The following is a 121896-nucleotide window of genomic DNA, read 5'->3' on the forward strand; positions in this document are numbered from 1 at the left end:
TGCACTGCCTGAGTCAGTGGTGGAGGCAGATACACTAGTGAAGTTTAAGAGACTACTAGACAGGTATATGGAGGAATCTAAGGTGGGGGCTTATATGGGATGCAGGGTTTGAGGGTCGGCACAACATTGTGGGCCGAAGGGCCTGTACTGTGCTGTACTGTTCTATGAAAGAAAATTATAATACTTCTTTTGGATATTTAAAATTCAAAATAGTGCCTATGAGCTTTGCATTCAAAGGAAGTGATGACAGCCAGCTTCCTGGAAGAATTCATAGCACTCATTATAAAAGGGAGATATGTAAGATACACAAGCAAGGCCAGAATTTATTATGTGCTTACCAATAATCACAATAGCCACAGGTAAAAGTAACTTAAATTTCTCACATGGACCGTCATTTCACTACTGTATAGTAAGTTTCGTTCACTTCTGACACTAAATGACTGTCAGCACATTCCCATTGCTTACCATCAGGGGGAGGAGGTACAGAAGCCTCAAAGCACATACACGACGATTCAAGAACAGCCTCTTCCCCTCCGCCATCCGATTTCCGAATGGATATTAAGCACATGAACACTACCTCACTACTTTTTATTCCTCTCTTTTTGCACTACTTAAATTTAACTTTAAAAACATATATTTAGTGCTTACTGCAATTTACAGTTTTTATTACTATGTATTACAATGTACTGCTGCCGCATAACAACAAATTTCACAACATTGCCAGTGATATTAAATCTGATTCTGACAAGTGTCTGCCTCAGAAAAATTCAAGCTTAGATTGGAAAAGGAAGAGAGAAAAAAGGTGCTCATTTGGAGAAATTAAAATGTCTCACACCCCGGTAAACTATTTCAGTCAGAGGTCATCGTGGACGGGCAGCTTCATTTTCAGAACAAAGATGGACAAGGGGTATCTGTGACAGACAACTTGCTAGCAAAGGCTGTCCCATTAGTGAAGAAAGCCTCTTAGATCCTTGCATGAGAAAACACTAAAGTTTGTTACAGTTTTTAACAAATGAACATGATTTCTGTATTCAATCCTACAGACCAGGAGTGACCACCTACCAACACGATCATGTCTTCATTCTGTTATTCTATTCAACAATTACCCTGAACTTATTGAAATACAATGACTCAATTTTAAAATTCTGTTTCTAATTGCCCCATGGCCTTACTCCCTTCCTAACCTCTGCATCCTTTTCTCGACCATAACACCCCAGTCCTCTGCAGTTCTTTCATTCCGGCCTTTTTATCATTTGGTGACGAGGAAGCAAGTGATTTACTTCACATGCTCAACCTTTTCACCCTGCTCTCCCCATTTGAATTGCCCCTTAAACTTTAATCAAGGTTTTTTTCCCTACTATTTTCAGAAGTGGTTCACTGTCAAACGTTGAAGTACCTGGGAAACCTGACCATGCTCTAGAACTTAATGGCAAGTGTTATGAAGTTTCTTGTAAAGTGTAACTGCATAAAAGAAGTTGCTGATCCTGTACCAAAGGTGTGTTGGAAGATTGTTGTGCAGCCACACATCATCGAGAGGATTGTTCTCTTGCTGCAATGAGACTTGTTACCGTGACTGGAGTAATTAAATCACCGTGTTTCTGGAGTCTGGACACTAGGTGGCTCTGGCGCAACAGGTTCGATTTCCAGCCCTTGCTAACTGTTTCGCACTGTAATATTTCACCACCTCAAACAAGTAATTTTAAATGGTAGATTAAGTGTACTCACACTGAAGCTCATGCCTCTGCTCACTACTATGATCAAAAGTGTTTGTGGGTAGCTTGGTGGCAAACATGAGTCAGAATCAGGTTTGATATCTTTGGCAAATGTCTTGAAATATGTTAAATGCGGCAGCAGGACAATGTAAACATAATAACAGAAAAGAAAAATGTGGATTACAGCAAGTGTATATATTAAATAGCTAAATTAATAAATAGGGCAAAAATAGAAATTTTAAAAATTCGTGAGGTAGTGTTCATGGGTTCAAAGTCCATTCAGAAATCGGATAGCAGAGGGGAAGAAGCTGTTCCTGAATCACTGAGTGTGTGCCCTCAGGCTCCTATCCTTCCTCCCTGATGGTAGCAATGAGACGAGGGCATGTCCTGAGTAAAACGGTTCTTAATGATGGATGTCGCCTTTTTGAGACATCGCTCCTTGAAGATATCCTGGATAATACGGAGGCTAGTGCCAATGATGGAGCTGACCCTGTGCAGCAACCTCTCCACCCCCCCCCCCCCCCACATCCATCTGGTGATACAGCCAGGTAGAAAGCTCTCCAAGGTATATCTGCAGAAATTCTCAAGTATTTTAGGTGACATACCAAATTTCCTCAGATTCTTGATGAAATACATAGCTGCTGACGTGCCTTCTTTGTAGCTGCATCAATATGAGAAATACGACAGTAAGCCATTTAGATCCCAATACAACTCATTAACACTGGCCAACAAAGACTTTTTTGCTTCCTGAATACTTCTGGTTGTATCTTGTGGATTTTGGGCTGCTGATCATGAAAATCACCATGATATTTCCCTATCATGCACTATTTGTTTGAAATTGCCTACATTTGTTATTTTAATTCATAATTCAAGTCAATTAAAATGTTGCTCACAATGTAAGCTGAAAAGTTTTCTACCTTGTCCAGGCATGCCTGTATATGTTTAGGCAGGACAGGTTTCTGAAAAGTTGCTACTAGAATGTAGCTTGGATACACCAAATATTGGTGGTTTGTTCAACTGAAGAAACAATTCCACTTGTTCCTTATGAGGCAAATGTCTCAGGCAAGTGATACTTCAAGCTCCCATTATCTCTGATGTGTCCACATAACTGACACATCACCACTTTCCTTAAGAGAACCCTGCCCTCTATTTTCCTCACTCTTCATCAATGCCCTGCTCATCCAGGGGTTCCCAACCTTCTTTATGCCATGGACCCCTACGACTAACCGAGGGGCCCGTGGGCCCCAGGTTGGAAACCTCTGTAAACTGTCAAGCAGTAACAGTCAGCTTGTTTTCTCAGTGTTGCTGCTGGTATAGGAACATTAACTACAAATTCAGCAAACTATCCATTATGTAAGTCACTCACTCAATATAAATAATGCTTCCAAATACAACATATCAAGAGTCACACTTTGTGGTTACAGCTGTTGCTTAAAGATATGGTAAACACACAGGCAACCTACAGATAAGCAACTATAGTAACCTGCATTTCTAAAACAGTTTCAAAATGATTAATTTCCATGGAAGGGTCATCATACTAAATGCCAAACCACAGACAGACATATAAACCCAAAAAAGGTTTAAAATAAGCCTCATAGAGATAGATTTATCAAGGGAATTTTAAAGTTCTGATGTGATGTTTGTTAAATAATATTGTCCATTATTATAAGACCATAAGACATAGCAGCAGAATTAGGCCATTCGGCCTATCAAGTCTGCTCCGCCATTCCATCGTAGCTGATTTATTATCCCCCAACCTCGTTCTCTTGCTTTCCTCCCTGTAACCTTTGATATCCTGACCAATCAAGTGCCAATCAAACTCAATGTCTTGGCCTCTTCAGCCATTTGTGGCAATGAATTCCACTGATTCATCAATTTCTGTTTAAAGAAATTCCTCCTCATCTCTGTTCTAAATGAGCGTCCCTCTTTTCTGAGGTTGTGCCCTCTGGTCCGAGACTCACCCACTGTAGAAAACATCCTCTCCAGATCCACTATCTAGGTCTTTCAATGAAATATCCCCTCATTCTACTAAATACCACCAAATACAGGCTTAGAGCTATCAAATGCTCCTCAGCTTCTGACACTTTTCCCTAATGGCAGCAGGAGAAGAGAGCATGACCTGGGTGGTGGGGTCCCTGATGATGGATGCTCCATTGCTCCTCTGCGTTGATGTGCTCAATAGTGGAGAGGGCTTTACCTGTGATGGACTGGGCTGTATCCATTACATTTTGTAGGATTTACCATTCAAGGGCATTGTCGTATCCATACCAGGCTGTGATGCAGCCAGTCAACATATATTCCACCACACATATATAGGAGTTTTTCAAAATATTAGATGTCATGCGGAATCTTTGCAAACTTCTAAAGAAGTAGATGTTCCGCCATGCTTTCTTTATAATTGCATTTACATGCTGGGCCCAGGACAGGTCCCCTGAAACGATAACACAGATGAACTTAAAGTTGCTGACCCTCTCCACGTCTGATCCCCTGATGAGGACTGGCTCGCAGACCTCTGATTTCTTTCTCCTGAGGTCAATAATCATCTCCTTGGTCTTGCTGACATTGGGTACGAGGCACCGCCGAAAGAGTCCATGGCATACTGCTGTGATGCTCTTCAAGTGTAAGCTCCTGGTCTTCCACCTTTATACTTGTGTCAAGGTGGCTCAGTCTGCAAAATAAATACCTTTTTATGTAATGAAATAGAAAAAAAAAGCAATTTGTTCAATGAATTGTGTGAACTAGATTTTTTGGAACATTAAGACCAATGTGTGCACTGTCTAAGAGGATGGCTTAATAGAAAAATATTCCAAATAGATTAATTGAGAAAAGCTAAACCTACATTCCCTTCATTTAATTTGAGCTGTGTCTAAACACAAATCAGGATTTTAATAAAAATGTGATAAAATCAGTCAAGACATTTGTTTCTAAAACCTTTTCTATCTGGGGGGCAAAAATCTTGCAATTCAGTTACAATTGCAAATCATATGATTGCTTGAACACCAAGTTTTTATTTTTTCCATTCACCAGTTGGTCAAACTGGTTTTATCAGGATAGAGTTCATGATTAGTACTCTTTAGCTAAGTATTGGGTGCCCATGTTCTAAATCAGTAAAAGAATATTAAGCTGAAAAGCAGAATGCCACAAAAATCAGTCAGGTGTGTAAAAAAAAATACGTATGCCAGTGGACATTAATATTAGAAAACTTGTAGCAAAACAGGGATTACAGGCAATTACTAATACTTTATCGTGATTTGCAAAAAAAAAGGCAAAGTAACTTTAGTGAAAAAGGTGAAGAGGTTTAGACTTTATTCCTCGGAATGTAGAAGATTCAGAGGTGTACAAGATTATGAGGGGTGTTGATAGGGTAAATGCAAGCAGGCTTTTTCCACAGAGGTTGGTGGGACAAGAATGAGAGATCATGGGTTAAGGGTGAAAGGTGAAATGTTTAAGGGGTACATGAGGGGAAATTTTTCACTCAGAAGGCCATGAGAGTGTATAATGAGCTGCTAGCGTAAACGGTGCATGTCAGCTTGATTTCAATGTTTAAGAGAAGTTTGGATAGGCACTTGGATGAGAGGGCTATGGAGGGCTAAAGTCCCGATGCAGGTAGATGGGAATAGGCAGTTTCAATGGGTCGGTATGGACTAGATGGGCCAAAAGACCTGTTTTTGTACTGTACTTTTCTATGACTCTAACAGGACTTATTATTGAATAACTATGGCAGTTTTTATTTCTTGTCAGACATATTCAAGAACCAGATTACCATGTTTCTCAAATCTAATGGCTAGGAACCAAAATCAAAAATGTAAAGTTTGGCAAGAGTTTAAGTAAGCTTCATAAAAAAATACTCTGAACTACCAACTAATCATATCAGCTTCCAAGATCTGCAATGACTGTGCCAAGATCTCTCCAAATGGAAAACGGATGTTTGGCAGATGGGTGTTACTTGAACATATATATTTATACAGAAGTGGAAAAGTGGAGGAAAACCTTCAAAAGCATATTTTCTTAACAAGTGCAAGTTAACCTGTAGTACCTGCAATAAAAGAAGTGTGATTGATGTTTGGCACATTCCAACGGATAATCAATCATGCAAACACGAGGAAATCTGCAGATGAGCTAGGGCTTCACTCTTTGGAGGGAAGGAGGATGAGAGGAGACATGATAGAGGTGTACAAGATAATAAGAGGAATAGATAGAGTGGATAGCCAGCGCCTCTTCCCCAGGGCACCACTGCTCAATACAAGAGGACATGGCTTTAAGGTAAGGGGTGGGAAGTTCAAGGGGGATATTAGAGGAAGGTTTTTTACTCAGAGAGTGGTTAGTGCGTGGAATGCACTGCCTGAGTCAGTGGTGGAGGCAGATACACTCGTGAAGTTTAAGAGACTAATAGACAGGTATATGGAGGAATTTAAGGTGGGGGGTTATATGGGAGGCAGGGTTTGAGAGTCGGCACAACATTGTGGGCCGAAGGGCCTGTACTGTGCTGTACTATTCTATATTCTAAGATGAAAATTCAAGCACCACGCACAAAAAATGCTGGTGAACGCAGCAGGCCAGGCAGCATCTATAGGAAGAGGTACAATTGACGTTTCGGGCCGAAATCAGTTAGTCCTGATGAAGAATCTCGGCCTGAAACGTCGACTGTACCTCTTCCTATAGATGCTGCCTGGCCTGCTGCGTTCACCAGCATCTTTTGTGTGTGTTGGGTAATCAATCATCTTCATTTGCATTTATTTGGGAACCATTCACCTTCATATGTGGCAACAAACAAATATTTGAATAATAATTTAAGTCACACTTCATTATTTAAAGAAATAACATCCTAACGACTGCCCCACATAACACGAATATACCGTATATGACAGCCCTAAAGATCTGTTGGATGGGGTCGAACATGGATGCTGTGTCCTAGCTGATCACGTGGTAGGCAAGCCAGGGAAGAACATCTTGGAGAGCAAGCTGCTGCCCACATAGCAGGGTGCCCCCTCCATGCAGCTGATGAATCCAAAAGGAACGGCGGAGGTCGATACAGTTTGGCGCCAGCAGCGTTGCAGGAGTTACCAGTCAGTGTGAACACAACGTGGATTTGCAGTTAGTATACAGTAATCTTCTGTAAGTCTCTGATGGGACTTACCACAGATCTTCTTTTCAAGCAACACACGCAAAATGCTGGAGGAACTCAGCAGGCCGGGCAGCATCCATAGAAAAGAACAAACAGTCGATGTTTCGGGCCAAGACCCTTCATCGGGACATTTATTAACTTTAGTCTTTCTAATTTCTGATTCTCTCTGTAGATGTTGCCTGACCTGATACTGTTTGAAGAATTTTCTGGTCTTCCATGTAAAATAACAAAGCCTTCTCTTTGAAGATTGCTGGACTCTTGGACACTTTTAATATCCATTTATTTCACAAAAATACAGGATCTTGATTTTCACTCAACTTTATTATTTAACAGCAAATCTCACAAATCCTATCTACATTTTAAGTCATGACTCATGTAGTGAGCTGCCTCACTGACTTACCCTCAATGCTTGAGGCAAAAATTAGACGATCTCAGAAAATTTATAAAGCAATTAAGTGAAATAATCACATAAATCCATTGAAACATTTGCCTCAGAATTGATTGCTTGAAGTTGTTCACAGGAATATTTAGATATTCAAATGGAGACTTACATGTATTCGTCCAGGAATCAAACTTCGCGCTGCTATATGTAAAAGAAGAGTATGTTTAACTTAATTTATACAGTATCTGCAATTTAGTGCACCATTCACAGTCACACATTTCATGTTTGTTTGCTGAGAAACAGGAAAGCCTTCGATCATTCATTCACCCTCCGATAACTTAATGCAGCCCTCTCGCTAACTGTGGTCCATTCACTGAAGACTACTTGTAAGATCCAGAATGGTCCGTGAGCTGTGCCTTTCTTCCTCTTTCTCTTTTGCATTTGTTTCCTCCGCTCGTCTCCGTTTCCACGCCGCCTGAACACGCGATGTTTTCACTCTCTCTGTAGCCCATCCAGCTTCACTTACCCAGCACATTGGATAACTCGCCTCTATCCAGGCTTGAGGCGTACACTTCCCCCGAAGATGGTTTCAGCGTTGGTGGGACGACAGCAACATCCACTGCGCGAACAGTGCCGTTCGGTACAGAGTTGAGAGTGTTTCCTTCGATGACATATATGGAAGTGTCTCCAACAGCCAGACAAAATCCAATGGAGGCCCCAGAAGTGCGCAGCTTTTTCTGGGCTCGGCTCGATACGTCATAGCTCCCAATGCGACCCAACCATCTCAGGGCTCTCCGGACAACACACCCTCCCGGCATAGTTCAATCAAAAAACCCTCAGTAACAGCATGTTCGCTGCCCCTTTGCCGATTCACAATCGTCCCTCCATTATAAAAGTAACTTCCAGTCCTCCATGCTTCCTTTGTACATGAGGGGTGATTGATAAGTTCGTGGCCCAAGGTAGAAGGAGTCAATTTTAGAAGACCTAGAACATTTATTTTTCAACATAGTCCCCTCCTACATTTACACACACAGTCCAGCGGTCGTGAAGCATATGGATCCCTTCTTTGTAGAAGTCGGCGTCTTGGACTTCCAGCAAGTGGTCCACAGCAGGGGTGATTGATAAGTTCGTTGCCTAAGGTAGACGGAGATGAGTTACACACATAAAAGTTGCTGGAGGCCAGGCAGCATCTCTAGGAAGAGGTGCAGTCAATGTTTCAGGCCGAGTCCTGATGAAGGGTCTCGGCCTGAAACGTCGACTGCACCTCCTCCTAGAGATGCTGCCTGGCCTGCTGCGTTTACCAGCAACTTTTATGTGTGTTGCTTGAATTTCCAGCATCTGCAGAATTCCTGTTGTTTGCGGAGATGAGTTATACAGCTCTCGTTACATGCACGTGCATTTCAACTCTTTGAGTGATTATGCATGAAGTTTGAAGTTAATAACTCATCGCCTTCTACATTAGGCCACGAACTTATCAATCACCTCGCTGTGCAGCCGATCAGGACTGTGGGAATGGTAGTGTTAAATGCTGAGCTGTAGTCAATAAAGAGCACCCTGACAGGTGTTTGTATTCTCCAGGTAATCCAAGGCTGCGTGAAGAGCTACTGAGAATGCATCTGCCGTTGACCTATTGTGGCAGTTGGCAAATCGCAGTGGGTCCAGGTCCTTGCTGAGGCAGAACTGATTCTAGCTATGACCAAGCTCTCAAAGCACTTCATCACTTTAGATGTGAGTGCTACTGGACCATAGTCATGAATGCAGCTCACACTGCTCTTCTTGGGTACTGGTATAATTGCTACCCTTTTGAAGCAGGTGAGAACTTCTAACCATCGCAGTTGGTTGACACAAGTTTGCAAAGTCTTACCAGGTACTCTGTTGTAAGGATTCACCCTCCTGAAAGACAGCCTGAGATCGGCCTCAAGACAGAGATCACAGGTTACCGGCTGCAGCAGGTATCTTCGCACTGTTGTTATATTTCCCCTTTCAAAGTGCTCTACTTGTTGACCGTTTTGCTAAGGAAAACAGTTATTCCTGTGTATGATTTAATAAAATGACAGGGGATCGGGAGTGTGAGGGTACAACACGACTGGGGAATGGGATGGAGAGAGGAGTAGCAAGTAAGTTGCAGAACAAAAGGAAGAGAATTACCAATTCGCCACCCTCCTAAACCAACATGACCTTCTACACAGTCTAAACTTATTATGATAAATACACATCTTCACAGTGACACAATTTACTAATGCAAACTTATATTTCTTTGGAATTTGGGAGGAAGTTGGAGCACCCAAAGGGTCACAGGGAGAATGTACAAACTCCTTACAGAGTGTGGCAGGAATCGAACCATAAGCTTCCAAATGCTGGTGCTGTAAAGCATGCCAACTCCGATGCCACTGTGCTACCTCACTGGTCAGATGCAGTACAATTACAATAACAAGCAATGAATAGATAGGAAGAGAATTAGTAAACTTCGAGCATTTGTAACAGTTTATAACTTTTTTTTTACAAACACAGAAGATTACATCGAACATAGAACAGTACAGCTCAGGACGAGGCCATTCAGCCCACAATGTTGTGCCAAACTGATTAAACCAATGAATAATGAAGCAATGAAACAACACCTTTGTGATTCTTAGACTATTCAGGAGAGTCACGGAAACTTGGCGGGTGTGCACACAAGCTATTTAGTGTATGAATTCACGTAATTGTTAGTTTAAACAATAAAGGTACTTGTTGGTAAAGACAGGTTCGCTCTCTGTGCCTCACTGATCATTATTACAAGGAGTAATTCTTGTATCAACTTCTTAACCATCCTGTCAACCTGTGTAGTCACTTTCAGGGAGCAATGAACTTGAACCCCAAGATCCCTCATTAACATCGTTAAAGGTCTTGCCCTTAACGGGGTACTGTCTCTTTACAAGGAGTAACACTTCACATTTGGCCAGGTTAAACTCCACCTGCTATTTCTCTGCCCATATCTGCAAATGATCTACTGTATACCCTGCTGTATTCTTTGCCAGTCTTTTATGCTATCCACAACACAATCAATCTTTTTTTGTATTTTCTGCAAACTTCCTAACCCACCCATCTATATTTTCATTCAGGCCATTTATATGCATTACAAACAGCAGAGGTCCCAGAACAGATCCCTGCAGAACACCACTAATCACAGACCTCCAGCTCAAATAAGTCCCTTCAACCACTACCCCCTGTCTTCTACGGGTACACCAGTTCTGAATCCAAACGGGTAGTTCACCATTTATCCAATGATTCTTAGTCTTCTGAATGAGGGACCTTGTCAAGTGTCTTACTAAAATCCAAGTAGACAATATCCACAGCTCTACCTTCATCATTCATCCTTATCACCTCATTGAAAAGCTCAAGTAAGTTAAAAAGACACAACTTGCCCCACCAAAGCCATGCTAATTCTATCCTACTTGGCCACGGTTTTCCAAACGCTCACAAATCCTATCCCTAAGAATTCCCCCCAGTAGCTTCCCAGCCACTGATTTGAGATGCGCCAGTTTATAGTTTCCAGGATTATCCTCGATTCCCTTCTTGAATAATAAAACAACATTAGCTACTAACCAGTGCTGTGGGATTTTGACTCTGGTTAGAGAGGACACAGAGATATTGGTCAAGGCCCCAGCAATCTCTTCTGATGCCTCTCTCAGTTACCTGGGGGTATATCCCCTCAGGCCCTGGGGACCTATCCACCTTAATGCTCTTTGTAAGACTCAAAACTACCTCCTCCTTTACCTGCATATCAATACATTTGGCACTGATCTCCCTATCCTCCACATTGATCAACATGGGTGCACCAGTAGGCTATATGCTTACTCCCCTGCTAAGCACAACTCCAGTGCCATATTTAAGTATGCTGATGACACCATTGTCACTGGCCAAATCAAAGGTAATAATAAATCAACATATATGAGGGAGATCGAAAATCTGGCCGGGTGGTACCGCAACAACAGCCTCTCACATTATCTGCAAGACCAAGGAGCCGATTGTTGACTACAGGAGGAGGGAACCAGAGGTCCATGAGCCATTCCTCATCAGGGGATAACAGGTGGAGAGGGTCAGCAACTTCCAATTGTTCCATGTTATCATTTCAGAGGACCTTGGGTCCGGTGCATCAGTGCTATTATAAAGAAAGCACAGCCGTGCCCCTATTTTCTTAGAAATTGTGCGGATTCAACATGACATCTAAAACTTTGAGAAACTTCTATAGATGTGTGGTGGAGAGTATATTGGCTGGTTGCATCATGGCCTGGTATGGAAACACCAATATGCTCAAATGGAAGAGTCTACACAAATTAGTGGATCTGGCCCAGTCTTTAATGGACAAAGCTCCGCCCACCAATGAGCACGTCCACATGGAGCGCTATCGCAGGAAAGCAACATCCATAATCAAGGGTCCCCAACATCCAGGCCATGATCTTGTCTCACTGCTACCATCAGGAAAGAGGTACAGGAGCCTCAGATCCTACATACCAAGTTCAGAAACAGTCATTACCCCTCAACCATGAGGCTCTTGAACCAGAGGGGATAACTCCACACAACTCAATACTGAATTGAGCACAACCGATTGACTCATTTCAAGGACTCTTCATCTTAAGTTCTCAATATTTAATGTGTAAGGGGGTTCCTTTTTTTTATGTCACTGCGTAGTCTAATTAAAATAGCTTCTTTGTTATGTTAACTGCTGAGAAAGTCCTCCCGCTAGCAGTTTGTTTGGATCACGTTACTGATAAGAAGACGTTACGAACCAATTGGGATAGTTGCTATGCTTTTGGTGTGTCTGTAAGATATTGTATGCATGGGGTTTTGGGGCAGAAGGCGGGAGAGAGAGACAGAGGATGGACAGGTGCTGTGAGTCCGCTAATGGGGTCGGGCCCGAGTGGGGCGTTCGGCGAGGAGGGGAGACGGAGACAGACTTGTGTGGAGCGTCTGGTCGACCACCGTTGTTGGCCCCAGGCGGCTGGTCGAGGTGGTCCGAGGGGTCGCATGGTGAAGAAGAAGGGTCCTGAGCTCCAACTGTTTGTGCACGAAGAGATTGAACTTTGGTAAGTGTGGCGCCTTTTATTTTCCTTTTATATTTTATTCTCTATTAATTATATAGTTCCAATAATATCTATAAATTGTAAATCATTTAATTGTATGTAGGGTATTGTCTGTTATTTGGGTGGGGTGGGGTACATCACATGGCATCCACACAAACTATTACCCAGTTTGCCGGGGCTGAGAGCTGTTTCCCTAGATGACAGCGAGCTGAGCGACCCTGAGGCTGGCCGGCGGGGGGGCTACAAATGCTTATTCATTTATTTATCTTTCTCTTTTTGTATTGGCACAGTTTGTTGTCTTTACACACTGGTTGTTTGTCCATCTTTTTGTGAGGTCTTTCACTGATTCTATTCTGTTTCTTTGTATTTAATGTTAAATGCCTGCAAGAAATTGAATCAGGATTGTATAATGTGACATATATGTACTTTGATAATAAACTTACTTTGAACTTTTGATGGGATCTGAGTTGGCAGAGAGAGCTGTAGAGAGAGTACAATTACATTGTTTAAAATATACTTGGACAAGTACATGGATAGGAAGGGTTTAGAGGGATATGGGCTGAACGCAGGTAATGGGCACTAATTTAGAATGACATCGTAATGGGCATGGATGAATTAGGCTGAGACTCAATAACATCCAACTCTGTGGTGGAATTAGTACAGTGGGGGATGATAAAAGACATCAAGAGGGCCTATGCTGGCAGATGGGCAGAACGTGAATCTATTATGCTCTGTAAGTGCTCAAGTCTAGAACATGTTGTAGATTCAGAAAGCCAGGTTTGTCAGTTTGTCAACTGTTGCAGACAACATTCAATGGTTCCATTTAATATCAGAGAATGTATACAGTAAACATTTGACATTCTTACTCTTTGCAGACATCCACGAAACAGAAGAAAACTCCAAGGAATGAATGACAGAAAAATGCTACAAGCCCAAACCACCCCCCCCCACTCCCCTCTCCCTCCCATGCACAAGCCGCAGCAAAGCATCAACCCTCCCCTACGTGTTCCAGCAGGAAGCATCATCCCCCTACCACCCACCGTGCAGGCAATAGCAAAACCCCTAAAGAGTCCATTGAAAACCAGAGTCCGTAACCCAGCACTGCGACATGCCATAGGCTCTCTCTCTCACCAGCAAGGGAGAGAAAGGTATTTCTCCTGCCACAGTGAGAGGGGAGACCAATGTTGACTTGGCATTTTGGGACCAACTCCAGCTTTTAGTACCTCAATATCAGCCGTTCAGTTTGGAACTGCCAGCAATAATCAAGATGATCTGGCCCATAGTTTAAATTTGTTACTTCATTAGATAACAGACAATTCATTACTGAATTGCAAATTTGTATTTTGTTTTCAATGAAATGTTTGTGAATATCTTAAATATGGTGACAATTCAGCTATGTAAAAAGTATGTAAGATACAAATACATTAGTCCAGGGCCAGGATACAGTTTTGTTAGAATTCTCCAGCATTACATTCAGGATCATCTCTGTGATCCTGCATCGGGTTGGTCTTTGGCGGAAACAAAGACCAGTCAATTTCAAAAGGTAAATTATGACAAAAGGAGCGGAGGGAAAGGGGAAAGTACAATATTTAATGAAATCATTCTGCTTCACTCAATGATTTGATTTATTTATATCTATTTTAGTTAATACTGTTTACTTACAGTACTGTGCAAAAGGCTTCGGCACATGAACAGTATATAGCCAGGATGCCTAAGGCTTTTGCACACAACTGTAGTAATTTTATGTATAGCATTGTACTGCTGCTGCAAAGAAAACTCAGAAATTTCATGACATATGTGAGTTATGATAAACCTGATTCCGATATGGGTCTCTACTGTGGACTGAGAGTGGGAGGGGTGGGGAGAAGGGGAAGGGAGCATCAGTGATCAATAAACCAATTGTTTGGAATCAAGTGACCTTGCCTGGTGTTTCAGGGTTGGGTGTATCTGCATCTGTGCCACCCTCCACCCCAGTACTCCTCCTCTGCCACCTGTCCCACACTCCTGCTGTGGCACTCCACCTTAGCCATTCCCAACATCATTTGCTCCTGCGGATTTACAAACTCACTCTCTGCTCCATGTTGACAAATACAGTACTGTGCCAAAGTCTCAGGTACCCTAGCTGTATGTGTGCCTAAGACTTGCACAGTACTGTGCTTCAACTTAGTTTTATCTGTCAACTTTTACAACTAGCAAAACCTGTCCTCACCTTTACCTGCCGTTGAGCATCACCAAGGATGTGTTGTGGTAGGGCTGCAGCCGAAATAGCTTTCCACATCCGGCCAGGTAAATAATGGACATGGATGGTAATTGCAGGCACGGACAGAGGTGCACCAGGCCAGTGTAATTTGGCTTGTGATTTAACTATTCATGCCTTTGTCTCTCACATGCTTGTAAAACACTTCCACCAATGAATTCATTCATTCTTTGGTGTTATTAAAACTGACTTGTCTGACAAAGGGTATTTACTTTGGCTTTTGCTCTAGCTATTTTCCAAAGCCATTAAAAGTAATGTTGTTTTGTACATTCGTATGCAAGCTGATGAAAGAAAATATTAAGCAGCTCAAGATCATGTTTGAAAACTTGGAGAGAATCACTTTCTTTCAGTGTTGATATTTTTCCATCATCCTTCCTAATGTCAGGTCAAACTTCTGCATAACGGAGTCACATTAATAAATCGGTAGCGTACCTACAGCATTATATCTGCCTGTCCCTTCTTGGTTAAGAAAAAAAGAGGTGCATGCCAGGTATAGGTAGGAACAAGTGAGGTACTTATTTTTGATATTTATTGCTTATTTGTTTATTATTATTATTTCTTTCTTTATATATGTGCACATTTGTTGTCTTTTGCACACTGGTTATCCAACCTGTTGGTGTGGTCTTTCACTGATTCTTTTATGGTTATTGAATACAGTAAAATCAGAATCAGAATCAGGTTTATTATCACCGGCATGTGACATGAAATTTGTTAACTTAGCAGCAGCAGTTCAATGCAATACATAATCTAGCAGAGAGAGAGAAAAAATAATAATATTAAAACATAATAAGAAATAAACAAGTAAATCAATGACATATATTGAATAGATTATTAAAAAATGTGCAAAAACAGAAATACTGTATATTGAAAAAAGTGAGGTCGTGTCAAAGTTTCAAAGTCTGTTTAAGAATCAGATGGCAGAGGGGAAGAAGCTGTTCCTGAATAGCTGAGTGTGTGCCTTCAGGCTTCTGTATCTCCTACCTGATGGTAACAGTGAGAAAAGGGCATGCCCTGGGTGCTGGAGGTCTTTAATAATAGACGCTGCCTTTTTGAGACACCACTTCCTAAAGATGTCCCGAATACTTTGTAGGCTAGTGCCCAAGGTGGAGCTGACTAGATGTACAACCTCCTGCAGCTTGTTTCGGTCCTGTGCAGTAGCCCCTCCATACCAGACAGTGATGCAGCCTGTCAGAATGCTCTCCACAGTACAACTATAGAAGTTTTTGAGTATATTTGTTGACATGCCAAATCACTTCAGACTCCTAATAAAGTATAGCTGCTACCTTGCCTTCTTCATGACTACATCAATATATTGTGATCAGGTTAGATCCTCGGAGATCTTGACATCCAGAAACTTGAAGCTGCTCACTCTCTCCACTTCTGATCCCTCTATGAGGATTGGTATGTGTTCCTTCATCTTACCCTTCCTGAAGTCCACAATCAGCTCTTTCATTTTACTGACGTTGAGTGCCAGGTTGTTGCTGCGGCACCACTCCACTAGTTGGCATATCTCACTCCTGTACGCCTTCTCATCACCATCTGAGATTCTACCAACAATGGTTGTATCGTCAGCAAATTTGTAGATGGTATTTGAGCTATGCCCAGCCACACAGTCATGTGTATACAGAGAGTAGAGCAGTGGGCTAAACACACACCCCTGAGGTGCGCCAGTGTTGATCGTCAGCGAGGAGGATATGTTATCACCAATTTGCACAGGCTGTGGTCTTCCGGTTAGAAAGTCGAGGATCCAATTACAGAGGGAGGTACAGAGGCCCAGGTTCTGTAACTTCTCAATCAGGATTGTGGGAATGATGGTATTAAATGCTGAGCTATAGTCGATGAACAGCATCCTGATGTAGGTGTTTGTGTTTTCTAGGCGGTCTAAAGCTGTGTGAAGAGCCATGGAGATTGCATCTGCTGTTGACCTATTGTAATGATAGGCAAATTGCAATGGGTCCAGGCCCTTGCTGAGGCAGGAGTTCAGTCTAGTCATAACCAACCTCTCAAAGCATTTCATCACTGTTGATGTGAGTGCTACCGGGCAATAGTCGTTAAGCCAGCCCACATTATTACTCTTTGGCAATGGTATAATTGTTGCCTTTTTGATGCAAGTGGAAACTTCTGCCCATAGCAGTGAGAAGTTGAAAATGTCCTTGAATACTTCCGCTAGTTGGTTGGCACTGGTTTTCAGAGCCTTACCAGGTACTCCATCGGGACCTTCTGCCTTGCGAGGGTTCAATCTATTTAAAAACAGTCTAACATCGGCCTCTGAGACAGGGATCACAGGGTCATCAGGTGCAGCAGGGATCTTCACAGCTGTAGTTGTGTTCTCCCTTTCACAGCATACATAGAAGGCATTGAGTTCATCTGGTAGTGAAGCATCGCTGCCATTCATACTATTGGGTTTCGCTTTGTAGGAAGTAATGTCTTGCAGTCCCTGCCAGAGTTGCTGTGCATCTGATATCACCTCTAACCTCGTTCGAAATTGTCCCTTCACCCTTGAAATAGCCCTCTGCAAATCATACCTGGTTTTCTGGTACAGACCTGGGTTGCCAGACTTGAATGCCACAGATCTAGCCTTCAGCATATGGCATTCCTCCTGGTTCATCCACGGCTTTTGGTTTGGGAATGTACAGTAAGTCTTTGTGGGTAAACACTCATCCACACAGGTTTTAATGAAGTCGATAACAACTGCAGCATACTCATCCAGATTCAAAGATGAATCCCTGAATACAGTCCAGTCCACTGATTCAAAGCAGTCCTGTAGGCACTCCTGTGTTTCTCTTGTCCAGACCTTCTTGGTCCTCACTACTGGTGCTGCAGTCTTCAGTCTCTGCCTATACTCAGGGAGTAGAAGTACAGCTAGGTGATCAGACTTCCCGAAGTGAGGGTGTGGAATAGCATGGTAGGCATTCTTGATGGTGGTATAACAATGGTCCAGTGTTTTTTTCCTCTGGTATTGCAAGTGATCTGTTGATGGTAATTGCTTAGTGATTTTTTTCAGACTGGCCTTGTTAAAATCTCCTAAACGACGGTGAAGGCGTTAGGGTGCGCTGTTTCATGCATGTTGATCCCATTGCTCAGATCATCTAAAGCCTGATTGACATTGGCCTGAGGTGGAATGTAAACTGCTACCAGAATGACCCCAGAGAATTCCCATGGTAAGTAAAATGACGACGCTTTACTGCTAGATATTCCAAGTCTGGTGAGCAGAATTGGGACAGCACTGATATATTCGTGCACCAAGAAGAGTTGATCATGAGCCATACTCCTCCACCTCTGCTTTTGAGAGACTCTATCAAACTATCCTGATGGTGTACTCAATATATTGAGTATACCTGCAAGAAAATGAATCTCAGGGTTTTATATGGTAACATACATGTACTTTGATAATAAATTTACTTTGAACTTTGAGGAGTATAAGAAAACACTTCCTATCCTCCTTAAGGAGAACACTGAAGAAGGAAATCAGGAGAGGTCAAAGAGGATATGAGGTTGCTCTAGCAGAGAAGATGAAGGAGAATCCTAAGGTCTTCTACAGAGTAATTAAGAGCAAAAGGATAGCAAGCAACTAAATTGGTCCTGTGGAGGATCCAGAGTGATAATCTATATGTGGAGCTGATAGAGATAGGGGAGATTAAATGGATTTTTTGTATCTGTATTTACTTGGGAGACTATTGAAGTGAGGTAAAGCAGCACTGAGGTCATGGACAGAATACAGACTACAGAGGAGGAGGTGCTTGCTGTCTTGAGGCAAATTAGGGTGGATGCATCTCCATGGGTTGACACAGTGTCCCCTCAGACCCTGTGGGAGGCTAGTACAGAAATTGCTGGGGCCCTAGCAGAGATATTTAAGACATTCTTCACCACAGATGAGGTGCTGGAGGATTGGAGGACAGCGAATGTCCTGTTGTTTAAGAAAGGCTCTATGAATAACCCAGGCAATTTTAGGCTGGTGAGCCTGTCATCAGTAATGGGAAAGTTATTGGAAGGTATTCTAAGGGACCAGATATCTAAGTATTTGGATAGACAAGGACCGGTTAGGGATAGTTAACGTAGCTTTGTGCGTGGTCGGCTATGTCTAAACAATCTTATAGTGTTTTTTGAAGAAGTTACCAAGAAAATTGATGAAGGCAAGGCAGTAGATATTGTCTACATGGACCTTAACACAGCCATTGACAAGGTACTGCATGGGAGGTTGGTCAAGAAGGTTCAATTGCTCGGCATTCAAGATGAGGTGATAAATTGGATTAAATATTGACTTTGTGAGAGAAGCCAGAGAGTGATAGTAGATGGTTGCCTCTCTGACTGGAGGTCTATGACTAGTGGTGTGCCACAGGGATTATTGCTGGGTCCATTGTTATTTGTCAAGTATATCAACAATCTGGATGATAATGTGGCTAACTGGATCAGCAAATTTGAAACCAAGATAGGAGATCAGTAGACAGCAAGGAAAACTGTCAAAGCTCGCAGTGGGATCTGGATCTGCTGGAAAAATTAGATAAAAAATGGCAGATGGATTTTAATGCAGACAAGTGTGAAGTGCTGCACTTTGGCAGGACCAACCAGGGTAGGTCTTACATAGTGGATGGTAGGGCAATGAGGAGTGCAGTAAAACTGAGGGATCCGGGAATACAGATCCATAGTTCCTTGAAAGCGGTACCACAGGTAGATAGGATCATAAAGAAAGCTTTTGGCATATTAGCCTTTATAAATCAATAAACTGAGTACAGGAGATGGGATGTTATGTTGAAATTGTATAAGACATTGAGTGGACCTAATTTGGAGTGTTGTGTGCAGTTTTGGTTACCTACAGGAAAGAGTGCCGAGAAGATCTACAAGGATGTTGCCAGGACTTGAGGACCTGAGTTATAGGGAAAGGTTGAAAATGTTAGGACTTAATTCCCTATAAGGTAAAAGATTGAGAGATTTGCTGGAGGTATACAAAATTATGAGAGCTATAGACAGGGTAAATGAAAGTAGGCTTTTTCCAGAGGTTGGGTGAGACTACAACTAGAGGTCCTGGGTTAAGGGTGAAAGGTGAAATGATTAGAGGAACATCTTCACTCTTCACAAAGGGTGGTGGGAGTGTGGAATGAGCTGTCAGCACAAGTGGTGGATTTGGGTTTGATTTCAACGCTTCAGAGAAATTTGGATTGGTACATTGGTGGGAGAGATATGGAGGGCTATGGCCCAGGTGCATGTCGATGCGACTAGGCAGATTAATGGTTCAGCATGCACTAGATGGGCTGAAGGGCCTGTTTCTGCGCTGTAGTATTCTAAGACTATGATTCCATGTTGTGAATGATGGGACACTGAATGGTAGAGGGTAAAGTGAATCTTGTAGTTTATGTCCATAGGTTCTTAAAGGTAGCACAACAGAAAATAGGTTGGTTAAGAAAGGCATTTAGATTGTTTTTCTTCAATAACAGAGTAACAAACTTCAGAAGTTATTCTGGGACTGTATATAGTATTAGTTAGGCCATGTTTGAAGTATGCTGTACAATCTTGACCACCACATTGCAGGAAAAATGCTATTTCATTTGAGATTATAGGGGTTTACAGCAATGTTGAAAGAAAGATTGCAACTCGAGGTTCAATAGGATGGGGTTGAGTGGGGGAGGCTGAGGGCGACCTAATTGAGATATATAAAATTAAATAGAAAGGACCGATTACCTTTAGGGCAGGGCTCAAAAACCAAGGAGCATTAAAATTGAACTAACCAGCACAAGGAATAGAGGGAGCTAAGGATAAACTATTCCAGTGTGGTAGGGGTCCAGAATTTAGTAACAGCAAGAGGCAAAACACACTTTTTATAATTAATATGAATGTATAGCCAAAGAGTGATAATCTATAATGCTATGGACATTGCTGTTGGTAGCAGATTAGATTAGATTAGATTCAACTTTATTGTCATTGTGCCGAGTACAGATACAAAACCAATGAAATGCAATTGGCATCTGACCAGAAGTGCAAAAGAGTAGTTATTTACAAAATAACTGCGAATAAAAAGTAAGTCAGCAGGGTCACAGCCTCAGGGAAGAAGCTCTTCCCATGCCTGCTGGTGCGGGAGTGGAGGCTCCTGTAGTGCCTACCGGATGGGAGGAGAGTAAAAAGTCCATGGTTAGGGTGAGATACATCCTTGATAATGCTTTTCGCCCTGCCCAGGCAGCACTTATGGTAGATGTTCTCAGTGGTGGGCATCTGGGTGCCGATAATCCGCTGGGCAGTTTTCACCACCCACTGGAATGCTTTGCGGTCCAATACGGGACAATTGCCATACCACACTGAGTTGCAGTTGGTGAGTACAGCAGTAAAAGTCTGTCAGTATTCTGGGACAGGGGTGAGCTTTCTTGATGCTCCTCAGGAATTAAAGGTGCTGTTGTGCTTTTTTGATCAGGATGGAGGAGTTCAGGGACCAGGTGAGATCATCGGAAATGTGGACACCAAGGAATTTGAAGCTTGATACATGCTCCACTACAGCTCCGTTGATGTAGATGGGGGCATGAGTGTGGCTCCTAGCATGCCTGAAGTCCACAATGATCTCCTTGGTCTTCTGGGTGTTAAGGGCCAGGTTTTTACCAGCACACCACGTGGCTAGGTGCTGGACCTCGTCCCTGTAGGCTGTTTCGTCATCCCCTCTGATCAGGCCAACCACCGTGGTGCGACTGCGAATTTGATTATGGAGTTAGAACTGTGTACAGGAACGTAGTCATAGGTGAAAAGGGAGTACAGAAGAGGGCTCAGCACACAGCCTTGAGGGATGCCAGTATTCAGGGTGAAAATGGAGGAGAAGAGGTTGTCTAAGATAGCCTATCAACATGCCTTTTACTAAAATGGTTTGATATGGTAGCACAATGGTTAAATCACTGGACTTGCAGACAACAGTGTGGAACATTGATCCAGTGACACAAGTTCAAATCCCGCCAGGGCAATTGTCTGACCATAAAACTTCACCAGCTCCAGCTCCCAGCACCTTTACTACAATCAGTTGTGTTGGCCAGAACCCAGGCTGTAATCACAGATTACCTTTAATATCTAAGATGTATTAAAAACAAGGAAAATATTCCTATATAAAGTTATTTTAAAATTAAAACATTAAAATTGCTCCCATACAACTTTAGACAATTAAATACATTTTATTTGATTTGCTTCTGTTAGTTCAAAAGGCCTATATACTGTTCTAGCACCATTCTTTCCTATTTGTTTCAGTAGAGTTGCTGTCCTTGCACTTGGTTTGATTTCAAAGATTCAAAGTACATTTAGTGCGCGTGCACCAGTTGTGCATGCAGCCTGGTACGGCCGTTCCGATCTATTCTTAGTTTCTTCTTCTTACTTTTCAATTTACGTTATTTTTTGTATTATTTTTCTCACGGTAACACGTCGAAGCTGCACCCTCTCTAAAATGCTGGTAGAGAGAGTTTTATTTGGGTCTTTTTTAGTGCTGGAAATGGTTACATCCTGACTCACGGGACAGAAGCAAGGTCGCATTGTGTATTCCACGGCCGGTTTAGCGAGCAGAGCGGCGGACACCCCTGCTGAAATCCGGAGGAAAACACTCAGAGGATGCAGAGGGGGATCACAAAGTCGAGGAAAGAGGACCGGGTCGAGACAATAGAGACTTTTGGAGAAGAGGAGTTCGGTGGGTAATACCGTTCCGGCTGACCGGAAGTGCACTGAGAGCGGTAAGCGTAAAGGAGTTGGGTGCTTACTGATCTGGTTAACAACAGATGGTGCAGTCCGGGGCATATTACGATTGAGGAACGTGTTTGCAGCCTGGATATTGAACTTTTTACTGTTGGACTTCGGCCACATTCCACCGTGATACAACACTTGACGGCATGGGAGGTCGTTCCTGCCTGTGGCCATCGAACATGTAGCTCCTCCTGTGGAGGTTCAGACTCCCTGAGCTAATAGACTGGTCCTGGACTTATTTTCCATCTGGCATAGTTTGCATTTTGTTGTTTGATTGTTGGGGGTTTTTGTATTGCTATATTTACGCTCTATTCTTGGTTGGTGCGGCTGTAACGAAACCAAATTTCCCTTGGGATTAATAAAGTACATCTATCTATCTATCTACATTTATTATCAAAGTATGCATACAGTATACAACCCTGAGATTGTATGGAGGTTCAGAGGTAGATTTTCCAGTCTAAAAGCTGGGAACATAGAACATAGAACAGTATGGCACAGTGCAGGCCCCTTGGTCCACTATGCTATGTTGACTTTTTAACATACTCCAAGATCAATCAGAATCAGAATTAGGATCACCTTTAATATCACCGGCATATCTCATGAAATTGGTTGTCTTTGCAGCAGTAGTACAACACAATACAACTCTTCTCTCCCACGTTACTTTCACCTGTGTCTCTAAGAGTCTCCTAAATGTCCCTACTGTATCTGCCTCTGCCACTTCTCCCGGCAATGTGTTCCAAGTACTTACCACTCCGTGTAAAAAAAAAATACTTCTGACATCCTTCCTGTACTTTCTTCCAATCACCTTAAAATTATGTCCTCTCATATTAACCATGGGATAAAGCTGGCTGTCCTTGAATGCTGTGAAATTTCTCACTGACCCAGTAGTCTTCATTGGGAGTGTGCTGTTGCAGCAGAATAGCACCAATAACAGCGTAGATGATATTGTGAGCAGCTCAACTCAGCTCTGGTGCTGGACTTTGGGAACTTACAAAGCGTTTTGCAGAAGCATTGGTATCAGGGCAAAAGATATGTCTTATATTCCTTTACAGATTATCTTCATAACTTATGATTTTAGAATTATTTTATACTTACATTCGATTTACTCCTGTTTATTTCTGAAGTGTCTTCAAAACTGTTACATTGGTTGGTATCTTCTTCTTAAAAAGCCCTTAGGATTGAGGAGGACATGCATTCTGTTTTCTAGAGGTGCCACAGTGTAGACGACGGACTCTTATACAGAGCGGATGGTTTGTGTGGTGAGCACTCCTTCTGTCATTTAGCCTGGGCTTCTATATGCTCCCAATACTCTGACACAAGGTTTTATTGCCATCCCAAATGCTCCTTCCCTCGTTGGTGTGGTCATGGGCTAGAGGTTTCCAGGAGACACTGAGGATATTGCATATTCTAAAGGAGATTTTCAGATCATCTTTGAATCTTTTCCTCAACTGCCTGGTAACCTCTTCCCATGACATAGCTCGAAATAGAATGTTGGCACTCTGCCTCAGCTGGTAGAGTCACTGACTCACAGTGCCATTCACCCAGGTTCAATCGTAGCCTTGGGTGTTGTCTGTGTGGAGTTTACACCCACATTAATCAACCGCTGTAAATTATCCATGGTGTGTAGGTGAATGGTAGAATTTGGAGTCAGATGATGAGAATAAACGAAGAAATTTTAGAAAGGAAACAATGCAGAATTAATCTAAATGGGTGGTTTCTGGTGGTTAAAACTCTATGGGACAAAGGGTCTTTTCCCAGGCTGTATCCATGACTCTCCATCTTCTTTCAGAGCTTGCTGTAGTCTAAACACCAGCCAAAGGATTGAGGACCAAGAAAGGACATTAGCATTGCATCACTTATCCTTTAGTGGATTTGGAGGATTTTGCAGAGACTGTGTTGGTGGATTTTTCCATTGCCTTCAGGACCCTACTGCAGGTAATCCAGGTCATAGAAGCACATAAGAAGGCGGGATTCACTGCAGCCTGGTAGATTGTGAGTTTTGTGTGCACTTTGACTTGGTCAAAGACTAGGATGATCCACTTAGGGTGGCTCCTGTTGGAAACCACTGTGTTTTGCATAATACTTTTTATAAGATTTGTACTTTTTAACAAACTCATGTATTTTTCATGGTATGTGGTGGCTCATCCCCACTCACTGGCAGAAATCGGTATAGCAGTTACACTAACGGTTTATCACCTTTCTCACTTTTCATTTGCTAAGTATCAGCACATCACCCACGTGATGTAATTGTTTTAGTTATGTAGCCAATGAACTAGCTTATTCTTTTCTAATTAATATCTTATCTATAAAAGTGATGGATTTTTCAGAGGCGCTATTGTTGCTTCTTTTTTATCTTTTGTCTTCGCATTCACCTCCCTATGTTCTCAGCTCTTTAGTTAGTTTGCCTAGTATTTGCATGTTTGTTTTTACTCCAAAATAAACTTGTTAGAATTAAGACTGCTCGCTATTTTTGACTCCCAGAGGAATCCCAAGGATGAGAAAATAAAGAGAGATCCAATATGGCAAGTAGTCTTTGTTTTCCAGGGTACCACTGTGAAACCTAACTATTGAAAGTTAGTAAAGGACTTTTGACTTACCATTGTAAGATCTATCCACTCATTTGCTTTAGTGAACAAGTCAAAAAGGTCCTTGAAAGTGCACAAATGTAAGCTACTGCAGGTGAATTATGATCTTGGTTCTTTATTTATGCACTATAGATTGAACACTTTCCTTATATACTACAGATCACTTCCATGTGAGATTTGTTGAAGATGAGGTGCAGCAATGCAGTGAGAAAGACTGAGAAGAGTATCGGGGCGATGAAGCAGCCCTGTTTGACAGCAGTCTTCACTGAGATTGGAGATTCACTGTGGTGTATCTGTTGGTTAGCATAATGGCTTCCATGTCACCATGAAACCAAAGGTGGAGATGAAATTCTGCAGGCTGTGAGATCTGAGGAGGGTGCTCCGCAGTTTGTCCCAGCTGAAGGAGTGGCATAACAAGTCAGCAACTGCTGTAACCCTCATTGTTATGAATTGTGCTCTAATTACAATTTATTAGACAATAGTTCATTCAGTATTATGGCATACTTTTTAATTTTATTAATCATCTTCATTACTCTACTTTGCTTTTACTTTTTCAATATATGCATATATACAGAATGTATAGTTATTCCATAAATCAAAATTCTCCAACCAATGCCCATTTCTAATATTTATCTTGAATATTCTAATAATGCTTAAAGAAATAAACTATTTGATTATTAATACCCTTAGGGAAAGGTAGCCAGCTGACGGTGTAGTGGCATCTGCACCGGACTCTGAGGCAAGTGATCACAGGTTCGAATCTGCCTGGCTCCTTGCACGCTTTCCATCCTGTGCTGGGTAACAAATGCCAAAGAAATGGCGATTGCCGCCCGATGTGATGAGGGAACTACTGCTACATTAATTCCATTTCCGGTTTGTGGGTGATTCTCGCACCAGTGGGCAATGAGGATTAAAGCTAAGTGGGCAGTGAGGATTACCAGCATCATCCAAATTCCAGTACGTTAAAGGAAAAGGTCAGAAAAATCTATAAACATAAAACATTTGTTTGCTACATTGACATAGAGCTTTCAAACATGAATGACATGTTTGACCAATGTTAAAGTATAGCCTTTATTGAAAACAAAATCTACATAAATCAGCATTATACTAATTACTTGTTACAAAATATACAAAAATATTGAAATGAAAATGCTAATACAAAATATACAAAAAATTTAAATGCAAAATTTTTAATACAAAATATACAAAAAAATTTAAATTGAAATGTAAATGCTAATATACATAAAGCAATCAAATGCGCAGCATTACAGAAATATGTGGAGTACTAAAATAATGATTATGTCATGAGTTGAGTGCATCTGTTATCAATGAAGGGACAGATTCAGGTCTAGAATCCCAAATCTGTTTTTTTTTTGCTGTCAGTGGCAGTACTAAGGCAATGCTTCTGTGTTATACTCATATGACCGTAACATGCTGGGAAGTGGAAATGTGATTCTATTGAGGTATTTAGTTTGTAGCCTGTGTTAGATTCCTGTGGATTAATGCCACGATATACAAGACCAAGAGAATTTGTTAGATCAATACTCACTGTTTAAGTAGGTTCAGAATAATACAAATTCATCCTTAGTGTTGTAAACATTCCCTCAATGATTCAACTATTTGGTGTGCCTTATTAGAAAATTCTGTGCTGTCATGATAGAGAACTTTGTCATCGAAGAAGAGTTACAGTAATACCAACTGATTCTTTATTGTCCAATCTTTGGCATTCTGTTTGATAATTTTAAAGTGACAGCTAATACAAAAAATAATGTCTGATGACTTATGGTCTTATTTGAGAGGGAACTGGATTGGCCATGATGAAATGGTGGAGCAGACTTGATGGGCTGACTGGCCTAATTCTGCTCCTATGTCTCATGGTCTAAATTGGATATTCTTTATAATTTGAATATTGTATGACTTTAAAACACGGAAACCTTTGAGGATGTCCACATATTGCAGATGCTAAAATTAATTTGAGAGAACGAGGAAATCAGAAATAAGACCATATGACGCAGGAAGAGATTCGACCCATCGAGGCTGCTCTGCCATTCATTCACGGCTGATTTATTATCCCTCTCAACACCATTTTCCTGCAATTTCCCTGTAACCTTCGATGCCTTGACTAATCAACCTCTGCTTTATATATATTCAATGTCTTGGCCTCCATAACCATCCATGGCAATTAATTCCACACATTCTTTACCTTCTGGCTAAATAAATTCCTCCTCATCTCTGTTCTAAATGGATGTCCCTCCTGAAAATAATGAGCTTGTGCCCTGTAGTATTAGACTCACCCACTCTGGGAAACATCCTCTCCATCTCCACTCTATCTAGGTCTTTCAATATTTGATAGATTTCAATGATATTCCTCCCCTCTGCCATTTTTCTAATCTCCAGTGAGATGGCCCAGGGCCATCAAATGGTCCTCATATGTTCATCCTTTCATTGCCAGGACTCTGGACCCTCTGCAATGCCAGCATATAATTTCTCAGATAAGAACATAAGAACACAAGAAATAGGAGCAGGAGTAGGCCATCTGGCCCATCGAACCTGCTCCGCCATTCACTAAGATTGTGGTTGATCTGGCCAGGGACTCATCTCCACCTACCTGCCTTTTCCCCATAACCCTTAATTCCCCTGCTATGCAAAAATCTATCCGACCTTGTCTTAAATATATTTCCTGAAGTAGCCTCCACTGATTGATTGGGCAGAGAATTCCAGTTTCACCACTCTCTGCAAAAAGCAGTTCCTCTTCATCTCCATCCTAAATCTACTTCCCCGAATCTTGAGACTATGTCCCTTAGTTCTAGTCTCACCTACCAGTGGAAACATCTTTCCTGCCTCTATCTTATGTATCCCTTTCATAATTTTATGTTTCTATAAGTTCTCCTCTCATCGTCCTGAATTCCAGTAAGTTCAGTCCCAGGCGACTAAATCTCTCCTCATAGTCTAACACCCTCATCTCTGGAATCAACCTGGTGAACTGCCTCCAAAGCCAGTATATCCTTCCTCAAGTAAGGAGACCAGAACTGCATGCAGTACTCCAGGTGCGGCCTCTCCAGTACCCTGTATAGTTGCAGCATAACCTCTGTGCTCTTAGATTCAATTCCTCTAGCAATGAAGGCCAACATCCCACTTGCCTTCTTGATAGCCTGCTGAACTTGCAAACCAACCTTTGGTGATTCACGCACAAGCACTCCCAAGTCCCTCTGCACAGCAGAATGCTGCAATTTTTTACCATTTAAGTAATCTGCTCTTTCATTTTTCCTTCCAAAGTGGATGACCTCGTATTTACCAACATTGTACTCCAGCTGCCAGAACCTTGCCCATGCATTTAACCCATCTATATCTCTCTGCAGACTCTTCATAACTTACGCACAATTTGCTTTTCCATTTAACTTAGTGTCAGCAGCAAACTTAGATACACTACACTCAGTCCCCTCTTCCAGATCACCAATATATATCGTAAGGGGCCCAAAACTGCCCACAATACTCCAATGCAGCCTGAGAAATGCCTTATAAAGCCACAGCATTACATCCTTGCTCTTATATTCTAGTTCTTTTGAAATGAAGGCTAGCATTGCATTTGGCTTCCATACTACTGACTCAACCTTTAGGGAATCCTGCACGAGGATAGTTGACACTTTGGAATGAAGCCCTGCATCACAACTCAGGGTGGGTCTCATCACACTGACACAGGATCTAACACTGAAACATCAATACCTCTTTGCCGCCACAGATGCTGCATGATGAGCTGAGTTCTTCCAGTAGTTTGTGTTTTTTTTTTGCTCCATTTATCAGATTTTGCACTCACTGTACTTCATGGAATGGTTTAATATTCCTGTCCATTTGCAGTTGATGTTTCAGGCCAATATCCTTCATCAGAACTCATGAAGGATCAAAGTCCCGATGAAAGATCTTGGCCTGAAACATCGACTGTTTATTCATCTCTATAGATGTTGCCTGAGCTGCTGAGTTGCTCCAGCACCTTGTGTATGTTACTTCCATTTTCTATAAATTCATGATGTATATCAAAGAACTTCCTGAGTCTCTCATATTTGTCTCAATCATCAACCCCAATAACACTTTCCAGTCACCCCCAAATCTCTGTGCAATCCCCTTTGAACTTGCCTCATCTCACTTTAAATGCAGGCCATCAGTTATTACATATTTCAGCCCTGGGGAAAAAAATACTCTCACAATTTTATTAACCTCTATCAGATTACCTCTCAGCCTCTGCCGCTCCAGAGAAAACAATCCAGCTTTGTCTAACCTCACCTTTTAGTACATGGCCTTTAATCCAGGCAGCATCCTGGTAAACTTCTTCTGCACCCTCTCCAAATCTTTGACATCCTGGTAAACCTCTTCCGCACTCTCTCCAAAGCTTTAGACATCCTTCCTTTAATTTGGCAACCAGAAATAAATGCAATAATCCAGACACTGCCTAACTAGATTTTTATAAAGCTGTAACATAATATATTGAAAACAATTGATCAACAAATAAAGGCAAGCATACCATATACCTTCTTTAGAATCCTATCAACCTGAGTAACCTCTCTCAGGGAGCTGTGTGGCTGGACCCCACATCCCCTCTGTCATTAACTCTTTTAAGCGTCTTTCCATTAACAGTGTACTATTTATATTTCATCACCTAAAGTATAACAGTTAATGTTTGGCCGGGTTAAACTCCATTTGCCATTTAGCCACCCATAGCTGCAGATGTTGCATACCCCACTATTCTCTGCGAGTCATCTATGCTATCTGGTACACCAGCAATCTTTATATCATCTGCAACTTACTAACCCTCCCATTTATGTTTTCATCCAGATTATTTATATATATCACAAACAGTGGAGATCCCAGTATGGATCCCAGCAGAACACAACTATCCTCTATCTTCTTTGAGTAAGGCAATTTTGAATCCAAACAGACATTCACTGTGGGTCCCATGCATTTTAATATTTTGGATGAGCATAATGTTTTTGACAAAGCTGTGTAACCGCTCACTCAATGTGATCCAGGTTGACAACACAGGCAGAGAGATTATGTGATGGTGAGGGAGAAGTCAGCATTAATATCATACATGCAGACACTAATGTGTTGTTGTTACTGAATGGCATGATACAGATGTGAAATAGAAAAGCTAATCATGGATGCAACTGACTTCCAAATGTAAAATGGGCAATGATGAAAACAAGTTCAGAACTTGCTGGGCAATGATGAAAACAAGTTCAGAACTTGCTGGGCAATGATGAAAACAAGTTCAGAACTTGCTGTTGAAATATGTTACTTCTCTTGGAATATGCTCAATAGAAGGAATCTGAACTTGGCACTCAAGCTTATCTATATGGTTGAGCTTAGTGGTTTAACTGGTTGCTGTCAACATATCTACATATGAATGTAGTGCATGAATTTGTAATTCTCATAAATGGAATCTATTTTACTTTTCATAAAAGGCAACATAATCCCTATTAAAAGGTTTAATTTCCTCCTCTGCTTAGAAATAATGGTTAGGATGTGCAGGACATGAGGATTAATTAGTAATAAACTAGAAAACATAACATTTCTTTGGGTAATAGAAATTTGCCCTACAAAATTTACAAATCACAATCCAGAAATTTGAGTAATGAAATAAAATGTCCTCTCAAAGTATTTGTGTGGTAAAATAAGTAAATAATTCAACATAATTTTGTTTTTAACTCTCATTCTTTGATGTATAGACAGATGCCACAGCAAGTCAGAGCTACGGCTGTGAAGTGACTTCCCAAATGGCAAACACACCCCTCTGGTCACGCACTGATGTGTGTGATGATCTGTACACAAGTCGGCATTTGGAAGCGAGGAAGAGCTTGTAGTCATATTAGTTAAATTTTGTAACTTCAAAACATTAAACCAATTCAAAGGAAGACACAGGAATTTGAAATGTGAGTCTAACTTCGTGTTTACTTTAAGCGAGGCAGGCACATATCATGTGGTACTGTCATGTCCTATGAAATCCACGTATTTTTACGTATCAATAGAACGAATTACATAAACAGCAAAGAATGCTGAATCAAACAATATATTTACAAAATGACTCAAATGTTACTAAAATATTAAATACATAGTTTTTTTTGCGTATATTTAGTATATCTTCAAAAATCACTTGTATACTACCTACCAAAAATGCCAATTTTTATGTTACTGTTCCAAGCATTTGAGATTCCCGGCTTTATACTTACTTTCATAGTATTTTGAAGAATATTAAACTAATATTTCCTCTGACAATCATGTTGAATCCAACCATTTACTATTTATGCATGAACTGACTGCCGATAAACACAATTCATAACTTGGTGTTTGAAATGTGCAAAAAAAAACTGAGTATCGAACTCACAATTGAAATAATATAGAAAGTTGTGACTTGTCCATGTCAGTTTGTAACTTACATTAAAGTTTTCTTTAAAGTTCTGTCCAATCATTCCAGCACTGAAAATTTACCATTATAGCATCTCATTTCTTTAGCTTCTATTAGATGTTGTTAATCAAAAATACATTTTTCATTAGTTTTAGTTTCATTTTTCACTAATTATTCAATCTTTCTTTCCCCTCATTGTTTTGCTTTCCAATTTCAATTATTTATTCTTTATCATTCAATTTTTGATTTATGGTTCTAATTTATACTTACTAGTTCAAACTCGGAGCAATTCAGTGGACTATCGTTCAATCTTAAGTACATTGGTAGCCACCTAACCCATCTTGGATGCTTGGAGAAGGTATTTTGATCTCATATTAACAATGCTGCAGTGTAAGGTTTCATAGAAATCTGTATGACTGCTGCTTCCCCTGTGCTACGGTTGTTCAGGCTACAGGAATTCACCCTTATCAAATTAACATATCTTTAGCCAAAAACGTGATATGCAAGATAAAATCTGCTCCCATTCCCAACATTTTCTTAGAACTGATTGGTCTTGGAGTAGTATAACAAGGATGCAGGGCCCACCCAGTCGGCACTGACAGTGCCGGAGGAACGCAGCAGGCCAGGCAACATCTATGGAAAAAAGTAAACAGCTGATGTTTCTGGCTGAGACCTTTCATCAGGACTCCGGCTGAAGGGTCTCTCCTGAAATACCGACTGTTTACTCTTTTCCAATGATGCTGCCTGACCTGCTGAGCTCCTCCAGCATTCTGTATGCGTTGCTCCGGTTTCCAGCATCTGCAGATTTTCTCGTGTTTCTGACAATTAGGAACTCTTTTAACATAATCTGGCACCGATTCCCATTCTCCACACATTCCTATCAATTCCTCTGTGATTCTACCACTTCTCCACACAAATTTACTGCAGCTAATTAACCTACCAACCTAAACATCCTTTGGGAGCAGGAAGAAATCCAAGCACCTAGAAGAAAACTGTGCAATCCTAGGTACACTGTCAGCACTAGAGGTCAGCAGAACTACAGTGGAGTTTCTGTGGCAAAATGATTACATATCGTATGTAGTTCCTTTCCTGTGGTTACCCTAATACTCTAAATCCAAATAGGTTTTCTTGCATCTTTCAAAATATTAATACCATACAATAAGGAAAATATAGTATTTAACTGGATTCATCTATAATTATCAATCTCCCATACTTGTTAAGTTGACACTTATCTAGAAATACAGGTGACTAGCCCACCTCTTAATTACAGGAAGGCATGAATGTGCCATGTCATGATTTTCTGTAACACAAAACCCTGTCATCCGTGCCTGCATCAAAAAACACAATCTGCAACAGAAATTTTAGATTATGTTGATTATATTGTTTCCGCATAAATTCACCAAGAGCGAAATTTTATTCTAAACATGAGAAGGTTTGCAGATGCTGGCAATCCAAAGTAACATATACAAAGTGCTGGAGGAACTCAGCGGGAAGAGAGTAAACAGTTGACGTTTCGGGCTGAGATCCTTCATCAGAAATTTTATTGTCTCTAATGGTTTTGGATAGGGATTTGTGAATTTTGTGAGGGCAAGTTTCAGTAGCCTGAACAGTCATTATTTGAGAACACCCACAGTAATGAAAATTCTGTTGATCAAATTGTGGGACGAATGCAAGGGATTTACAATCAGTGAAAATCACTTAACTGCAGATGCTAGAAATCTGAAATAAATTCAGAAAATGGTAAGCAACAGACACAAAATGCTGAAGGAACTCACCAGGTCAGACAGCATCTATGGAAGTGGATAAACAGTTAATGTTGCTGGCCAGGATGCTTGTTCACGACTGGAAAGGAGGAACAGGCCAGAATAAAAAGATGGGTGAAGGGGTGGAGGATCGAGTCCTGGTGAGTACACGGTCGAAGAGTTGGAAGGTAGCAGAGATTACAGAAGGGGAGCAGTGAAGGGGGTGGGGGGGAAGAGACAGAAAATGCTGGAAGCCTTCAGCAGGTCAGGCAGCATCACTGGAAAAGGAAACTAAGTATTTCAGGTCAAAGACCCTTTATCGAAAGACAAGGTTTTACATTGTGGCTTTGTGAAAATATAGAAAATGCCAATTACAGGGTTGTCTTCAATGAAAAACATTTCAGAGTATGTTCTTGTAACTTAATACATGGGTTGAAGGTCAGAGAAGCAATATTTCATTGATAGAGTAGAGATTTTCACCATAGGCCTTTACCTATTCTGAAATATTTTCTGGAAGCACACTTTGCAGTTTAACTTCAAGACAGATAGGGACACTAAACCAGTTATAGAAATGATCAACAAAAATAAATACTGTATATGTTCCACCTTTATACTATACTCACCATGAATTAAATAACATTAAAAAAATCCAAGATTTTTCAAGAATTTTCCTCATGCATCTGCAGTTACTTACATGAAGTGCACAGAGGGTATGTATTGGCTAATATGAGCCAACACAAGTATTAGCATTTTTTTAGAAATAGGATCTTCTGAAGGCTAGAAGCAGGCACAACCTGAATGTATATTAATAGTCCTAGCAAATAAGAGGTTGTTAACTGAAAGAAATTGTAAAAATTGTAAATTTAGTATCCTGGAAGAGGGATTAAAATCAAGTAATGCCTGAAAGTTAAAGTGGAGATTTGTGGTACAGATTTAATCTTTGCCCAGCCATTGAGTTAAAGTGTTGTTGCCTGCCCTATTACGTGACTTTGAACATTGATTTCTCAAACTTCTTTTAATGCCCTACTTCATCATTTCCCATCCTCTCCTTATCTCCTTGCCCGCCCATCGCCTCCCTCTGGTGCTTCTCCCCCTTTTTCTTTCTTCCATGGCTTTCTAGCTCTTTCACCAATCAACTTCCCAGCTTTTTACTTCATCCCTCCCCCTCCAAGTTTCACCTATCACCCGGTGTTTCTCTCTCCCCTCCCCCCACCTGTTAAATCTACTCCTCAGCATTTTTCCTCCAATCCTGTTAAAGAGTTTTGGCTCGAAAAGTCAACTGTATCTTTTTCCATAGATGCTGCCTGGCCTACTGCGTTTCTGCAGCATTTTGTATGTGTTGCCCTGTTAAGTGATTGGTCTACGGAGACCATGACATCAAACAGACTAATAGCTGCATTATTCAGTAAACTAACACTAACAAGAGGGCTATACGCATTATAGGTGAAACACACAGAAGTTCTTCAAGTATAGTGTCATAGGGTCAGAGAGAAGTACAGCACAGAAACAGGCATTTCAGCCCATCTAGTCCATGCTGAAACCATTTAAGCTGCCTTCTCCCATCAACCAGCACCGAGACCATAGGCCTCCATACCCCTATTATCCGAGTATATATCCAAACTTCACTTAAATGTGAAATCCAGTTTGGATGCACCACTTGTGCAGACAGCTCATTCCACACTCTCATGACCCTCTGAATGAAGAAGTTTCCCCTCATGTTCCTATTAAACTTTTCACCCTTCACCCTTGACCTCTGGTTGTTTTTGCACCCAACCTCAGTGGGAAAAGCCTGCTTGTATTTACCCTCTCTATATCCCTCATAATTTTGTAAATCTTTATCAAATCTCCATCTGGACTGTGATATTTTGAGCAGAATATTCAAGAGCTCTCATGGTAAATATTCAGACAATATAATGGAAGTTGAATGGGGAAATTAAAAAAAAATCTACATTCAAATGTGGCCGGAGTCTTTCCAAAGCTAGAGTTGGTATGCTGTAAAAGGAAGTAGTGTTGAAATCATTGTTAGGTGTATTGCGAGAAAACATGGATGTACTTCTTTGTAGAAGGTTCAAGTCTCAAGACTCAAGTTTATTTAATATGTGTACACAAGAACATACCTACAGGGGAATATGTTGTTTGCCTTAACAACCAGCACCCACAGCACAGACACAACAAAACACAATACAGCAAGCAACAAAAGAAACCCCATTTCTCCCTCCCACCCACATACACAGTCCTTTAACCTCAAGACAAGCCCCCAGTGGACTCTGACCCGCAGACACTGGGTTCTGACTTCGCCAGCAGCCTTGCAAAGATTCACACGCTCAGCTCCGGCCAATGGGCCTCGACTTCTGGATTTCCGATTTGACCCCTGAGCCTTGATACTTGGCATCGATCACAGAACACGCCAATCACTGAACACTAGGCTTCGAACTCTGGACTCGCGGATGATGGTTCTCCAACATGAGGCTACAAACTCCAGTCTCGCTGCTTTGCAAACCTGGCAGATCATTGGAACACATTCCTCCTCCCAAGTAGAATTCTGACTCCAGACAACTTACTGAATTGGTAGCCCCTCGTTCACTTTCTATCGACCAGACATCCAACCATCGATGTCTACGTCTATGTCACTGGCCTTGGAAAGTGGAGACTCCGGAATGGTCTCTAATTCACTCACATCCATGTCCCTAAACACTAACCTGACCCCCAACACTGCTCTCGGTCCCCAAGGCCATCTTTATGAACCTAGAAAGCAATGAAAAAAAAACAACCAAATATGAGCTGCGACTGAGGTCACAGCTTGGTGCCATCTTGCAAACAGAAAAGGGCTCTGAATGGAACCAACAGCATCGTCACACAGATGATCACCTCAAGCAGCGTAGATGTAATCCAACATCATGAAATTGCCGATGGCTCACAACAGAGCTTCCATTTGTAGAAGAAGCAGCTTCCAAAAGTCTTATTTCTGTCACTATCATGCCGCTAAACAGGAAACAACTGCCAGCAGCACATAAGGTAGGCTGCCAACCAGGAGAAAAACACAACAAAGACTCCATGCATCTTAAATAGCTGAAACAATGGAAGCAGTACAATATAGATAATACTCGTTTGCTCATTATGTGCCATGCCATATGACGTAGGTGATCACAGTCTTTCCATGATCGTGATTATTCTTGGCAAATTTTTCTACAGAAGTGATTTGCCATTGCCTTCTTCTGGGCAGTGTCTTTACAAGATAGGGGACTCCAGCCATTATCAGTACACTTCAGAGATTGTCCGCCTGGCATCAGTGGTTGCATAACCAGGTCTTGTGATGTGCACCAGCTGCTCATACGACCATCCACCACCTGCTCCCATGGCTTCACGTGATCCTGATCGGGGGTTAAGCAGGTGCTACACCTCGCCCACGTGTGACCCGCAGGCTAGAGGAGGGAAGGAGTGCCTTATACCTTCTTTGGTAGAGACACATCTCCACCCCGCCATACAACTATATAATACTAAACCATCCAAAAAAAGATGTCTACTTCTTAAGATGGAAAATTACTAAAGCAGGTGCTATCCACAAAAAAGCGGATGCATCCATCGTCTCTTCACTTTGTTGCTGTCTATGACCAGACAGAGTATCTGCTCACCAAAGCCATGGATTTGGTTCATGACCTTATTGTCCAATAAGGATAGGAGAACTGATTCTGGAGAGAGCTTGGCATCAGGAAACCCAAACGATACAGAAGACTTTAGGAAGCAGGGGCAAACGGATTGGCTCCCAGCTGATTAGGGCCATACCTTGTAGAAGAAAGGATGGCAGGGCTACATCCTTGATTCAGTCGTTCTCAGTGGCTTCATCAATGAATTCCCCTCCAGAATGAAGTCAGAGAGTGTCTATAAAACTTGGGCTATCCTAAACTTTTTTTTAAGAAGTGAAATTACTTTCATAATATATAAAAAGAAACTTGAAAGACAAATTACCCAAATTAGCTCCCACAAACAGACATATCACAATGACTTGATAATTAGCACAAATACTGGCCAGAACATTGGAACATTACATAAAACATATTCTTCCACATTAATTTGATAGTTATTGTATTATTTACCAGTACTAGAAGAGCTAAAACTGAAGAAAGGATCAAATCTAAGGGACCACACAAGGGCGAGTAGCTTGCATTTTAGATGTTGTGTAATAAACTAGCTGTAGGTTGCATTACATGTACTTTATGTAGCGGTTACTTGAAAAGCAAACCAAAACTGCTGAGAGACTGAGTACGGGAATTGCGCTTCTGAGTTTGAAGTCCAAAATATACATTCATTCCTTTATTTTGAAACCTGCAAAGATGAATGATCTTACAGTGATTTAAAAAAAAACTAACGAAACTAAAATAGCAATGTAATGAAATGAGTAATTAGCATTCAAATTAGCATAATTAAGCGTAACTACGCAGTCAACAAGAAAATATCACCCCCGGCTCACTCCCTCTCAACTAAACTAAACTAAGACAAAGTGTGAATACGTAACTATACTCATTAGCTTCCACCACATACCCAACCCGTGTGACAAATTACCATGAGCCATAACAAACACGCAAGACAAAATAGAAAATAGATACATGGCTCCTGCAGTTTATAGGAAGCATTTTTAGTTGGATTAATATTAGAGGACAAATATCTGGACCCACCTCTTGGTTTTTTTGCACTACCTTACTTTCCCTTTTCTATTTATGATTTATAATTTAAGTTTTTAATATTTACTATTGACTTGTACTCCAGGGAGCACGAAGAGCAGTATCAAATATCGCTGTGATGATTGTACACTCTAGTATCAATTGTTTGGCGACAATAAAGTATAAAAGTACAAAGTATAAGGAAATAACTGTTAAGCAATTGTGCTGAGGAAACTATCAATTAATCAGAAATATCGGGAAACCAATATTTGAGAGTGAGATATGTAACATATTATAATAAAGAGAAGGCACTAGAGGATTTAACTGAACTTAAAGCTTGTCCATGCAAATAGAGATGCCCATTTAAGTGGGTAACATTTGCCTCTCTTTGGTCCATATCCACCTGAGCTGTTCCTACCTGTACGTGTCCCAGTGTCTTTTAGATTTTGTAAGGTATTCCTTCCCTCTGATAGACTGTAGATCACATTTGGGCAAGGTGTAGTCCCTTTGCCCCCCCAATCAGGGTCATGTGAAGCCATGGGAGCAGGTGGTGAATGGTCGTATGAGCAGACGGTGCACATCACAAGTATTGATTATATGGCCACTGATGCCAGGCAATCTCTGAAGAGTATTGATAATGGCTGGAGTCACCTGTCTCGTAAACACACTGTCCAGAAGAAGGCAGTGGCAAACCACTTCTTTAGAGAAATTTGCCAAGAGCAATCATGGTCACGGGACCATGATATCGCCCAGGTTAAACGGCACGACACATAACGATGGTGACGATTGTACTGCCTCAATCACTTCGCTGCATTAAGTGAGTGTAAGTGCTGAGACAATAAATGGACAATCTGTTGCACATGTTCCTGTCTCTATCAACAGGACTGAGCTCAAGAGGATTGAGAGCCTTGACTCCCTAGGAGTGGACATCACCAACAGCCTGCCCTGGTTCAACCGTGTAGATACCGCGATCAAGAAAGCTCACCAGTGGTTCTAGAAATTTGGTGTCACCATCAGCCCTTGACAATTTTTTTAAATTCATCATAGAAAGCATCTTATCTAGATTGATCCTGGATTGGTAGTAGCAATTGTTCTGCCCATGACTGCAAGAAACTCTTGTGACTTAAGGACACAGCCCAGTGCATCACACAAACCAGATCCCCTCCATGGAACCGGTCTATAATTCTTGCTGCCTCAGTAAAGCAGCTGGTATAATTGACGACACCACACATAGGACATAGAAATCTACAGCACATTACAGGCCTTTCGGCCCACAATGTTGTGCCGACCATGTAACCTACTCTAGAGACTGCCTAGAATTTCCCTAGTGCATAGCCCTCTATTTTTCTGAGCTCCATGTACCTATCTAAGAGGCTCTTAAAAGACCCTATTGTAACTGCCACCGGCAGTGCACTCTACGCACCCACCACTCTGTGTGAAAAACCTAACTCCTGACATCCCCTCGGTACCTATTTCCAAGCACCTTAAAACTACGCCCCCCCATGTTAGCCATTTCAACCCTGGCAAAAAGCCTCTGGCTATCCACATGATCAATGCTCCTCATCATCTTATACACCTCTATCAGGTCACCTCTCATCCTCTGTTGCTCCAAGGAGAAAAGGCCAAGTACACTCAACCTATTCTCATAAGTTACGCCCTCCAATCCAGGCAACATCCTTGTGAATCTCCTCTGCACTGTCTCTATATTATCCACATCTCAGACATTTTTTCTTCTTCCCTCTCTCATTGGGCAAACCGTACAAAAGCCTGAAAGCACGTACCACCAGGCTTAAGGACAGCTTCAGGACCACTGTTAGAAGATTATTGAATGGTTCCCTAATAATGGACTCCTGACTTCACAATCTACCTTGCACCTGGATGAAAGCAGCATCCATCATCAGGGATCCCCACCACCCAGGTCATGCTCTCTTCTCACTGTTGCCATCAAGACGGGGGTACAGGAGCCTCAGGACTCACAACACCAGGTTCAGGAACAGTTATTACCCCTCTACCATCAGGCTCTTGAGCCAAAGGGGATAACTTCACTTACCCCATCATTGAAATGTTCTCACAACCAATGGACATTTTCAAGGATCCTTCATCTCATATTCTGGATATGTATTGTTTACTTAATTATTATTATTTTTTTCTGTTTATATTTGCACAGTTGGATTTCCTGGCATAATTTACATATTACTATTTAATTATTTATGTTTTTATTACTATTTAATTATTTATGGTGCTACTGTAACGAAAACCAATTTCCCCCAGGATCAATAAAGTATGACTATGCCTATGTCTTTTGCACACTGGTTGGATGCCCAAATTAGTGTGGTCCTTTATTAATTTTATTATGGTTATTATTTTGTTATGGATTTATTGATCATGCCTGGAAGAAATTGAATCTTAGGCTTGTACATGTACTTTGATCATAAATTTACTTGGAAATTTGCATCTGTCTACCTGCACTGTACTTTCTCCACAGTTGTCACACTTTATTCTGCATTCTGTCATTGTTTTACCTTGTAATACCTCAGTACACTGTGAAACGACTTGATCGGTATGAACAGTGTGCAAGACAAGCTTTTCACTGCACCTCAGTACATATGACAATAATAAATCAGTTCCAATATTATCACACAAGATGAATATATTTCCCCAAGATTTCACATCCTGATCATCACAAGCACTCCAAAATATACATAAAATATTCAAAATATACATATGTTCTTGTGATCCCTACACATGGTAGGCAGGCAACTAAAACAGGTTTAACAGGTAAATATAGCTGTACTGGAGATCACAAGAAATAAAAAGATACATTTGTCCTTGTTGTAGAACTTACTATATTCCAATAAATTAATGATTAATTCCTAAATGTAGTAAATTCCATTTTTTCATAATCACGTTTGTAGGTCACATTTTTAAATGTGGAAACTGAACCCTTGTAAAGTGGGTTTGTGCCCTGAAAATACAAAATATATAAATTCAGTAAGAAGTGTTAGAAACATTTATAAGGTGTTGCATACTAAGCCAGCGAAGCAATTCTGAACTACCTCTATTGCTGTGGTTTATTGTAAGCTATAGTTCATTACTATTTCAAGTTATATTACAATCATATCAGTAATATTAGTAACAGAAATCAGTTCTGAAATTTATATATACTCTTATCAAATTGGCTCTTAGTAGTAAATGCTACATTATCTACAATAGCTTTATGTATTTGGCAGAACTATGCATGGCTTTAACTTATAGATTTTCAAGTGTTTTATGTTCCAGAATTACATTACATATATACAATATATACATACCGTTTGCCATTTAGCCTTTGCTCGTTCCGCTTCAAATTTGGCTACCTCTTTGCGGTCATGAATGGATATAAACATTTTCCAGATAAAGAGAATAACCAATCCAACAACAAGGATAGCCAAAGAAATTCCCAAAACTATCATAGAAACATTTGGTGGCAAAGGACATTCTGTGAAAGGAACAAAATGTTTCAACATGTTGTTGATAATGATAATGATATTGTGCTGTTTCAATTTCCACTGGGTTCTGTTCTCTCTAGCCAACCAAAAACTGATCTAAGTATAGGATTTCAAACATGAGAAAATCTTCAGATGCTGGAAATCTAAGGCAACACACATAAAAATGTTGGAGGATCTCAGCGGGCCGGGCAGCACCTATGGAAAAGAGTAAACAGTCAATGTTTTGGGCCAAGATTCTTCTTCAAAACTCATGAGTTTAATTTAATTTAATTTACTGTTTACTCTGTTTATTCACTTCCATAGATGCTGCCTGGTGCTGAGTTCCTCCAGCATTTTGTATGCGTTGCTTAAGCGTTTTGTTCTCTTTTAAACATGCCACATTTTTCTTCACAGTCTAGGCATTAAATGCAAGTCAATGGCAGGGAATATTGAAGTTTTGCATCAATCTTCACTGTGAAAGACTGATGCAAAATTCTTAATCTGTTCATCCACCATTTTTTTGTTCCCCATTACTACCTCTCTAATATCATTTTCCAGTGGTCCAATGTCCAGGCTTGGCTCTTTTACTATTTATATATCCTTTGGCATCCTCTTTTATATTATTGGGTAGCTTAACTTTACATTTTATCTTTTCTCTCGTTATTGAAAGAATATCTTACAATGTCATACCTGACAATTTTTAACTTTGCTACAAGATCATCTGCCTTATTCTGTATGCTGCATGTATTCAAATATAACACCTTCAGTCCTGTTTTCACCACCCTTCCTTTCAATTTTGTCTCCATATTGTATGCCATTAAATTCATATCCCTTTCTAAACTTTTTGTCTTGTTCTCTATTCTGCAGACATCCCTTGCACTCTCCTTCCTTTTTACTTTACCTATACTTTGTCGTTCTATTGGTCGCTCCCCCCACTATTTCACTTAAAGACCTATTCACAGCCCAAGTTTTCTGATTTGCCAGGACCCTGGTCCCAGCATGCTTCAGATGGAGCCTGTCCCATCAGAACAACTCCTTCTTTCCCCAATACTGGTGCCGATGTTCCACAAATTCAAACCTACTTCTTCTACACCAGACTTCGAGCCACGCATTTAGCTCTCAATTTTATCAACCCTACATCAACTTGCACGTCATTCAAGTAAATCCAGAGATTATTACCTTGTTGGTGCTTTGTTTTAGTTTAATCCCTCACTGCTCAAATTCCTTCAACGTAACCTATTTCCTTGTTTTTCCTGCATAACTGGTACTGATATAGACCACAGCAACTGGATTTTTCACCTCCCATTCCAAATTCCTCTGCAGGTCAGATGATATGCCCCAAACCCACGCATTGGGCAGACATCAAAGCCTTCAGTTTCAATTCTCGAAACAGAGGACTATGTTTTTTTCCCATGACAATGTTATCCCCAATTACAACTACATTTCTCTTCACTCCCTGCTCTTGAATGGCTTCCTGAACCATGGTGCCATACACATCGTTCCTCTAGCCCCCATACTGATCCTCAAAGAGAGCAACAATCTCAGACCCGTTGGGCAAGCTCAAGGGCTGAGGCCTGTTCAGCACTGCCTCTAAGACTCCCCTACCTGCCTCATTCACAGCCACATTCTCTTGTCCCTGGCCATAGACCAAATTTGAAGCTAATCCAATAGGTTCTTCAAGCACAGTGTGCAGGATCTTTTCCCCCTCCCTAATGCATCACCAAGTTTGAAGCTCAGATTCCTGGTGATCAACTTTGAGCCACAATTCCTCGAGCAATCTACAGATGTGAGCACCGGGAGCCACAATGGGGTGTCACCAGCTTCCGTGTCATGCAGCTACAACACATCACCTGATCCTGCATCCCAATTTTATTTAGTTGGTTGTAATTTGGTATCTTTTTAGTTAACCACAATAACAGAAGCTTACCTGTCTTTACCTGCTACTCACCTGAGCCTCCTGCCAAATCCTCGGACCTCAGAATCCTACACCAGCCCACTCACACAATGGCTGCTCCAAAATTTTCTCTGGGACCTTGGCCTCCTCCCTCTTCTCGCTAAAGCCTCAGTTCCCCACTCTAAATCTGTCGACTCATACTATGGCCACTCCCACAACGACCAGTCTGCTTAAACCTCACTTCCTTTTATTGGCCCAAGTGAAACTCACATACAAGAAGAATCGCTTTTTTCAATGGTTCCCGCTCTCACACGGACCTTGCTCTCGCTACTTCGAAGTGATACCCAACACAATGAGACTTGCACTTTTCAATGGTTTCAGCTCTCTCAACGGATCTCACTCTTGCCACTTCAAAGTGAAACTCACACACTTTCAGCACTTGCTTTTTACAGTTCAGGTATTCAACATCAGCAGCTTTTGCTTTTTAAAGTTATTCGAAGTAGTTTGTCTGCGACATACCTATTCCTTTTTGAGATCAAATGTTCTCTGACGATTAATGTCTGATTAGTTATTTAACCTGCTGCAGAGTCACAGAAAACTACAGCACAGAAACAGGCCCTTCTGCCCATCCAGTCCATGCTGAACCATTTAAATTGCCTAATGCCATTGACCTGCACCTGGACCTCAGCCCTCCATACCCTTCCCATTGCATATCTATCCAGACCTCTCTTAAACATTGAAATCGAGCTCGCATGCACTACTTGCGCTGGCAGCTCATTCCACACTCTCACCACTCTCTCACATTCCCTTAAAAAAATTCACCTTTTACCCTTAATCCATGACTTCTAATTGTAGTCTCACCCAACCTCAGGGTAAGTGCAAGCAGGCTTTTTCCTCTTTCTATACTCCTCAATGTTGTACACCACTATCAAATCACCTTTCAATCTTCTACACTCTCGGGAATAAGGTTCGAACCTATTCAATCTTTCATTATAACTCAGGTCCTCCAGTCCCAGCAACATCTTGTAAATTTTCTTGGCACTCTTCCAATCTTATTTAGATCTTTCCTGTAGATAGATGACTAAAACTGCACACAATACTCCAAATTAGGCCTCAACAATGCCTTCAACATGACATCCCAATTTGTAATATTGTGATGCTCTAGTGTTCTGCCTGGTTCTGATAAAAAGTCACTGGGCTACAACATTATCCAGTGATTCACTCTTCACAAAGCTACCTGACTTACTGGATATTTCCAGGATTTTTTTAATGTATCTTCACAATGTATTGGTTGCTATGATGCTTGTGCATTCATCTCTTAATTATTCCTGTCTCATCAACAGAACCTTTCACTTAATTGAATGTGACTTGGAAATTTTCTCTAGAAATGGTGTTGAAAACTGAAGTGTGACAAGTAACATTTGGACTGTACTTAATGTAATTTAACAGATTCATACTCATTTTTGAAAATTGGTTATTTTTGCCTCACATCTTGTGGCATGACAGAAATGTACCAGGCTTTTATGCACGGATATGAAACTATCTACTGTTAATCTTACCATATTGTTCAAGGTCAAAAAGAAGTGATTCTCCATTTTCATATTTAAGTAAATGAAATGACATTTTACAGTCATTGCTGCTTTTCAAAGTACAGTAGGTAGCTTGGTTTTCTTCAAAGTCTATAAAAATAGTTTGAAAATATACAGTCAGATTCAAATATAATTTCAAAAGTTAGTGAACTCATACTGAAACTATTTGAAAGCTCTCCTAAACAGCTAAATTTTTCTATGCATGACTAATTAAATAATCTATTGGTATAACACTTTGGAATCCCATCTTCCACTCAAATGGATTATTACAAACGATTCTCAGCTCTTGTTCACTTTAGTAACACCATGTGTGGTCCAGCAGCAGTAGCCAACAAAGGCATGAGTGAATCTTTCTTCAGCACGGCTTTAATAAAATTGGGAGTGCAGAGTCCTTAAGCATTAATCACAAACTTTCTGCTGCATTTGATGGCCAATATTTCACATGTTGCAAAACTGTCAGTTCTAACAATAAATATGTCTCAATTATGTTACACAATAGCCAATCATATAATCAAAATGATATTGAAATTCTACAGATGGACTGAGTATTTTAAGTAGATATAATAATAATAATACGTTATTGATCCTGAGTGGGAAATAAAGTACAGTATAATAATAAACTGAATATTTTACCAAAGTGCAATGATACCATCTGAAATAATAAAACAGACTATTGTACAATGATGTGTGTTCTCCTGTCACATAGAAATGAACTGTTGTGTATGCTTATTGCATAAGTATAGCATTTTAAAACTTTCAAAATAAGTACCAGAATAGCAATAATATTTAAACAGATAAAACTATTATTTTGCTTAAAAGCATTAAAGAGCCAATAAAGCATATCTATACTGATTTATGATTTTTTGGAAAATTAAGTATTCATTATTCAAATTAACTTAAGTTCCATACTTGAACAATTTCACAATTCCATTTGACACTACAGAGGCAATTTTGCTCGTTTTCAGAGATGAGACTTAATGGACAGAGATTCACATCGCTAAGAGAGAAAAAAAAAATCTGACAACTATCAGTTTAAGATGACTCCTCCCTGATTTGTAACTAATTCTAATTATTTGACCCCCCCCCAATTCAAATTCTCCCTCTAGTGGAAATATCTCAAAGTCTACAGTCACCTTTAGGATCTTATATCTTCCAATATAATCACCCCTTATTCTTCTAAACCAGGGAATCCCAACCTTTTTTATGCCATGGATCCTTGCCATTAACCAAGGGACTGTGGACTCCAGGTTTCCAACCTTCGCCCAAGCAATATCCCTCTAGCTTATCAAGATAGGACACCTCTCTCATCCCAGGACTTAACTCTGTGAATCTTTTGGACTGTTTCCCATTACCAGTGTATCCTTTGTTAAATGAGTAGATCAAAACTGTCAAAAGTACTCACCAGTAACGTGTATAATTGCAACAATACGTCTCTATAGCTACACTCTAACTGTCTGGCAAAAAGTACCACACATATCTATTACCAATAAATTTCACCACCCCAATAAAATGAGTCTAGAATTTGCATCAGTATAAACTGCCTGTGTGCAAGATGAGTTGGACTTAACTCATCTGATTCCTAAAGGAATCAAAGAGGTCTAAAAGCTGGCTCCACCTCTTGTGGGTTGGAGGTTCAGCCAGATTCCAGTAAAAATACTGACCGCTGAGTAAGCCTGGGTTTACATCAGCAAATCATGAAACAATTCTTGTTGGCTGAGAGCAGCAGTTCTCAAGGGAACTGGCCACGGTCCCATTGTGTCCAGTAACAGGACCTTGTCGTATTAGAATTTACCTCAGATCCTGTGTCAGGCTGGTGAAAAGAAACTGAGATCCTTTGATGATAATTATGATGTAGTTCAGATGAGGTGCCAAAGGAGAAGGTTGATGTTGTAATTTGATATTTCCTTGCATGTCTTTTGAAATATTATTTTACACCATATTTTCAATTATCTGCTTTATTTTATTTTTTTTAATGTCTCCAAATATCAGAGAGATAGAACCTCTGTTCTACACAGCTTGAAGCCTAGTTGCTGCCTGGAAACTGCATCTGAATCTGTGGTGCAGAGGTTGAGGAGATAAAAACCTTTTAGAGAGTGTTTCTAAAAAGAAAATAGAAACAGTGAAAGAAGCATTTACACAACTGTGCAAAAGTCACATATATATATATGTGTATATGTGTGTGTGTGTGTGTGTGTGTGTGCGCGCGCGCGTGCGTGCCCATATATATGTGACTTTTGCACAGTTGCGTAAATGCTTCTCTCACTGTTTCTATTCTATATATATAGCAAGAGTACCTAAGACTTTTGCACGGTACTGTAGTAATGTAGTAATAAGGATTTTACATATTGCAATGTCCTGCTGCCGCCGTAAAAAAAATCCATGACATACTTGAGTGCGAAAAGCCCGATCTCTGTTGTGGACTGAGAGTGGGAGGGAGGCAAGGAGAGGGGAATCATGATTGGGGAAAAGGGGAAGGGAGAAAAGAGGGAACAGGAAGCACCAGAGAGACATTCTGTAATGATCAATAAACCAATTGTTCGTAGTGTGGCCTCATGGACCTGAAGTACTCCAACAGTGCCACAATCACCTGAACAGCATACATCCATACATTCAATTTACGATGGAGATAGAGAAGAATGATTGTCTCCCATTCCTGGACGTTCTAATACAACAGAAACCAGATGGTAGCCTCAGACATGGCGTCTATCAGAAGCCTACTCACACGGACTTATACCTCAACAATAACAGCCACCGTCACGCTTCCCAATGGACAGCGTTTCTTTCCACTTTGATTAACCGTGCATAAACTATTCTGGACCAAGAGAATCTCCACAAGGAGATAAAATGACTAGACGTGATGTTCCTACAGAATGGCTACAAGGTGAAAGAAATCAATTGTTCCCATAAAAGGGCTGATGGAAAAACCAGGAAACCTAACAGCGACGAGGAGCCCATCGCTACCGCCTGTCTTCCCTATATTTCTATGGTTTCTGTAAGGATCGCCAGGATCCTGAAGAAATACTGGATTAATAGCATCCACCATCCCATACGGAAGCTGAAATTCCAGCTTGTGCGGGTCAAAGATAATCAGGGACTCGGGACAGTTGGTGTCTACAGGATTATTTGTGAATGCAGAGCAGTGTATATCAGTCAGACAGGGCACATGGTGAAAACCCGCATCAAAAAGCACAGGAGGCGTCTCTGTTTGGGTTTCCTGGAGAAATCAGCAGTAGTAGAATATTGCGTTAGAAATGGCCATGGGTTTGACTTCAATGGCACAAAACTACAATGGCTTTTGGGATTGCCTGAAGGAAGCCATTGAAATGAAACTAGAGAATAGGAATTATAACGAAGTTGAAGAACTGGCTCTCAGAAAGAACTGGAATTCGAGAAGTGGGACAGCAGAAACCTGATTGGTTGAGGACTAACCAATCAGGAGGAACAGATGACGGTGGTCTATACACCACTGGATTGGATGTGCCTAGGCATCATCTCTGATGAAAACAGAGGAGTCTGTCATCGAAACATCGGTTAAAATGGATACCTATAGCCAGCTGGAAGCCCGAGAGAGAGAGAGATTTTACATATAATAGCTAAGACTTTTGCACAGTACTGTACATAAAGTTAAATAATTTAAAAACTAAATGACTCAAACAACCAAGTGACCATAGTCAACGGGAATCAACGTAGAATCTACTCCTGTTGCAGTTTTGACTTGCAACACACTTTAATGGCAGGTAGTCATTCACACCTGTACCCTGATGTTCGAGTTGTCATCCCCTCAGAACACAATCAAGTCTCACGGCCATCTAAAGGTTGAGGAATATCATGTCATGTATTTCCAAGCATTGAATTGATAACTTCCTTTCCACACAAGTCCTGTGCAATTATGTTTTATTGATCACAAGTTATTGTCTGCATTATAACAATGACTACACTGTCAGAACTACATTACGTCAATAAGGGTTTTAGGGGGAGCAGAGTAACCCTAAAACCTTGAATAATTTATCCAGGGATACCCCTTCAGTACTCCTAACACAATATCCAGAATATCAGATGTTTAGCAATTTTGGCCAAAGCTTACAATGTTATAGTATTTGGTAAAATGTTCATTTAAGTAATATTTTAGATTAGTTTCTTTATTTTATCTACAATTAATGCAGACATTAGAATTTTGCATCCATTTTCAACATTACAAGGAATAGCAAATGTGTGTCTTTCCATTATATATTAGCAAGCGTTTACACTCAGTTACCACTTCATTGGGTACCCCTGTATACCTGTTTATTAATGCAAATATCTGATCAGCCAATCTTGTGGCAGCATGTCAATGCATAGAAGAATGTAGATATGGTCAAGGGATTCAGTTGTTGTTCAAACCAAACATCAGAATGGGGAAGAAATTTGATCTTAAGTGATTTCGACTATGGAATAATTCTTGGTGCCAGGTGGGGTGGTTTGAGTACCTCAGGAACTGCTGATCTCCTGGGAATTCCATGCACAACAATCTCTAGAGAGTTTCCAGAGAACAGTGTAAAAGAAAATCCAGTGGGCGGCAGTTCTGTGGGGAAAATGCCTTGTTAATGAGAGGTCAGAGGACAACACACAAAATGCTGGAGGAACTCAGCAGGCCAGGCAGCATCTTTGGATTAAAGTACAGTCGACGATTCAGGCTGAAACGTTGACTTGTACATTTTTTTCCATAGATGTTGCCTGGCCTGCTGAGATCCTCCAGCATTTTGTGTGTGTTACTCGGAGTTCCAGCAATTGCAGATTTTTCTCTTGTTTGAGGTCAGAGGAGCTGAGTGGCCAGAACCAAAAGGATAGCAGGACTTGAATGGGCATAATCAAGTATTATGGGTGGGGCAGAACAAGTCCCACCCACAAAATCTCTCAGGAAACCCTAGCAGACCCCAGTGCTGATTTGCTAAAGTCGTCCATCTTCCTCAGTGCTGTATGCTTAAAAACAGCCACAAAACAAAGAAGGAAAACCATGGAACCTGTTCAAAGAAAAACATCAAACCCCACCCCCCCTCAAGGAGCAAAAAAAAAAGAACAAATCGCTTAAATGGCAAAAAATAAATGAGCGAGGAACATGAAACCACAAATCATCAAACCAGTTCAGGCATATTCAGTTCAGCTCAGTTCAGTCTGCTTTGTGTCGTTCGTTAACTTCAGGCTGCAGAGCCAGTGCACCCTGGTCAAAATAGCAACAAGAAAGGAATGACCAGAAACCAGAGACACACCATAATGTGACCTACAGGCTCCTATCCACAAACCACACTGATTATTATTATGATTTTGACATTAATGCATGCCATGAAACTTACCTTAAATTAATAATAAGATATTTTACATATTTTCACTTTAGGGTTAGGAAGAGACCTCCTACTGCAAACAATTAAGAAATCAAATATACTACCTGCTGTTTGATTGACAGTAGAACCAACGAGCAGGCATTTCTCTTCGCATTCATCTGTTGATCCACCCGCCTTAGAAAGGTGACATTCAACACAGCTTCTGAAAAAACAAAATCATCATCAAGATTAACAGCAGCTCTTTTTCATTAAAAATTGAAATATTTGTGTTCCTTAAGATTTAATGACCAACACACTTTGCTCAAATGTAAATATAATGCAAATCCTAACCTGGCAAAATGCCTTTCCAAGATTCAAAATTCAAGTTGATTTGCCATGTATACAGCAAAACAGAGTGAAGTGCATTGTTTGTGTCAACAAACAACACACCCCAGGGTGTGTGGGGGCAGCCTGCAGTTAGATTATGAAGACATGCAGTCCTCTTTTATTGTCATTTAGTAATGCATGCATTAAGAAATGATACAATATTTCCTCCGGTGTGATATCACAAAACACAGGACAGACCAAGACTGAAAAAACTAACAAAACCACATAATTATAAGCAACACACATCAAAATTGCTGGTGAACGCAGCAGGCCAGGCAGCATCTGTAGGAAGAGGTGCAGTCGACGTTTCAGGCCGAGACCCTTCATCAGGACTAACTGAAGGACTAACTCTTCCTTCAGTTAGTCCTGACGAAGGGTCTCGGCCTGAAACGTCGACTGAACCTCTTCCTACAGATGCTGCCTGGCCTGCTGCGTTCACCAGCAACTTTGATGTGTGTTGCTTGAATTTCCAGCATCTGCAGAATTCCTTTTGTTTGCACATAATTATAATATAGTTACAACAGTGCAACAATACCATAACTTGATGAAGAAGTCCATGAGCACAGTAAAAAGTTCAAAGTCTCTCAAATGTCCCACATCTCACGTAGACGGGAGAAGGAAGAAAAACCCTCCCTGCCATGCTGACCACAGTCCGACTCTGAGTCATCTGAAAACTTCGAGCCTCCGATTCAGCTCTCCGACACCGAGTACTGAGCGCCATCTCTGTCCGAACGATTCGACCTCAATCTCGGTCGCCAACAGCAGGCAAAGCTGGGGAATTTGAGGCCTTCCCTCCGGAAGATTCCCGATTGCGCAGTAACAACAGCAGCGAACAAGCGTTTCAGAAATTTCTCCAGATGTTCCTCTGTGCTTTCACGTCCGTCTCCATCAAATCAGAATTGTCCACGGCCCCTATTTAACAGATACGATATCATTTTTCACCGGAGGGCTGCGCATGCGTGCTGCGCTGCTCTCTCTCCTCCCACCAGAGTTGTCACATACATTCTGAAATTTGGGGAATTTTTGAGATATTCATATTTAATATAGTTGATATCCTAACAATCATTATTCAAAGGACAGTTTAGTGAAGCCAAATTACTCAAAAAAAGATAAATCACTCCTCCTGCTTTCTTTGCAAACATAGCTTTAGATATTCATGGCTTTTAAATGCATTTTAAGCAACATCAAGTAAGAATTACTTTTGAATTAGACACAGAAATTGCTTTGAAATTAGAAATTAGATCACTTATTACCTTTGCAACGAAACAGGTTTAAGGGCTCCCTGAAAACAAAGGACAACTGACAGTTCATTGCTTGGGTAAGGGCTGATTTTAGACTGCACAGTGAATCTGCTTCCTTACAAATATAGTGACCTGAGTTCATAAGACCTTAACATATATGAGCAGGATTCGGCCACTCGGCCCATTGAGTCTGCTCCACCATTTCTTGGTGGATAATTCATTATCACTCTCAACCTCACTATCCTGCCTTCTCCCCGTAACCTTTGAAGCCCTGATTAATTCAGAACCTATCAACCTCTGCTTTAAATATACTCAATGACTTGGCCTCCACAGCCACCAGTGGCAACGAGTTCCACAGATTCACTAAGCTTCTAGCTGAAGGAAATCCTCCTCATTTCTGTTCTAAATGGACATCGCTGTAATCGGAAGCTACGCCATCTGGTCTTAGACTCTCCCACTATAGGACACATCTACTCCATATCCACTCTATCTACGCCTTTCAATATTTGATAAGTTTCAATGAGATCCCACCTCCTAAACCCCAGCAAATACAGCCCCAGAGCCATCAAACGTTACATATATATTAACAACTTAATTCCTGGAATCATTCTCATGAACTTCTTCTGTACCCTCTACAATGCTGGAACATCATTTCTGAGATAAGGGACCCAGAACCGCTCACAATACTCAAGTGTTGTCTGACCAATGCCTTATAAAGCCTCAGTATTATATCCTTGCTGTTATATTCTAGTCTTCTCAAAAGGAATGGTAACATGCATTTGTCTTCCTCGCCACCAACTCAACGTGCAAATTAACCTTTAGGGAATCCAGCAGAAGGACTCACAGGTCCCTGTGCAACTCAGATTTTTGAATTTTCTCCCCATTTAAAAAACACCCTTTATTCCTTCTATCATAGAGCATAACCATACACTTCCCTACAGTATATTCCATCTGCCACTTCTTTGACCATTCTCCCAATCTGTCTAAGTCCTTCGGCAGATACCCTGCTTCCTCAACAGTACTTTCCACTCCACCCATCCTTGTATTGTCTGTAAAAGTCGCCACAAACCCATCGATTCCGTCATCCGAAATATTGATATACCTGGAGTGATTGATAAGTTCGTGGCCTAAGGTAGACAGATTCAATTTTAGAAAACCTAGCACATTTATTTTTCAACATAGTCCTCTCTGACGTTTACGCTCTTAGTCCAGCAGTTGTGGGGCATACGGGTCTTGGACCTCCAGAAAGTGTCCACAGCATCGGTGATTGATAAGTTCATGACCTAAGGTAGAAGAAGATGAATTATACAGCTCTCGTTGCATGCACATGTAGTTCAACTCTTTGAGTGATTATGCAGAAAGTTTGAAGTTAATAACTCATCTCCGTCTTCCTTAGCCCACAAACTTATCAATCACCCCTGATGATTAGATTAGATTATGAGGACGCGCAGTCCTCTTTTATTGTCATTTAGTAATGCATGCATTAAGAAATGATACAATATTTTTCCAGATGTAATCTAATGTAATCCAATGTAATCTAATCTAATCTGATGAGTTATTAACTTCAAACTTTCTGCATGATCACAAAGAGTTAAACTGCATGTGCATGTAACGAGAGCTGTATAACTCATCTCGTTCTGCCTTAGGCCACGAACTTATCAATCATCCCTCGTGTAACGTGAAAAAAAGTGGTTCCAACACTAACTCCTGTGTCAACGGCAGCCAACCAGGAAAGATGCCTTTATTCTATCCTTTGCCTCCTTCTAGTCATCCAATCTTCCATCCATGCTAGTATCTTTCCTGTAATACCATGGGCCCCTATCTTGTTAAGCAGTCCATGTGTGACGCCTTGTCAAAGGCCTTCTGAAAATCCAAGTAACCAACATTCACTGACTCTCTTTTGTCTTGCCTGTTATTTCCTCAAAGAATTCCAATAGATCTGTCAGACAAGATATTCTCTTAAGGAAACCATGCTGACTTTGGCCCATTTTATCACTTACCACCAAGTATCCCGAAACCTCATTCTTAATAATGAACTCCAACATATTCCCAACTACTGAAGTCAGGCTAACGGGCCTATGATTTCCTTTCTTCTACCTTCCTCACTTCTTAGAGTGGCGTGGCATTTGCAATTTTCCAGTCTTTCAGAACCATTCCAGACTCTAGTGATTCTTGAAAGATCATTAGCAATACCTCCACAATCTGTTTAGCTCCCCCTTTCAGAGCCCTGTGGTGTAGTCCATCTGAACCAGGTGATTTATAGTATCTACCTTTAGATTTTTCTGCTTCCGAAGCATCTTTTCTTTAAGTAATAGCAACGACACTCACTTCTACCCTCTGACACTCCCGAATTTCTGTCATACTGCTAGTGTCTTCTACAGTGAAGATGGATGCAAAATACTTATTAAGATTATCCACCATTTTTTATCCCCCAGCATCATTTTCCAGCAGTCCAATATTCACATTTGCTTCTCTTTTACTCTCTGTATGTCTGAAAAAACTTTCAGTCTCCTCTTTATATTATTGGCTAGCTTATCTTCATACTTAATCTTTTCTCTCCTTGTGGGTTTTTTGCTGTCTTCTGCTGGTTTTCAAAAGCTTCCCAATCCTCAAACTTCCCACAAATTTTTGCTATGTAATATGCCCTCTCCTTTCCTTATATGTTGTCTTTGACTCCTTGTCAGCCACAATTGCCTCATCCTCCCCTTAGAATCCTTCTTCATCTTTGGGATGTATCTTTCCTGTGTTTTCCAAATTGTTCCCAGAAACTCTACCCATTGCTGTTCTGCTGTCATCCCTGCTAGTGTCCTCTTCTAATCAACGATAGCCAGCTCCTCTCTCATGCCTCCTTATCTTCCATTACTTCACTGTAGTACTGATACATCTAACTTTCAATCTTGCTCAATCCTGAATTGCTAGTGTGGAGAGGTGTGGTAGAACATGGGAATGTGGGGGAGAATAAAACCAGAATTGGTATAGGATTAGTGATGTTCATTCTGGATTTGGTAGGCTGAAGGACTGGTTTCCAAATTGCATGAATCTATGATTTTAGCAGTCTTTTGAATAGCTATAATATTACCATGAATCACACAGCAGACGTGCAGCAATTCAAAAAGCTGCTAAAACACTTTAAAGGCAGTCCAATATTGATGATATAAGAGAAGCACATACTGGAATCTGGAGCAAAAAAAACAGAATACCCTGCTCTTCTTTATGCCAGTTATCTTCCTTCTCCACTTTCAGTCCTGATGGCATAGGAAAGCAGTATCCGTCATCAGAGATCCCCAACACCCACAGGCCATGCTCTCTTCTCGCTGCTGCCATCAGGCAGAAGGTACAAGAGCCTCAGGACTTGCACCACCAGGTTCAAGAACAGTTACTACCTCTCAACCATCAGGCTCTTGAATTAACAGGAATAACTACACTCACTTTCCTATCCACTGAGATGTTTCCACAAACAATGATCTCAATTTAAGGATTCTTTATCTCATTATCTCATGCTCTCATTATTTATTGCTACTTATTTATATTTGCATTTGCACAGTTTGTTGTCTTCTGCACTCCGGTTGATCTTTCACTGATCTAGTTATAGTTACTATTCTATAGATTTGCTGAGTATGCCCACAAGAAAATGAATCTCAGGGTTGTATATAGTGACTTATATGGACTTTGATAACAAAATTTACTTTGAACTTTGATGCAAGGTCTCAACCGAAGAGGTCAACAGTTCCTTTTCCCCATTGATGCTGCTTAACTGCTGAATTCCTCCACCAGTTTGTTATTTTTTAAATTCAAATTTGGTTCTCAGGAAAGCAAAGGGAATGAATTAAGAAATAACGATTTGCAAAAGCTGTGCAAATTACCGCTTAGAAGAGCAGGGGTCAGAACAAGTTGGGCACTTTTCACAACTATCTCCAGAGGCTCCGGAATGTGAGCAGACACATTTTCCACATATGCACTCGCCACGCCCACTACATAGGACTCCATTTTTGGAAATACACAAGTCTGTGCTTGTGGTGCAGTTACAATATTCACCCGTCCATCCTTGGTCACAATGGCATTCCCCACAGTCACATGATCCATGCCCTAGACAAAAAGGAATGACCATCAAAACTTCATTTAAATCCAATTTCCATCGCAAACCATGCATACTATAGGTCATACTATTAAAACTATTTGCATTCTAAGTTTCAGTTTGTTAGCTGAATATATACAGGCAGTTAATTCAGATGTTAATTGGCAAAATTGAATTGCTGTAACATTTTTACATTGGCTGAGCCTTGAGTCCTTAAATTTCCTGTAAAACAATTATGTATAGGCATTAAAATAAATCTAAGGAAGGAAGCTGGTTGATTATAATCCATGCTAACAGCCCTCAAGGAGCTAATAAAGCTGAAGGGTTTTGGAAATTTGACTGAGGTATTTAAAATGAAGTAAGTTTAGGGGGAAAAAAAAAGCTTCCCTTAGCTGCAAGGTCAATAAGCAGAAAGCATAGCTGAAAGATGATTGACAAACTGAGGTTAGAAATATCTTGTTTATTCAATGGGAACCTAGCACATAAGTGCAGATTTAATATAAAGTTAATAGTAGCCTCTGAAAGTAAATTCATAAATACTTTAAGGAAATTAACTTGCAGGGATTTTTAGAGAGAGCAAGAAAATGCTCCAAATGAAATTGTCTTTATAAGAACCAGCACAAACTCAATAGGTGGAATGGCCTCCCCCAGCTCTGTGTTATTCATTCAGTGATGCTGTTACAGTGTGTACCTTGGTAGTTTGCGTTAACACAGGTTGAACCTGATGATCATGTGAACCTGAGATTTTTTAATTCAATATTTATCTTTGTTGAAATAGCTGGTGTGTGTGAAAATGTGTGGGCGTGCGCACGCAAATTGTTCTTCTCTGATTTAAAACAAATCCATTAAAAGAGGCTTTATTAGTGAAAACAACAGACACTGAAGCTGAAAATGGGTTTGAATAGAGGAACAAGCATAAATCAAGTCTATATTAAAATAATCCTCAACTCTCTGCAACTGCATTTGACATTTTGTATCCTATGATCTAAACCAAATATGATAACTCTGAAGAAACAGACACTGAGTATTTTCTAAATTTTCAGTTCTTATTTCGTACTTTCAGGATCTGCAGAAATTCACATATAAAATTTAATCTGGCAGTCTGAAATGAAAGGACAGGCAGATAGGCAGAGGGGGTGTTGGCTCTGTTGGTGAAAAATGAAATCAAATCATTAGAAAAAGGTGACATAGGATTGGAAACTGTGGAATCCTTGTGGGCAGATTTAGAAACTAGAAGGGTAAAAAGACCCTTAAGGGAGTTACTTACAGGCCCCTGAAAAGTAGCCAGGTCGTGGGGTACAAATTACAATGGGAGATAATAAAACGCATGTAAAAAGGGCAATGTTACGATAGTAATGGGGGAATTTCAATACGTAGGTAGATTGGGAAAATTAAGTTGGTGCTGGATCCCAAGAGATGGATTTTGTAGAATGCCTACAAGATGGCTTTTTAAAGCAGCTTGTGGTTGAGCCCAATAGGCAAAAGGCAATTCTGGATTGGATGTTGTGTGATGAACCAGATTTGTTGAGGGAACTGAAGGTAAAGGAACCCTTAGGAGACAGTGATTATAGTATGATAGAATTCACCGTGCAATTTGAGAGGGAGAAGATAAAGTCAGATGTATCTGTATTACAGTGGAGTAAAGGGGATTACAGAGGCATGAGAGAGGAGCTGGCCAAAGTTGATTGGAAGGGGACATTCTCAGTGATGATGGCAAAACAGCAATGGCTGGAGTTTGTGGGAGAAATTTGTAAGATGCAGGATAAGCACATTCCAAAGATGAGTAAGTATTCTAAAGGTGGGATGTGGCAAGGGAAATCATAGACAGCAAAAAAAGCAAAAGAGAGGGAATATAATATAGCAAAAATTAGTGGGAAATTAGAGGATTGGGAAGCTTTTAAAAATCAATAGAAAGCAACTAAATAAAAAGCTATAAGGAGAGAAAAGATAAAATATCAAGTTAAGCTAGCCAATAATATAAAAGAGTATACCAAAAGTTGTTTCAAATATATCAAGAGTAAGAGGGCCAGAGTTGATAATTGGACTGCTGGAAAATAATGCTAAAGAGATAGTAATGGGGAACGAAGAAATGGTGGACGAACTTATTAAGTATTTTTGGTCAGTCTTCACTGTGGAAGACATTAGCAGCATGCCAGAAACTCAGGAGTGTCAGAGGGCAAAAGTTGAGACTTGTTGCTATTACTAAGATGAAGGTACTTGGGAAGAAGAAAGATCTGAAGGTAGGCAAGTCACTTGTACCTGATGGATTACGCCCCAGGGTTCTGAAAGAGGTAGATGAAGAGATTGTGGAGGCATTAATAATGATCTTTCAAGAATCACTAGGTTCTGGAGGACTGGAAAATTGCAAATATCACTCCAATCTTTAAGAAGTGAGGGAGGTAGAAGAAAGGAAATTATAGGCCAGTTAGCCTGACTTCAGTGGTTGGAAAGATGTTGGAGTCCATTACTAAGGATGAAGTTTCAGGGTACTTGGAGGCACATAACACAATCTGTTAACATGTCCTGGTTTTCAAATAAGTAATAAATCTCATATCAGACTTTTTGGATGTTCAATGTGGGAAATGATTACCTACTCAGTGCCTAAAGTTGTTCTGTAACTATTCACCTTGACCTGTTAGTATATGATAAATTACCTTTTCACAAAATCCTTTCTGCTTATAGACTATTTAAGGTATCAAGATACAGAAGATAGGTAAAATTCATGACTCATTATTTGCACTTTCACCTCAGAAATATAATCTTAGCATTCACAACTATTGGCTGATTACTTACTTTCTGTATGTTTGTGGAAATGGTGTATAAATGCAAGCTGTTTCTTTCTTTATAACTTAAGGAACTGCACTAGTGAAGAACTAAACTAGCAAAAAATTTTCACTAGCAAAATAAGGTATTTTTAAAATGAGCTATTTTTGTATGTGGGAATTGCAAAAGAAAGAAAAGAATTGTGTAGTTACATGGAATCCTTATTGAAATTAGAGATGCTTAGCAAGAAACTTTATCTGAAAGAATATTTTCATCAGACATATGATGGAATGAAAAGCAATATAACTCTAAGTCTAGGATTACAAATACATTGGGTCCTATCCAGAGAAAAATTAGTGCACCCAATATGGTCATACTGCAGAATTTAGAAGAATGACTGTGGCTTGGAGCTCTGCAAAACAGGAATACACAACCAAATTTCAGAAATGAAGGTTAATGGCCGGATTGACAGCAGATATTATTTTCTAACTATTGAAACAAAATTAATCTTCATTTATCAACTTCAAGTTTTGAAAAATTAAGCACTGCACGTGACTAAAGTATGTCTGACTTCCAGTCACATCAACTAGATATATTTAACCGTGATCCCAAAGTAGAGTTTACACCAGTATAGACCAAGAATAACACATGAAATAAATAAATAATGCAGAGAACATCTGTGTCTTCAAATTGATGAAGCTGAATACAATATTCCTCTATGTCAATAGTAATAGAAAAAAAAGTAGTGAATTTTATTGGGTCATTCACGTGGAGACATCAGTAATCTACAAATTGAAGCCTACGGCACATTAATTGTTATGTTAAATGCCAAAGTGTTGCATTGCATAAAACAATTAAATTTGATCATGATTTTTAAGAATTTATTTGATAAGAAGTAGTTTGTAACCAAACAAGTAAAAATCTAAAGTTAGTTTCCTCTTAATGATTCAGCTTCATTGAAACATTCGACCCAAACATAAGAATACAACAGACAAAACTTTTTATGCAAACTCAGCAATCACTTGTCAACACTGCAACACACATAAAAGTTGCTGCCTGGCCTGCTGCGTTCACCAGCAACTTTTATGTGTGTTGCTTGAATTTCCAGCATCTGCAGAATTCCTGTTGTCAACACTGCAGACTTCTCAATTGTTTCAGCAGGTGATACAATTTCTGCCCTTGTTTATTTCAGCTCTACACTGAGCATTCATGTTGAGAATATTTCTATTTACCTATGGTTTGGGAAAAAAAAGTGTGTTGCATTGATATCAAACTGCCTAAAGAATAACAGACACAAAATGCTGGTGGAACTCAGCAGGCCAGGCAGCATCAATGGAAAAGAGTACAGACGATGTTTCATGCCGAGACCCTTCGGCAGGATTGGAGAAAAAAAGATGATGAGTCAGGGTTAGAAGGGAGAGGAGCAAGGAGATAAGATATGGGAAAAGGAAATGGGGAATAGAGAAGGAGTGGGTAAAGAATAACTGAATTCAGAATAAAATTTTACATACCTCCACACAGAAGCCCTTTAGATCGAACACAGGAGAAGTTATCGCATTCACAGTAGGTACCATATATCTGCCCAAATTCAGATGGATAACAGGCACACTGCCCACAGTAGCAGTCACCACGACCGTTGCAGGAAATATTCTCTGCACTATACTTGCAGATGCCAAAGTTTATACTTTCCTCCGCACATTCACAATGAGGCCCAAATCGTCCAGCATTGCAAATGCACACACCACACTGATGAGAGCCACTGTCATTACATCGTGAACTATTGTGCTCTGCATTTGCTTGACAGCCACACCTGCAGGCAGACCGTACTTCAATCTCCAGCGTATCTCGGAATCCTAGAGGTTTTATCACAATATGCTTAGGTTCCTTCAAGCATTCAGTCAACTCAACAGTCACATTGAAGGAAACCTACTTAAATAAAATAAATACAGTAGATTAACATCTCATTTCAGAAAGTAAAGAAATAAAAATGTGGCATTCATGTAGTCACCAATTATGTCTTGTGAGTTATATTCATATTTCAGGGTTATATTTTTATGTTTATGTCTTATGTTGCATCATCATATTATTGTGATATAGGTTTCACCTTCCAACCTAAAACTATGATATATCACAGATTTAGGGTGAAAGGTGAAATATTTAAGGGGAATCCAAGTGAGCACTTCTTCACCCAGAGGGTGGTGAGAGTAAAGAACGAGCTGCCAGTGGAAATGGTAGATGCGGGTTCAATTGCAACACTCAGACATCCCACCTCTCCCGGAAGTTCTGGGAGTTTCCCACATATTAATAGTGGTTCCCTGATGCCTACAAATTATATACAATATCACGGAAATCAACTTTTTTTGAGAGCGAGCGAGAGAAAGCAAGCGAGAGCGCGAGAGAGAAAGCGAGAGCGCGAGAGAGAAAGCGAGAGCGCGAGAGAGAAAGCAAGAGCGACCACGAGAGAGAGAGCAAGAGAGTGCCATGGCAGAATGTTCCAAAAAAAAAGAAAATATAAAACGTACGTCGCCCCAGACTACCCTAAAGTGTACCCCTGCCTAATAGGGGTCAAAAATAATGACAGTTTTGCTCACTGCACTGTTTGCAACAGTGACTTTTCTATTGCCCATGGTGGGTTAAGACTGTAAAAGACACGTTGAGGTGAGTTTAACAGGTGTCGTTCGTTCATTAGCATAGCTAACGTTATTTAAACTAGCTGGTCAGCTGCGAAGGAGCTACTCTATTGCAGACAACCCACCTCTCCCGGAAGTCTCCCGCAAATTGATGGTGCTACCTCCCTGAAATCAGTTTTTGCAGAGTGGGATGTCTGCAACACTTAGGCAAACTTTGAATAGATACCTGGATGAGAGACGTATGGAAGGCTGTGGTCTGGGTTTCGGTAGATGGAACTAGGCAGAAAAAACAGGTTGGCGTGGACTACATTGTCCTAAGGATTTGTTTCTGTGCTGTTGTGCTCTATGACTCAATGACTGTATATAAACATTGTCATACCAACTTGCTTGCCCCAACTATAGAAATAATCCTTTGTGGCCAACAGTGTCTGACAATCTCAAGACCTCAATTCCCTGGCCATCCTGTGAAGCAGGCAGCATTGTGAAGAGTGACCGGGCATTGAGCACTGCCTCTGACTGCTTCTGATACACAGACATTTAAAATAATTCAACTCGATATAATTAAAAAGGAAGAAAATAATTTTAAAACAAATTAAACTTCTGTTTAATAATTAAAAAAATAAAAATAGCTAAATTTATTTTTAAAACTTTGTCCGGTAATCCCAATCAAAGAAATGGAGTTACTTTAGTAAAGTTAAAGGTGGCAAATAATACGTCGTATATTTAGGTTTTGCCTTAGTGAACTACAACATTCCCTTGGACTCAGCACTGTCCAGATTGCAATGAAAGGTCAGATGCACCTGTATCCAAACACCAGCACATTCTGCAATTCGAGCTTACAGTGGGCCAGCGCAAGTGCTTTCTCTTTCACTTCTGGCTTTGTTTACGAACATTTATACAAGACTCTTCGTGTATTTTACAGATGTTTTAAAATATTGTCATATCATGAATCAGAAAATTCTTCCACTACTGCGGACTTGTTAATGGAAGCAATTTGGGCATCCCCTTGCTCTCACTATTGTCCTTTCAACAGGGTTTACTACATGACTGTACTAATTTCCCAAGTTAAAGTAAAGTAAATATTCATTATTTTGACCGAAGTGCAAGGATATCACTTAGAGTAAATAAAATCACTGAGTAATATTTACATGCCAAGTCACTCGTGTATATATTTGCAATTTACTTTACCTACTTACTGCCAGTTACGCCGCTGGCGTGTAGGGCAGCAATGAAAGTCCTCCATCTCTGGCGGTGTTCAGGGCTTCCTTCATCAGGTCAGTAGCTTCCTCTCGGTTTTCACTACTGTCAGTCGTGCAAGTCCCGGGTGGAGACTTAGGAATACTGTCGCACTCAGATGTAGAAGGAATCTTCATTGCTAGTTCCATAACAATTTTGTTTTACCAGTCAGGGTTGTTAGACCCTGAGCTGAACCCCCGAACCTGGGGGAATTGCAATTTACTACTGAATCCTTTTCTATTGCAATGTTTGTCACTAGGTAGCATAGGAGACATTGGCAAGAGTGTGGCAGTACTAAACAGTGTGCCCCTCGCAATCAAATATACTGTATGGCAGATTTGCTACTTAAATAGAAAAACTATACCTTCTCTCCGATGTAGAGATGAGAACATTTCTTTTCTCCAGGAAAGACAGTGCCATTTTGGCAGGTAGCCGTGAATACAAACTGCACCTCATCTGTATCTCCAGTAACTTCCAGTTCCACTTCAGACCGTAGCTCCTGGAAGAACAGGAAAGAATTCACATAATCCTACAACATAAGGGATGCATTTGTCTCATCCCTGTCAATTTTGTTTCACATGTCAAGTTCTTTCTTCCTTCGCTGCTGGATAGCTCGTGTGAAAAGTCCTTGATTTGACCTTCTGCCCTAGACTTGCTCCCACACTGTCCCTACAACTTTGCTACTTGGTATGAATTCCTAACCTCATTTGTCCTGGGGCCTCCTGACCTTGAAATTAGTTGATGCACTGGTTTGTGTTCGTATCTGTATATTGCAGCATTCTATGTATCTATTTTCTGTCTGTATTTTATTTTGTATTGCACATTTTTATTGTGGGTTACAGTAATTTGTCACAAGGGGTGGGGTGAGCTTTTCACACTTTGTCTTAGTTTAATTGAGAGGGAGTGAGCTGGGGGAATGATAATTTTTGTTGACTGCTTAGTTACGCTTAATTACATTAATTTGAATGCTAATCACTCCTTTTTCGCTCTATCTCCAATTTAGTTTTGTTAGTTTTTTTTAATCACTATATAAGATCATTCATCCTTACTGGTTTTGGGATTGAATGAACTTCTGTCGAATTGGAACCTAGTTATTTAGAAGGGCGTCATACGCGGTCAACTCCCGTACTCAGTCTCTCAGCGGTTAAGGTTTGTTTTAAAGTAACCGCTACACTGCTGGTGCTCCAGCTCCAGAATGTTCCGGTAACCAGTCCCATAAAACAATCTGTGAGGTTACAAGAGCATTAACCTATCTCTAAATACAAAGACATTTAAGACTGCTTCTGATGGAATTAATTATTATATTACACCAGAATACCAATATATTAAAAATACTAAAATAAGTAAAACTAAACACTGAATGAACCACATTGATTCTTTGAGTGAGCTCTTCATTAGTTCTATTTTCATCTGCTCTTACTCCAAAGCTCTGCAAAATTCTTCCCCAATGAAATACTCACCCAGCTCTCTTCTGAAAGTGGTTATTAAATTCACTTTCACCTAATCAGGCAGCAATATTTTTTGCAGCATGTCACCTAGCTTCTTTTACCAGTTCTTTGATCTGTACTCTCATTTGAGTACTCTACTACAATTGCAGACAGCTTTTCTTATCTACCCTTTGAAACCTTTTCATGGTTTTCAACATGTCAATTCTTGTTTAATTTTCCCTGCTCCAGAACACACAAAAGTAGCTTTCCTTGATTTGATATTGCTAGTGTTTTATTTTTTTCACGTCTTGTCTATATGTTCTCTTTGAGCATCATTTCCAAGGTATCGAATCTATATGTGCTTCATGTTGCCTTCTCAAAATAGTAATTTATCTGCCTTGAATTCTCTGCTAAATTAATAAATTCTCTGCCTTGAATGGGATCAGCCCATGATTGAATGGCAGAGCAGACTCGATGGGCTGAATGGCCTACTTCTGCTCCAATATCTGATGGTCTTATGGTATTTTATCTATAATTATGTGTCTGCCTATTTCACTAATTTATGCCCATCTGGTTCATATTATTGAGATCTAGTTTACCATATTTATAAGTTCTGTATCATCTGCAAATGTCAAAATTAATAATAGATCTAATAAAGATTTCAAATGACAAAATGATACATTTCCTCAAAAAGGTGGCATCCAGCATTAAAAATCCCCATCACCCACAGCGTGCCCTCTTCTCACTGCTACCATCAGGAAGGAGGTACAAGAGTCTGAAGGCACACATTCAGCAATTCGGGAGTGGCTTCTTCCCCTCTGCCATCAGATTTCTGAATGAACATTGAACCCATGAACACTAGCTCACTCAGCAACACACACACACACACACACAAAGCTGGTGAAATCAGCAGGCCGGGTACCATCCATGGAAAAGGGTAAACAGTCGACATTTCACGCCGAGCCCCTTCGTCCCATGTTGGTAACACAACCTCATGTCTTTTTATTGCCCTACTTATTTAATTAAACTATTTAACATATATACTGTAAGACATACTGTAATTCACTGTTTTTTTCTATTATTATGTACTGCATTGTACCGCTGCCATAAAGACAACAAATTTCACGCTATATGCCCGTGATATTAAAACTGATTCTGATCCCTACGGTCTATAGTCTAGAAAGCAACACTACACGACTACTCTGTGTTCTCCACCTCTCCCAATTTCATAACACCGAGCAACTTCCCTTTTAATCTGATCAGTTTCAATTTTGCTCAGAAATCTATTGTTAAACAGATTTCAAAATCCACAAACAGGTCATCAATAGATAGATAGATAGATAGATAGATAGATAGATATACGTTATTAATCCCGAGGGAAATTTGGATTCGTTACAGCCGCACCAACCGAGAATAGAGCGTAAATATAGCAATACAAAGCCCCCCAACAATCAAACAACAAAATGCAAACTATGCCAGATGGAAAATAAGTCCAGGACCAGTCTATTGACTCAGGGTGTCTGACCCTCCACGGGAGGAGCTGCAGGTTCGATGGCCACAGGCAGGAACGACCTCCCGTGCCGCCAAGTGTTGTATCTCGGTGGAATGCGGCTGAAGTCCAACAGTAAAAAGTTCAATATCCAGTCTGCAAACACGTTCCTCGATCGTAATATACCCCGGATTGCACCATCCGTTGTTAACCAGATCAGTAAGCACCCAACTCCTTTACGCTTACCGCTCTCAGTGCACTTCTGGTCAGCCCAAACGGTCTGGAAGCCGTCCATGGAGAAGTTTTGATCGGATATGTCCTCGTGCAGCCCCGTTCCAGTGAAACACATAACACTGCACTCCCGAAATGTTCTCTGACACCTGGCTAGCGCTGTGAACTCGTCCATTTTATTACCCACCGAACTACTCTTCTCCAAAAGTCTCTGTTGTCTCCCTCTTTCCTTGGCTTTGTGATCCCCCTCTGCATCCTCTGTGTCTTTTCCTCCGGATTTCAGCAGGGGTGTCCGCCGCTCTGCTCGCTAAACCGGCCGTGGAATACACAATGCGACCTTGCTTCTGTCCCGCGTGTCGGGATGTAACCATTTCCAGCGCTAAAGAAAACCCAAATAAAACTCTCTCTACCAGCATGTTAGAGAGGGTGCAGCTTCGACGTGTTACCGTGAGAAAAAAAATACACAAAATAACGTAAATTAAAAAGTAAGAAGAAGAAAGTAAGAATAGATCGGAACGGCTGTACCAGGTGCATGCACAACCGGCGCACGCGCACTAAGATCAACAAAGTGGAACCTGCATCAGGGCTTTCCATATCTGTAAATGCCACCTTCTATGGGATTCTTTATTTGGTCAGTTTTCCAAGTTTTCATGCAAGCAAGACACTGTGCTTAATCAAACGATACCACTTAAATTCTGGACAAATTAAATTTAGCCCTCTTCAAGTTTCTTTACAGGAAAATAACAATATTAATTGTATGTATCATACTTGTAAAATATTTTGGTGCACCTGTGTTCAACTTGGAACTGAGGATTTGCAGGGTCACGCAACAATTCTTCGCAGATTAACAATTTCTTCAGGGAAGGCCACAGTGTCATAAAACATAAGGTATAGGAGCAGAATTAGGCCATTTGGCCCATTGAGTCTGCTCCGCTATTTCATCACGGCTGATCCATTTTTCCCCTCAGCCCCAATCTCCTGCCTTGCCCCCTCCTCATTTCCCTTCTTGCCCTGACCAATCAAGAATCTATCAAACTTTGCCTTAAATAGACATAAGGACTTGACCTCCACGCCTGCCTGTAGCAGTGAATTCCACAGATTCACCACTCTCTGGCTAAGGATTCCTCCTCATCTCCATTCTAACAGGATGCCCCTCTATTCTGAGGCCATGTCCTCTGGTCTTAGACTCTTCTACCATAGGAAACATCTTCTCAACATCCACTCTGTCAAGGCCTTTCACCATTCGATAGGTTTCAATTAGGTCACTCCACATTCTTGTTATTTCCAGTGAATACAGGCCCAGAAACACCAAACACTCTTCATATGACAAGCTATTCAATCCTAGAATCATTTTTGTTAATCTTCTTTGAATCCTCTCCAGATTCAGCACATCATTTCTAAGATAAGAGGCCCAATACTCGAAGTGAGGCCTCACCAGTGCTTTATAAACTCTCCTAATCTAAGTCCCTCTGTAGCCTCCTTACTTCCTCAAACCTACCTGCCTCTCCACTTACCTTCATATCATCTGCAAACTTTGCAACAAAGCCATTAATTCTATCACCCAAATTATTGACATATAGCGTAAAAAGAATCGGTCCCAACAAAGATGCCTGTGGAACTCCACTAGTTACCAGCAGTCTGCCGGAAAAGGCTCCCTTTATTCCGGCTCTTTACCTCTTGCCAATCTACCAGTTTTATTCATGTTAGATTATTTCCTGTAATACCATGGGCTTGCAGCTTGTTAAGCAGCCTCATGTGTGGCACCTTTTCAAAGGCCTTCTGAATATCTAAGTACACAACATCAACTGATTCTCCCCTATCTATCCTGCTTGTTATATCTTCAAAGAATTCCAAAAGATTTGCCAGGCAAGTTTTCCCTTGAGGAAACTATGCTGACCGAGGCCTATCTTAGCATGTGCCGGCAAGAACCCCGAAACCACATTCTTAAGAATCGAATCCAACGTCTTCTCAACCACTGAGGTCAGACTAGCTGGCCTATAGCTCCCTTTCTATTGCCTCTCTCCCTTACTAAACAGTGGAATGACATTTGCAATTTTCCTGTCCTCCAGGATCATTCCAGAATCTAGTAATTCTTGAAAGATCATTAATAATGCCTTCATAATCTCTTCATCTACCTCTTTCAGAACCCTCAGGTGTACACCATTGGGACCAGGTGACTTATCTACCTCTGGACCTTTTAGTTTCCCAAGAAACTTCTCCCTAGTAAAGGTAGCTTCACACACTTCATGCCCCCTGACACCAGGAACTTCTACCATTCTGCTAGTGTCTTCCACAGCGAAGACTGATATAAAATGCTTAGTCAGTTCATCCACCATTTCCCTGTCCCCCATTACTATTTCTCCAGCATAATTTTCCACTGGTCCAATATCCACTCTTGCCTCTCTTTCACACTTTATGTATCTGAAGAATCTTTCGGTATCCTCTTTAATATTATTGGTTAGCTTACTTTGATATTGCATCTTTACCTTCTTAATGACTTTTTTAATGCTTCTGTTGTTTTTTTAAAAGCTTCCCAATCCTCTAACTTCCCACTAATTTTTGCTCTAGTATATGCCCTCTCTTTGGCTTTTATGTTGGCTTTGACTTCTCTTGTTAGCGAGGGTTGTGTCATCTTGCCTTTAGAATACTTCTTCCTCTTAAAAGGCCTGAACAGATTAGATATGGCAGTGTTATTTCCCATGGTAGGGGAGTCTAGGACAAGAGGGCACGGCTTCAGGATTGAAGGATGTCCATTTAGAGCAGAGATGCGGAGAAATTACTTTAGTCAGAGAGTGGTAAATCTGTGGAATTTTTTGCCACGAGTGGCTGTGGAGGCCAAGTCATTGGCTGTATTTAAGGCAGAGACAGATAAAGCACCTCTTAGCTGCAAGGTCAATAAGCAGAAAGGATAGCTGCAAGATGATTGACAAATTGAGGTGAGAAAAATCTTGTTTATACAATGAGAACCTAGCATTTAAGTGCAGGTTTAATATAAAGTTAATAGTAGCCTCTGAAAGTAAATTCATAAATACTTTAAGGAAATTAACTTGCAGGGACTTTCAGAGAGAGCAAGGAAATGCTCCAAATGAAATAGTCTTTACAAGAACCAGCACAAACTCAAAAGGTGGAATGGCCTCCCCCAGCTCTGTGTTATTTATTCAGTGACGCTGTTACAGTGTGTATCTTGGTAGTCTGCATTAACACAGGTCAAGATGAAGCCACACTCAGGTTGGAGGAACAATGCCTGATATTCCATCTGGGTAGCCTCCAACCTGATGGCATGAACATTGACTTCTCTAACTTCCGTTAATGCCCCACCTCCCCTTTGTACTCCATCCATTATTTATTTATTTATTTATTTTCCTCTTTCCTTTTCCTCCCTCTGTCCCTCTCACTACACTCTTTGCCCATCCTCTGGGCTCCCCCCTCCCCTTTTCTTTCTCCCTAGGTCTCCCGTCCCATGATCCTCTCATATCCCTTTTGCCAATCAACTTTCCAGCTCTTAGCTCCATCCCTCCCCCTCCTGTCTTCTCCTATCATTTCAGATCTCCCCCTCCCCCTCCCACTTTCAAATCTCTTACTATCTCTTCTTTTAGTTAGTCCTGACGAAGGGTCTCAGCCCGAAACGTCAACTGTACCTCTTCCTAGAGATGTTGCCTGGCCTGCTGTGTTCACCAGCAACTTTTATGAATCTTGCTTGAAATTCCAGCATCTGCAGATTTCCTCGTGTTAAGGACATGTTCAGCACAGCTTTGTGGGCCGAAGGGCCTGTATTGTGCTGTAGTTTTTCTATGTTTCTATGTCTTACCCTTCCTGAAGTCCACAATCAGTTCTTTCATCTTACTGACATCGAGTGCCAGGTTGTTGCTGTGGCACCACTCCACTAGTTGGCATATCTCACTCCTGTACGCCCCCTCGTCACCACCGGAGATTCTACCAACAATGGTTGTATCATCAGCAAATTTATAGATGGTATTTGAGCTATGTCTGGCCACACAGTCATGTGTATATAGAGCAGTGGACTAAGCACACACCCCTGAGGTGCGCTGGTGTTGATAGTCAGCGAGTTATCACCAATCTGCACAGATTGTGGTCTTCCGGTTGGGAAGTCGAGGATCCAATTGCAGAGGGAGGTACACAGGCTCAGATTCTGCAACTTCTCAATCAGGATTGTGGGAATGATGGTATTAAATGCTGAGCTATAGTTGATGAACAGCATCCTGACGTAGGTGTTTGTGTTGTCCAGGTGGTCTAAAGCCTTGTGGAGAGCCATTGAGATTGTGTCTGCTGATGACCTGTGGTGACGATAGGCAAATTGCAATGGATCCAGGTCCTTGCTGAGGCAGGAGTTCAGTCTAGTCATGACCAACCTCTCAAAGCATTTCATCACTGTCGATGTGAGTGCTACCAGGCAATAGTCATTAATTCAGCCCACGTTATTTTTCTTAGGCACTGGTATAATTGTAGCCTTTTTGAAGCAAGTGGGAACTTCCGCCCGTAGCAGTGAGAGGTTGATAATGCCATTGAGTACTCCTGCTAGTTGGTTGGCACAGATTTTCAGAGCCTTACCAGGTACTCCATTAGGATCTACCGCCTTTGGTGCCAACATGTAGCAAAACTGGCTGCTCACCCTTGAGAATGTAATGGATCCGATCGGAGACATCCCTGATCCTGGCACCAGGATCTTTGGTAAATACATCTTTGATATGTAGTTGCTATAAGCAAGTTTGTATTGAATAATTCTCCAAACCTGCTAATTCCAAATAAAAAACAGGCCTGTACAAACCTGCTGCTTTTCTTACCTGCAGACTGTGAATCAGATCATGAAAGACACCTCAAGGAACATCACAGAAGAGTAATTGTTTGATTTTAAGCACATGTTACTTGGCAGCACCACCAGCCGAAGTGCTAAAACATGAAGTTGCACCTGGAAGCTATTTTACCAAGGGCAGATGTCTTTACAAAACTGCACGTGGTGTATGAGCACAAAAGAACACTGCCAACAGTGGGTTGGAAAATAAAGAGCAAATCTGCTGCTTAATTCATGTTTCAACAAGTGATGGCTTAACCAAGCAGTCAGGCTTTTGATGACAAGGAGAAGATAAAGTTTCAGGTTTACCTTGGTGGGAATTCCACAAGCAGAGGAATCAATTTGGAAAGCTTTAATGCTCCCCTAATTTTACATAGATCCTTTGGATGATACAAAGCAATAAAGGATAGCTGCAAGAATTATGTAAAGACTTACAACACCACACTTGTCATCTTCATTTTATGTTCTTGGTATTTATTTCTTATTTATGTATTATTATTATTTCTTTTTGTATTTGCAGTTTAGTGTCTTCTGCACTCTGTTTGAACATTTTAGTTGGGTGTTCATTGATTCTGTTATGGTTACTATTCTATAGATTCATTGGTATGCCCACCGAAAAATGAATCTCAGAGTTGTATATGAAGACATATGTATAACTTGATAATAAAATTTACTTTGAACTTTTAATTTAATTGTCAGTTAGATTCACATTTCAATCCTATGTATAGGAGGTCAAAATGTGGCATTATGGTTGACTCTTAAACCCGCAGTATCTTAACGAACACTATGATGCATCAAAAACATATTTGAGAGGGGTAATCCCAAATGTTCAATAATGGTATTGGTGGTATTACTTTCATTCTACTCATTTGAGGACCAAGATATTGTAGATGCTTCAGGTAAAGCCCATTCGCCTATATGCTGCAATGAACAGGTTAACAATTTGGAGGATGCTCTCTGAAAGTGTGTCTTGCAGTTCAGTGGCTAAGGTTGGAGGACCCTTGGCTGTGGAACAGAGATGACATAAATTGGTTTGTTTCTCACTCACTTTGTAGATTAGCTCCACTACCACAAGAAGCTAATGGCTGCAAGGTGCAACATTGTTGCCAAAAGAACTTTTGGGAAATCTGGAATTTCACAGCTCAGTTGTTCTGCCTTTGCAGCAAACTTGGACACGTGGATATGAGACAGGCATTTAAAAATATGAAAGCAGATACAAAAGTAGTGACAAATTGTTCCAATTGGTAAAGGTGTCAAAAACTAGTTGACAAAGAATGACAGAAGAAACAAATGTGACATGAAGAAAAACATTTAATGTTGTAAGTGCTTAATGTCTTGTGTGTTCTGCAGTCGAGGAAGATTCAATAATGGAATTCTACAGGCAGCTAGATTAGTAAATGAAGGGAAAGAATTTTCAGACCGAGGAGAGTATTTAATATTTAAGTAATATGTGAGTAATCTTGTATACATATTGGTTGATTAATCATTCTTGTTTGTTGAAATGCTTAATTACGAGTTATATGTATAAATACAGAAATTGCATATGTCATCACAGTACCACATGGTATGAGCGTGCCTTGCTTAAAGTAAACACAAAGTTGGACCCGCATTTTCAGATTCCCTTATCTTCCTTTGAAGTAATTTAATGTTTTGAAGTTACAAAACATAACAGTAGTTTGGGATAATGTCAGAAGATGAATTTCTCTTGCACAGATCTAGAATAGAATCAACAGACTGAATGGTCAACTTTCATTCTGTGACAATCCTCCACGACCAAGATCAACACGTTGACACCATGTGGAGGCTTGCGTGCTTCAAGGACTCTATCAGGTGATGCCAACATAGGGCCACCCATGTTGCAGTGTCTCTGGTTGAAGACCGATCCAACCCCAGTCCCCAAATGGACAGACTCATGCCGCCCCTTCCCGGGCTATGCCATTCGAAGCAACAACAAACTTTGCGTCAATTTTGTGATAAATTTGCCGCTTATTTTTCAATCTCCAAGGAGTAACTAACTGAAGTATATATTACTCCCTTTTGCACATTACAGTAAGTTCTAGGCATTTCTAAAAATGAATTCTTAACATGGCAAAGCTGAACCAGAAATCCACATTCACATTAAACAGCAAGTATAATATGCAACAGAGCGCAGCACACAATCCCAAGGGCAGAAGATCAGCTCAATGCTCTGTCACATGAAGCACGTCCTCTTTCTGTTACGAACCAGCAGCAATAGACCACAGACTCAGCTTTTAATATTAAACGTATATATTTTCTTTTTATTTTGGTGTGTGCCTGCGTGCGTGTATCTGTGTGTGCATGCCTGCGCGTCAGTGCATGTGCATCTGCATGCATGCATCTGTGTGTGCGTCCATGATGATGTCTTTTTCATGGCTTTTACAAGGCGCGGAGCGAGAGAGAGAGAGAGAGACTGTGTGGCGCGCCACTCCTCACACAGACATTTTCGCAGTATTTTTCCCCTTTATTTTACAAGGTCGAGTTGCGATCTCGACACTCAAACCGGCACGGATGGAAAGCGTACTCGGGAGCGGACCCGGCTGGTTTTGAACCCGGGAACCTCCGCTCCCGGGTCCGGCGCCGATGTCATTGAACCACCAGCCGGTCCAAACGAATATATTTTCAATACCACCCCAAAAATACAGACATTTGAACAGATTAAACAGATTATTTCCCTAAACAAAGAAAACAGAAACAGTTTACTGCCTCTTAGCTCACAAATTGTGGAGGTTTAGAAACAGTCTTCCCATGTCTTAGGTTGGCAACCCAGAAGGTTCCGGAAACTACGGCAGCAAGTACTGGTGTCTGTGAGGAAGGGTTCTAAAATCCATGTTAAGTTGACAAAGAGGTCAATCACGGGAAAATTCCAGGGGACAAGTGATCATCACGTTCACACTGGGACCACACAGGGAAAGGAAGGCAACAGTCACAGAAGGTTCCAGACGTCGAGTAGACGTCACTTAAAAACTGGAGTCTATGCGGGAGTAACAAAGTAAAGTCTGAGTTCCAAAATCCACGTAAGGATATCCCAAGGTGACAGTCACGGAATATTCTTTAACAGTTGTGGTTGCCACATAACACACCCAAATCTATTCTTGGATTAGCAAAAAGTGGTCGGCACAGAATTCTCCAGAAATCCATGTATGTATCATACGAAGTGACAGTCACGTATCCAATATGCACTATGTGCCGTTAATTTTCATAGTCCTCTGGACATGGAGAAATATTAGGATTGCCCACTGCTGTAGTTGACTCTTTAACTAACTCCATCCAGCTCACTCTCCTGCTGGCAGCTCACAGTCCGTGCTTTTGTGTAGCCACTGAAATTTCCAGAATACTCCCGAATTGAATCGCAGAACCTTTCCCCCATTTGTTATATAACATCATCCCCCACGCACTTAAATGACGCTTACGTTTAATGAAAGCAATGGTAACATGTTACATCCCCATTACCATCATCAGGCTGGAGGTACCAGCCTGTAGACATACACTGGACACTGTAGAAACAGCTTCTTCCCCTCCACCATCAGATTTCTGAACAGAAAATGAACCAATGGACACAACTTCAATTTTTTGGCAAACAAGAGAAAACCTGCAGATGCTGGAAATCCCAGCAACACAAACAAAATGCCGGAGGAGCTCAAGGAGGTCAGGCAACATCTATGGAAAATTATCCTTCTGAAGGGTTTCGGCCTGAAACATCAACTGAAATATTTTTCCATTGCTGCTGCCTGGCCTGCTGAGTTCCTCCAGCATTCTGTGTGTGTTGCTCAATGTTTGGTCCCAATTTTTTGCATTACGGTATATTTCCTTCTGTAACGTATAGTAATTGCTAAATGTACCACACCATACTACTGCTGCAAAGCAACAAATCTGTCGACATATGTCAGTGACAATTAACCTAGTCCCTCCCCACTGACCAGAAACTGATGAAGACTAGTCAGACATATTACAGAAGTATTCAGAGACTGGGAATTCTGTGGTGACTAACTGACCTCCAGGCTGTTGAAAGCCACATCATCAGGTAAGGAATGTGTGAATATTCCCCTTTGTCTCGACAAGTGCAGATGCAACACTACGAGGACACCTGATGCCATCACAGGTCAAAATCAAACCTATGCCTCATCTCTCATCCCTACCTTGGGCTAAACGGCGTAATTCTGCTCCGATGCCTTATGATCTTATACTGGGTATACTTACAGTGGAGGTTGATAGGCTCTTGATCAGTCAGTGTGTGAAAGGTTATGGGGAGAAGGCAGGAGAATGGGGTTCAGAGGAAATGAATCAGCCAGCAGACACAATGGGCTGGTTGGCCAAATTCTGCTCCTGTGTCTTATAGTCTTATGGTCTTAGAATCCAGTCTCTTTTGGCACAGTAGGGCTATAACGTGTATCTGCAAAATGCACTGCTGAAGCACGTTACAGCTTCTTCTACAACATGGTAAATAGAAAAATAGAGGGCTGTGTGGGAGGGAAGGGTTAGACTGATCTCAAAGATTGGCATATTGTTGGCTGAAGGGGCTGTACTGTGCTGTAATATTCTACATTTTGTGTCTTAAATTTGTGAACACTAGCATTAAGGACAAGGGCAGTAAGAAAAGTGTCATCCACAAATTTTAAAAAAACTTCCTGAGCTTATACATGAATCTCTGAAAGTTAACATACATATATGATAAACAATTAGGAAAGCAAATATATTGTTGACCTTTGCATTTGAGTAGAAGAGTAAAGATGTCCCATTGAGGACTCTTATAAGAGAGCATCTGGAACATCAAGGGACATGTTTGGTCTACCAGCCTAAGGAAGGATATAGTTGTGATACAGGAGTACAACCAATGCTTAACAGATTAATTCCCAAGAGAACAAACTGAGGTGTGCTCATAGAAATGTATAAAATTCTTTTAAAAATTGACAAGGCAAATGTAAACTGTTTTGCTATTATAGATGGAAACTAGGGGGACTGATTTTAAACATGTACATCCAGCAGGTACTAAACAAACAGCTAGATAAAATGCAACACCCATCAAAGTTGCTAGTGAACGCAGCAGGCCAGGAAGCATCTCTAGGAAGAGGTACAGTCGAAGTGTCAGGCCGAGACCCTTCGTCAGGACTGACTGAAGGAAGAGCTAGTAAGAGATTTGAAAGTTGGAGGGGGAGGGGGAGATCCAAAATGATAGGAGAAGACAGGAGTGGGAGGGATAGAGCCAAGAGCTGGACAGGTGATTGGCAAAAGGGATATGAGAGGATCATGGGACAGGAGGCCCAGGGAGAAAGAAAAAGGGGAGGGGGGGGAAACCCAGAGGATGGGCAAGGGGTATAGTCAGAGGGACAGAGGGAGAAAAAGGAGAGTGAGAGAAAGAATGTGTGTATAAAAATAAATAACGGATGGGGTACGAGGGGGAGGAGGGGCATTAGTGGAAGTTAGAGAAGTCAATGTTCATGCCATCAGGTTGGAGGCTACCCAGATGGAATATAAGGTGTTGTTCCTCGAACCTGAGCTTCATCCTTACAGTAGAGGAGGCTGTGGATAGACATGTCAGAATGGGAATGGGATGTGGAATTAAAATGTGTGGCCACTGGGATGTACCGTGGAGAGCATTCTAACTGGCTATATCACCGTCCGATATGGGGGTGGTGGGGGTGGGCTACTGCATAGGAGCTAAGTAAACTGCAGAGATTTGTAAACTTACTCAGCTCCATCACAGACAATAGCCTCTATAGTATCCAAAACATCTTAAAGAGCCATGCCTCAAAAAGACAGCATCCATCATTAAGGACCCCCATCATCCAGAACGTATAATGTATTGCGTTGTACCGTCGCCACAAAGTTAACAAATTTTGCAACATATGCCAGTGATTTTAAACCTGATTTTGAAAATTAAACCAATGATGACCAATGCCAAAGGGGCAAACAAAAGCTAACAGCAAGGGAAAGTTCAGATAACAATTGTAACATTTAATTGTGAGCAAATAATGGATACACAAAAAAACCTTGCACCTCCTCTCCCTCTTAACTTTTGTCCCTGTGATAAGCAAATCATTTCTATCTCAGGCTCCTCTTATCTATGCTTCTGATGATTATTTTACGATAGGGATCATTTCCCTACTTGATCTGTAGTAGTTCCCCGTTGATCAAAATTTTTCACCTTCCAGTTGATTAGCCCTTCACTCCCACCATGTTATAAAACTCTGAACATCAACCATCTGCTGCCATGGACATTGGGCATACTTCCCAGAGGACGTAGTCAATAGTCATACCTGTATTCCAAGGCTGATGTCAGATTTAACATCAAACCTCAATATCTATGAAGAATTTCATTAAGAAATAAATGCTTTCACTGAACACTATGGACATTTGGCTTGTATGGGAATTGCTGAAAATACAAGCACTTACCTTATATGCTTTAATTATCAACTGAAGGATATTTCTGGAATCACTTGCGAGAGTTTCCACTGTTGCACCCGGTATAAGTTTGGCATAATTCTATGAGGAAATAATGAGAATGTGTGTTCATTTTTTAAATAGTAGTGTGCATTGGTAAGATACATTGTTGAATAATAAGACTTTATTTTCAAAAATAGCTAGAAACCTTCAAAAAAAAGTAATCATTATGACAAAATTTCAGACATCATTGGGGAAAGAATAATTCTTTTCTCTGTGAGATTGATGAGTTCTTTGATATTTCCTTTGGTTTGAAATGTGTTACTATCTTGCAGGTGTTTTCCATCTGTTCATACTAATTAGGATTTAATGTTGTGATTAAACTTATGTATTGTTGCATCATTTCCCAAACTGTATTTATGCAATTGGAGAAGCATAATCCTGTCAGCCTTAAAATAGTTAGTAGCTTATCATTGCTTTGAAAATCACCAGGAAGAAGCAGTTAATGCTTGCTTCTTGGTGTTGCTATCAGGAAGAAGGTATAGGAGCTTCAGGACTCAAACCACCAGCTTCATGGACAGTTATTACTCCTCAACCATCAGGGTCTTGAACCAGAAGGGATAACTTCACTCAGCTGCAATTGCCCCATCATTGAAATGTTCCCACAAACTATGGACTCACTTTCAAGGACTCTTCATCTCACATTCTCTATATTTGTTGTTATTTCATTCTTTTAGTATTTGCCAGTTTGGAGTCTCCTACACTCCGGTTGAACACCCTAGTTAGGCGGTCTTTATTAATTCTGTTATGGTTATAATTCTATAGATTTATTGAGTATGTGTGACGACAGTCCCTGACGAAAATGGCTTGGACCCAAATGCTGGAGTGTCCAAGGCTGGGATTGAGACATGGCTTCAAACCGGATCAAGAAACTGAGCATAAATCAAACACTAGACGAAATCACGAGTAGGGTTACGATTGAGCACCAAACCTCAGTTCTGGTGCTCCTTAAATGCTCAGCCCTTGGCACCCAAAACATGATTGCCTATTAGCAGGACTGTTCTTTAAAAGGGGCACGCCAGCTATCCATACTCCAGGGAGTTAGAGCACCTAAACATCGGAAGCTGTCGCCGATGGGTGTGTGTCGCAGCAGTATGCTCACAAGAAAATAATCTTGGGGCTGTATATGGTGACATATATGTACCTTGAAAATAAACTTTGAATTTTAACCTTCCACTATTAATTCAAGGTCAGGTGCAGTGCAATGTTAGCCAAACAACACTTAAATTAAATCAACACACAATGAACTGGTAAGTGTGAAAAACTAACTATCAAGACTGCATAATAAATCTACAGTAAAACATTGCTTAAAAACTCCCTATTTTTCCTCTGATTGTTAAGGAGACAAAATACAGTACTGTGCAGGTCTTCAGCACATATATATAGCTACGGTGCCCAAGACTTTTGCACAGTACTGCATTTACCAACGTGGCGCAGAGTCAGAGTTTGCTAAGGATGTTGGGAATGGTGAAGGTTGTGTGCTGTGGGAGGGGTGTGGGACAGGTGGCACTGAAGGAATACCAGGGGCAGGGGAGTGGCATGGGTGTAGACACGCCCATCCCTGAGATACCAAGCCAGGTTATCCGGTTCCAAACACTAGTTCATTGATCATTACAGAACGTCTCTCTCGCGCTGCCCGCTCCCGCTCCCTCCTTTTCGCAACCATGATTCCCCTCTCCCTGCCCCCTTCCCACGCTCAGTCCACAATTGAGACCCATATCAGAATCACATTTATCATCACTCACATATGTCATGAATTTTTTTTGCGGCAGCAGTACAGTGCAATAAATAAAATTACTACAGTACTGTGCAAAAAGTCTTAGGCACCCTAGATATATATATGTTCCCAAGACTTTTGTACAGTACAGTATATAATGGGAACACATTTACAAAGTTAAACTACATTTTGATTCTCCATTGAAAACAATGGATTTACAGCATGGAGAAATTACTCTAATTTGAACAATTGTGAGAATATAACTCTTAACATACCTGTGTGCATTATTATGTGGCTGATGTTTACAGCACAATTGTGGGGAAATGATTGGTTAGTTTTATATAAGCAATGTGAATAGTGAAGCATTATAAAGCACTGAAATGGGACAAGTGTCATATGGAAGATATAAATACCAACTGCAGCAATGACTCAGACTGTGGTGATGGTTAGACGGCAGATCTGTACAAAACTATTGATGAGACTCGAGCCACATTTCCATACATTCCAGACTACCACGACTACATGATGGAATGCAAAGGTCAGAGGACAGATGCAGGCACATCTGATCTCTCACTCTGCTTCTGGCCTCACCAGTGCCCAGTGTATTCACATAACACAGTGACATGAGGAGCCAGGTACACTTCATATCTAGCCTAAGCTTTATGTCAACAAATAGTGCAGTCCTGTACACTTCAATGGGTCACTAAACTTCCATAAAAAAAGCAAGTATGTGACTTCTACCAAATTTTATTTTAATTAATTCAACAAATTTGTGCCTGTTAAATGTGTTTTCAAGTTTTATGCAACACCCACAGAATGCGGGAGGAACTCAGCACGCCAGACAGCATCCATGGAAAAGAGTGAACAGTCAATGTCTCTGGTCGAGACTCTTCATCAGCACTGAAGTGTCCACATGGAGGTTCTCGGCACGAAACATCGAGTGTTTATTCCTTTCCATGGATGCTGCCTGGCCTGCTGAGTTTCTCTGCATTTTGTAATGCTTTGGATTTCCGGCATCTGCAGATCTTCTCGTGTTTGTTTCAAGTTTTGTAATGTTTTTAATAAATAACTTAAAAAGATTTAAATTTTTACTGTTTCCAAATAGCTTTAGCCATCAGAGACATGTGAAAACCCTGGAAAAAGCTTTCTGACAGCTTGAGCAGTCTGAAGGTCACATGAAATATGCAATCATGGTGACAATTTGTCACAGCTTTCTGAGAACAAAGAGTAAACTCGTGTGCAAATCCTCCATCCAAAAGGGATTTTTCCCAGAGAGAAGGAGTCATTCACAAAGATGTGTTCCTCAGATTTCAACAATAAAGAACACATTTTTACAACAGCTTTTGTTTCATCTAAATAATTCATCTCGTTTTACCTTCACTTTTAGTCTCAAAAACACAGCTATTTGTTTTTGAAGAATTAAAAACTAAATTTGATTCTAATTAAAATGCCTCACCAATATTGTGCAATAAATCAAAGGCATACATAACTCTAGTGAGCAATAACACCTTATACCAGGGATTCTAGCCCCTTTTATGCCATGGACCCTTACCATCAACTGCGGAGTCCGTGGACCTCAGGTTAGGAACCAACCCCTGCCTAATGAAGAATAACATTTCACGTTTGAATGTTTCTGATCTTATGAGTCAAATGTACCGTCTAATGCAGAAACACTCCTTAGGACTGGTTGCTACTAGATTAACTGATTCCAGTGGAGCATAAAACAAAGAATATTCTTATAGCTGGACGACCTTAAGAAATTGTTTTATGGAACATGCAGAAGTCATGTTCACGATTTTATTAACATTGCTTTAGGAACATGAAGTCATAACAAGGAAACACAATGGATGTTGAAAATATAGATCAGTTGCTTCACGGAAAGATGCTCCAGCCACTAAATTTTCACAGCATCCAAGCAACTCGGCCTGTTTGGGTACAGATTGTGGAAAATGTACCTTAACACTTATAAAGTCTATGTTACAAATTTATTTTTCTAAATTAATTAGTGAGATTGAAATGCCCCACTGTAAACCGTGATGAAATGCCCAGCCACAAATTTTTTTTGTAATATGGAATGATGTGGGAACATACAAGTCTTTCAATTTCCTCAAGATAAAATTTATGCTAATTATATAAAAAGTATTGGTGAACTCAAAGGGGACTACAATCCACACCTTGGCATCAATGGGCAGGGGGCTGCAATAGAGAGAAGCATAGAAATGCAATGTTTATAAGAAATGTCACTGTAGGCTCAGAGAATACTTCTGTGATGTGTAGAGAAGAGGAATAAAGTGCTTGCAGGAGTAGGAGTGTTAGGCAGACATTGAGAAAAGGAAGTAGCTCCATCTTGGACAGCAACAGACAAGCGATTCCTATAAAATATTCACAGGCTTGGAGTAGATGCACAGCTCTTCCCACACCTAACAAAGAGGCTGGTTTCTTAAAGAACCTTTTGACAGAGTAAAATTCAGACAACAAAGTACACTAAATGCTCAGCTTTCATGAGGCATTCCAGCAGCTGTGAATGGTGAGAAAAGAAGTCAAAAGCTAGTCAATTTCCTCCCAAGGAGCAAGTAAATGAAAAGCAAGCTGTGTTGAATTTGACAAGTTGAAACTTGCAAGTCATTCATTAAGGGCAGACATTTTCAGATGGAAAATTTGAGGTGCTCAGCAGAGATTTTAATTTCAGTCAAAAGCTTGTAAATGCTACTGCTTTGACCTGTGTTTGAAAGGCAACCTCTGGCTTGTTGTCAAGAAGAAAACATTTGTTATGTGATAAACTAAATAAAGCCCTTTACTATCACAGAGACTCATTCAGTAAATGCTCTCTAACTGGCAGAGAGCAGTATGGTATGTCCATGCTTAAAGTGCGATGAATCAGTCTAGTGAACTACCACAACAAATAACTGCAAGGGAATAGATGAAGTTGCAATAATAGGCTTCATTATTTCATGTCTGTAATGCTGAGAACTCAGCACTTTACATTCACAGACACAAAATACTCAGACAGATTAAGAATGGCATGCTCTTGACCCAACGAGGAAGGAACCATTTCTGAATATAGCAGCAATCACGGAACTTGCACTCAACGGCAGTAAGACCAAAGAACTAATTGTGGACTTCAGAAAGGGTTAGACAAGGGAACACATACCAATCCTCATAGAGGGATCAGAAGTGGAAAGAATGAGCGATTTCAAGTTCATGGGTGTCAATATCTCTGAGGACCTAACCTGGACTCCAACACATCGATGCCACTATAAAGATGAAAAGACAGCTGCTTTTTTCCATTAGGAGTTTGAGGAGATTTGGTATATCACCAAAAACACTCAAAAAATTCAACAGATATACCACGGGGAGCATTCTAACCATCCACATTGCCGTCTGGTATTGGGGGAAGGGGGGCTACTGCACAGGATCAAAGTAAGATGCAGAGAGTTGTAAGCTTAGTGAACTCTATCGTGGGCACCAGCCCCTGTTGTATCCAAGTCTTCTTCAAGGAGCCACGTGTCAAAAAGGCAGCATCCATCATTACAGATCCCACCATCCAGGGCATGCCCTCTTCTCATTGCGAAGGAGGTACAGAAGCCTGAAGGCACACACTCAATGATTCAGAAACAGCTTCTTCCCCTCTGCCATCTGATTTCTGAATGGATATTGAACTCCTGAACACTAACTCGTAACTTTTTAAAAAATTTCTTTTGTTTGCACTACTCATTTAACTACTTAATATATATATTCATATTGTAAGTCACAGTGTTTTTTCTCTATTATTATGTATTGCATAGTACTGCTACCGCAAAGTTAACAAATTTCACAACATACGCCAGTGATATTAAACCTGATTCTGATGGTGTTGAATTTGTTTCAGATACGATGGAGAAGAGAATTACCTTGTATATACTCAACTGCTCATGCGTCACAGCAAATATTAACAGGATATCATTTTCGACGAGCTTTTCTATCAGCTGTCCAAGTGTTGGATATTCCTACAAAGAATAAGAAAGGCAGAATGAAATTATTTTATGGTTCACTTGAGTAATATATTGGTACATCAAGTAATCAATGTGGGAAGACATGCTGTTCCATTCACTTGTTCTGCATAGTTGTACAGGTTGATGGAGACATACCACACTGAAAAAAAACGCTGGGAAGATTCAGGGGGTCAAATCAATTGAGTAATTCTAGCATACACATTTGTTTTGCTTTTAAGTGACACTTTGAAACATTGGAGAAAAAGTGAAAATTAAATTCATAAAATGCCAGAAAATTAGGAAAATATAAATGGAGGTTTCTCTCTAGCACATTTATCTTTGTCCCTGAAATAGCTACAATTCTCTCTTCAAGCAATATATCAGCATTCTCCAAATAAAGTCTAGTATTTCCCAAGAAAATAGTTAACTTTCAACCTACCAAATTCTACCCCGTATAACGTGCAAGTGTAACCTCTGGATCTCCATAATTTATAGAGTAGAAATAATGCACAAGGAGTTAATTACTTTCCTTTCCTTTATTAAACTACACTGACATCACTCTCTTCAAAGTCCTATCAGAATAACTAATAAATTTTAAGCAACACACACACAAAATGCTAGAGGAACTCAGCAAGTCAGGCAGCATCTATGGAAATGAATCGATAGTCAATGTTTCAGGCCGAGACTATTCTTCAGAGTTGAGAAGGAAAGGGGGAAGATGCCAGAATAAAAAGGTGGGGGGAGGAGAAGGAAGCTAGCTGGAAAATGATAGGTGAAGCCAGGTGGATGGGAAAGGTCGAGAAGAAGGAATCTGATAGGAGAGGAGAGTGGACCATAGGGGAAAGAAAAGGAGGTGGCAACCCAGGGGAAGTAATAGGCGGGGAGAAGAGGTAAAAGGTTAGAGTTGGAAATAGAGAAGGCTGGGGGGGCTGGGGGGGAATTTGTTTACTGGAAGGAGAAATCGATATTCATACCATCAGGTTAGAGGCTACCCAGATAGAATATAAAGTATTGTTCCTCCAAACTGAGAGTGGTCTGGTCTTGGCACAAGTTGGGGCTATGGACTGACACGTAGGAATGGGAAACAGATTCGGAATTAAAACACTTGGCAACCGGGAAGTCCCGTTTGAGGCCGATGGTGCAGCAGTGCTCGATGAAGCAGTCCCCCCAATTTATGACCGGTCTCACCAGTGTAGGGGAGGTCACATCAGGAGCACCAGACACAATTTTAATTTTAAACTGGGAACTAATTTTCTGACCTTCATTTAAATGCACAAGAGCACTTCCAAATGGCCCGATGATTCTACCATGATCCCTCTGCATTGTCACAACTACAAAATACACTTAGGCTTTTTCCAAGAATAGTGCCAACATCCACACAGATGAGTTCAATGTGTCCAAACAAAGAGAAATGACAAAGTGTATGACAAATAGTAAGACATGAAGTAGTTCTGCTATGCTAACTCCTCTTTTGAGGCAATCTTTCCTTCACAAACCTGTTTGATAATACGTTTCTTCACAAAAAACTCTTCTATGAAAGAGCAATTCCTTGAAATTATTTTCCTCAGTCTGCTCTCTTAACACTATATTAATTTAGTAAACATAAAAGGAATGTAAATATTTGGGGATGGACTGGTATGGGAAGGAGAAGTTCCACTTCAGTGGCCTCTGGCACGAATACTGAACCTTGTATGATGTGGGTGATCATGGTCCCATCACCATGATTGTTCTTGCCAAATTTTTCCAGAGAACTGGTTTGCCATTGCCTTCTTCTGAACAGTGTCTTTACAACAAGTGACTCCAGCCATTATCAATATTCTTCAGAGATCGTCTGCCTGGCGTCAGTGGTTGCATAACCAGGACTTCTGATCTGCACCAGCTGCTCATACAACCATCCACCACCTGCTTCCATGGCTTCACGTGACCCTGATCAATGGATTAAGCAAGTGCTACACCTTGCTCAAGGGTGACCTGCTGGCTGGTGGAAAGGAGTGCCTTACACCTCCTTTGGTAGGGACATGTCTGCCACCCAGACACTAGTACTAGGAGAGGTATAAACCATACATTAGGCTAGTCTCAAACTGAACCAGCTGTGATCAACAGTAAAGCAGGAAAGATAAATTGAAAGGATTAAAGGATCTTAGACTTGAAATCACAGAACTCTGAGCTGAAAAGGTGATATAAATAAGAGCCCAAAAATACATGAAAAAGAAGAGAATGAAGTTGGAAATTGTGCTTTTTGAGCTAGAGGTAAAAGAAAAAATTAACTCCTTAATTCCATATTTACAGTATTGCGCATGCGTCTTAGGTGTGTGTGTATATATATAGAGCGCTATAGTGCCTAAGACTTTTGCACGGCACTGTATTTGTCAACATGGAGCAGGGAGCAGGTTTATAAATCTGGCAGAAGCAAAGGATGTTGGGACTGGCGAGGGTGGTGCACTGTGTAAGGGGTACGGGACAGCTGACAGAGAATGGGTTGGGGATGGCACAGGTACAGACACACCTATCCCCGAAACACCAGGCAAGGTCATTTGATTACAAACAATTGGTTTATTGATCATTATAGAACGTCTTTCTGGTACTACTAGTTCCCTTCCCTCTCCCTCCCTGTTTTCCTAACCATGATTCCCTTCCCACTCCCAGTCCCCAGTAGAGACCGATATCAGATTTAGGTTTATCATCACTCACGTATGTCATGAATGTTTTTGTTTAGCAGCAGTACAGTGCAATACATAAAATTACTGCAGCACTGTGCAAACATCTTAGGCGCATACTGTATATATGTAGCTTCGATGCCCAAGATATTTGCACAGTACTGTGTTTATCATAAGATGTGGCCATCGTTGACAATGCTGTGATTTATTGTTCATTCCTAAATGACCGTAATCTGAGGAGTCAACTAAGGATCACGTTCAGAACAGGCCAGGCAAGAATGGCAGATGGAGGTGAACAAATACAACCGTTTTCCACTCTGGTAGCTTTGGATGTTTTCAAGGTTACTGAAACTGGCTGAGTTCCTGAAATATTTAATTACCTGAATTTAAATTCTCTCACTACAATGGTGGGAATGGAATTTGCAACACAGAATCAGAATTCCAGAATTCTGACTGCTGGCCCTGGGACTTCCCCACTGTGCTATCCTACCCCCTAGAAGTAATTATCCAGAAAAGTTAAAAAGTAAATCATTGATGGAAAAAAAAAACAGGTTTAGAAGTGTGCCCAACATACAAGGAAGAATATGAAAGGACTGCAGATACCACTTCAACTTGGGTGAAATGTCACTTTAGTTACTGCTCAGTCACGGCCACAAGGCTTGGAATTAATTATAGCAAGCTGTAAGGTGGACTGGGAAGATTTATTTTTATTTAGAGATACAGCAGGGTATCAAACCCATGCTGCCCAAATAACCTGTGAACCCATATTTCTCTGGAGTGTGGGAGAAAAGTGGATCACCCAGAGGAAACACATGCAGTCACACGGAGAATGAACAAATCCCTTACCGATTGTGGTGGAGTCTGGGTCACTGGCACTGTAATAACATTAGGTTACCATCCCACCTCACTTTAAGGATGATTACACTACAGTGGTAAGAGCGGATATTATGCAAATAAGAAATGGAAATGTGAGAATCATGTTTCAGTGGAAAGTTTAAGATCGGAGGCACTCAAGGAATCAGAAATGGGGGACACAGAGGAGCCAGGGAGTCCCACTTCTGAAGAGTGCAGAGGTTATGAGATGAAATCGAGCAGGATATGAGAACAGAGATTATTGTTATGCACGTGCCGTGCAAGAACAACAACGCAGCAGTGAGCTGAAATATTTTGACTGAGTCATGTTAGTAACGGTATATGCTGGGCATCTTTACAATGTGGGAGCTATGAACCTGGCCTGCTGAGACTTGAAAGCCCACGTGAAAAGAGAGAGCGCTCCACACGTGGGAGGTCCAATCGATTCACTGCGCGATCACACGGCTATAGGTGCACCTGCCACATTCTCACGGTACAGTCAGCAAGCTCAGCTGGGAACTGACGCACATCAGATCCTGGATAATCGTAAGGTTAAGAATGGTAGAATGAGCAAGCCAAGATATTCAGAAGTCGATAACTTCATTTCATTTCGGTGAGGGAGATGGGATAGGTAAACCTGGAGGTTAAAAAGTTACAGATGAGGTTTTCACCAGCTAAGCTGCTGAAGCAGGTGCAGAGGCAGGAAATGTTGAGATGGTGAAAGTACGTGATCTCAGAAAAGGTGCAGATGTGTGATTAGATCATCAATGAGTCAGCTAGGGTGCCAAGATTCCTTATTTGGCTCAACATCCACAACACACTTGCCAGAAAAATTGATGGCAATAAAAAGCCATTGTTTCTGAGTACAGTCCCACCCAGCTGTATGACAGCAACGTTTTTAGGAAAATATTAACTCTCTGGTTCCTTAAGTTTGTCATAGCCGGGGGTGGTAATGGGGATAGGCTACTGCTATCTATTAAATGCTCCCAATGGCATGCATCTCAAATAGCCTCTGATAGCCAAGTCCAGCTCCTAGCCTTCACACGTGGCTTAGCTACTAAACCCAGCAGAACCATTTCTACTGACAGAAGGAGGGGCAAAGGTGGGTTACTGGCATCTTCAAACCAGTCACTTCGGGTAGCTGGGGCTCATCAGCCATGGCTGGTGATGCTGCCTGGCCTGCTGAGTTCCTCCAGCATTTTGGGTGTGTAGCCATGGTTGGCAGCTCATCCAGGAGAAGGAAAACTCTGATCTCAAATCTCCACTGCCTTGCGGCTGTACCCGCTGATGGGGAAGGCTTTGGGAGAAAACCCCAAGGAAAAGTCCCTAACGCAGTCCTTTGTTGAGTTCAATGCTGTCTGGCAACTTCTGTGATGTTGCTGGTACCAAACTGTATGGGCCTCTGCCGTTCCTTTGGATTCATCAGCTGCATGGAGAGGGGCAGCATGCTGCATGGGCAACAGCTTGCTCTCCACATCGCACTGCCCTGTCTTCTGTACTGGCTTGCGTATCACGTAGTCAGCTGGGATGCCGCATCCATGGTTGATCCTGACCAACAGAGCGCCTCAAAATAACTCACTTCTCTAATTGTAAATCAAACACAAAAGCCATTTAATGTCTTTCCATTCTACAATATTTCTTCTCACTTCCTGTGACAGAAGAGAAATACTTTGGGTCACAACCAAATAGACTGGAACACTGTCACAAAAGACAAGATCCACAGTGCAAGGTGACGCACCATAATTTCTGAATGAGTCAGTGTCTGCATTCACTCAAGATATCTGCAAGTTTGCTCCGGAAATACAGATGAAGCCTGATGTACCTACCTGGCTTCACCTATCAACTTCTAGCTATCCTCCTTCCCTCCCCTCCACCTTTTATTCTGGCGCCTTCCCTCTTCCTGAAGAGGGGTCTCGGCCCGAAGCACCAACAGTTTATTCATTTCCGTAGGTGCCGCCTGGCCTGCTGAGCTCCTCCAGCGTCTTGTGAGTGTTGATTTGGATTTCCAGCACCTACAGAATTTCTTGTGTTTATCAAATATAACTAGCAAAGCTTTCAATAATATTTGCTCATGTTGAAATTCAACTTATAAAAGGCCTTAACCTTAAAAATAGTTAACCTTTCAGAATAGCTTTAGGAAGCTTTAATGCATGAATTCTGTAAAACCAAGTAAAGCTGCTTGGGAAAGCTGCCTTAGGAAACCATACATATTTTAAAAAAGCAAGAGAGATGTCTAACACTTTTGTGTCAAACAGTAATTGTGAATTACTACGAGACTTATTCTGCTGAATAATTTTTTTTTAAAAAGCACAAAATCATAGACATTTATGGCACAGGAAGAGGCCATTTAGCCCATTGTGTCAATGCTGGGCAAATGTTAGCTGTTTAGGCTACCCTGACTTCCCAACTGACAGTCCTTGTATGTAACAGCCCATCAGGTGGTCCCCAGCTATCTCAAGACCGTGATGAGGTTTCTGTCTAACCCACCTTCCAGGCAGTGAATTCCTGATCTACATAATATTGTTGGGAATCTCAGCTCAATACTCCAATTCAGCAGGCCTTATAATTTCTTCGCAGACTTCTTCCACACTTTCACCTTTACTGCCACAGTGAGGTGACCAGATCTGTACAGGGAATGGTACTCCCTCCTGTCTATAATTGCAGCTTTCAACATTGACACCCTCTCTTTTCTGGAGACCTTGCCTTTCCATGCCACCATTCAGCACCACACGAAAACTTATTCATCTTGTAGCCCTTCGGCATATTGTTCATTCCTCTTGTCTCTGCTAGTTATGGAAACCCTATACATTAATATATGGATTGCATGTTTTCCTTCATATTTCAGCCCAGCAACCTCCTCCCCCACCCCCCACAGCCTAATCACAGAACAATTTACAATGACCAATCAACCTATCAACTGGTAGGTACATCTTTGGATTGTGGGAGGAAACCCGAGCACTGGGAGGAAAACACCACGGTCACAGGGAGAACGTACAACCTCCTTACCAGGCAGCGGCGGGAATTAAACCCGCATTGCCTGTACTGTAAAGTGTTGTGCTATGACGCTACTGTGCTGCCTCAATTTTTCCACTGTGCTGCTGTTTTGAGATTCATAACAAAATCAGTTGATGACTGACAAGTTTAAAGACCGTTAGATCTGGAGTTGGCCAGTGGTGTAGTGGCATCAGCACAGGACTTAGAGGGTGTTGGGCCTGAGTTCCCAACCTGGGCAGCAGCGGTTTCTGATTGGTCAGAAAGGTTTGGCAATCTACTTCTGTATCTTGTCAAGTAAACCCTACGGACAACTACACTATCAATCGTGCAGTCCCTATGGACACTAGACTATCCATAATATGCACCCAATAGACAACTATACTATCCACAGGGTCGCCATGACTCGACGGGGACTCAACAACAACAACAAGATATAGAGGCACAATGGGACACATCAAGTCTACTCTGTCATTTCTCAGGGCTGAGTGTGTCTTCACCTGTGCCAACCCCGATTCCTGGCACTCCTATTCCGCTACCTGTCCCATGCCCCTCCCACACTGCTCCACCCTCATTATTCCCCAACATCTGTTGCTCCCGCCAGATTTCCCTCCAGGCTCGACAAGAAGCTCAGAGACCTCGGCCTTCACCTTGCCTTGTGGAGCTGGATCCTGTTCTTCCTGTCAGATCACCGGCAGGTGGTAAGAGTGGGCTCCTTCACCTCTACCCCTCTGACCCTCAACACAGGTGCTCCTCAGGGTTGTGTACTAAGCCCCCCTCCTTTATTCTCAGTATACCCATGACTGTGTCACCATCCATAGCTCCAATCTGCTAATCAAATTTGCTGACAAGGTCTAATCTCAAATAATAATGAGGCAGCCTACAGAGGGGAAGTCATCACCCTGACACAGTGGTGTCAAGAAAACAACCTCTCCCTCAACGTCACAAAAACAAAGGAGGTGGTTGTGGTCTACAGGAGGAATGGAGATAGGCTAACCCCTATAGACATCAATGGAAATGGGGTCGAGAAGGTGAACAGCTTTAAATTCCTCAGCATAAACATCACCAAGGATCTCACGCGGTCAGTACATACCAGCTGTGTGGTGAAAAAGGCATAACAGCGCCTCTTTCACCTCAGATGGTTGAAGAAGTTTGGTGTGGCCCCCCAAATTCTAAGTACTTTCTATAGGGGCACGAGTGAGAGCTTCCTGACTGGCTGCATTACTGCGTGGTATGGAAACTGTACTTCCCTTAATCGCAGGACTCTGCAGAGAGTGGTGCAGACAGCCCAGCGCATCTGTAGATGTGAACTTCCCACTATTCAGGACATTTACAAAGACAGGTGTGTAAAAAGACCCGAAGGATCATTGGAGACCTGAGTACTATAATTGCACATTAAACAGAGATGTAACGTAAAGATTTTAGTCCTTGAGTATATGAAGGATGTAAGTAATAAAGTCAATTAATTCAATTTACAAACTCGCTCTCCACTCCTGTGCTGAGTATGTATAGATGCTGTATATGTGCTGAAGAATTCTCCACAGTACTATAAGCTTTCCAGCTTTTTGTTGATGGAGGTACTAGGACAGATACTATTTGATAAGGCTGCTGCACAATTGTCAGGTCACAGAAGAGAAACACGAATTATTAAGTGCTATGTGGGCATGGATTCTTAGATAGTGGAAGGAAAAAAGATGTTCCCAGGATTACCAGTGGGCTTAAAGATAATGGACTGTAATTTGTCTTCCCAGTGAACAAACAAAGCCATAGTAAGTGAGCACTGAAGCAAGCTGCAATTAGAAATCTACTTTTTATTTAATTGCTCTACTTAATGTTAAATTCAGCCACACAGACCACATCAAGTCTGTTATTTGATCTACGTATGGCCTGTGGTTGTGATAAGGTCGAGACCCGAATAGTTCTGGTGAATGTTGTGCAGCAAACTCAATAACTACTTGATAGGATTATTTTTGCTGATGATTGAGGGGAGACTGACTGGTTACCAACAATGTAGAAAATTACCCAGGTACATTCGGTTCAGAAATGTAGGACAAATTCAACCCATCGCTGCAGGAGTCGGGCATGATGGATCCTTGAACAGAATGTTAAAACCATTTGGCAGAACGTGTCAAAAATCAGAACTCACCAATAAGCACCAAGACCTTGCTTGGTTGGCAGTGAGAGGAGCTCACCCCTTCAGATTATTCCTGCACAGTGTTTCGCCCCTAGCACTCTGATTTGCAGGCTGTTCCCACAAATGCATAGGGACACACGTCAAGTGTTGCTGGAAGATCAAAGGTGCACTTTAGTCTGCCTGAAACGTGTTGATCTGCCAACTCAACCACATGTCCATAAGGTCAGTCTGCCTGAAACATGTTGTTGTTTTGAAAGATCACCATGTCCATGAGGAAACGTTGCTGTTTGCACAGCTCAGGCTGCAGGAATACATCCTGAGGGATGCCCTGCGGCTTGGTGCAGCCAGCACAGGGGCTTTGTGGGGAAGAACTGTATCCACACTCCTGTTCTCAATATACCAATGAGGAGCTGAGCCCTGAGGCCTCTCAAATTAAATGTGTGTTTTTCAACAAGGCCACATGGGTGGCAATGGTACATTGTACGCAGAACGTACAGAGCAGACAACCCTATCAATGTAAAGTCATGTACTACTTGTGTAGGAATATAGGTTTATGATTATAGTTACACACATAAAAGTTGCTGGTCAGGACGAAGGGCCTCGGCCCGAAACGTCAACTGTACCTCTTCCTAGAGATGCTGCCTGGCCTGCTGCGTTCACCAGCAACTTTTATGTGCGTTGCTTGGAATTCCAGCATGTGCAGATTTCCTCGTTTATGATTATAGTTCATTGTTTAAATAAAAATACTTAGCCATCACCTCCAGTTGCAAATGCTACTCATGTTCATGACTCCCTTCCCCTCACCCTCCCATGGGTATTCCTGACCTCAAATGCACAGCTGGGGTTCACCCTGGACACCCAGCTTACACCCTTGAGTAATGACTGCTGAACTATCAAGATTACCTGAACAACTGGAGAGCGGATTATTGAAGTTTTGCTCTAAATGCTCCTTCGATATGAATGGGTGCTTAATCTCCCAATATATCTTCAGTCCTTACACCATGAGCTCTTCCCCTGTCCCCTGAGAAATACCAGGAATTGAACTCTGTAGCATTGTAATTAACCTTTTACACAATTATGGAATTTCTTAAACTGGATGATTCTGGTCTAAGCAAACCATTCTGAAATAAAACTAATCACATTCAAAGACTTCATTTACTGAAAATATGCATCCATATTTCATATACAATTCGAAGTGTTGTTAGATGAGTAAACAGCGAATTTTTCAGCGGTGGGAGTATTTGCAGTCAAGTCTACATGTCAAACATTTACACAAGTCTCCTCCACACAGGCTGCTCCCCCACCCTCAACAAGTTCCCATTTTTAAACCACTGGGCCAGATGGTACCCAAACCGGCCCAGACATGTCGGTCGCGCTCGGTCCTCGCCTGCTGCTAGCATTGTTACCACCAGGGGGAGCAAGCCATGAACAGCACCAAAGCCATTGGAAGGGGAAATGAGCTCCCCCACCCCCACAGGAGCATCCTGATGACCTCCTGACGGCACATGCAGCTTGGAGGCTTTCTCACCAGTCTCAGTATTACTGATGATCAAAGATAGTTGGAAAAGATTAAACTGATTAAGAAAATATCCCAAACATAAACATTAAAATAACATCACACACAAAATGCTGGTGAATGCAGCAGGCCAGGCAGCATCTATAGGAAGAGGTGCAGTCGACGTTTCAGGCCGAGACCCTTCGTCAGGACTAACTGAAAGAAGAGATAGTAAGAGATTTGAAAGTGGGAGGGGGAGGGGGAGATCTGAAATGATAGGAGAAGACAGGAGGGGGAGGGATGGAGCTAAGAGCTGGAAAGTTGATTGGCAAAAGGAATACCAGGCTGGAAGAGGGAGAGGACCATGGGACGGGAGGCCTAGGGAGAAAGGAAGGGGGAGGGGAGCACCAGAGGAAGATATAGTGAGAGGGACAGAGGGAGAAAAGGAGAGAGAAAGAAAGAGGAAAAAAAATAATAATAAATAAGGGATGGGTAAGAAGGGGAGGAGGGACATTAACGAAAGTTAGAGAAGTCAATGTTCATGCCTCAGGTTGGAGGCTACCCAGACGGAATATCCTGCAACCTGAGTGTGGCTTCATCTTCACAGTAGAGGAGGTCGTGGATAGACATATCAGAATGGGAATGGGATGTGGAATTAAAATGTGTGGCCACTGGGAGATCCTGCTTTCTCAGGCAGACAGAGCGTAGGTGTTCAGCGAAACAATTCCCCAGTCTGCGTCGGGTCTCGCCAATATATAGAAGGCCATATTATTCAGCACACATTAAACTGGTAATTTTAACCATGAACTTTAAATCAGTGACTTCATTCAGGAAAATGGAGTTTAAGCTGAGGGACCAGATACAGGTGGCATCTAGCCTCAAAGCGAAGGAAGCCAAAGGTAAGAGCAGGAATGGAGTAAGGGGCGAGAGCTGTAGCCACAACATGGTGGCACAGCAGCATGCCAGTTAGCGTAATGCTTTACAGTAACAGGGACCTGGGTTCAAGTCCTGTTCCTGCCTGTAAGGTGTCTGTACATTCTCCCTGTGACCGTGTGTGTTTCCTTTGGGTGCTCCAGTTTCCACCCACAGTCAAAAGACCTACTGGTTAGTAGGTTAATTGGTAATTGTACATTGTCCCGTGATTAGGCTAGGGTTAAATCAGGGGTTGCTGGGTAGCACGACTCAAAGGGCTGGAAGGGCCTATTGTGTGGGGTACCACACAAATAAATATCATCCTGACAACTACACTGCAATACACAGACGCATAGTCCAGACACACTTAGTCCGTTGAGTTTGTTTTCTTCCATTACTGATGTCTTAGAAATATTTCTGAATTAAAAATTAAACTACTATTACCATTGTTCTTGTCTTGGCGTATATGTTCTGGCTGTCCAAATGGCATTTTCCATCATGAGGAACAACAATACCAGCCAACTTGCTGTCCATTCCAAAGTGCGTATCAGCATCACTCACAAATACCAATAAGTGCAAGGAATCATTTCGCCAACCGATTTTTTCCTAAAATATAGATTTGTAATACTTCAAGTTATCTTAAGGCATTTAAAATCATTCTTCGACTTTGCAAAACAAAGACCAAACTCCCAGCTTGGTAGCTAATTTACCTTGCACACAGTGGCTTGTAATATGGCATCAAATCCTCCTTCGGGTGTATCTACATTTGCAGAAATCTGTTGATTTTGAACAACTTCATTAAATTTTATGGTGTCTTCAGTCAGCGAGAGCAAGTGCTTATAACCGAATGCAGGCAAGCAATGATCATACACAACCCTAATTTGAAAGAAATACACGTCATAGATTTCTGTTTGCAAGCACAAGATGTTTCATGAGTTTGTGAAATAACATTAATTTCACATTGCATTAATATTGTGAAACCTGTCTGGGACAAGTTGTAGCATTTAGGTTTGGTTACACTTCTTGTGCTCAGCTGTATATAACGGCATGAATAGCAAAGTCTGGGCAGTCAGCATTTTCATCATTTAGAGTCAAAATTCAGAGCATGCAAGTGAACGGACATTGAACCCATGAACACTACTTTTATTTCTATTTTTGCACTACTTATTTAACTATTTTATATATACACATACACACCTAATGTAATTCACAGCCTTTTCCCGTCATTAGGTATTGCATTGTACTGTTGCCGCAAAGACAACAAATTTCATGGCATATTCAGGTGATAAGAGACCTGATTCTGATTTTAAACCAGTTTTGAGACCAAGCACACTAGGAGTGAGATAGTCCCCTTAGAAAGTCTGACATTATTTGCTCATAGTCAAATAAGGCTCCCAGGATTAATAATTACAAGTTTAATATCACTGTCAGGAGCAAATGCCTTTGTGTTAATGCTAAGACAGATTTTATGAATGCACTCCAGTATCAATATCGGTATTATAAATACTTGTAACAAAATTTAAGAGGCATCTTGACAGGTCCTTTAATGAATAGGGCAGAGAGGAAGGAGGAATTAATTCAATTCATTGTAGGTAGGCTTTATGATCAGCATTGATGTGATGGGCTGAAAAGTCTATTTCTATGCTCTACAACTCTATGATTCAATGACTCCAGTTCATGATTAGTGCAATAACACTTGCATTACTTGAGTTGAATGTATATTATTCACTTGTATAGATCTCAGCTAATTAGACAACTTATTTTAGAATGCAGAAATGATACTTACAGTAGATCCATAAATGAAGAAACACGAGTGGAATGGATAACATTATTGAAAATGATCCTACTGTCAAAATAACTGAGGCCAAAGTCATTCATTATTAATTTTGTGTAACTTCAGGTAAGGGACAGATAGGCAGTAAGATGTCAGTCTGGGGAAGTTACTGTCTGAATTATATCTTGTATTGCAAGCCCTGCTAGCATAAGATTTCAAAGTCTCACCATGTACAGGTCTTTCATTTTGTCAATCTGCTAAACTTATATAATAGATAACAACTAAATTCCCTACTGAAAGGTGTTAATATCAGAAAATTACCCTCACAAGGCAATAATTCTAAGTTATTGAAATCTCTTTGGATCTCAAAATTACAGAGTCTTTAAAATTCAAGGCCAGAGGGGTGATTTTTTATTGGTGTAAAGAGGTCAAATCAAGTTTGCAAATCTATTTTAATCCAGGCTAGTCAAATTTTCAAATCAAATGGAGCTGAAAAATGGCACTCATAGGATGACAGTTCTCAGCATCTTTATTTCCTTCATGCATGATTTTTCAAAAAAAAAATATTTAATCAATTTACTCTAATTTACGCTTCCTTCCAAGACCATCAGCTTTAATTTCCCCAATCTTTATCTGATTACCTAAAGACAAACCCTTTTAGTTTTCCAGTTCACTCAGGTCCTCAATCTCCCATTTCCTATGCTATTTGTTATGAGTTTGTTCTCTTTAAAGAAACAAATACCAGACCCTCCCCCCAAAAAAATGTTAAAGACAACAGAAAGCAAATACAATTAAATATCTTGATACACCAATGTGATCCGTTATTGTTCTATGTAATTGGTTATGACTTCATATTCCTCAAAAAATGCCTTTGATTATACTGTACTAGTGCTAATTTCAGACCACACCTCAATGGTGTTATTGTGGCTTTTAACAAGACTTGTTTCATTCTGCTGTGTCGTATCCATGCCTGATGAGGTTTAGAATATTGGGAGAGAACAAATGACATGATTGGCTCTTTTTCAAAAGCTTTTATCTATTTCAAATGTACGTTTATTTTATGCAAAGGGCAAATGCTGCATCAAAGCTGAACCCGTCTGTAGAAAACAGATTGAAAATCCTTTCAGTTGAAAAGGTCATTCATTCTGTTTGTGTCCAAATGAGCTCCATCCTGCACGGTGCAATGCTTATGACCTGAATGCATAATAGAATAAACTACAGGTTGATAAATTTAAATCTACGAAAATACAATCTAAGCATTTGACAAGCTGATCCTAAACTAGTTTCAATGGTAGAAACCTCTTCCCCCATAAAGTTTAGAACAACTGCACTGGGGAACAAATAATGTATTTTAGGGTTAAAAGAAAGTAAGACTTATTTAAGAATCAGCAGAATTTGCTGTTTTAATTAGCTGAGCAATAAGTTTTGTTTTAATTTGATGTTAAAGTCCTAGGATACCAGGAAAACAGCCCCATTTGTGAACAGGAGAAACTGTAAGGAAAATGTTTCCTCCTTGGTATATACTAAAATAAAATGGAAGTCTGTAAGACAAAATACTTGTCGTGTGATCATTTTGAAAAAGTACACAGTCCACAGCAATGTTTTGAGAGAGTCAAGGAAGTTCGTCTGCAGCCAGCATAGTAGAAAGTGGTGAAAAAACATGTTTGTCTGGGCTGAAGGTGAAAAGGGCTGGTACAGCTGCTATCATCAAGGGGTGGAGAAGTACCAGTGTAAATGGTTTTGATGGATGTAAAAGGGCACTTCTTTGGTGCAAGGGGGAAAGAGAGTTTTCTCCTGGGGTAGGTCATGGCTAGGAAGATAGTATGGAGAGAGAGACAGATGTGTGAAAGTCTGTCAGCTCATTCAGACGATGATATGTATTATTTTTGATTTCTGTACTGCTACTATTTACTGCTGTAGAGAGTTGTTTTTCCTTGTGTATTGTACTTATGCTAGTTCTAAAAGTGTTTTCTTGTGGTGTTGAACATGTGCGCTGTCCTTTTGTCTGCGATTACATTGAGCTGAATGACGAAAGAACACATAACGAATTTTAAAACAATTTTCATCTACAGTAACCTAGATGATCTTAATCAAAGGCACGTTGTACAATATTGCCTGACAACACCTGGCTCTAAATCCCCACGCTTCTGACAAGAACTCGACGTGGATATTAATACAAAATGAACTACATACCAGCAGGGATTAATTAAATCAACCTGAGTTGTTTTGATATAAGGAGACACTGGCTTTTCTACGAATGCACCAAAGCCTAGTTTAAAGTTGCTGGTTAATTTGGCCATCTCCTTGGATAACGAAGATCCCAGTTCTTTAATTCTGGCTAGATCATCAACCATAGAGCCAGAAAGATCCATTAGATAATAGAGGTCAACTGGATAATCTTCAGCCTGGCGCACATCCACTCCAAATGTCACCTGATTGCCTGACAGAAAATTATAGATTAAATCCAGAAATAATCATAAGAGATGACATATTAAATATTTGTAAGTGTAAGATGTCTGCTTGCATCATATCACTGGTAACTTTATTACTCTTCTTCTTCATTCTGTGCACCATGTGTTAGGCTAAGTTTTTAGGCTAAGGAACCCCTAAGTTTCTGATACAAAAACCTCACAAGCCCAGTGTTTTTGACTGCATGGTACAACTTGAGTAGAAAACTCTACAAAAGTTAGTGAACTCAGCCCAGTACATCGCTCTCAACCATTGAGCGCATCTCCATGAAAGCAGCATCCATCATCCGAGATCCTCACCACCCAGGTCTTGGTCTTTTCCTACAGCTACCATAAAAAAAACCTTAGGACTCGCACCACCACATTTACTACCCCACAATCATCAGGCTCTGGAACAGGAGGGGATAACTACACTGACTTGCCCATCGATTGAGGTGCACCTACAACCAATCTCACTCCAAGGCCCCTTTGTCGTGTTATCTCGTGTTCTCATTACGTATTTATCTATGCATTGCGCAGTTTGTCGTCCTTCATTGATCCTGCTATAGTTACTATTCCTTTTGCTGAGTATGCCCGCAGAAAAGTCAATTTCAGTGTTCTTTGTGGTGACACTATGATAATAATATTTACTTTGAAAAGAGATTGTGCCGGCTCATGCGAGGTCAATGGAATATTCACAATATCAAGCGAATTGCCTATTTAAATGAATGATCAGAAGTCTTTTACGGCAATTTAAAGCATTGTAGCCAGCTATTCTGGCTCTAGTATTTTCAGGTACAAGGGCAAGTATAATGGCGAAGGATCAATATTACAGTGAAACCCTTTTAAAAGTTGTGCCCGCTCCTCTTTCAGGCATATTCACGGTGCTACCCCTCCATGGAGTTTACCTGGTCGCAGATTAAGTATGAGTTTTTGGGGAGACATTTGTATCCTTTTCTCGTCCCCCTTTTGTCGACTCAAGCTTAAAGTCTCCTTTCTTATAATATGAACGTGGCTAACTGGGAACTCGATAAACTCCAGAGAACACCCTCGTCCTAAAAGGTCGTCGAGAGCGCCGCACCTTCCACCGGAATTTAAATCAACATTGAAGTCCTAAAATAAACAATTTGCATTACATGTCGGCATTGGAAAGGATAAATTTTCCAAACTAAAACAGGTCACGGAATGTCACCCGAGTAAAGAAACGGTTTGAAACTCTGAAACTTTGTATTTACTTTCTCGATGTCTTCTTATAGGTGTACCTCACTGAATATAGCTGTACTTTACCGCGATTAGAAACACATTATTCAAAAGTTCGTTTAAACGTTCTTCAATAGACTTCATTTTGTAATATCAGTAAAATTTCTTCAAACGATTTTTCCCATTTATCCTAAGTTTAATTTATGTAAGCATTCGTTTTGCTGCAAACAATTTGAACTGGATTTTGTATTTATTTTTTGCTGTAAGGTGTTGCAGACGTTTTCTTCCCCAGGGTTTATCAATGATTTTTTTTGCAGTTATCTAATTAATCTAGATCACGGTGATTGAATGCGAGTGAGTCAGTATAAATTTCCGCCCTGAAATGCCTTACTTTAGGGCAGATTATTTATTCTCATAATTTCTTGCCTTCGGGAGTGTTTGGGCGAAGAGGAGGCCAAGGGGAAAACTAGCAGTTCTAGCAGTTTGTGTTGAGTCTTTCAAAATCACACAAAATGGGTTATTCATTTACCTCTTCTGTCGTACATATAATCGCATTTACTGTACCACAACGCCCAAGTTTCCAGGAGAAGGCGGTTGTTTTAGTAGGTTAATTATTAATCTCGTGGTCCCTCCACAACCAGAATGAAAAGGAAGATGCAGAGGATCGCTCCAAAGCCTTATTAAACAGCGCACTAAATAAAAAGTACTTTTAAAGAGTTGTTCCTACCTCTTGAAAACACCAAGCGCATTGATGTCCGAGTTTTAGACAGTCTTCACAAGTGTCTGCATTTCCAGAAGAGCAAGAGCCTGCGGAGAAAACAACGGAGGAATTGTAGCCGGAATTATCGCTGAAGCATACAATTAAGGGTCTCAGCCCGAAACGCCGACTGTTTACTCTTTTCCATAGATGCTGCCTGGCCTTCGGAGTTCCTCCGGCATTTCATGTGTGTTCATTACAAAATAGTAGATTGATAACATGTGGATGGCACCGTCACATGCTGTGCTACATTATATTAAAAAAAGGAATTTCAATATCACGTGCTGCACAATCAGCTTCAGCGCACGTTACCAGAAATACTCAAGACCGAATCAGAATATATTGGAATCGTTTTCACGCTGCCTAAATGCCAGTCCTTGAAGCAAGTAAATACTCCTCTGACCATGAACTCACCTGCAACACTGCCTAACGTCCTTCCTAGAAGCAGCACGATTGTTACCAGGTCTACTGTCATTTCTTTCGATTTGAACGCACAATAAACAGGTTAAAAAAGGGGGATAAATTCCAGGCAGCAAGGAAATTACCCGAAAAGCTGCCGATACCTGCGGCCTCAGGTTTTGTGAGGGAGGAGCCTCAACCAGCGAGCATGGGGCGTGCAGCCTACCTTCCACCTGCGGAGGTGGAGCAGATGGCTCACACTCCGAGACGCTGAGGGGTATAACCGCCATGGTGGAGACGCCTCGCCCCTGTCCTTCGCCAACTTCCTTCTTCCTTTTATGGTAAAGGCAGGTATGCAGAAAACCTTTGCGAAAGGCAGATCTGCAAAGAAATGTACGGGAGAGGCGGCCACCCGCTTCCGGCAATTTGCAGAGTAACCTTGTGTTCACTTGAGCAACATCAGTATACAGTTGTACTGCACACCTGACAGCTCACAAACTTTCCCGTCACATTGTGTTCAGATCGGTTCGACTTGCAGCTCCGGGATTTCTGCGCGAGTTGTTGAACGATTGCTACGTGCAAACCAAACACCAAATAATAGTTTTAAAAACAGTATTATCCGTATCGTAACAAGCGCCTGTGGCAGATAAAACGTCCTTCTCGTTATTTGCGTGCTATCTCTACAGTTTACAAGTCTGATCAAACATGCCCGATTCTGGAGTAGCCCTGGTCGATGGCATTCCTCAGAGTCTCAGCGAGTGGAGGCTTGTCCAGCAAAACACTTTCAGCAAGTAGGAAAACAACTTCAGCAAGGTGAAGTTGCAAAACAAAAAAATCAAAATCCCATGGATTCTATTCCGCAACGCACGCTAATATGTCAGATTATTTTCCTTCCCTTAATCTACCTGTTTTCTCTCAGCGTATTCCGAGACCGTCCTCCCGATTGGTTGACATCTCCCGTGCTGTCACATTTTGGGGTTCTCGCCCCAACATCCCAATCCAAATTATTCGTGACTATCAGAAATTTGTTAACTTTGCGGCAGCAGTACAATGCAATTCATGATTAATACAGAAAAATCCTGAATTACAGTATGTATATTAAACATGCAAATAAAGAAATAAATAAAAATAGTAGTGGGTAGTGTTCATGGGTTTAATGAATATTTAGAAATCGAAAGACAGAAGTGAAGAATCTGTTTCTGAATTGTAGGATCATTGTTAACGATTTGGATTGAAGATCCTTCTTCAGTGAATCCAGAACCTTCCTCTCTGGGTATTGACCTACTGCCCTCTACTGTGCATATTGTCTTATTTATTATCTGTTGAAATGCCTGCACTGTTTTGTGCACTTTATGCAGTCCTGGGTAGGTCTGTAGTCTAGTGTAGTTTTTGTATTGTTTTTTTTACGTACTTCAGTGTAGTGTTTGTATTGTTCATGTAGCACCATGGTCCTGAAAAACATTGTCTTGTTTTTACTGTGTACTGTACCAGCAGTTATGGTCGAAATGACAATAAAAAGTGACTTGACTTGACTTGATAACTCTGTTTCTCTTTCCACCTATTCCGTCTAAACTGCTAAATGTTTGCCTGCATTTTCTGATCCAAATTTCCAGCCTCTGAAGATTTTTCTTCTGTTTTCATAGGATCATAGTTCCCTTCCGTGGGTTCCAATGTCAAAAACATTATTGCTTCTCCGGTATTCATTTCCCAGGCTCTCTGCAACCATTCGTCACATTTATTTTAATATCAGGTAAGCTTAATTTTTACTTTTTAAATCTTCATTAATTTGTCCTTTCTGTGGCGACCAGTTAAAATATTGTTGAATGTAATTTAAATATTGGTTATTGTAGGTTCCACACACCAAACTCAGCTTTCTATTTTGTTTTGCCTCTCTCAGCTGAACGTACCCATTCCTTGGAGAGCTTTGGCTTAAACCATATATCCACGTGGGCACATGGCCAAGTGGTTAAGGCACTGGACTAGTGATATATCCACGTGGGCACATGTCCAAGTGGTTAAGGCACTGGACTAGTGATCTGAAAGTCGTGAGTTCGAGCCCCAGCTGAGGCAACGTGTTGAGCAAGGCACATAACCACACATTGCTCTGCGGCGACACTGGTGCCAAGCTGTATCAGCCCTTGCCCTTCCCTTGGACAAAATCGGTGTCGTGGAGAGGGGAGACTTGCAGCATGGGCAACTTGCTGGTCTTCCATACAACCTTGCCCAGGCCTGCACCCTGGAGAGTGAAGACTATCCAGGCGCAGATCCATGGTCTCGCAAGACTAATGGAAGCCTTAAACCATATATTATCTGCTTATAAAGACATTATTTTGGCTCTCTTACCCCATCCAGTCCAGCCTCAAGTTCCATTCACTCTCAATCCTTTCCCATGCCAAGATTTGCTCCATGCCAACTGATTCATTTTTTTAAATTCAAAGATTCAAAGTTCGTTTATTATGAAATTATGCATGCAGTATACAACCTTGAGATTTATCAGAATTAGGTATGTGGCGTGAAATTTGTTAATTTAGCAACAGAGTTCAATGCTGTTCAATTCCTAATCTAGCAGAGAGAGAAAAAAATAATAATAAATCAAATAAAACTTAATAAATAAACAAGTAAATCAATTACATATATTGAATAGATTATTTAAAAATGTGCAAAAACCGAAATACTGTATATTAAAAAAAGTAAAGTACTGTCCAAAGCTTCAAAGTCCATTCAGGGATCGGACAGCAGAGGGGAAAAAGCTGTTTCTGAATCGCTGAGTGTGTGCCTTCAGGCTTCTGTATCTCCTACCTGATGGTAACAGTGAGGAAAGGGCATGCCCTGGGTGATGGAGGTCTTTAATAATGGACACTGCCTTTTTGAGACACTGCTCCCTAAAGATATTCTGAATACTTTGTAGGCTAGTACCCAAGATGGAGCTGACTAGATTTACAACGTTCTGCAACTTCTTTCGGTCCTGTGCAGTGTATTTGTTGACATGCCAAATCGCTTCAAACTCCTAATGAAGTATAGCTGCTGTCTTGCCTTCTTTATGACTACATCAATATGTTGGGACCAGGTTAAATCCTCAGAGTTCTTGACACCCAGGAACTTGAAGCTGTTCACTCTCTCCACTTCTGATCCCTCTATGAGGATTGGTATGTGTTCCTTCATCTTACCCTTCCTGAAGCCCACAATCAGCTCTTTCATCTTATTGACGTTGAGTGCCAGGTTGTTGCTGTGGCACCATTCCAATAGTTGGCATATCTCACTCCTATACGCCCTCTCATCACCACCTGAGATTCTACCAACAATGGTTGTATCATCAGCAAATTCATAGATGGTATTTGAGCTATGCCTAGCCACACAGTCATGTGTATATAGAGAGTAGAGCAGTGGGCTAAGCACACACACCTGAGGTACGCCAGTGTTGATCGTCAGCGAGGAGGAGATGTTATCACCAATCTGCACAGACTGTGGTCTTCCGGTTAGAAAGTCGAGGATCCAATTGCAGAGGGAGGTACAGAGGCCCAGGTTCTGCAACTTCTCAATCAGGATTGTGGGAATGATGGTGTTAAATGCTGGGCAATAGTTGATGAACAGCATCCTGACACAGGTGTTTGTGTTGTCTAGGCGGTCTAAAGCTGTGCGAAGAGCCATGGAGATTGCATCTGCCATTCACCTATTATGACGATAGGCAACTTGCAATGGGTCCAGGTCCTTGCTGAGGCAGGAGTTCAGTCTAGTCATGACCAGCCTCTCAAAGCATTTCATCACTGTCGATGTGAGTGCTACCAGTCGTTAAGGCAGCCCATATTATTCTTCCTTGGCACTGGTATAATTGTTGCCTTTTTGAAGCAAGTGGGAGCTTCTGCCCATAGCTGTGAGAGGTTGAAAATATCCTTGAGTACTCCTGCTAGTTGGTTGGCACAGGTTTTCAGAGCCAGACCAGGTACTCCATCGGGACCTTCTGCCTTGCGAGGGTTCACTGTCTTTAAAGACAGTCTAACATTGGCCGCTGAGACAGAGATCACAGGGTCATCAGGTGCAGCAGGGATCTTCACAGCTGTAGCTGTGCTCTCCCCTTCAAAGTGTGCATAGAAGGAGGGCATTCATCTTCCGCACAGGCAGCCATGAGACAAAGAAAACCATGGGACCCCTTCAAAGAAAATCATCAAACCCTCAAAACACAAAGAAAAGAACAAATTGCACAAGCGACAAAAAAATTGAGTGGGAAACACAGAATATAAAACATCAAACTGCTAAGTCATCAAAACAGTCCAGGAATGTTCAGCCTGCACTCAGTTCAGTTCAACCTCGCACTGCGTTCATTGACCGCAGGCCACAGAGCTAGTCTGCCCAGATCAAAATAGCAACAAAGAAAGGAGCAACCAGAAACTAGAAATCCATCATAACATGAACCATAAATGCATCGATTAAACTTTGCCGAAGACCCAAGGTTTTCCAGGGATGTAGAGGTTGCTGGCAAGACTAGCATTCTTTGTCCAAACCAGATTGCTCCTGAACCCAGTAGTGTTTCTGGAATTACATTCAGCTAAGAGAGGACAAGGATAGCAGTTTCCTTCCTTGAAGGATGTTGGTAAGACAAATGGGTTTTGTGACAATCCAGAATTTTATTAATCTGGAATTACGTTTATACTTAGTACTTTGAACTATGATTTTCCAGTTGGCACGGTGGGATCTAAATTCAGTTATATCGATAGTCCAGGCTGGAATTTAAACAATGTTGTAGCATTTGCTTTGTAAAGAGACAAAATCAAAGCAGTAAAGGTGATTGAAAACAGAATGATTGAAACCAAATTAGGAAGTGGTGAAATAAGCTTATTTTCTGAGACTCTTTGACCTAGACCAGAGACCACTTCTACTGCCACCCATAAAATAGTGAACTGTAGAATGCCCACTTTGAGCCACAGGACAGTAAAATTTTCAGAAGAAAATTCCTATCCCCTGCAAAATAAAGAGAACTGAGAGCAAAGTATAACTTCAGGCTGCACCTGGTTTCTTGCATTAATATTCTCTAGATCTGTTTTATGGCTGTTCTCCATGTTGAAAAAGGAAGTTGTCTTGTTACAGATCAAAGTAAGTGGATTGCTACTGAGATGTTCCCTTTTTCACTTCTTTTTACAGTTCTGTTTTCCTACAGTATGTTGAGAACCAGATATAATACATGTTCAGTGAGATATGTGTTCATAGAAAATAACAAAGGCATCATCATCATTATGTTCCACATCATATTGACGTAGGTGATCATGGTCCCATGGCCAAGATTGTTCTTGGCAAATTTTTCTACAGAAGTGGTTTGCCATTGCCGCCTTCTGGGCAGTGTCTTTACAAGACGGGTGACCCCAACCATTATCAATATTCCTCAGGGATTGTCTGCCTGGTATCAGTGGTCGCATAACCAGGACTTGTGATGTGCACCAGCAGCTCATACGACCATCCGCCACCTGCTTCCATGGCTTCACGTGACCCTGATCCAGTGGCGAAACAGCTGATACACCTTGCCCAAGGGTGACCTGTAGGCTGGCACCTTACACCTCTCCACCTGAACAAAGGCAGCCAGTTGTAATAAAAAGAGATTAGGAACACTGGGTGTCGATGGTACCTACATGTTCATGACCAGTATGGTGGGTGGCTCGTTCTCACTCTCATCACATCATTTTACCTTTTCTATTAGAACACCTTTTCATTTTCCATTGAAACGTGGGTGGCGGGGTGACAAAGGTGTTTAAAAATACAGAACAGATCAGAAAAGAACGGTGATTTTAAAAATCAAATAGACCAGAGATACAGGATTAAATGTAAAATGTTTACAACAAAAGTTTTGAGGATGTAGAATTCATGAACACAATTAATGTATAAAACACAACAATGAAAAAGTCTACATCTTATAATTCAGGTCTGAACCCAGTTAATTGCTTACAGTCACTGAGATTGTTTAAGAGTTGCTAGGTATTTGTGAGAAGTAACAACAGCAGTGAATAAAAGCTAAATGTAAGAAAGTTAAAGTATGTTTTATCTTTTTGAAATTGTACTTTGATTGCTGTTTTTGATAATAGCCAGAAAATCAGTTCAGGTGCTGTATAGCAATATGTTAATGGCTGGAGTATGGTTGACTGAAATGTTATGTAGTCCAGCTTACTGTGAAAGTTTGTTACTTGAACCAAAATTAACAATTTGAGTTGAAAAGGTACAATAATGTGGAATGCCTGGCATGTGGGTAAGTAGGAACATTGCTGATACTTTGGAGAATTTTGTTCTGAAGTTTCAGATAGGCCAGTTGGTAGCAGTTGAGCAAAAATCTTACAAAACTGGAAAGGAATGTTCTACCTAGAGCTGCTTGGTTGAACAGGTTAGTACACCATTTAACTTACTTCTAATATCCCAGGGGTATAGAGATCAAAAAGGAGAAACCTAGAACAACAATCTGGAAATAAATTTTAAAAACCTTGAGCATGAATTGAGCATATATGCTTTTGTTCTGGCTGGTTCACGTGCCTCTGATATTTTGCTATTGTATCTGCTTTCACCACCTCCCCTGACAGTGTGTTCCAGAATATACCGCTCTCCATGTAAATAAAATGCCTGATGAATCTCTTTCAAACTTACCCCTTCCCACTTTAAACTCGTGCTCTTTTGTGTTTGACATTTTAGGTCTGGGAAAACGTCTCTGATTCTGTGTCTTCCACAGTTTTAAATACTTCTATCTGGACAGCCCTTCAGCTTTCAGTGCTCCAGAGAAAACAGTCCAAGTTTGTTCAACATACTATAAGTGCTGGAGCAACTCAGCAAGTTAAGCAGCACTTGTGGAGGTCACACTCAGTCACACTCAGGTTGGAAGAGCAACACCTGATACTCCATCTGGGTGGTCTCCAACCTGATGACATGAACATTGATTTCTCCAACTTTCAGTAATTACTCTCTACTCCCCATTCTGGTTAGACTCTCACCTCTTCTCCTTTCCTCACCTGATTCCCCTTCCCATCTTCCTTCCCCTTTTTTCCCATTGTCCACCGTCCTCTCCCACTAGATTCCTTCTTCTTTAGTCCTTTTGCTCTTCTACCTATCACCTATCACCTAGCTTCATACTCCACCCCCGCCCCTTCACCTGGTCTCACCTATCACCTGCCATTTTATACCCTTGCTTTCCAGTCATGATGAAGGGTCTCGGCCTGTTTTCCCCTCCATAGATTTTCCTGATGTACTGAGTTCCCCCAGCACTTTATGTGTGTTGCTTAAGATTTCCAGCACCTGCAGAGTCTCTTGTGTTCGTGTTTCTCCAGACTCTCCTTATTGCTAGAACTCTCTAATCCACAGAATATCTTGGTGAAACACACACAAAATGGTGGAGGAACTCAGCAGGTCGGGCAGCATCTGTGGAAATGAATAAATAGTTGATATTTCGGGCCTAGACTCTTCTTCAGGATTAGAAAGGAAGGGAGACGATGGCAAAATAAAAAGGTCGGGGGAGGGGAAGCAGGCTGGCTAGAAGGTAATAGGTGAAACCAGGTGGCTGGGAAAGGTAATGTGCTAGAGAACAAGAAACCTGGTAGGAGTGGAGAGTGGACCATAGGAGAAAGGGAAGGAGGGGCACCAGGGAGAGGTAAGAAGCCAGAGTGGGGAATACAAGAAGAGGGAAGGGGGATGAAAAATATCAGAAGAAGAAATTAATGTTCATGCCATCAGATTAGAGGTTACCTAGAGGGAATATGAGGTGTTGCTTCTCCACCCTGAGAGTGGCAGATGGAGTGGAGGTGCTCATCAAAGCAATTAATGTTGTGCCTTAGCAATGTAGAGGAGGCTGCATCTAGAGCATCAACCTCCTGCTGATCATGTGGTTCAGGGAGCCATAGACTTGCACCTCAAGTTTCCTCCATACATCGGTGCTCTTAACATCCTGTCATTACTGGATGCTTTCCTCTTACTTACGACTCTTGCTCACAATGTAACACCTCACACACATCTACTTGCCATTCTCTGCCCGTATTTCCAACTGGTCTTTGTCTTGCTATATCCTTTGACAACCTTCCTCACTTTCCACCACTCTGACAATCCTTGTGTTATCTGCAAACTCACTCATCAGCCCATCCACATTTTCACCTTAATTACATGTATATATGAGGTGCCAGCACTGATCCTTGTGCCCACCATTGTTTATGGCTCTATAGTCAGAATAACACCTATCCACCACTACCAACAGACTTCCAGGGTCAAGCCAATTATGAATCCAATCTACTAAGTCACTGTGGATCACATGTGCCTTAATCATCTGGATCAGTCTACCGTGAGGAACACTGTAAAATGTTTTACTAAAGTCCATGTTGATAACAGCCACTGCCCTACCCTCATTAATCATCTTTGTCACCTCTTCAAAGAGCTCAGTCAGATTGAAGGTTTACATTTTGGGAGCTCAAATGAAAGGGGAAAATTATACAATTAATGATTCGTAACAGCATTGATGTACAGATGTATCTTGGCACTGAAGTCTGTAGTTTTCTAAAAGTAGACACACAACAAATAGAGTGGTTAAGAAGGCGTAAGGAAGTCACATTGCAGATATTTAAAATTTTGGTTAGGCTGCATTTGGAGTATTGTCTGCCATTCTGGTTGCCATATCACAGGAAAGATGTGGAGGTTTTGTAAAGAATGCAGAAGAAGTTTACTAGGATGCTTCCTGGGTTTGAGGGTATGAGCTATAATGAGCGAATGGACAAACTTGGGTTACTTTCTTTGGACTATCAGAGGCAGAGGGGACATCCGAGGTTCATAAAATTTTGAGGGGCATGGGTGGGGACTTTGTATCTTTTCCCATGGTAGTAATGTCAAGTACTGGAGGGCATGCAAAGTTAGAAAGAGAGGTATGGGCCAAAGGTGTTAACACTGAGAGTGATACGTGCCTGGAGCAGGCTGCCAGGGGTAGAGGTAGAAGCAGGTACAATAGTGACATTTAAGTGGCTGTTAGGTAGACATACAGATATATGGAGAATCTAGGGATATAGATCATGTACAGGCAGAAGAGATTTAGTTTATTCAGGAATTGTGTTCAGTGCAGAACATCATGGGCCGAATGGCTGGTTCCTTTGCTGTATTCTATGTTCTATGTTCGAGAGGCTCTATGATGTACTTTTATGTATTGAGCCAGTCAAGTAAAGGAAAGCAGTCAACGGTTTTGAGATAACACCTCAACAGTATTTATTGCAAGTTATGTGAGGTGATCTTTGAAAGGACAGCAGAGGATATATGAATCAAGATTAATTTAAATTAAATACCATGTCCTGTGTTGTTTTTTTTATAAGTCAAGAAGATAAATATGCTTGGATGAATTAGCTGTTCTAGATAAAGAGATGCCTGTTTCCTCCATGGGAGATACCAATTTGCTTATGCCTTCTTCTAGGACATCACACAATCTGGAACATGCTTCTCCATGCTTTCAATAATTGTTGGTCATGTGGAACATTTTTTTTAAAGGAGACACTATTGACATACAATATATATCTCTGTGCATTGCAACAGAACTTTGTTAAAAAATAAACTGTTTTCTAGACTGTTCTTTCAGCTACATTTTCTTAACTGTCTTCTAAATGAGTAATTCCATTCAGTCGCTTTTGAATCAATCTATCTGCCAACAAAATTGATCATCTTTGTTGTTGAATCCATGCGTGTGGAGACACAAGATGGGGATGATTTTACCATTGTTTGGCTGTCCTGGCTGCTGCGTGCAGACCTTTCCTGCAGGTAGAATGGAAAGTGAGTGTGTCTTGTTGTAAAGAGTATGACAACTGTAGGAGCATCTTCACCCTGTGTGCACGTTCAGAGGAACAACAACACGTCTCAGTGACATGAGCTGATAGCTACTTGCAAGAAAATGGTCAAAATGCAAAAAAAAAATAGAGAACGACAGTATTTCACATCAGGATCAGTGATATTTGAACACTATTGCTACACTATCCCAAGTAAGGTAATTGGATTTCTTTAAGCATTGCACTCTGAAGATAGCATTTGTATAATTTTCCATCTCCCTCCTTTTTTTTCCCTGAACTCTCTGGCAGGTCACTTCCCAGATATGTGAGGGAAGAAAGCTATCCTCAGAGCCTTCACCTTGAACATTTCCTACCATCAATTTCGACATTTTGCCCTCACGGATCCCCACCAACCAGGTCATGTTCTGTTTTCGCTGCTGCCATCAGGAAGAAGGTACAGGAGCCCCAAGACTCACACCATCAGGTTCCTGAACCAGAGGGGACAACGTGTCTTGCCCAATTACTGAACTGTTCCCACAACCTATGGACTCGCTCTCAAGGACTCTTCATCTCATGTTCTTGATACTTATTGCTCGTTTATTATTATTATTTCTTTCTTTTGAATTTGCACACTGGTTGTTTGCCCTGTTGGTGCGGTCTTTCATTGATTCTATAATGGATATTGGATTTATTTAGTATGCCTGCAAGAAAATTAATCTTGGAGTTGTATATGGTGACATATACAGTATGTACATTGAAAATAAATTGACATTGAACCCTATTTAATCTTAAACTACTCCCCAAACCCCAACAAACCTATTATCATGACTTAAGAATTGCACCTCTTAATTGAATCCAAATGAGTCTGAATATTTAAAATAGTTTTGTCAATTGTTCACCAAAATACTCAAAACATAGTCAGATCGATCAATTATCACAATGCCATGCATATTTTAAGCTGTGTTCAGCTCTGAGTGCATTAGTTTTGCAAGTCAGGGAGTTTTCCTTGTGCAACAATACGTTCTTGTAGTATTTTTCTTATCAGTTTCTTCTGAGCATAATTTACTTCAGCTTCCATGACGATTGGGGAAGTAGTAGCTTTCAGCGCAAAAAATCCACATCCGTGTTCTCTCCCCATAGTTTCACTGACCAATGATACCACAGTATAATTTCAATTCAAGAGAAGATTGGTACATTGTTTGAGTGAGTTCTAGCCACAGTCTATGCCAGTCCATTGACTTCCTGTTGGAATAAATGTAAATCTACTAGAAAGGATGGGAAAGTTTCCCCTTTGTTCTAAAATATGCAAATCAGGGTAAATATGTATAGAACCAATTTTGCTACTCACTGGCACCCCAATTCCTGTTCTCTCCTTAAACTCACCAGATCTCTGTTTCCTGTTCATTTTTAAGCATACCAGGTTATATTTTCCTCACACCTTTAAAACAGACTTGGGCCTTGTTTTCTGTGCTTCTTTTACGTCCATTTTATATGTTCCTTTTAACTTCATTAGGGCCTGGTTTCTCATGTTCCTCTTAAATTCACTGTGGGGGCTCTCTGTTCCACAATCTCTTGGAATCAAGTAAGGTCCCTGTAAAATGCATTGAACTACTGTGTGTCATCTAAAGAGGAGAATTTAAAATGCATTAGGGTATTAATAGTAGTAATATACAATAGACTGAAAAACCAGCCAGCCTGGCAACACTTAATTCTGCCAAATTATTGGAATTCTACTGTATGCCCCACATAATCTCCCACTGGATCAAAGTGAATGGATCTAAAACTGGGCTGAATGGCAGGAAGCAAAGAGTGATCTTGTAACAGAAGGGTTTGGGATTTTACCATCAATGAGTTAGACCTAACTACAGATGATACCAAATTAGCCATGTGCTTGACAGCGAGGAAGACAGTTTTAGATTACAGGAGAATGCGGATGGTTTGATTATTTGGAAGTGCAGGGTAAAATATATGCAAATAAATCAAGACACTGTTGGATCTCTGTTTAATTTCTGATCCTTAGGATTCTTCCAGGAGTGCAGAATGACGAGAAGTCTTACATCTAAGGGTACAGTTTATTTTAGAGTATAAACATAGAAATATTAAGCAAACTAAAGAAAGAGCTGCAAAATGATGCTAAGAAATGTATAGACAAAAGAATAAAGATGGAGCTTTTGAAAAATCTATCACTTTTGTAGATAAGATGAAAGAAATTACATAGAAAATAATGAACGAACTAATAGGCTACATAACTAAAACAATTACTTCACGTGAGTCATGTGCTCATACTTAGCCAATGAAAAATGCGAAATGTGATAAACCGATAGTTTAGCTGCTATACCGCTTTCTGCCAGTGAGTGCGAAAAATACACCAGTTTGTTAAAACATATAAATCTTATAAAAATATTATTTAAAAAACAGTGGTTTCCAGCAACACTGGAAGTGCGAAGTCTCAGTTATATTCATGTCTTCAAAGATGCAATGAAGGATCTTTCAGGTGGTTAATCTATATATGGGATATAGTTCTTCATTTGTCAAGGAACATAGAAAAAGAGCAGAGAAATTAAAGATGCAAAAATTTGAAGTACTTTTATTATGAAAGTATGTATGCAGTATACAACCCTGAGATTTGTCTTTCCACAAATAATGCTACAACTGTATAAAATACAACTTATGCTACAGTTTCAGCATTGCACACACTTCCAGTCATGTGACAGGAAAGATAGGTTACACTGAAGAAAGTTGTCTGGACTGGATAACTGCAGAACTGAACAAATAAGTTAGGAATATTTTCTTTGGAATATTGGAAGCCGGGAAAAGACGTAATACGTTTGTAGATAAATCTAAAATTATGAGGGTCCTAGGTGAACAGACAGCAGCATATTTTTAGCAAAGAGAAAAAATCAACCACCTTAGATTTAAAATAACTGGTAGGAGGAGGAGAGAGGAAAAAATGTCTTCGTCATAGTAGAGGCCTAAACACTCTTTACATCCAAGTAGTGCTTGGGTGTGTACTTGACACTGCAGGATCACTGAAGTAATTTTGCAAGATGGGCTTCAGTTTGGTAGCTTTTTACAACTAGTATAGACTTAGTAGGCTGAATAGCCTCATTCTGTGTTGTAGATTTTTCAATGTTTCTATTCTGTGTTGCAGTAGTAACAGGAAGAAAGATGATAAAAGTTTTGAATAATATAGTTTGTTCCAGCTGTCTAAGCTTTATATATTTGGCCAATTTATCATAACATAATTGAATGAATCATTATCAAATGAATTAAGCCAGTGCTTCTGCATAATAAATAACTAGGCAGCAGTCAGTTTATTCACATACAGTCTAAAAGAAGTATTTTTTTCTCTTGCATCTTTCTTCATGCTCAGTCACGGTGTAGGAGCCATGCCCCTAAGACCATAAGACTATTTCCCAGCCATCTATTAGGTCCAGCACCCCAAACTGCAGTGTGAAATTATCTACTCTGAGAATGCCATAAAACCATAAGATATAGGAGCCATTAGGCCCACTGAGTCTGCCCCGCCATTCAATCATGGGCTGATCCAATTCTTCCAGTCATCCCCATTCCCCCACCTTCTCCCCATACCCTTTGGTGCCCTGGCTAATCGCGAACCTATCTATCTCTGCCTTAAATGCACCCAATGACTTGGCCTCCACAGCCACTCGTGGCAACAAATTCCACAGATTTACCACCCCCTGACCAATTCCACAAATTTACCACCCTCTGACCAAAGTAATTTCTCCGCATCTCAGTTCTAAATGGACACCCTTCAATCCTGAAGTCGTGCCCTCTTGTCCTGGACTCCCCTACCATGGGAAATAACTTTGCCATATCTAATCTGTTCAGGTCTATGAGATCCCCCCTCATTCTCCTGAACTCCAGGGAGTACAGCCCAAGAGCTGCCAGACACTCCTCATACAGTAACCGTCTCATTTCTGGAATCATTCTCGTGAATCTTCTCTGAATCCTCTCCATTGTCAGCATATCCTTTCTAAATTATGGAGCCCAGAACGCCACACAATACTCCAAGTTTGGTCTCACGAGTGCTTGAAAGAGCCTCAACATCACATCCCTGCTCTTATATTCTATACCTCTAGAAATGAATGCCAACATTGCATTTGCCCTCTTCACAACCAAATCAACCTGGAGGTTAACCTTTAGGATATCTTGCACAAGGACTCCCAAGTCCCTTTGCATCTCTGCATTTTGAATTCTCTCCCCATCTAAATAATAGTCTGCCTGTTTATTTCTTCCACAAAGTGCATGACCATACACTTTCCAATATTGTATTTCATTTGCCACTTCTTTGCCCATTCCCCTAAACTATCTAAGCCTCTCTGCAGGCTCTCTGTTTCCTCAACACTACCCACTCCTTCAGCTATCTTTGTATTATCGGCAAATTTAGCCACAAATCCATTAACCCCACAGTCCAAATCACCGACATACATCGTAAAAAGCAACGGTCCCAATACTGACCCCTGTGGAAATGCACAGGTAACTGGCAGCCAGCCAGAATAGGATCCCTTTATTCCCACTCTCTGTTTTCTGCCGACTAGTCAATGCTCCATCCACGCTTGTAACTCCCCTGTAATTCCATGGGCTTTAATCTTAAGCAGCCTCATGTGCGGCACCTTGTCAAAGGCCTTCTGAAAATCGATGTACATCACGTCTACTGCATCTCCTTTGTCTACCCTGCTTGTAATTTCCTTAAAGAATTGCAGTAAGTTTGTCAGGCATGTTTTTCCTTTCAGGAAACCATGCTGGCTTTGGCCTATCTTGCCATGTGCCTCCAGGTACTCCATAAACTCATCACTAATGATTGATTCCAACAACTTCCCAACCACTGATGTCAGGCTAATGGGTCTAATACTTTCTGCTGCCTCCCACCCTTCTCAAATAGCCGAGTAACATTTGCAGTTTCCCAGTCATCCGTTACAATGCCAGAATCTATTGATTCTTGAAAGATCATCGTTAATGCCTCTGCAATCTCTCCAACTACTTCCTTCAGAACCCAAGGGTGCATTCCATCAGGTCCAGGAGATTTATCCGCTCTCAGGCCATGAAGCTTCCTGAGCATCTTCTCAGTCGTGATTTTCACTGCACGAACTTCACTCCCCTGACACACTTGAATGTCTGGTATACTGCAGACGTCTTCCACTGTGAAGACTGATGCAAAATACACATTCAGTTCCTCTGCCATCTCTGCATCTCTCATTACAATATCTCCAGCATCATTTTGTACTGGTCCTATGTCTATCCTCGACTCTCTTTTACCCTTTATGTACTTAAGAAAGCTTATAGTATCTTCTTTGATATTAGTCACCAGCTTCCTCTCATAATTCATCTTTTCCTTCCAAATGACCTCCTTAGTTTCCTCCGGCAAGTTTTTAAAAGCTCCCCAATCCTCTATCTTCCCACTAGCTCTGGCTTCCTTGTATGCCCTCTCTTTTGCTTTTACTTTGGCTCTGACTTCACTTGTCAGCCACGGTAGTGCCCTTCTTCCCTTTGAAAATTTCTTCATATTTGGAATATATCTGTCTTGCACTTCCCTCACTTTTCACAGAAACTCCAGCCATTGCTGTTCTGCTGTCCTTCCTGCAAATGTCCCTTTCCAGTCAACCTTGGCCAGTTGCCTTCTCATGCCATTGTAATTTCCTTTATTCCACTGAAATGACGACACATTCGATTTTATTTTTTCTCTCTCAAATTTTAATGTGAACTCATCATATTGTGATCACTGTTCCCTAAGGGTTCTTTAACCTTAAGCTCTCTTATCACCTCCACATCATTGCGCTACACCCAATCCAGCACAGCCGATCCCCTTGTGGGCTCAACAACAAGCTGTAAAAAGCCATCCCTTAGACATTTCTACAAATTCTCTCTCTTGAGGTCCAGTACTGACCTGGTTTTCCCAATCCACTTTCATGTTAAAATCCCCAACTAATAACATGACATTGCCTTTCTGACACACCTTTTCTATCTCCTGCTGTAATTTGTAATCCACATCCCGGCTGCTGTTTGGAGGCCTGTATACAACTGTCATTAGGGTCCTTTTATCCTTGCTATTTCTTAGCTCAGCCCATAGAGACTCTACACCTTCCAATCCTATGTCATCTCTTTCCAATGATTTAATATTATTTCTTATACACAGAGCCACACCACACCCTCTGCCTACTAACCTAACTTTCTAATACACCGTATATCCTTGGACGTTCAGCTCCCAATGGCAGCCATCCTTTAGCCAAGTTTCAGAGATGGCCACAACATCATATTTGCCCATCTGTAGCTGAATTTCAAGATTGTCCATTTTATTCCTTGTACTGCGTGCATTCAATTATAACACTTTCAGTCCAGTACTTGTTGCTTTCTGTTTTAACTGCACCACGCCTCTGTTGCCCTGTAACTCATCCCACTGGCTGTGATTATGCCACACCTCCTGCCTGTTCTTTCTATAATCTCTGCTGCATGCTGTTCTGTTCTCTTTCTGCTTTGTATTCAGTGTTTGTCATGTTTCTTATGGTAACTAGTAACATGAGTAGGGGCGTGGTAAAAGCAAAGAGATTAAGTAACGTATTCTTGTTTATTTTGTGGCAGCTTGTAGTTTAGGACTGGTGGAGCTCATATCTTTTGCAGACCGCTGAATAATACTTAGCTTACACTTGTGTACACTTAAATTCAGTACTTCAAGACTGTGTGTTTTCTAATTGCTAATAAAGGATGAAATAGAGGATTTGTCACTTTGGAACAATCATTTTGTTGGATCTGAGGGCGTGTCAACCCCGTAGCAGTCACAGGCTTGGTTTTAGTTTGGTATTGCTGCTACATACGGGATTCATAAAATAATCGTATATAATCCTTCTGATTGCAAACACTAATACAACAGTACCTCCTTGTGGATCTAAGCTATTTCTAATATTCAGTAATGATAAACTTGCAGTCATTTCATGAGTAAGACTCGCTGAATGATAACACTCTCCCGTTTGACAGCAAGTAGTAAAAAAATTATACATAATACCTACTCTGTCATTCAAACATAAAATGCATAGAATAATAACGTAGCAATCAGTTTATTCACACACAAATTGTTTTTTTCTGGGATTTTTTGACATCCTTATTCACAGGATTCATGAGCTAATCATATCGAATCCTTTTGATTCCAACAAACTAAGGTGAAATGTAATTAGAAAACAATTTAAGAGGTTATGGTCAGAAAATCAGGCAACACACACAAAATGCTGGAGGAACTCAGCAGGCCAGGGAGCACCTACAGAAAAAAGTAAACAGTCGACATTTCGGGCCGAGACCCTTCTTTGAGTGATAGGAGAAACCAGAAGAGGGAGAGGGAGTGAAGTAAAGAGCTGGGAAGTTGATTGATGAAGAGATGAAAGGGAAATCTGACAGGAGAGGACAGAAGACTATGGAAGAAAGGGAAGGGGGAAGAACACCAGAGGGAGGTGATGGGCAGTTAAGGAGATAAGGTGAGAAGGGAAACTAGAATAGGAAATGGTGAAGGAGAGTGGGTGGGGGGGTGGGCAGTTACTGGAAGTTTAAGAAATCGATGTTCATGCCATTACGCTGGAGGCTACCCCAGTTGGAATATAAGGTTTTGCTCCTCCAGCCTGAGTGTGGCCTCATTGTGGCAATAGAAGAGGCCATGGACTGACATGTCAGAATGGGAATGGGAAAATCGGACATCTTCAATGACGTTGAGTAGTAATCCAATGCCATAACTATTCTAAAGATGTTGTCAATGAGAAGAGCATATGGCTATACAGTTTTTTTTTAATATGATCTGAATTTGTGACCGGTTTATGCCTTTCAAAACATATATGTTCAATATAGGAGTATGGGGTAAATATGCTTGTACAGAGCGTAAATGAAGAGCCAGTTATCAATTCTTGATGCTGTTGGGTGAGGAATGAATGTTAGTTCATTTCTGGGTGGAAAATGATGCCATGGGTTCTTGTATGTTTACATAAAGACCAGAAGTGGCTTATCCTAACTATGTGGCACCACTCTTAAATCCTTTGAGATTTATTTCTTACTTTTCTGCCAGACTGGTATGATTTGCCCAGTGTTAGAATGGGCCCAGATCCACAGACCTCTGATGCAAATGTGAAGAGTGCTAAGTTGTTGTTAATCATAATACCTTAAGTATCACAATGTGCTACAAGATATGCGGTTGGGTGGCTACCTTGCTGTTTCTTTAGCATATTTGTCTGTGTTTATATGAGGTCAAGTTGCTAGCTCGGTGCTCAACGCAGCACCGATGAAAAATGTGCAAGGAGCCAGCCGGATTTGAACCCAGGACCATTCGCCTCAACATTCGGTGCAGATGCCACTACCCCACCGGCTGGTTTATGAGATTAATATAAACTCACTAATGTTAGATGAAATATTACAAATGACAAAAATTACAGAAGAAATCACATCAACATCATTTTTAAATCAGCCTTTTAAATTGTTACAAATGCAGTATTATAGATTTAGATAGATGCTTTTTATAGTTGCTAAAATGAGAACATTATGTTTTTGGTTATCAGCTAAAGGCCTGAACAGATTAGATATGGCAAAGTTATTTCCCATGGTAGGGGAGTCTAGGACAAGAGGGCACAACTTCAGGATTGAAGGATGTCCATTTAGAACTGAGATCCGGAGAAATTACTTTAGTCAGAGGGTGGTAAATCTGTGGAATTTGTTGCCACGAGTGGCTGTGGAGGCCAGGTCACTGGGTGCATCTAAGGCAGAAATAGATAGGTTCTTGATTCGCCAGGGCATCAAAGGGTGTAGGAAGAAGGCAGGGGAGTGGGGATGACTGGAAGAGATGGATCAGCCCATGATTGAATGGCGGAACAGACTCAATGGGCCAAATGGCCCACTTCTGCTCCTATATCTTAAGGTCTTATGGTCCAAGGTGGGAAATGCTACTCAATCAAAGGAACTTTGAAACTATCCTGTGTGCAAACATGTTAAGATCACTTGAGCAGAAAGCAGTCTGGAATATTTGCAAACACGAGGAAATCTGCAGATGCTGGAAATTCAAGCAACACACACAAAATACTGGTGAACACAGCAGGCCAGGCAGCATCTATAGGAAGAGGTACAGTGACGTTTCGGGCCAAGACCCTTTGTCAGGACTAACTGAAAGAAGAAATAGTAAGAGATTTGAAAGAGGGAGGGGGAGGGGGAGATCCGAAATGATAGAAGACAGGAGGGGGAGAGATGGAGCTAAGAGCTGGGAAGTAGATTGGCTAAAGGGAAACAAACCTGGAGAGATGGGAGAAAGAAAGGGGGAGGGTTCTATTTTAACTTCATCAGTCCACAGGACTTGTTTCCAAAATGCATCAGGCTTGTTTAGATGTTCCTTTGAACCTTTTGAATAGAACTTTTTGGCCGCAATGAACAAAGGTATGTTTGGAGGAAGAAGGGTGCAGAATTTCATGAAAAGAACTCCTCTTCAACTGTTAAGCACGGGGGTGGATCGATCATGTTTTGGGCTTGTGTTGCAGCCAGTGACACAGGGAACATTTCACTGGTAGAGGGAAGAATGAATTCAATTAAATACCAGCAAATCCTGGAAGCAAACATCACACTGTCTGTAAAAAAGCCGAAGATGAAAAGAGGATGGCTTCTGCAACAGGATAATGAACCTAAACACATCTCAAAATCCACAATGAACTACCTCAAGAGGCGCAAGCTGAAGGTTTTGCCATGGCCCTCACAGTCCCCTGACCTAAACATCATCGAGAATCTGTGGATAGACCTCAAAAGAGCAGTGCATGCAAGACAGCCCAAGAATCTCACAAAACTAGAAGCCTTTTGCAAGGAAGAATGGGCGAAAATCCCCCAAACAAGAATTGAAAGACTCTTAGCTGGCTACAAAACACGTTTACAAGCTGTGATACTTGCCAAAGGGGGTGTTACTAAGTACTGCCACGTAGGGTGCCCAAACTTTTACTTCGGGCCCTTTTCCTTTTTTGTTATTTTGAAACCGTAAAAGATGGAAATAAAAAAGTTTTCTTGCTTAAAATATTAAAGAAATGTGTCATCTTTAACTTTATGCCTTTTGGAAATCAGTTCATCTTTTACTCGCTTAGCTATTCACAGTAACAGAAATTTTGACCCGGGGTGCCCAAACTTTTGCATGCCACTGTATGTGTACTGCCAAATGAGACAACGTTTCTCCAGACCAGGATGTAAAGCACAGTAGTACACATCACTCACATATATCACATAATAGCTTAGAAAAGTAAGAGTTAAATCAACAAATAAATTACACATAGATAAACAAAGCAAAGTGCATAAATTAACTATTGTAGGGTACAGCACAAACTATCCGGTGACAGTTTGGATGCAATGCGGCAGGGAATTCAGAAGCCTAAAGTCCTAAGGGAAGAAGTTGTATCCCATCCTGACTGTACTTTTCTTTATGCATTGGAGAATGTGAAAGAGGATGCTGGATGGATGGGTGGGATCCTTAATAATACTTAGGGCCCCGTGAATGGTAGGGAGATCTTTTTGGTCTTTCCCTTTGTGGGGACTTACGGTCCAGTGCTCAGCTGCTCCCATACCAGGTGGAGATGCAGCTTGTCGGGACACTCTCAATGGTGCTCCTGTTAAGATGGGGTGGGAGGATCCTCACTTGATTCAATCTCCTCAGCAAGCAGAGGTGCTGCTGTGCCTTCTTATTCAGGGAGGACCAGGTGAGGTCATCCATGAGGTGAACCCACAGGAACTTGGTGCATCTTCTATGGAGGAGCCATGTATGAGCAGAGGGGTATTGTTCATCTGCACCTTCCTCATGTCCTCTATCAATTACTTGGTCTTCTCCACCTTCATACTTAGGATGTTTGTCTCACACCAGTCCACCAGCCACTCCACTTTCCCTCCGTACTCCGACTCATCATCGTTGTTGATAAGACCAGCCTCTGTTGTGTCATCCACAAAGTCGATGAAAAGGTTTGAGCTGAATCTTGCGACACAGTAATACGTAGCAGTGTGAACAGCAGCGGGCTGAGCACACAGCCCTGAGGAGCACCAGTGCTCAGCGTAATCTCTGTTTCTCTTTCCACCAACGCTGAGTATTTCCAGAATTTTGTTTTATATTCAATCGGTGAGGTGTTCCTGGAATCTCACTTTATAGTTAGAATGCACTCATTGCCAGTTGGCCTAAGATATAAGGGTTTGGCTGTTCGTAAACAAAAAATAATCTGCAGATGCTGGGGTCAAAGCAACACTCACAACACGCTGGAGGAACTCAGCAGGTCGGGCAGCTTCCGTGGAAAAGATCGGTCGACGTTTCGGGCCGGAACCCTTTGTCAGGACTGTAGATGGAAGAGGCAGAGGCCCTATAAAGAAGGTGGGGGGGAGGGTGGGAAGGAGAAGGCTGGTAGGTTCCAGGTGAGACATGGCTGTGGTAGCGGGTCTGGGTCAGGAATGGGAGTTCGGTAGACCCTCTCTCACTGCTCCCCCTCTGTGATCTCCGCCTCTCTCCAACTCTTCGACCAGATCCTGACCCAGACCGGCTACCACAGCCACGTCTCACCTGAAACCTACCAGCCTTCTCCTTCCCACCCTCCCCCCACCTTCTTTATAGGGCCTCTGCCCCTTCCCTCTACAGTCCTGACGAAGGGTTCCGGCCCAAAACATCGACCGATCTTTTCCACGGATGCTGCCCGACCTGCTGAGTTCCTCCAGCGTGTTGTGAGGGCATAGCTATTACCAGTTTCAACCAAGGCAGACAAGCGAGTAGGTTTTGCATATAAATTTATGAGAAATTGACTTCAGATTTGGGTATCAAGTATGTTTTTGTAGCAAGTTTCTTTGACATTCTATCCACATTGCCTTGGCAGTTAATTGGCATGTGCACAGTAGTTAAATACTGGACTTAACCCAGAGGATTTAATTTAACAACACTTAATAATCTGAAATTAAACACAAGCAAACTGGTCATAAATAACAATGACCATAAAGCTACCAGATTGCTGTAAAATCCTGTCAGGTTCAGGGACGGACATCTGTCAGCATCTAGCACATCTGACCCGTTAGTGACACCAGTACTACTGATGTAGTTGACTCTTAAAATGCTTTCTGAAATGGTCCAGCAAGCCATTCAGTGGACGAACAATTTGATAATTGAGGTGAATCATAGAAGGGATGCCCAAATCCTAAAGAATGAATTTATAAAAACACCTTCACTTCTGGGAGTGAGCCTGATAGTCAAC

General features: G+C 41.1%; 1 protein-coding gene and 1 long non-coding RNA gene across 3 annotated transcripts; one reads left to right on the forward strand and one right to left on the reverse strand.

The window, feature by feature from the left end:
- Nucleotides 1–34196: 34196 nt before the first annotated feature.
- itgb6 (integrin, beta 6) lies at nucleotides 34197–100234 on the reverse strand. 2 transcript variants are annotated; one of them, XM_072262016.1, is made up of 16 exons: nucleotides 99933–100234; nucleotides 99489–99568; nucleotides 98470–98674; nucleotides 97308–97554; nucleotides 94051–94216; nucleotides 93785–93946; nucleotides 82219–82314; nucleotides 76564–76653; nucleotides 62560–62694; nucleotides 59841–60255; nucleotides 55355–55577; nucleotides 49989–50086; nucleotides 44537–44656; nucleotides 40928–41094; nucleotides 40462–40581; nucleotides 34198–37281 (listed from the first exon to the last, which is right to left on the reverse strand). In XM_072262016.1, exons 1-15 carry the CDS (start codon nucleotides 99991–99993, stop codon nucleotides 40483–40485), a joined length of 2364 nt encoding a protein of 787 aa, XP_072118117.1. In that variant the 5' UTR covers nucleotides 99994–100234; the 3' UTR covers nucleotides 34198–37281; nucleotides 40462–40482. The 2 variants fall into 2 exon arrangements, with proteins under 2 accessions (XP_072118116.1, XP_072118117.1); XM_072262015.1 differs by having other exon boundaries at nucleotides 34197–40581.
- Nucleotides 100235–100322: 88 nt separating this feature from the next.
- Nucleotides 100323–116378, forward strand: LOC140199624 (uncharacterized). The gene is made up of 3 exons (XR_011886453.1): nucleotides 100323–100730; nucleotides 101561–101667; nucleotides 109976–116378. It is a non-coding gene; the product is annotated as an uncharacterized lncRNA (long non-coding RNA).
- The last annotated feature ends 5518 nt before the right edge of the window (nucleotides 116379–121896 follow it).

The sequence above is a fragment of the Mobula birostris genome, chromosome 6, assembly GCF_030028105.1.
Source record: "Mobula birostris isolate sMobBir1 chromosome 6, sMobBir1.hap1, whole genome shotgun sequence".
Lineage (NCBI taxonomy): Eukaryota > Metazoa > Chordata > Chondrichthyes > Myliobatiformes > Myliobatidae > Mobula > Mobula birostris.

Coding starts and splice junctions, on each gene's coding strand:
- itgb6 (XM_072262015.1), bottom strand. CDS start 99,993: ATGACAGTAGACCTGGTAACAATCGTGCTGCTTCTAGGAAGGACGTTA. Junction 93,947..94,050: donor TACAAGCCACTGTGTGCAAG/GTAAATTAGCTA, acceptor TCTATATTTTAG/GAAAAAATCGGTTGGCGAAA. Junction 44,657..49,988: donor TACTGTCAATCAAACAGCAG/GTAGTATATTTG, acceptor CTATTTTTATAG/ACTTTGAAGAAAACCAAGCT.